This window comes from Amblyomma maculatum, chromosome 7 (genome assembly GCF_055883805.1).
Source record: "Amblyomma maculatum isolate TAMU_Amacu chromosome 7, ASM5588380v1, whole genome shotgun sequence".
In the NCBI taxonomy this organism is placed as follows: domain Eukaryota; kingdom Metazoa; phylum Arthropoda; class Arachnida; order Ixodida; family Ixodidae; genus Amblyomma; species Amblyomma maculatum.
In genome coordinates, this window is record NC_139350.1 from 132,657,375 (window position 1) to 132,788,143 (window position 130,769).

The 130,769-nt window shown below is 45.7% G+C and overlaps 2 pseudogenes; one reads left to right on the forward strand and one right to left on the reverse strand.

Annotated features, from left to right (window-relative positions):
• Positions 1–16,752: 16,752 nt before the first annotated feature.
• Positions 16,753–49,435, forward strand: LOC146184779 (uncharacterized; annotated as a pseudogene).
• A 1,903-nt stretch (positions 49,436–51,338) lies between these two features.
• Positions 51,339–102,348, reverse strand: LOC146184780 (ATP-dependent translocase ABCB1-like; annotated as a pseudogene).
• Between the last annotated feature and the right edge of the window lie 28,421 nt (positions 102,349–130,769).

The window sequence follows — 130,769 nt, forward strand, 5'->3', positions numbered from 1 at the left end:
GGGCACCACAAGGCGGACGTCACGCAAACGAGCAGAAACAGTAGCGCGGTGGTCGCACGCTGCGGGACATTCCAACGCAAGAATGGCTTAAAAAAAAATGTGGTGGTGGAGACAGTCGTGCTCCCACAGTAGGCCTTGCTGGAATCATAGCAAATGGAAGGAAACAAAGCTGTACCCAGGATCCCTCCCCTTCCACCTTACATGCATGAGCTACATTCGGTGACCCAGCGTATGACTAATCGCGAGATAAAAAAAAGGTAAGCTGCAACTCTCCTGCATCCTGCCCCATACCGCTGTCCGCAGCTCAGGTGCTTAAAACATTCATTTACTTCCTCTTTGATTATTTTTAATAAACCACCCCACAAACCCCACATAATAAACCCCACAAAGAACTCGAAACATTGTGTGAAAGTTTTTAAGGCGAAAGCCTTTAATGGCTCATACTGTCGTGGACAAAGTGTGTCTCGCTTTTGCGGTGCCTGTCGCGTGACGTTCCTTGGCGCGCGTTCAAGTGTGGGATTGCAGGTGGCAGGAACGCTAGACAAGATGAGACTTCTCAGGCTTTCGTCTTTCACTACTTTAGTCGCTAAAGTCCCTCGTAATTTTTTTTTGCAGTTCCTATCACGCTTCGGCAAATCAGGCCGGTTGTTACATTGAATAATGTGAGCAGCACAATAAGTAAGCGCAGTTTTCAATGCCGACCCGATGCTTGTCTGCGCGATTCATCGGGCTGTTACGTGGACCTCATCACACGAAATTGCCTCCTTCACCTCGTGTACATGGCCTGCTTCAAAAAGCTTCGTTCTTTTTCTGATATTTGCACCTCGAAAGAATTTTGCAAACCATAACAGATCCAAATCCCGCCTCTACAATCAGCGGCACACCGCTAGCAGACGGCACCCTTGCGGAGACGCCGAGAGAGCCTTCATACTTCATATTAGGGACGAGGAACCGGCCGCGCGGAGCACTGAACGCAGCCTCTACGTAACGTCCCTCAATAAACTTACTCCTACGTACTTCTACAGTGGCTGCGCCTAGCGGGTGCAGGGTGCCTATAGGAAAGACTCCATCGTTGCTGGTTACTTGAACAACAAATAAATTCATTAATTTCAACAAGCTTTACCTCCCAAATACAATGCTGGTAACAACTGCCTACCTATTATTGTCTTTGAATTCTGAGATAAAGTACATGCATGGATCAATTATTTTTGCCGATGTATATAGATTGACTCATGAGCTCGGCGTGGTAAAAAAAAACGAACTCAAACCGACTGGTAAAGACAGAACCCCTTCTAGTAAGCCGCCATGGGCTCTACCATGGTCATAAGACGAGCTCAAACAAACTAATAATAATTGGTTTACAGGAAGGGAAAGGCGCAGTATCTGTCACACTTGTTTCTCAAACTGACTGCCAAAGACAAAAACCTAGGGCAAGCAGCCATATTCTCTCCCGCAGGGGAGAGAATATGGAGAATATGGAAGAGAGCAAAAAAGTGTGTGGCAAAGGTAGAGCCGACCTCTCTCGCCGATCAAGAAGTGGCCGACCGACCTTCGGCACCCGACTGAGAGCCGGCGTCGGGGATTGGCACTGACCTAACGTCGGCCGATTTTCGGCAATCGACTACGCGGCCCGACCTCTTTGCCCGACGTGACCGACCACCTGCCGCACGTGGGCCTGCCACCTGCCAGCGTTACTGAATGGTCGGCCGCTCGTCTGCCCTAGCTATTTTGCTGACGAAGGACCGTACGTCGGCCGGTTGCTTCTCGACGCCGGTTAGTGGCCGGAAGATGGCTCAAAACCATAGCATAGTGTCCAGCATCACCCCTCGTGCAGGTATTCATGCCATGCATTTAAACTATCATGGCCCATGCATATATAATGGGGTAACGCATACAAATGCATCACAAAAGGAGTAGCTTTTCTGATGCCATGAATAAACAAAAGAAGCTGCAGTATTCGGTGAAAATTTTATTAGTCAACAGCGTTCAGAAAAAGCTCGCGATTTACTTTTTATTAAGCGTGGATATACGACTGACTAGAACACGCGTGTGCCACATGTGGAAGATGGGCTTGAGGCTTGGTCTTCTTTTGGCAGCCTGTCGATCACTAGATGTCTGCGACTGGTCGGATCTGCGGCGGGTTCCATCTTGATCAGCTGCACGAAGACAATTTTTTTATTAAATATTTAATTTTCTTCTAAACTTATACATTGCAGGCAAATATAGGGTTGAAAGGTAGAATAAATAATGTCTTTGCTCACTACCACCAACTGTACTAAGCTTTAAAAGAGTGACAAGATTTGACTCCTGTTGCATTTGCCTCGATCACATAAATATATTTTATTCGCCTGACTACTTTCATTTGACCCGACTGAAAACGCATTAGCGCAAAGCTGCAATAGATAATCAGAATCCGTGAATTGGCGAGAAAGGCGCGGGCACTTCGTTTTGCTAGCTGGAGTCATGATGTTGCAATTTGCAACTGTAACGAACTGAAACGTTATCCTCCCGACGCGCTTGTCATAAAGCGCGTATGAGGGATTCCAACGCGGCAGAATAAACAGTTCCCGCGGTATTTAGATGAAACCTACAATAAGTTTATTCCGCAGAGTACAGCTTAATTTTCTCAAACTAGATGCAACTTTTACAGCAAAAGTGACCGGATATTTAATGATAAGTCATCTGCTTTATCTTCGTTATTTAACAACCCAGCATTATTTAAAAATAATCTTATCAGCCAAGACAACTATCTAGACATCCCGACACACAGAAGCTTATACAGCGCGTTGCACAATTAGAGGCGCGATGTAGAATGCTTCTCCCAGCTAAACCGTGGAATCCTCGCAGTTAAAACTTTGCACAGAAAGGGCATTTTGTCGTTAGTATTTTTTAATACCAATTTTGTTTGGGGTACTTGCCTGATTCGATCAAAAGAAGTCAAATGTTCCCATCTTATGCGGCGGCGACATCACCAGACGAGCCGCTGCCCCAGCGATGGTACTGGTGGCGCCACCTCATGCTGCTACAACAACTCTGTAGCAGGAAAAGAGGGGGCGAACGTTTCTGGCAGAAAGTTTGAGTTGTTGTAAGCAGCATGAGGTGGCGCCACCAGTACCATCGCTGGGGCAGCGGCTCGTCTGGCGTCGTCGCCGCCGCATAAGATGGGAACATTTGACTTCTTTTGATCGAATCAGGCAAGTACCCCAAACAAATTTGGTATTAAAAATACTAGCAACAAAATCCCAAGCATCCTTGGCCGACCATTTACGTGTGGCCGACGTCCGGAAAATGGTCGGCAGCCTACTTAGTCGGCTAGTAAACCACGGCGAGCGGTCGGCCCGGAGGTAGCCACCAGCCATTTCGGCAAGTAGTTCGCAGCGGGCTTTGGCCCGACTTTTTGGGTGGACTAAATGCCGGGCACGGCGCCAGGTTAATGGCAAGAGTGCGGCAATGCGTCGGCCCGACTGTTGAGGCGGTACATTGAAAAAAAGTTATGAAGAGCACGACTGATACTTTTTTTTTTAATTTGCCTGTTACTTGGCTTTGGTTTTTCGCGATGTTATGTAATTTGCGCTTAGTATGGAACAAAATGATACATGCTATTTAGTGTAAATGTTTTGTTACATTAATTAATGCTATTGTTTGTTTAACTTGTCGCTCACATTTTTAGTGAACCTTATAGCTGTTAGTAAAATTATTTACCGAGTTCTGATAAACAGCAAGCCACAAGGTGTCCGCGATTTCATGTGTAGATCATGTCATTATACTGTTTGATAATGTTACGAAGCGCAGCAGTAGGTGATGTAACATCAGTTATATTTTGGCGCACAAGCTCCCGTACACCCCATTTAGCCCGTATCACTCACTGAAATTCGTCCGCTATATGTCAGGGCACTTGAGTAGACGCAACTTCGCATTGTAAGGGAGGTGTAAGGCCGCGGTGGGCCTTTCTTTAATGTTTCGGCGCGCACGCCGCAGAAAACGGCGATGGAATGTTCTCCAAGCTACGAGAAAGCGACGCGACCGATTACGTCATCTCGGCCACCGCGCTGCGCCTCCTCGCCCTCGTCGCCATGCGCGGAGTCAAGCGTGCATTCCCCCGCACGGTCCCGGCCCTCCTCCTCGCTTCGCGCGGGAGGGCCGCGCGTGCTGACCATGTTCGAGAAAATTCGAGGCCTCTCCAGAAGGCCAAGGGGGGAAGGCATAGCTTTGGCAGCGCTAAGCTGTTTTCCGTTCCTCCTCCGCGCCTAGAAGGTTCTGCACTGGCTATTTAAGAGCGCGCCGCGCAGCCATCGACGGTTCTGGTTCTGATTCGATTCTAGCTCGGAGAAGAAAGCGTAGCAGGCAGGCCCCGACTGAGAAGTCGTAAAAAGAGTGATACGCTCGTTTTGCCGTTAGTTATTCGCTCAGTCTCGTTTGTAAAGTGTGTCGCCTCTCTGTCTCGCGTGAATAAGTTTTCTGTATCTTGTGTTTGTGTCGTATAAAGTTTTTTCCTTTTGTTACTGCAAGTTCGTTGGCCTTCGTCTCAGTGTGTTTGCGTGTGAACTACACGTCGCCTGCCGAATCGAGGAGCACCTTGGAGAGGTGCGGAAGATTCGAAGATAAAAGAAGAACGAGAAGAACCTCTGACATTTTACTGGAGGAGAAGGCTATTGTGTAAAATAAAAGAAGCGGACAGAAGAGAAAAAGCACACGGGGGCAGAAATTATGCGTAGGGCACTGGCAAGCCTTGGCCGCGGCGAACGCTCCGGCAGGCAAGCAAAGATACTAATTCTAAAAACACTATTTCGCAGCTGGAGAAAGAAATGCGTACACCGAGGGAGACCCGGACGAAAAAAACCGACCTCGCGCTCGGACGTTTCGAAGGAAGGGTGGGGCAACTGTGTCACCCCCGCAGCTCGAAAGTTGGTGGCGAGCGTTCCTGACTGGGCGAGAGAAGAGATTGTGTACACGCCGACTTTGAAGAGAGCATGCAGTTTTGTGGTATTTGTATACTATTTTTGAAGGAGCGAGTCTTTTCGAACAAAGTTGTCTTACGATCAAATACATGAAGAAAAAAAAAAGAAGGAAAATGATTATTGTCCAGGTTATTAATCGCATACTTTTTTTCTCAAAACAGTCTGGTAAAGCTAAGAGCCGCGAGAAAACGGGCCAGCGTCCTTGTCATTCGGTTTTGTTTCTTTGCGTGTGGCCCATTCATCCTCTTTTGGGTGGGACGGGCGGCTCTTTTCATTTTTCTTTGTTTTTTTTTTCGGAAGTCGGAGGGGCGCATTTTCGCAGCGAGCAGTCCGATTCTACAATGGACCGGAAACTACCCCCCTCTCCTCCCCCGCTTCTTGTCAACAGTTCTTGGAAGACTCGGCAGCTTGTGCTCGTGGGTGCGTGCTTTCAAGTTCATTGCAGAAGTGTAGAGCGCGACCAAGAGACGATCTCGAGCGCGTGAGGACGCTGTACGTGCGAACGAAAAGTTGGAAATGTAAGCGCGTTTTCCAAAGTTACGCGTTATTAGTTAAAATTACAAGACAGTCAACCTTGTTACCTTCAATAACTAGGCGCTGGACAACCAGACCTCTTTTTCATTCGCATTTATATATTGTCAGGACAAGTGACTGTAGTAGTTTTCAACCGCTGTATCCTTTCAGTAACTCCGCCAAGCCATCCTGAAGTAACGCGTTCCTCCGGCGCGTTTGGACACAAAAAATCGAAGATGCTCCGCTTTTTCTGTTTTTTTTTTTCTTTTCTCTTTTTGCTCAAATAATGGGAGTGTGGTTTCATAGGAACGAAACAGTTGATTTTTATTTATTTTATTAGTACTTCGCTTTTGTTTTATAGATTGTTTTGAATTATGGCTTCTATATTTTCTGGCTTGTTACTGTCCACTCCTGGTCCGCGAGAGACATATTTTCTCAACGCATCCTGCATATCAGTATGAGTTTGAGACCCCTATATTATACAGAATGACTGAAAATTAAGAACATTTATTGAGAGCTACACGAGGTAAGCGCAATAAAAGAAGCTAATTGAAAAGAATTCTTTCCTGAAGTAGCTGCCGCAATTCCGGGTTTTTGTTGTGGCTTGCAGATTAATAATATGGAGAACTTTTAGTTTTAAGGCGTGAACATGTATCGGAAGTGATTAAAGCGAATTACGTGTCGTACGTAGTAAGCCGAGAGATCGCTTGTAGAATAGCCCTGCATATGGAAGGAATGCTGCATAGGTCCAGAAACTTAAGACTTCTGCTTGAAAAGTACCGGGATAAGAGAGTAGAAACGATCATGACGTCATAGGCGTGAACTTCAACCATTTACATAGCAGGGAACCAAAGAAATCTTATTGATAAACATGAAAATAGCAAAGCACACTGGGACAATAAATAATGTTTCAGTAAAACAGCAAACAGTACCGAACATATAAGGTAGCGGCAAGAAATATATAATGCAGTGGGTTTCTGGTCACACGTTGTATATCAACAATGCGCAGCTGCAACAGGACTCCCTCGGGAGCTCTGTTGCAGGCGAAAGGCATCGAGGCACCCTACCGCGGGGAGCAACAGGAATGCCGAAGCAGAGAGAAATAGCGGCGAAAAAAAAAAGAATTGCATGCACCGCACACAGGAAAATTCTCGCTGCTTTTGCAGCTTCTCCCCCCCCCCCCCCCTCCTCTCTTCTTGAGGTCACGTGGCCAAAAAACGGGAAAACATCCCGCGCGAGCTAAGATGCGCGGCGCCACTCAGTCAACGTCCAGCCTCCGTGTGGGCGCGATGCCTACTGCCTAATTTTATCGTCCGCTTTTATTTCGCGCAAATTTAATCGGTCTCAACCTCCTGCAGCAGTCAGCGTTTGAAAAGAACAGCCCACATATGCAGCTGATGATTGCAGCCGCTCTGTACAGATTCTTCTTGCCGAAGTTCACCAAAACATGCGTAAGTACATGATCTTTCGGTCTTGATCAGAGGAGCTTTTTGCTAGATTCGATATTATACTGAACATAATAATGTATTGTTTTGGAGCATATGTTCGTCTTGTTATATACTCCTTGCATCTTTCTTCATATATATATATAATTGGTGTGGGCGCTGATCGCGCAGGAAGACCTGCTGAGCCGTTTGTAAACAAGGCTGCGGCTGGCTGCGGTGGCAGAATTGGCTCATTTTGCTGCAGTCTGGGTCCTTGGGTATCTCCTGACCCAAAATGCTCGCCTTTTAATATGGAGGGACACTCACTATACCGATCAGGTAAGTCCAATTAGCACAAATTTTGTTCGATACGACAATATACTGCAACTGTTTCTGGAGCGCGTATATAGATGCGCATCTTGTTACTACGTACATGTTTTTTTTATATAATCGATGTGTGCGCATTTCGCTCTGATTGCACAAGAAGACGTGCTGAGCCGACTTGGAAACGATGCTGCGGCGGTGGAATTAGCTCTTTTCGCTGCAGTCCGAGGTCCGATCTCCTCTGCCTCAAAACGCCCGTCTTTCACTGCTTCATATCGAAGTGCATGCACTGACATGTATACCGATCAGGTAAGTCAAATTAGCGCTGATTTTCTTCTATACGATAATGTACTGCAACTAATTATGTATTGTTTTGAGACTTATGCGCATCTTGTTACTGTAACTGCATATTTTGTAATTGGTGTGCGCGCCTTGCGCTGATCGTGCAGGAAGACGGCATCAGCCGACCTGGAAATGGCTGCGACAGTGGAAGCTCGTTTCGCCGAAGCCTGAGGTCCTTAGTCTCCTCTACACTAAAACGCTGGCCTTTCACTTCTTTATGGCGGTGCACTTGCCGGACAGGTATTAGCGCTGATTTTGTTCGGAAAATTCGATTATCCGACTCACATCGATGCATGCAACCCAGTTAAATGCCAAATGTTATCACTGATATAAATATTGCAGCACCCCTCGCCATAGGAGCGATCAGAAGCTGCACAAGCATCATCGCTGCTCCCAAGCTGAAGCTCGTGTCAGGACTGAGTACAAGATTTATGCCAACTGTTTTTTTTTTGCTGCTGTAATGTTGTCTATACGTGAAAATTGATGATTGAGTGATGCGGTATGCCGGCATGGTAAGTGAGCCAGCGCGTTCATTTTGTGGATTTTGGAATTATATATGTGATGCATACAGATCTTAGCCGTTTCACATTGATTTTGCTCTGTGCGCTTGCTTTCTGGGCAAGCAGTTGTATTTTCATCGTGCGGATTATTTCCTGGTGCTCACATGCTCATGAGGTGTTCAGCTAACTTGTTTCAAGCTTTAAAAATTTACAACGGGTTCTATAAGCTTCTACGAGTTGGGCTGTATAAATAGTCATCTTGGCTGATAAGACAATTTTTTAGATAATGCTGTGTTGTTAAATAACGAAAATAAATCAGATGACTTATCGTTAAATATCCGATCGCTTTTGCTGTAAAAGTTCCATCTAGTTTGAGAAAATTAAGCTCTATTCTACGGAATAAACTTATTGTAGGTTTCATGTAAATATCGCGGAAACAGTTTGTTCTGCCGCGTTGGAATCCCTCATACACGCTCTATGACAAGCGCGGACACTTGGTATTGCTAGTTTTGGTTTTGCTAATGCTGCAAATAAATTGCAGCATTAGCATGCAAGAACGCGCTTCGGGGGGATAAGGTTCGAGTGCGCTACGGTTGCAAATTGCAACATCATGACTCCAGCAAAACGAAGTGATCGCGCCTTTTTCGCGGATTCACGGATCCTGATTACCTATTGCGGCTTTGCGCTAATGCGTTTTCAGTAGGGTCGCATGAAAGTCAGGCGCATAAAATATATTGATGTGATAGTGCAGTTGGTGGCAGTGAGCAGACATTATTTATTCTACCTTTCCACCCTATATTTGCCTGCAATGTAAAAGTCTAGGCGAAAATGAAATATTTAATTAACACACTTGTCTTCGTACAGCTGACCGAGATGGAACCTGCCGCAGATCCGACCAGTTGCAGACATCAAGTGATCGACAGGCTGCCAAAAGAAGAAGACCAAGCCTCAAGCCCATCTTCCATATGTGGCACACGCGTGTTCTATAGTCAGTCATATATCCACGCTTATTAAAAAGCAAATCGCGAGCTTTTTCTGAACGCTGTTGACAAATAAATTTTTCCCCAAATACTGCAGCTTTTGTTTCTTCATGGCATCATAAAAGCTACTGCTTTTCTTGATGCATTTGCATGTGCTACCCCGTTATATATGCATGGGCCACGATATATTAAATGCATGGCATGAATACCTGCACGAGGGGCGATGCCGGCCACTAACCGGCGTCGGGAAGCAACCGGCCGACGTACGGTCTTTCGTTAGCAAAATAACTAGGGCAGACGAGCGGCCGACCATTCAGTAATGCTGGCAGATGGCCGGCCCACGTGCGGCAGGTGGTCGGTCACGTCGGGCCAAAAGGTCGGGCCGTAGTCGATTGCCGAAAATCGGCCGACGTTAGGTCAGTGTCAATCCCCGACGCCGGCCCTCATTCGGGTGCCGAAGGTCGGCCGGCCACTTTTTGGACGGCGGGAAAGGTCGGCCCTACCTTTTGCCACACACTTTTTTTTGCTTGGGATAACATTTCTGTGCAAAATTTGAACTGCGAGGATTCCTCGGTTTAGCTAGGAGAAGCACTCTACATCGCGCCTCTAATTGTGCAACACGCTATAGAACCCGTTATAAATTTTTAAACCTTGGCACAAGTTAGCTGAACACTTCATGAGCATGTGAGCAGCAAGAAATAATCCACATGGCGAAAATACAACTGCTTGCCCAGAAAGGAAGCGCACAGAGCAAAATCAATCATATGGCAGTGTGAAGCGGCTCATTCTGTGTGCACCACATATATAATTTCAAAATCGACAAAATAAACGCGTTGGCGCACTTACCTTGGCAGCATGCCGCATCACTCAATCATCAATTTTTACGTATAGGCACCATTAACAGCAGCAAAAAAATAATAAAAATACACTTCGCATAAATCGTGCACTCAGTCCTGGCACCAGCTTCGGCTTGGCAGCAGCGATGATGCTTGTTCAGCTTCTGATCGCATATGGCGAAGGATGCTGCAATATTTATATCAGTGATAACATTTGGCATTTAACTGGGTTGCATGCGTCCAATCGATGTGAGTCGGATAATCGAATTTCCCGAACATTATCAGCGCTAATATACCTGTCCGGCAAGTGCACCGCCATAAAGAAGTGAAAGGCCAGCGTTTTAGTGTAGAGGAGACTAAGGACCTCAGGCTTCGGCGAAACGAGCTTCCACTGTCGCAGCCATTTCCAGGTCGGCTGATGCCGTCTTCCTGCACGATCAGCGCAAGGCGCGCACACCAATTACATAATATGCATTTACAGTAAAAAGATGCGCATAGGTCTCAAAAGAATACATAATTAGTTGCAGTACATTGTCGTATCGAAGAAAATCAGCGCTAATTTGACTTACCTGATCGGTATACATGTCAGTGCATGCACCTCGATACGAGGAAGTGGAAGACGAGCGCTTTGGGGCAGAGGAGACCGGACCTCAGACTGCAGCGAAAATAGCTAATTCCACCGCCGCAGCTCGTTTCCAAATCGGCTGACCACGTCTTCCTGCGCAGTCAGAGCAAAATGCGCACACATTGATTATAAAACAAAAATGTATGTAGTAACAAGATGCGCATATATATACGCGCTCCAGAAACCATTGTTATTTGCAGTATATTGTCGTATCGAGCAAAATCTGTACTTATTGGACTTACCTGGTCGGTATAGTGAGTATCCCTCCATATATTAAGAAGTGAAAGGCGAGCATTATGGGGCAGGAGATACCCAAGGACCCAGACTCCAAACGGCTCAGCACGTCTTCCTGCGCGATCAGCGCACACCAATAATATATAAAAAAAAAGATTCAAGAAGTAACAAGATGGACATATGCTCCAAAACAATACATTATGTGCAGCATAATATGGTATCGAACAAAAGCTTGTCTGATCAAGACCGAAAGATCATGTACACATGTTTTGGTGAACTTCGGCACGGAGAATCAAAAGAGGCTTCAATCAGCTGCATATGTGCTGTTCTTCTCAAACGCTGACTGCTGCAGGAGGTTGAGACCGATTGAATTTGCGCGAAATAAAAGCGGACGATAAAACTAGGCAGTAGGCATCGCGCCCACACGGAGGCTGGCTGTCGACTGAGTGGCGCCGCGCATCTTAGCTCCCGCGCGAGGTGTTTTCCCGCCATTTGGACACGTGACCTCAATGGGCAGGGGGAAGCTGCAAAGCAGGGAGAAACTTTCTCTGTGTGGTGCACGCGATTCTTTTTTTTTTCGCCGCTATTTATCTCCGCTTCGGCATTCCTGTCGCCCCCGCGGTAGGGTGCCTCGATGCCTTTCGCATCCCCGTGGGTCTTTCCGCTTTGCCGAAGGAAGAGGAGATGGACCAATGGACTCGGTGGGGCAGCGAGCCCCGCGCAACGAGAAGCAGTTTTCTTTCTCCTCTCTCTGTTCCCCCGTCGTTCAAGAAGCATCGAGATCGTTTCTTTTTTTTTTTTTTTTTCTACGGCTTCTGTGGAACCCTCGTCTTGATACTCAGCGGGTGTTGTTCTTTGCATGAAAAAAAAATGGCTTGGAGTGAATGCATGTAAGTTTCTTTTAACTGAATATCTTCCACACAAAGCAAATGTGGGGCAGTTGAACACCTGCAGCTTCATTAAGCACCGGTTGAGGCGGGAAAATTTTCTAAGACAGTTCCGATAAAGTTGCAGAACACTGTATATTACGACTGCTTTTGCAGAGATTATAAAGTCCATGCGGATTTATACTTCCCAAAACAGTACGTGGGTTATTTAGAGCACCTCGGACTGTCATATCGATCGCAAAGCATCATATTTCCGTTTTTGCGTTTGGCTTCCATCATAATGCGGCTCGCAGCTCGACCAAATCCCGTGACCTCGAGCTCAAGCTGGAAAATATCAATTAAACAATATAGCAACTGCTGCAAGTTTCTCTCAAAAATATTAGTCCATTTGTTCTAGGGATGCATGAAAAACAGTAGAGGGTCGCAGGGCAAAGTTCACCGGTTCCGGATGAAAGCTAATAAAAGCTCACTGCCTCTTTTCTTGACCCCGTACGAAAGGTAAACTCACTGAGGCTTATACCTGCGAAACGAATTTATGGGTGTTTAGGATTGATAGGTTTCGAGGGCACTGACAAAAATAATTGATGGCTAACATCTAATCCTTAAAGGCGTGAGATTGTGGAAAACCAGTTTCCTCCCCCTTCGCCGCGACCGACCACCACCGCCCCAACGAGCTTCATGGCAGCGTCGGCTGGGAGAGGAGGTAAATACCTCCACTTGGGGGAAGGAGACCATAGGAGACCAGCGATGGGTGCGCCACCAAGACGTCTACGGGGGTTCCCGCGAGATGAAGAGAGGGAGCTTCTGGATCCAGCCGGCAACGAGAACGGTCGTCTCCCGCCGCCTCTCCCGGCAAATGCCGGGGGATAGCGGGCACGGAGTACGCAGCGCACACGGGAGGACCCGTCGTGCACGACCGCCCATCTTCTGGTTCCCAACGGCGAAGCGACCGGTAAATACCGCACGCTCTCGCCGCCTCCCGCGGCAAACGCCGTGGTATGGCTTTGTCCGAAGAATGCGGCGCGCACGGGAGTTCCCGGCCGCCATATTCACGGCGCGTGCAAATGTCCGCCGCCGAAGTCTCACCCCCATTCCCCAGCCGGTGAGTCAAAAGTCCTTCTTACGTAGCCTTGCCCTTCCAAGGAAATCCTTGTTGATGTATAGCTAGCCGGCATGCTCTGTATTATTTGCAAGTGCAATAAATAGCATTGGAGTATTAACTATGTGTCGTCCCCGTCCTTTGTCCCCTTTGTTCCCCTCCGCGGGTCGATAGCGAGGACGTTGCACCTGCGGACTAGGAGCGGGGCAGAAGACCGTTCCCCCTCATAAACCCCACAATGGCGCCTCAACGTGGTTCTCTCGTGCAGAAGCACTTGAGCTAGTTACCCCTCCCTAGGGACAAAGGACGATAGTCAGTTCGCGGCGTGGAGTGCCTGCCCGGACTTTTAACATTAAACCTTACCCGACATCGCTATGCTAGCAAGGCTAATATGCTTTCTTGACGGCGAGGTGGGAGGAGTTGCAGCGAGAACAAATGGTCGTGTATGTGTGTGTGTGTGTTTATGTGTGTGCCGACTCCAGAGACCTTTGAGAGATACAGCCACGAGGTCCGTACATGGAGCACGAGACCGAGCCGTCCACGGAGAACAGCACGCCAGAAGCGAGTGAGTGCCTCAGCCGGGACTGTGGCCCTACTTTTCTTGTATATAGTTGTGAATATTTTCTCTTCTGTCTCTTTGGCTCTGGGAGCCAGGTGCCGCAATCGGCTGACTGGTATTGCAGCCGTGATTGCTGGAAAGCACCGGGGCGCTCCGACACCGCTGGACGCGGTGGGCGCCGTTCGCTCAGAAGTTGCCTTTGGATGGCAGCGAGCGAGTAGGGTCACCCTGGGTTCCTTGGCGGAGATGCACATCCTCGCGGCGCTGCGATTCTAGCTATTGTCCTTAGCGCTAGAGCGAATAGGCTTAAGGCTCTTTTTGGGAGCTGCCTGTCGCACGTCGGAGGACAGTCTAACCGTGGCATACAGCATGCGCAAATGCGTTTTGCTTGTTTTATATTGGCCTCGCTGTAGCCGAATATCTCGCTGAATTAGAGAAAGCTAACTTTGTTCAAATGAACTTGGTATTTTTGGGCTGACAAAGAGAATCGGAAATTTTGTGGAACCAGATTATTATGCCGGCAAACGAACTGCGGATGCCCGTGCTTCGTTCGGATTAACGGAACGCAGTGCGGTGCCGGATAAAATTGTTTGGCACTCGCATTGGCCCGCATTTTACCAAATGGTCATTTTGCTCAATTTAGTCAACCTTTTTGGAGATCTGGAGGGTTGTGCAGATATCAAGTGAAGCCGCCTGGACCTGCTGCCCTGCGGTCGTGAATCACCGAAGCTCGGAGTCTCACGGAACCAGTCCGGCTTGACGGGAGAGGAGGCCAACCTCTACCTGCCAACAAAGGCGCGCCAGCGGGAACAACACCCTCCCGTCACGCTGGCTTCTGGGACCTGCCGATGGACAGCGGGGCCCCTTCACCTTGCTGCTCGTCGGATGACACCAACGTTTGGATCGCCCTGCTAAGCCTGGTGTTTACCTCGCGGATGGCGTCCAAGGAGCAGCTCTCGACAACCATGGGTGAACATTTCAGGAGGGAGGGATGTGGAAAACCAGCTTCCTCCCCCTCCGCCGCGACCGACCACTACCACCCCAACGAGCTTCATGGCAGCGCCGGCTGGGAGAGGAGGTAAATACCTCCCCTTGGGTACAGTGCTCTAGAGAGCACTGTACCTTGGGGGAAGGACACCAGCGATGGGTGCGCCACCAAGACGTCTACGCGGGTTCCCGCGAGATGAAGAGAGGGAGCTTCTGGATCCAGCCGGCAACGAGAACGGTCGTCTCCCGCCGCCTCTCCCGGCAAATGCCGGGGGATAGCGGGCACGGAGTACGCAGCGCACACGGGAGGACCCGTCGTGCACGACCGCCCATCTTCTGGTTCCCAACGGCGAAGCGACCGGTAAATACCGCACGCTCTCGCCGCCTCCCGCGGCAAACGCCGTGGTATGGCTTTGTCCGAAGAATGCGGCGCGCACGGGAGTTCCCGGCCGCCATATTCACGGAGCGTGCAAATGTCCGCCGCCGAAGTCGCACCCCCATTCCCCAGCCGGTGAGTCAAAAGTCCTTCTTACGTAGCCTTGCCCTTCCAAGGAAAACCTTGTTGATGTATAGCTAGCTGGCATGCTCTGTATTATTTGCAAGTGCAATGAATAGCATTGGAGTATTAACTATGTGTCGTCTCCGTCCTTTGTTCCCCTCCGCGGGTCGCTAGCGAGGACGTTGCACCTGCGGAGTAGGAGCGGGGCGGAAGACCGTTCCTCATAAACCCCACAAGATCTCTTTGGTTTACTGTGAGTTTGCTTAGGGTTAGTATAGGTTAACTTTATGATAAGGTTGTTTTAATGCAGAGGGTACCATTTAACCGTAAAAAAATGAACAATTACATTCGTTGGTTCATAGCAGTTAACCGTGCAAATCCTAGGCACTTAATACTAGGTATGCTTCAAACAATCAGCGCCTCCCAGTTCACAAATTCAAGCATAAGCTCATGCCAACTCGCGATCAACTACAGAGTGTACCATCCCCGCCGCGGCTCAATTAGTGCGCGCTTAAAGCTTTATTTCAAAATATGCATAAATAACAGTTAATTTTAATTTCTGTTGCGCGATGTACCTCACAGTGAAAATAAAGATGAAAGATGAAAAAAAAATGATACAGTGTCAATATATATCATGCACGCGGTATAATTCAATGCTACATAAAATTAGCGGTTTCAATGGTACGAATTTTCCACTTTTCTCCTGCTTTTACGACTGCCTCATGGAACATAGAGGGGAAACCTGCTGTACTGCAGGAAACTTTACTTTGATATGCACAATGTTATTTAATGATATATTTAGCAGAAGTGAATACGCGGCCGGGGAAAAGGGGATTCGAGGAACTTTATATATATTCTGGCATTTCATGTCACATTTCTGCGTGTGAGGCTGACATTGAAGAATTTAACACAATGTAGACCGCCACTGGTGCAGGAGCCGATCGATCCTCGTCATGTTGCGCGGGATTCTCAAAACGCAATCCCTTTGAATTTTCTCAAAAGAACCAAAGGTTACTCTTTGCACAATTGTGTTCGCAGGAAGTTACGTTCGGCAGACGAATCGTCCGGGCGATCGGCTCTTAGCGTGCCTTTAATTTTTATTTGAAAACTGTCCGGACCACATTTGTATTCTGGATAGACGGCCGGCCTCGGCATATTGATATATCAGGAATAAAGCTTTCCTAATCCCCGTGTTTTAACTGAGGCGGACAAATATTTATCTCAAGCTGTTCCATTTATCCTCATGCCGGCAATATCCCCCAGTTTCGTCTATCGAAAGTGCAGCATATATGTATATTATGTGAAGCGTTACAGCTCATTTGGTCCAAAAGCCACCTCGCTAACCCGGTTTTCGCTTGAGTGCTGTCGAGTTTTTTCTGAAATATTCGGAACGTGGTAGTAAATATAGAGACGCGGTTCAGGTTCCCACCGGGATCTGTGAGAGATGCTGCACCTTTACTTTCCTATAAACAATTTACAATTAACTGCGGTTGCCCCCCGAAATAGAGAAGAATGAGAAGGCGTTGTATCCCGTCGAATGTTAAGGGGAAGCTTGAGCGTTTCCCTAATGTTTATTTCCTTTCAATTATTATTAACTACTCCATTGTATCACTGCGTAAGGTAGTGGAACAATTTACTCTGTGCGAGTGCATACATGGTGGCGCTGCGGCCGTCGAGATGTGTGGACGTGATCCCTCCGGCTCCGTCATCTTCACATGATTCCGCAGTGATTTCTGTCGATTTTCACCGAAGTTCTTGCACCAGCAGTTTCGTGAAGTGGCAGGGAATTCGTGGATACCCGATTTTGAGGTAGGTCTTCATTTTTCAAGAATCTACAAGTATGTTTCTACCACGTGAACGCCGCCGCCGAACTAAGCCTAGGAGTGCACGCCAGACGCTAGCGCTAGCCAGAAACGCGCTAGCTCGGCGAGACGCCAACCGCCCTTCGCGCTGGGCCCAACACGAAGAGAATGGTAACCGATGAAATGGATAGCTTTGCAGAGGATTTACCACAAGCGTCGACTACAGAAGACGACACGGGTTGGAAAGTGGTGACCAGCCGGAGAACGAAGAAGGAACGCGCCCAACCTACTGCGCAACTTTCACAGCAAGCACAACATGCAAGCGACGGGCAGGTGAGCTCTTCTCGCAAGCCTCCTAACATTAAGACCCGGGTGATAAGAGCCTCGCGCATGCCACCCCTGCCGCAAGACAACATCAAGATAGTGCTTCGCCCAAAGGGCGGCTTGAACTTGCAAAAGATCGGACCTACCTTAGTGAGCAAAGCCATAATGGCAGCAGTTAATCTTGATCCACAGCAGACCACAGAGGACATATGTCCCAATATTACGCAGAACATCATGGTGGCGAGCACGCCCTTTTGAGAAAATGCTGACAAGTATGCGCAAATAAGGGCTATCCGAATAGCCGAAAAAGAGTACGCAGTCAGCGCTTACGAAACTGCCCCAAGCGACACCTGCAAAGGGGTAATCAGACACATCGATAGTGCCGACGATCACAGGACGATTGAAAGAAACATTGTGAATGACCGCAACCCCTTGGCACTAGCGGCGAAAAGAATCAAGGACTCAGGATCAGTGATTATTGTGTTCGATGGTCTTCGCGTCCCAAACTTCGTTAGGTATGGACCCACACTGGTACCCTGCTACTTATATCGCAGACAAGTAGACATATGCTACGTATGCGGCAAACTCGGACATCGTGCGGACGTTTGCCCCGAGCCAAACTCAACCGAATGCAGGGGTTGCGGACTTCCTAACTCCACCTCATCTCATGTGTGCGATCCAAAATGCAAGCTGTGCAGGGGCTTGCACGTGACGGCGGACAAGGTGTGTAGGAAACGCTATCTCATTCCATACGTAGTACGCGCACGACGACAACGAGCGCGACTGGAGCAACAAGAGGAAGTACAGCTAGTTGAAGAAGACAAGCAGCATGCGGCACGAAGCCGATCTAGGTCCAAGACTCCGACACGCAGCCGCTCCCGCTCTCAATCGAAGAGCCGCACACATGCGAGGACAAACGGAAGTCGTTCTCAGGTGCGCTTCGGTGGAAAGGACAACGGAGGCGATGGCACGTGGGCGGACAAGGTCAGAGACGCTATCACGCCTCCAAAGAAAAGTGAGTCCCGCCATCCTGATAAAGAGCGAATAGCTATGTTAGAACAGGAACTAAGAGAGCTAAAAGCCGCTTATAATAAGCTAACGCTCGAATTAACTGCAATGGGTAAAGCGAACAGCCGTAAACAAACGCTCACACCTGAGCCATCAACCGCTATCGAAATTCCCCAACTCGTTGAGACGAAGAGACATGAAGAACAAATCGAAGAATGCCCGCCTTCTAAGAAGCGCGCTTTAACGCAACCGCGAACCACGAAGGACGCTATGGACGCCATGAGCGAGAATATGAGGCTAATGCACGAGAGCATCGTGCGAATGAACGAGAAAATGGACATATTTAGCTCACGAGTACAGAAAATGGAAATGTATCTAAACAATACGGTAGTACCGGCAATGGCAAGGATGAGTTCACAACACATCGGTGCGCAAGGCCCACCTCGCGATGGTCTCTCTGCAAGCGAAGGAGGTTACAACGGCCAACATGACAGTGCCGAATAAGACACGCAGTCTCCGCATCTGGCAATGGAACTGCAGGGGGATCGCCTCAAAAAAGGCGGTCCTCCTGCAGATGGTCAAATCAGAAACCGAGAAACCACACGTCATCATGCTACAAGAAACACTCACAACCGAACTGGCCCTTACGGGATATACGGCAGAAGCCCACAGAAAAGAGCAGGGCAGAGGCGTCGCTTTACTGATTGGAAAGAAGATCCCGTACATTCGGCACGAGATCCACCACATAGCCTGCTATCTAGAACACCTCATGATTGAGATCATACCGAATGACCACGTAGGGAACAAGCAAAGCATCTTCCTCACCAATCTGTACAGCAGCCCTAAGAATACGAGGCAAGGGTTTAGAGGCATTCTGGCCAAGATTGCGCACATCGCCAAAGACAGTCCGCTGATTATAAGTGGAGATTTTAACGCCCCACACCAGGCTTGGGGCTACGCGTATCCCTCTAGCAAGGGAAATCGTCTTCTCACGACAGCCTCCGATCTCGACTTCACGCTGATCACAGACCCGGAGACCCCAACCAGATGTGGCACTTCCACATGTCGAGACACCACACCGGACCTTACTGTTGTCCGGGGCCTAGAAAAATGTGTCTGGCACAACTCGGGAATAGACCTTGGGAGTGACCACTATATTCTCCGAATTGATGCAGAGATACCGGGAAAGAGGCAAAGGGAATACAAACTTATCGATTGGGACAAATTTCGTGCAATACGGGCGCAGCCATCCAACTCATCAGGAGCAACCACAAAACACACGATAACTAGCTGGACCGAGCAGCTCAAAGCAGACATCACAGCCTCGGAACGGACAATTACCACGGACGTTAAGGTAGAGAGGATGGACAGTCGGCTAGCGAATCTTCTCGAAGCCAAACATTCCATTCTAGCCAGGTGGAAGGGTCAGCGTCTTAACAGAAGACTACGAAGGAAACTAGCCGAACTCAACAAGACCATTGAACAATACTGCATGGTTCTCTCCCGACAACAATGGGATGAAGTCTGTAACTCCCTCAATGGGCAAATACAGAGGAAGTGGGTGGGGACTCATAAAACACCTCCTCGACGAACACGGAACAAAGTCCAAAACTATCCAACGGATCAGGCTAAGCAAATTAGTACATCGCGAGAAGCAAATCAGTACCGCCGAAGCCCTTCTGGATGACCTTGCCAAACGGTACTTACCGCTTAAATCGGGGCTACCCAGTACCTTACAAAGGAAAAGCTATGACGGTGCCCCAAACTCAGAGCTAGATACGGACTTCACAGAAAGCGAAGTACGCTTCGCAATTCACGAACTCAACAGTAACTCTGCAGCCGGCCCCGATGGTATCACAAATCAGGCTCTCCGAAACTTAGAGGACGACTCGGTCACGTTCCTAACGCAACAAATCAATGAAGTCTGGAAAACTGGCCAACTACCTGCAGAGTGGAAGCATGCCAATACGATCCTCATCCCAAAACCGAGCAAGCCGCTGGGCCTACCCGACCTAAGGCCGATCTCACTGACGTCCTGCCTAGGAAAGCTAGCCGAACACATCATCCTGAATAGACTATCGGAATACGTAGAAGAAAAGGAGTACTTCCCTTACAATATGATTGGCTTCAGGCCAGGCCTCTCAATGCAAGACGCTATGCTACGCATCAAGAAAAGTCTGTTGGATCGCCCCACACGAGACACCAAGGCGCTACTGGGACTTGACGTGGAGCAAGCTTTTGACAAAATCCAACATCAAGCCATTCTCAAAGCCATATCTGACCACAATCTCGGAACACGCTTCTACCACTACGTCAAGGCGTTTCTGCAGGATCGAACGGCCACTATCCGGATAGGCAAACACGTCTCGGAGAGCTTTAATCTGGGCGATAAGGGTACACCACAAGGCTCAGTACTTTCACCATTCTTATTTAACTTGGCGATGACAAAGCTTTCTCGCGCATTGGGTGAAATTGCTGATGTGGAGCACACCGTATACGCAGACGATGTTACCATCTGGAGCACCGGTGGCAGCGATGCGGAATTGGAAGCGCGCATGCAAGAAGCCATCACGGTTACCGAGGCCCATCTTGCCCCAATGGGACTTCGCTGCTCTTCTAGAAAATCCGAGCTACTCATCTACCACCCCTCAAGACCAGGGCGCCCGTCCAACGACTGGCACCGACACCACACACCATGCATAGAGATACACGACAGGGATGGAAATCGCATACCCACGGTCGATAAAATACGAATTCTAGGATTAATCACCCAAAGCAACGGGTCCAACTGGGCGATGCTTGACAGCATCACGATCAAGATTGCAAACGCGATCCGGATGTTTCGGCGCATCATGAATAGGCACAGGGGACTGAGCGAGGACAACGCTATTCAAATGGTCCATGCTTTTGTACTGTGTCATATCACATACGTGGCTGCAATGCTCAACTGGAAAAAGGAACATCAGAGAAGGCTTGAAGTACACATACGCCGAGCTTTCAAGGCAGCGTTGGGGCTCCCGATAATGCCTCCACTGAACTACTCTTACAGCTAAGAGTGCACAATACCTTTGCCGAAATCATCGAGGCACAGCACACGGCACAGATTGCACGCCTATCAAGCACCAAAGCGGGAAGAGAGATTCTCGTTAAGCTCGGCCTGAACACCATAGTAGAAAAGGACAACGTCCTGCAGTTACCTAAAGTCGTGCGAGAAGCAATCAGTGTCCCCCTTCCCAAGAAACGTTCACCCGATCCACAATCAAGGAAGAAGGCTCGCCCGCGCCAAAGCCCTCGCTGCGGACGCGGCGCAGTTCCCCAACCAGACAGCTTTCGTGGATGCAGCGTACATACCGGGAAAGCATGCCTACTCGGTAGCAGTAGTCGACGGACACGGGCGTACGCGCAACTCACTCACACTTTACACCAAGAAGCCAAAGGTAGCTGAACAAGCAGCGAGAGCACTAGCTCTAAAAGACTCGGACTTCACAACTGTATACAGCGACTCTAGAGCAGCCACTCGAGCTTTCGCCAAGGGCGGGACAGACAAGACGACGCTACGGATCTTAGGCGGAAGTAACATCACCGATCACTCCATCGTATGGTTCCCGGCACACATGGGCAGCTTAGGGGGCGGCCTGCGGAATCTCAATGAGATCGCACACGAGGCGGCGCGAGGACTCATCGACTGCGTCCCTCCGGTTTTCGCTGCTACTCCACATATCGAGTACAGAGATCAATTATTCACGTACAACGAGCTCACTAAGCACTTTTATCTAGGCAGATGAGCATTTCCCCTCCCGGATAAGAAATTAACCCGCAGCCAATCAGTCACGTTACGCTTGCTCCAAACGAAATCATACCCCAACCCCTGACGCATGAAGCACATCGACCCAGACTACGACGGACAACATGTGTGTGAACGGTGCAGTGATAGTGTAGACAAACCATATGCTGTGTGGTTGTGCATCGAGCGACGCCTACGCCAAGAACAAGGAACGTTGGGACAAAGTTTTAAAAAGTGCTTCCCTACATGATCAGCTTCGGGCTGTCCAGGAGGCCCGCGTGGCGGCGGAGAGCTTCGGGCTCTCTGTGCCGACGTGGGAGCTACTCTCTACACCTGGCGCCTAGCCGAGTGTCCTCCAGGACCCGTACTGTGGGAAATAAAGTTTTACCAAACCAAACCAAAGTGCATACATGCGTAAATGTGTGCGTGCGTACGTGCATGTGTCACACACGGCTTCGTGCCGATGTCGGGATAGACTATTAACTCAATAATCTCTGACATCTTGTTCATCCTAAAGTTATAGCTAATTAAAGTATGCGCGAAACTTCTGATAAAGACTAGTGCAGACAGGTGCCAACTTTCCCCCATCTGTGTTCCTTGATTGTTTATTGATCCAGCCTCCCAATGATACGACCCTGCATGGCTTAGCACGTGTTTTCCTGTATATTCCTCTTGCAAAGTCAATGTACTTTGATTATATTTTCACTATAGCTAGGTGGTGGCACCTATTTTGGTTCCGCCTTGTCTTCATTATGCCCTTTGTTGTGCGCTATTGGGTATCCGAGTTAGTGGATCACGTAGGTTACGTTGGGCGGCCTTAACTTTTATACTGGCTTGGAAGTAAGTAGAAGGCAGATGTTTGTAGTGCATGGCCAGGGGAAACACAGGCGCACGTGTTGGCATAGTTAGAGGAGATGTTTGTAGACGAAGCATGGATAGCCATAGCCGTATCTAATCTCTGCGAAGCGCTCTGCTATTCTGCGCCCTAGACATATGTGCCAAAGGTATGCGAAGTGGGATAGAGAGAGCGACTCTTTAATGGAAAAACAGAGAATTTTGCCGGCGTTTAGATTTCGCTGGCATGCTACTCTGTGTGTGGGGGAATTCGGGAGGGAAAGATTGAAAAAAGAATGATGAGGCAAATAATAGAATTGAAGGGGGAGATAAAACACGGCCATTAAATACGTGTTAAGGTGCTTCGTGGAGTAATGATATAAAAATGAATAATGAAATGCATGATCCGACAAATGCGCTTATAGAGTTCACAGCTTGCAAATGCCTGAGGGAAGCATGCGAGGTGAATTTAGAGTTTGTCAAGGAGTCCAATGTCTTTCAAATATCTAAATAAAAAGTTCATTGCGAGTCTCTGTTGCCTAGGGCAGACTAAGGGACCTAAAACACTGTTCATTGTTAAAGGCAATGGGGAGAGCTTCTCCATGCTGTGTGCATAGTTTGCACGCTCGTCAGCGTACGCAGTGCACTCAAGTAGGATATGTTCCACAGTTTCAATCGAGTCACAGTTGTCGCAATATGGGCTGTTCATTTCACCGAAACGGTAGCGCAATCCATTTGTGTATGCACAGTTTAGACGAAGTCGGTGGTAAAGAGTTTCTAGTTGGCGAGAATATTTCGGAGGAAGTCTTGATTTTAGATGTGGGTCAATAGAATATAGAAATTGGTAGTGATGCGTCGGCAAGCTCCAAAGTCGATACTTTGTTTCGGAAGCAAATCTTTTAGCCAGTTGGGATGCATCAGATTTCGTGAAGAAGGTCCTAATGTATCTGATGTCGGTGGCCTTTGCGAGCCATTTCATCTGCTTTTTCATTGGCTTTAATGCCACAGTGAGCTGGTATATATCCACTGAAATGTTATGCAGTGGCCTGCGGCAATAGCCAAATGATGAAGATACCCGATGTCAAGGGAAACAGGATGATGATTGTTTTTCTTCAGCAGGTTATTCAGGATTTGCAGAGATGCTTTGGAATCAGTGAAGATAACCCATCTTCCGGGAGTTTGGCGCAGGATATAGGAGAGAGCTTCTTTAATGCTATCTGTCGTAGATGATGTCTTCCGCTGCAGCCGGTAAGACAGGACATTGTTTGTTGAGGGTACATAAAGGCCACAGGATGAAGTCTCTTGAGCAGTTGAACCGTCGGTGAATATGTGGGTGTAAAGATGGCAGTTCTCTGCTTTGTGGCTCTTCACTTGGCAGGGACAATACTGCACTAACACCTATTGTAGTGTTGCCCATGCTGTCAGTTATTCTCAGAGCTGCGGCGGTGACTTTCATGATTTAAAAAAATGCAAAGGAGCCAAGTTGTGGCCAATTGAGTTTTCCAGTTGGTCTGAATGGGGAAAAATGTAAAAGCAGGAAACCAATTGACATTAATTTTTCAGCCTAGTCGGTCACTTCATTTGGCTACTCTAGTACTAGCCAGTGCTTTTTTAAGTTTCAAGGGCTCACTTCTAAAAGGTGTTCGAGATCCTGCTAGAGTCTTGCATTTTCCAATTGAGTTTCCAGTCAGAATTTAGATTTTCTCTTGAAGCCCTCATTCTATTTAGCATCTTTTCATATTCCAGTTTTTATTCTAATTAGAATTTTCAGTCCCAATTGAATTTTCATAATCAAATGCCTTCCAGTTTCCAATGACCTCCCAGCTGGAATAAGTACTTAGTCCCAACTGCATAGTTTTAACTCTTTGTAAACAAGCAATTTAATTCTATTATGGGTTGCTAAGTGGTTATCTTACTGGTTAGAATTGTTATTCCTAATGAGCATCCAACTTGAATGGACAATTGTTATGCATGGTGAAACTGGAATTCAAACTACAATTCAATGATGCCTTGTGTGTATGCTGGCTAAGATATTAAAAGAAGCTGGTGATCATAATACTCCTTAGCTGCATTTGGCTCCCTGGTAAAAATTGACATAAACATATTAAATTTCAATAGGCTTTGCAAATAAAAATTTTGCAACTAATTTCAAAGCCCAATCTGGAGTCAATGATTTCAATTCGAGCATATTAGATAGTCTTGAGACCTAAATTAAATGTTTCAGAGAGCAACTCAGGCCTTGGACCCATTTACAAAGGAGCCGCAGACATTAGCTGCAGAGTAGGATAAAAAAAATTACACATTATTTAGAAAAAAGGTGCAAGAATTAGAGACCCTGCAATATTGAAAGCTATGCTTCATGTAAAACATGGCACCCATAGACACAAAGTTGCATAAAGAAAGCAAGCATGGGAAGCTTCTGGCACAAGTTGAACAAGAGAGGAAAGGCCTGCAGAAAATGCATGTGAAACAAATATTTCAAGGTAGTTATTTTCTCTTACCCCACATGCTTTGCTTGCATGTCTATCATCTGCACCACCCGAAGGGTACAAGGACTTGAAAAAAAAAGATTAGTAGACTATTAGAATACTCTATAATGAGATATTTGAGTCCATCTGGTGGCATCATGGGTAACCTGGGCCCGCTTGCACAAACGATCTTAAGACTGTCTTAGCTAAGTCCAGACTTAACTGGAGTCTTAAGGATAGGCCGCTAGCATGGCTGCTTAAGACTGGAGCCAAGACTGGGCTTCAGTATTGACTTGAATAAGTCGCTTGTATGATTACGACTCTAGTGCTGTCTTGGTTAGGACACAAGGACGCCAGGTGTCTAAGTAGATAAATTAGGGAAATACAGGGATGCGCTGGCACTGTCCCTGCTGTAAGATGTACACATTCCGTCAATTTTTCGGAAAATCCGTGCCATTGCTTTTTGCGGCCTAAGATTGTGTTACCAGGAAAAATGCCCCAAGTGGTTGCTGAGGCCGTTCTGGGAAGCCACTCTGGTGAACATGAACCCGAAGCGTTCGACGTTCGGAACACGAGCCGTCTTAAATAAGCTTGGTCTTTCTAAAGACACCATTTAAGTCTGGACTTAGCTCGGACTTTATCGTGCAAGCCGGCCCTGGTGTCTTTGTTGTCAGCGGTATGAACAAGCAGGCGTCCATTCTGTCAGTGGTATAATCCCGCTGTCCATAGTGCTTTTCTCTGAGCAGTGACAGATAGCGGCAAATGGGAGAAATTTCATGAAGATGAATGACAGAGAAATTAGAGGTGCTACTTCTGGATGGTTCTGCGGCGTAGTTTTTTTCGACTGCTTTTTTAAATGTGAAAAAGTGTAGTTCCAGTCCACTTGCTCCATTGCGTTTCTTTTTTTGAGTTGATATGCTTGATATTCGTGTGAACTTGCAATATAACAGGGAGGGGAACACCTAGGCTTCACTTCTAAGGGGCAGGATGTGATAGTGTTAAGGGGTCCCTATGCTGCTGTTCACCAAACTATTCAAAATGTCAGTGTTCCATTTGATCATGGAAGGTTGCAGAATCTTGGTCACCTGGCACCACATGCAATAGGGTGGCCACATAAGGCACCAAACTGTACAGGATGTTCAGAGAATGTGTGTCTTCTTTTTGAAGATTACTTTGCAAAGAATGAAGCAAGATGTGTGACTCGGTTCATGACAAAGTGACTTGCTTATTTATTTGTTTATTTACTCTCGGGGTTCAAGCTTTACAGAGGGATGAGTTAAAATAATAAAGCACAATGCAGAGGGTGTATAGCAGGGTTACAAAATATGATCAGGAACATCAGTTTTAAACAAGCCGGCATTTTTGATAGAGGCGGAGAGGTGGTTCCATTTCTTGGATATCTTTGGGATGAATGTACCAAAATGTAAGTTGGTGTGGCTGCTGGGCACGTGAACCTTGAACTGCTGGTCTCTGCGGAGTGTAATGTATGATGCGACAAAACTAGCGAATCTCTGAGATGAGAATTAGAAATATGCATTCCATGGAAAAGCTATATACGCAAAAGTATAAGATGCACCAAAAGGCAATTTCAGGTTTAATTTCGTTACGTTTGCAGTTCGAGTATAGTTAGAAAGAATGAAACGGACAGCACGACTGTATGGATTCAGTCTGTACTGTCAGTGAGTTCAGGTGTGAGTGCCATACTGACGATGAATATTCGAGTTTTGAAGAGTAGAAGTTTCAAGTTCGTAGATGTTGTCGAAAAGTTTCGTCATAAATATGCAAGTGTTCAGTTTGCGTTATTCATTAGTCCATATGTGTTTGCCAGGCAAGGTTACTAGAGATACGCACATCAGGGCATTTGTAAAAGGAAATGTTTGTGGATAGTCAGTCACAGTGTGGTTCATTTGATGCATGATGGGAAACCCTCATAGGCTTGCATTTAGTGACATTAAGAATTATTAGGCAAGTATTACGCCATGAAGAAATCTTATTAAGGCTGGACTGCAAGGTGATGTGGTCTGCAGGACTTGTTATTCGAAAATAAATAATGTGATCATCGGCAAAAAGTTTTATGAAAAATAAGCTATTAGGGAAGTTGTTAACCACGTTGATGACTTAGGCAGAATTGTACAAGTGCAGCTGAAACTTTTACAACATGGGCCTTCAACCATCTGAAATAAAATCCGTGGTAGAAAGAAAAATCCGGCATATCGCTTTTTCACGAACTGACACGTTTGTTACAGATGATTGACGTATTGCTCACAGTAATAATGCTGACCGAAACTTAGTACACCGTAGAGTCAAATGTGGTTTCGTTTGCCCGACTATCGCCACTTTTAGCACTATCGAAAAGATAAGTGGGGTTGTGGAATCAGCCTTTTAGTAAGAAATGATATCGTCGTCAGAACTTTGGACGATTTCTGTGAGATGAACTCTGATTACGAGGTGCTAACAATGATCAGTAAAAAAGCATTTTCGTGGTGATTTACCAGCATCTTTCTGATAATTTTATTATTTTCTGTCTTTCCTTAAACTTTTTGAACCCCCATTAGCAAACAATCTGGATCTTATTTAGGTGAGATCTTAATATAAATATCTTCGTGCTTACACAATACAAGAAAGAGCTTGAGTTCTTAATTCAGTCAAATGGTTTCACAAACGTTATAACTGAACTGACACGCTCGATGTGTTTATTACAAACATAACTCTTGAGGCAATAACCGCTAACACAGTATACACTGGTGTCAGCGACTGTTTAGGCATATTTACGCTCACCGATAAAACTAACCAAATATAGAAGAAAAACTCAAGAAAATAACATTTTCTTCAGCTTATCCCTCTGACTAACCTTGAATGTTTCTGCTCTGCCATTAATGATAAAAACTGGAATACTGTTCACAAAACAAACAATAGTTCTCTCGCATATGCTAATTTTACGAAAGCTTCCAAATCCATTCATCACGCACATTTCCCGTTGCGTCATGTAAAAAGACCATGCAGGGCGCGGAAGCCTTGGCATACATATGAGCTATTGAGCATGATTAGACATAAGAAAGCTTTATATGCCGAATTTGTGACAACTAATGATATCAAAGATTTTTCGGTTTTTAACACATATAAAAATAATCTTAGCTCACAGTTGAGGGTAGCCAGAAATTCATATTTTCTTAGCATTTTCACAGTCTGCATGCAGATAATACCAAAAGGAAAGAATTTCCAGCATAGCACTTCAAATCCTCTGTCGCACCACAGCTCACCGCCTCCCAGACACCTACATCATATGGACTCCGCGACACAACCACTTGGAAGGAAACGAAGCCGCCAACGCCTCAGCCCGGGGATATGATAACCGGGCACCACTTCCAGATGGATTTCGGAGAACACAGGATGTACCCAAGTATTATACTGGCATCCTCCTGCATTACAGACTTCACAGAAGAAAATATTCCCCACCCCACACGAAACTAACCAGAGAAGAAGCGGTCACCTTCCGAAAAATCCACACAAAAATCCACATCCACGGCACCTTACTACACAGGATCTCGCCCACCAGCTACAAATATGAATGTGCATTTCATAACATACCGAACACCCTACAACATATGGTGCTGGGATGCAAAGGGACCACATGGTACCATAACCACCAAGGACTTAACCGAAGAGCAGTGGGAGACTCAGCTGTCAAGCCCCAGCCTGGATGATCAGCTTAGTCTAGTCGACCGGACTCAGGACATGGCTCAGGTCCACGGCTTCCTGGACTGAGGAGGCTACCCCACCTAGGGCGAATATTGCACACCTGCTAGGAATAATTGTTGGCTTCTCTCTGAGACTACGCTGAAATTGGATGTCGTCTGATGTAAACTGAAACCATTACTCTCTATGGGTTTTCCGGAAGCTATTCCTACAGATTTGCAACACGAGGAAGAGTACATGTTTGGTAGCAAACTAACGAACGCATTCAATATTTTTTTTAATTCAAGAGTCTAATCAGTTTATAGATGGCAGCGATTGCATTATGGCAATTTTGATTGGTATTTGTCAGAACCTAACAGCAGTCAATCAATCTTTCTTGCTCCCGCAAACAACTCCGAAGAATTACAATAAAAACAGTAAAGCTCAGGATGCAAATGACATGCAGGCAATCCCGGTAAAATTCGTTCTTGATCTAATATGTCCAGTTATCACTCACATTTATAACCTGATTCTCTCCACAAGCGCATTTCCTAAAGAAATGCAAGTCGCTCATGCAAAACCTGCGTTTAAACATGGAGATATAAGTAGACTCAGCAATTATTGTCCAATCTCCATACTGCCCATTTTCTCGAAAGGAATAAAAAAAATATTACACAATCAAATTTCAACATTTTTCACGCAACAAAATTTATTTTCTGGCTTTCAACATGGCTTCAGATGATACCGATCAACAAAGACAGCTCTTATCACACAAAAAGAAATCATACTAGAAGCTTTCAACATGAAGGACAATATTGTAGGGATCTATATTGATTTTTCAGAAGCATTTGATCTTATAAATCATTTAATTCTTCTGAGTTGCATGCATCCAGAGTACACGGCATTGCTCATACACTCCTTAAATCATATGTAGAAAATAGAAGATAGTATGTTGACATAAATGGCAATAAATCATCCTTATTGACGGTCTCTACTGGTGTTCCACAAGGCAGAATTCTGGGACCGCTGTTATTTACAATTTACATCAATGACAATATTCACTGCACCAACTGAGCAAAAATTGTCTCGTACACAGGTGACACGACCCTTTTTATACCAGGAAAAACACGAGATAGAAAGGCAATCAAATAAAGCACTTACTGCTTTACACCAATCGATAAAGGCAAATTGCTTAAAGGTAAACCTAAATAAAACACAAGTGGTTTTATATTGTAGCATGCGTTGACGACAAAGAAGCGCAGAAGTGTGAGAGGAAGAAGTGTGCTAACCTCGAGCCTGAACTCTGACGCTGTTCATAGAACAACCTTTGCCACGCCTTGGACCTCGGACGCAACTGTAAGGGTCGCTGTTTACGCGACATCTGGTGGAGCTGCCGGGTACGATTTTCATGAGCCGGACGCCCCCTACAAGCCCAGGACGCACCCCTAAGGTGGAGACCCCAGTACACCAGAGCAGCCGCCGACTGCAAGGTGTGCCTCCCGAGTGTGGTTCTCTCCCTGACCACAGACCAACAAGGAGCGTTTCTGTCAGTGCAATGAATCCCCCGGTATCGACAACTCCTGTCCTGCTCCACCACCAGCGGGATCCACCACATTTCCACGGCCTGCCCCATGAGGACGCTGAAGACTGGCTGGAGCAGTTTGACCGGGTGGCTGCCTTCAACGCCTGGAAAGCTGACTCGAAGCTTCGCCATGTCTACTTCGCACTAGACGATTCTGCGAGGACATGGTTCGAAAATCAAGAAGCCGGACTCCGAACGTGGGACACATTCAAGGCAGAATTCTTGCGTATGTTTACCAGCACGCTTCGCAAGGAAAAAGCGCAACTGCTTTTAAATAGCCGTATACAACATCCGAATGAAACTGTTATGGCCTACGCCGAAGAGATGAAGCGACTCTTTCGGCGTGCGGACCCAACCATGTCGGAAGAGAAAAAAGTGCGCCTTTTGATGCAAGGTGTTAAAGAGCAGTTATTTGCAGGCCTGGTACGAAGTCCACCAACAACTGTCGCCGAATTCATAAGTGAGGCGTCTACCATCGAAAAGGCACTTGACATGCGCGCCCGGCAATACCAGCGCACTACAGTGTCTATGAACGCCGCGAGTGCAGGTGAAGCCATACAGTTTTCGTCAGAATCGTTGTGTGATACGATCCGGGCGATAGTCCGGGAAGAGGTGGCCAAATGCCTGCGGATTCCTCCACAGCCACAGGTTGCCACAGTTTCCGATATCATCCGTGAGGAAGTACAACAGGCGCTGGGTGTTCCCGCACCCGTCACCGTGCCCGCACCCGTCGCCGCGCCTGAACCCGTCGTAGCTACACCGCTGCCCCAGACCCTGAGCTACGCCGCGATCACCAGCCGCTACCTGCCGCCTTCGACAGCATCCTATGAGCCTCGCGCACCGGTCACCCATGTGTCTTCCCGGCCGAGCGTACGCCGCCGAAGGATCGATATCTGGCGAACACCCGATCACCAACCGTTGTGCTACCATTGCGGCAAAGCTGGACACCTGTGTCGCCGCTGCCCCTACAGGGAACTCGGCCTCCGTGGGTTTTCTTTTGATGCCCGTCGTCCGTTGCCTGGCCAGCAGCCACGCGAAATCGCAGAATATATTTCGCGTTCCGACACAGGCCCAAGCCGCTTCCGATCGCCGTCGCCTCGCCGTTACAACTCTCCTGTATGCCAGGAGCAACTCCAAAGTCCCCGTAGGGGAAACTAGATGCAGCAGCCTCTGGAGGTGCGGCTGCTACAGTGCGAAAATTTCAAGATCCTCCACAGACCCACGACAGTTCTTCACTGCAAACTACAGTTCGTTACATACGGCCACCAGCAGAATCGACGCCGCTACGAAATTCCGCTGATCCTCAACGTAACCACGACGCCGACATTAGCCCCACCACTCCTTCAGAGCATCGAAGTCGAGACCAAACCCCACGAAGCTGTCGCCGCCCGACACAACAAACTGCAGACCTGCAGATCTCCGTTGATGGCGTAGACGTCACTGCTCTAGTCGACACTGGCGCCGATTATTCAATTCTAAGTGCACACTTTGCCAAAGCTCTCAGAAAGGTCACAACATCATGGGGTGGCCCGCAAATACGCACCGCTGGCGGACGTTTAATTATGCCCACGGGAATGTGCACGTCGAGGATCACTGTACAAGGGCAAACCTTTCTGGCGACGTTCATCGTATTGGCTCAGTGTTCCCGTGACGTCATCCTCGGTATGAACTTTTTAACCGAAAATGGCGCCATTATCGATCTGCAGAATAAGTCCGTAAGATTTTCAGTTGAGAATGCTATCGAATCCAACAGCATGCTCCCCGCTGCACTCCACATTATTGATGACCATGTTAGTGTGCCCCCACGTTCAAGCATCATGGTCTCCGTGGGTTCCCTCCCAATGCAAGATACAGAAGGTGTCGTCAAGACAAAACAGAAACTGCTTATTGAAAGAGGCATCGCCGTTGCCAGGGCAGTTGTTTTTGTTGAAAATGGCAAAGTTGATGTTCTTCTCACGAACTTCAGCAATGAACATCAACATCTGAACAGAGGGACAACTGTCGTATATCTCGACGCCATAACTGACACTAGTTATGAATGCAATTTCACCAGCGCTTCAGCAACAGAACCCTCCGACAACACTGAACCTTTGTACGATATAAACCCGGCCTTACCTCGAAAGTATCAAGAGAAACTACGGCACCTGCTCCGTCGCTACTCTAATGCATTTGCCAGATCATCACGCGTCGGTCGAACCCACCTTGCAAAGCACCGCGTCATTACAGACGAAGCTGTTCGACCACTCCGCCAGTCGCCTTATCGAGTTTCCCCTAAAGAACGTACTGCCATCCGAGACCAAGTGAAGGAAATGCTCGATAACGATGTCATTCGCCCTTCCCGCAGCCCCTGGGCTGCACCTGTGGTACTTGTGAAGAAAAAAGATGGCAGACTTCGTTTCTGCGTAGACTATCGCCGACTGAACAACGTTACGAAACAAAATGTTTACCCTTTGCCCAGAATAGATGACGCCTTAGATCGTCTGTGCAACACAAGATACTTCTCCTCCATGGATCTCAAGTCTGGATACTGGCAGATAGAGGTCGATGAGAAGGACTGCGAAAAGACTGCTTTCATTACACCTGACGGGCTATACAAATTCCAGGTCATGCCCTTCGGCCTTTGCTCCGCGCCCGCAACCTTTCAGAGACTCATGGACAGCATTCTTGGAGATCTGAAGTGGACGACATGTCTTGTATACTTGGACGACGTAATTGTATTTGCCCCGAATTTCGAGGAGCACCTCCGTCGCCTAGACGCAGTACTAGACTCCATCCAATTGTCGGGCCTCACTCTGAAAGCCGAAAAATGCCATTTTGCTTATGAAGAGCTGAAGTTTTTGGGCCATGTCGTGAACCAGGCAGGAGTTCTGCCGGATCCGGAAAAAACAGTTGCCATTGCCAATTTTCCGACGCCGCGGGACCAGAAAGAAGTGCGACGCTTTCTTGGGCTATGTGCATATTATCGACGTTTCGTGAAAAACTTTTCTAAAATAGCCGCCCCCCTTACACTTCTTACTAAGGCTGATATGCCGTTCACATGGGGCGACCAGCAAATGGACGCATTTCAGGAGCTTCAACGTCGCCTGCAGTCACCTCCAGTTCTAGCACATTTCGATGAAACCGCAGACACCGAACTCCACACGGATGCAAGCAATGTCGGTTTGGGCGCTGTCCTAGTACAGATACGGAACAGTGAACAATGTGTGATCGCCTACGCTAGTCGGGCTTTGTCTAGGGCTGAGACAAACTACTCTGCCACTGAAAAGGAATGCCTGGCCATCGTGTGGTCTATTTCGAAGTTTCGACCATACCTGTGCGGCAGACCCTTCAAAGTGGTGACCGACCATCACGCGCTTTGTTGGCTGACAAGCCTTAAAGACCCTTCTGCGCGTCTCGCCAGGTGGAGCCTACGACTTCAAGAATACGACATCACTGTAACCTACAAGTCAGGTCGTAAGCATTTAGACGCTGACTGCCTGTCTTGTGCTCCTGTACAACCTGCTTCGGACGCCTCAGGTGACGACGACGCATTTCTGAGTGCAATTAGTTCAGACAATTTTGCCGATGACCAACGGAATGATCCCGAACTTCGCCAGGTAATCGACTTTCTTCAAGGTGCCGGCAGCATGGTCTCTAGCCCTTTCCGTCGTACTTTGTCTTCTCTGTGTCTCCGTGATGGCGTTCTCGTGAAGAAGAATTTTACAGCCAACAGTCGCCAATACCTCCTCGTTGTACCAGCAAGCTTAAGGGATGAGATTTTTCAAGCCTGCCACGACGAACCCACATCCGGCCACCTGGGAGTCACTCGGACGATATCCAGAATTAAAGAACGGTATTACTGGCCTCGTTTGTCAAGCGATGTAACGCATTATGTTCGAACTTGCCGTGACTGCCAACGTCAAAAGGTTCCGCCTCTGAGGCCAGCCGGTCTTTTAAAGCCCATTACGCCACCGTCCAGACCATTCCAGCTAATAGGGATGGACTTGCTCGGACCGTTCCCTACTTCCACCTGTGGGAACAGGTGTATTATAGTAGCTACTGACTACCTGACCCGCTACGCAGAAACCGCTGCTCTTCCTTGTGCTACCGCTTTTGAAGTTGCGAAATTTTTCATTCTTAAAATTGTCCTGAGACATGGCGCACCAGAAGTACTCATTACTGACAGAGGAGCTGCATTTTCTGCAGAGCTCATCCAGCATATCCTTGTTCTTTGTCGCACCAATCATCGTCGCACGACTGCATACCACCCGCAAACAAATGGCCCGACAGAACGTTTGAACAAGACCATTGCTGATATGTTGTCAATGTATGTGGACGTCCATCACAAGACATGGGACGAAGTATTGCCGTATGTAACATTTGCATACAATACCGCCGTTCAGGAAACTACCAACATGACTTCATTCAGCCTAGTTTACGGCCGACAAGTGACGACCACGCTCGACGCCATGCTGCCCCACATAGACGAAAGTCCAAATGATGATGTCACCTCTTTTCTACAGCGTGCCGAAGAGGCCCGTCAACTTGCATGGGTGCGAATACAGCAGCAGCAAGGCCGAGATGCATTACGCTACAACCTGCGGCGGCGGACTGCAGACTATCTGCCAGGTGACCTTGTCTGGGTTTGGTACCCCATTCGACGACGCGGACTCAGCGAAAAACTCTTGCACCGTTATTTCGGCCCCTACCGCGTTCTTCGACACGTTAGTGAACTGGACTATGAAGTCGTTCCGCACGAGGAACCAGAGCCCCGGCGTCCCAAGCGTTCTGAAGTGGTCCACGTGGTCCGCTTGAAGCCTTTTCATGCCAGATAGCAGCCCCTTTTACTCTGTCCCTCTTTCAATCTAGCATCGGGACGATGCTTTTTGCACGGGGGGGGGGGGGGGGGGGCTAATGTAGCATGCGTTGGCGACAAAGAAGCGCAGAAGTGTGAGAGGAAGAAGAAGTGTGCTAACCTCGAGCCTGAACTTTGACGCTGTTCGTAGAACAACCTTTGCCACGCCTTGGACCTCGGACGCAACTGTAAGGGTCGCTGTTTACGCGACAATATTTACCCAAAGGAAAATGACAGCTTATGGTTGGTTGGTTTGTTGGGTTTTAACGTCCCAAAGCGACTCAGGCTATGAGAGATGCTGTAGGGGGGGGACTCCGGAAATTTCGACCACCTGGGGTTCTTTAACGCGCACTGACATCGCACAGCACACGGGCGCCTTGCTTTTCACCTCCATCGAAAAGCAGCCGATGAGGCCAGGATTCGATCCCACGACCTTGGGAACAGTAGTCGAGCGCCGTAACCACTGCGCCTCCCCAGCGGGCTCGTCAGCTTATGACACTGAATCTGTGGTTAGGGACACAATGCATAGAGACAGTGGATTCAGTGAAAATTCTCGGTGTATACTTTTCTGTGCATTTAACATGGAGCAAGCATGTAGAGTAGCTGGAGTCGAAGGTATCTAGAGCGATTGGCGTTATTGCGAGACAGAGAAATTTTTGCCGACTAAGTTTAAAATTATTCTTTATGATCCCCCAGTGCCACCTCTTATTCAGTATTGTAATACTGTCTGCAATATGACAAATACGATGGAATTGATAAAACTACACTTACTTCAGAAAAAGGTCCGATATATTGCAAATGTGCTCTTTCAGCATCTCTCAGCACCTCTGTTCATGAAATATAATATCCTCCCGGTCTTTTGCCTATATAATTATAAGTTATTGCTTAGCTATAAATATTTTGTGAAAGAGGAACACAATTTTATAATTTCTTTAGCTCAGCTACAAGAAAACATGCGACCCCCACTTATGAGACAAATAAAAATGGCTAGTTCCTACCCCTTGTACATCTTATAACACGCAGTCCTTAAGCTATACTCTTCCTGCATTACTAAATACAATTCATTAAATTTCTATCCAACATATGAATCAAAAGAATCTGTTAGTTTGTTCTGCCTAGTGAATGTCACAAGTGTCTGTATATCATCGCAAATATAATACAATGAAAAAAAAAACGTTTCTCATACATTACATATGCAAAGTGTTTCCTATAGTCAAATGCCTATTGCTCGCTTGTACTTTTTGTTTTGTTAAGGAGAATTGTACACAGTGCTCAAAATCTCCTCACGCCACAGCTATTGTATCTTCAATGAATGTGTGTGATGCACTGTGGTCTGCATATGTATCTTTAATGGTAAACTTTGATCATACTGCATCTGTTGTATCATTTACGTAGTCATCTGCAGCACTATACTGCCAATTTGTAATGGGCAGGGTCCCCTGTCAAGCTGTAGTTACAGCTTTCAGTCCCTGCTCCTCCCTTTCAAATGGAAAGGAAATAAACAATGAAATGAAATGAAAGCATGACTGGGCGGTCCATGGGATGAGTCATAACTGACTTGGCCCACACTCGAAATTTCAATGGTCCACCCCCAATATAAGGACAGAAAATCTTAAATGTGGCTGGACAGTCAAGATTTCGATGCATTCACACAGTACTGTGTTGGTTAGCAGAGTCAAACAGTGTCTCATATTTTTCAGACCCCTCTATCCTGGCACAGATTTATAAAGCACTCATTTCACTTTACAGCTATTCGCCAAGGCTTGGAAGCGATCGCTAATCAGGCCACGAGCTCCCAGAAAAACAGCAGTACGTGCGTACAGTGCAGCTAGCAGGAAAGAGAGACGAGAACAGGATTTTTGAAGGGAAATGAAACAGAACTAGAGGCGTGAAAGAGAATGATACTCTCATCTAAACAATGGCTCATTATTTTTGCCTCTCTCATTACTTCATTGTTTTGAAATATCGTGTAATTACTGTTGGAAAATCCTCGCGTGACCTTTTAAACTATATACGTTTCACAGTCCATCCACAAAAAAAAATTAAACTTGTGGATCTCGCAATGTTTGTATGTAATCTTATGTGTAGTGCAGTGACTAACACACCCCTGTCCACCAGAGATCGTCACTAACGAAGAGTTCTCATTATTGACATAGTTAGCGAATACCGTGGTTCTACTTGCGTCGTTGAAATAAAAACAGCCTTTACAACTATCGCAGGTCACAATAACTCAAACCTGGTTTTGATAAGGGCCTTTTAAATGCTCATAAAGTCACTGTGCTACTGCAGGAGCAGCACAAGCTCTACTCTTTGTGAAGTTAAGAGGAGAAAACTTCATATGCCTCACGCAAGCCCGTTTCTTTGTTCCAGAAAGTCTCCATACAAACAGGCCACAAGGACCGCGTGGCGCGGTTAGTTACTTAGGAATCCTGTAGTGGCCCTTTCTATGAGGTTTTTATAGAATGAGTTGAGATGGATGTCTGCAGTGTTTGTTTAATTTATTCCACGGTTGTTGACATTGCTCCCGGCCGCTGCATCATTTCGAGTGTTTATTTCAGTTTCTTCTGTTTTCTACTGCTTCAGGTTCGTTCCTCTATCCGGTCCGCCAGTACTCCTCAAAAGAAAAAGTTGAGACACCGCTTCCTTCCGTTCATCACATTCCTGCAGTTTACAGACGCAGCGTGGCCCTCTTCCCCTACCTCGCTTTCCCTTTTACACGGCCCATGTCTGAGGAGTTTGAAGGCATTATTTGTAATTAGTGTTCCTTCTAGAACCTCGCCCGTTCTTTTATGCCCTTTATGCCTTCGACACGATATCTCGCAGTCTGTTCGCCTGGCCTGTTGTGACATTGACTGCCGAGTCTTCTTCCCTGAAAATTTTTTTAAGCTCTCAGTCAGTTACCTTCATGCGCCATCTCTTTTTTGTCCTCCTTCGACACATTGCTTTCTGCCATGTTCACAGGAAAGATGCATAAAGCGTGCAGAAGCAGCATGCAGCGGTTGTCGCAGAGGCAGTGCTTTGAGACGGCAATGCGGAATGCTGCGGTTGGCAATATCAGGCCAGGAGGGAAAGTGCACGCGGCGTCTGTGAAATATTAACAAGAATGATTCAACAATGGTGTGCCGTGAACACAAGGCCAGTGCGGTGAAGGTGGCGCTTTTTTGCCTCTGTCCACAGGCGGAGCTATGCATTCTCCTCTTCGGAAGCTAAACATCTGAGAGCCTGTCTCGTTGGGTTTGGTAACAATACTGAAAAATCCAGCTGCACAAGAGGCAACCTTTATCCTGTGTACCCAGAGGGCATTTGCTCGTCACTGGCCAACTTACAAAGGAAAGAAAAAAAGGCTCCAGCAATGCACTTTCACACGTGCTGATACCGTGGCTCAACATAGGCTTTAAGCCCCCTCCCCGGGATACTCCTTTCGCACCCACTCCTCCCCTCCTTCCCCCCCATCTATCATTCTCTCATCGCTATTCAAAGCCTTGTGTCAGCCCGAGGAAGGAGCCAAGCCGGCTCCCCCCCTTCTCTCAGTAATAAAGAAAGAAAATTGTCTTCGACTGCCTCCTCCCTTCAAAAAAAAAAAATATCCTGGCTAATGTGCCTGCTTGGTGCTCTGCTAAAGTCGCCGCGAGGGTTCAGCCAGCAGATCTTAGAAAAAGATAAACATGTGGAGATGTTAGTACAGTCAACCCTCAATATAACGAACCTCACTGTAACGAAACTCGCGATGTAACGCATTTTTTAATTTCCCAATCTCTGCCCTATTGAAAATGATGTTTTTTTTTGTTTTTTGTTCGCGATTTAACGAAGTAATTTTATGCTGCACTTACAATTTAACATAATCCTCGCACATCGTATGCATGTATCAGCAGCCACCTTAATTGACAACGGCATGAGAACTTTAGCCAAGACACACCGCATTTTGCATTTCCCTGACATCGACGTCAGTTTGAAAAGAGGGTTCAATAGGCAAGAAGTAGACTTTTTTTACTACAGTTGTCCGTCCTTCCACCCATCAGTCGTCAAAGAAAGCATGCAGTCAGCCACAGTCAAGACGTGAGCTTTGAGCATGGTTCGCTTCATAAGGCGTTTACTGCTACACATGTACCAATAATTGTATGGCATTCTGCAGTGCCAACTTCAATCGCTGCGTGATAAAGGGAAGGCAAGGCCCATCCTTGGAAGTCACTGAGCAACCGCATCAGCCGAGCCAGCCACCACCTGCACTCCTGTCTAAGCCGCTGGCACTCTGCCAAGTTCACCACCCATCTATTTCATGACTGGAGCTAACGCACACAGAACACACACAGTGAAGTCTTTGCTGCGCCTAATCTTGGCGCCTTGCTAAGAAATACACTGCACGGCGACGGCGCGCAAGGAAGGGACGAGCTAACAACGAGCTTTTTGCTGCGAAAGCAACACTACGTTAGGTCTGAGCGATTTCACGGAGCCCCGGAGAGCCCCAACTGCACATGCGCAAGGAGCGAGTGACGTCATAAGGAGCACAGCTGGAGAGCTGCGTTGGAACTGCTGCCAACTCCTCCGCTGCGCGGGCGACTCAGAGGTGACGCTGTCACCGCACCAGCTGCACATGTGCCAGGAGAGTGTGACGCCCCACGGTGCACAGCTGGCGCGCTGAGGCCACCGCCGACACCTCTGCAGTGTCTCTTAAGAGGAGAATGGCGAAAGCCTACCCTTCCTCTCCTATCATTTGCTTCACATCATTTGCCTCTTATCGGCATTCGTTGCAGTGCTACATATAATTATGATTGGTTTACAGGAAAGGAAAGGTGCATTATCTGTCACACTTTCACCGGCAAAAGTGTTTAAATGGTACACCACTGCTTCTGTCGCGTGGTGTTCCATGGACACGTTCAAGCCTCCTCCAGAATGCTGATGGGGCCTCAGACTGCAGCGCTCCATTTGGCCCCAGCGGCTACCACGCTCGGAGGGCCACCCCTCTTTATGGAAAGCGCGCCGCGTTCACCACACCTCTCCTTCTAGCCACCCTACCGGTGGAGAGCTACGGAGTAATTTCGACCACCTGGGGATCTTTAATTTGCACAGACATCGCACAGCACACGGACGCTTCTCCGTTTTGCCCCCATCAAAAAGCAGCCGCCGGCAATCAGGTTTGAGCCCGGGTACTCTGCCTAGAACGCCGGTGAACTGTGATGCGTTCAACGAAACGCTGGTTGAGTTCGATGCAATGCTCGGTCGCCTGCAGCCAAAACTTTCGCTCCACATTCGGTTCAGCAGCGTTGAAACCTTAAATTTTTTTAAATATTTTTTGGCGACAAAAGTGGGAGGCAAGTTAATTACATGTGTAAATACGGTACGTGTATGTAAGGCCTGAGAAAATGCCGCGCAAAGGTTACCGTGCCAGCATTGGTGGTACACTCGCTCTTTGCTCGCATAAAAAAAAAATGATGTGTTCACATCCGTTCACTATCACCCATTATCCTCCTAATGTACAAAACATCCGGTACCCTTGTCAGTGCTATTATTGCTAGAATTTCATATTTCCTGAATTTGTAATTTACAAGTTCCCATCTGCTAGCAGTGTTCCATTAACCTTTTACTTTATTTGAGCAGCTAGAACAAGGCAACCTTGATGTAACAAAATTCACGATTTAACGAAAATTTCGGCTGCAATTAGGACTTTGTCATATAGAGGTTCGATTGTATATCTGAAAATAGCACCTTGGTGGGCCATCAAGATCAGCGCTGCTGAGGGTGCGAAAACTGAGCGACCTGCTATTAAAATTTATAGAAAAAGGAAGCAAATCCTCAACAACAAATGGGGGGGAGAGGTTCTTTACGCAAGCAGAAACTAGATATCACGCGAGCTTTCGATATGCTTTTGTGATTTTTGATTATCCAAACCCACATAAAAATATTACCACATTAGCCTTACAAAAATGTGTTGCCTCTACAATCATTTTAATTTCATCAGTTTTGACAGCACTGAGCTAAGCCCATCTAGCCATATTGACAACCACAAACTTTGCACGATAGTGTTTTCCTTGATGCATACGTGGACTGATGCCTTAGTTATCACAATGGGTTGATTTAAGAGGAAGCAGGGGAGTGGAGGGAGGCACTAAAATAATACGAATATGCTTTATGATAAGAGTCATATCGAAATGTCACTGTATATGCAATTATAGACATGCGGTTTTTGATATGGAAGAATGACACAATGATTGTGAGCAACATTTAGCATACACCAGGCTAATGTCTGCCTGCAGAAAAAAAAAGAGCAATTGTTGCAGATCAAGTTAGAACAGTGAAGTTATTTAGTTGGCACTGCGTGGGATTTCTTAAAATACATCTTGGCAGGTGGACACGGCAGCAGCCTCAGCGGCAACATGCTAAGGAACCCTTTCTGTTTTGTGCTGCAGGTTGTTGCGGTTCTGCTGCAAGCTGAATTATCGTCATGCAGTTGTTTCAGCGCTACACCAAGTCACAGTGAAAGCCTGGGGGCGTATCCGATATCATCGACACGTGTCGGTAGCATTTGCCTCGTGGAAGATCCAACAGCGCCAGCTATCATCGCCACGTCAATGCCAACAGCGGTTACGTCGATCTACATGACCTGCTTCCCCGCTATAAAAGGACAGACCACATCGAGCCTCATCAGTGGGCACGGCAGCAGCCTCAGCAGCAACATGCTAAGGAACCCTTTCTGTTTTGTGCTGCAGGTTAATCGATACTTATCTACTAAACGCTATCGAAGCGATAACCGCTTCTTAGTGCTGCTGCCCTGCCCGCTACCTTTGATGAATGTCTTCAGTTATGTCATTTCTATATCGAGAGACCTGTTGGCGTGTGGGGATGTTGAGGCGAATCCGGGCCCTACTGAAAAAGAAATGCTTTTAGAATTACTGGACGGCCAGGGAAAGTTGACCGCAGCTATGGAAGCCTTATGTAGTTCTCAAACTGATATTGAGCGGAACATTTCAGCTCTGACCGAAAGTATAGAAGGTTTGGAAAAACAGCTGACAGATTTGAACGCTTTGAACAACCGTGTGAGTCTAATAGAGGACACTGTCGAGAAAGTTGATAAACAGTTATCGGCACTTCTCTCCAAAGTCGATGACTTGGAAAATAGGAGTCGCAGAAACAATTTAGTTATATACAGATTAGTTGAGGAAGACGAAGAAACAGCAGCTGAACTTGAAATTAAACTGATTACTGAGGTGTTTTAAGACAAATTAGGGGTAACTGTCTCTGGCATTGATAGGTGTCATCGACTAGGTCGAAAAAATAGAGATAAGGGACGTCCTGTGATAGTGAAGTTTATAGATTACCGAGAAAAAGCATCAGCATTAAAGTCCGCCTACAAGCTAAAGGGATCCTCAATTTCAATTTCTGAAGACTTTTCTACCAGAATGCGGGAAATCCGAAAGCACCTGTGGAAGAGTGCAGCCCAGGAAAAGAAAAATGGAGCCAAGGTGAAATTGGTGTACAATAAATTGTCCGTTGACAACATAATGTATGGCTGGGATGAAGCGAAACATGCCCGTTTTAAGCTAAACAGCAAAAACAACTGACAGCAAAAGCCCGTTCCCAAATCGCTAAAACTATTGAATGTAAACTGCAGAAGCATATTAAATAAAGTTAGTGAGTTAGAAGGAATTTTACTTTGCGAAGATCCAGATATCGCTGTTTTAACTGAGACATGGTTAAACGAAACCATTTACGATAGCGAATTCGCACCGGCTGACTACAGTGTACTTAGAAAAGACCGTGGTAGCAAAGGAGGAGGAGTCGTCATAATCTTCAAAAATGATTTAAATATAGTGAGCATGCCTGGAGTGCCTAATATCGAATGCATTTTCTGTAAGGCTTACCACAACAATGTCCGGTACATTGTTGGATCTTTGTATAGGCCTCCTGGATCACCTGTCAGTGTTTTAAATAATCTAGCACAGGGGTTCTCAAACTGGGTTCCGCGGAACACAGGGGTTCCGCGGGCTGTCTTCTTGTGTTCCGCGAGAATCCTCAGAGCTCAGGGCAAGTACTGCTCTCAAAGAAAAATTTAATGGTGAAGGCTTGGTGAAATTTTGGATGGAGACTGCTCCGTTGTTTCCATGCCTCTTTGAAAGGGCAGTGGACATTTTGCTTCCCTTTGCAACTACATATGCATGTGAACAGGCATTTTCAGCCCTCGCCTATCTGAAGAACAAGCACAGGAGCCGTCTTGACCCGGCAGCTGATATGAGACTGACTCTGAGGGGGAGGGGGGGGGGCGGTTCCCTGGAACTATTTGAAGGCTTTTGGGGTTTCTCCAAGCAAAAAAGTTTGAGAACCCCTGATCTAGCAGATATGAGAATTTTTTTTAAGCCAAATGATCAAATTATTTTAGCAGGCGATTTCAACTTACCGGACATTGACTGGCCAAATTTCGCAATTAAAACCTATAGCGATGAATCAAGTGAGGCCATGCTTGATATAGTGTTCTCATATGACGACACAAACTGTAGAGCAGCCGACCCGAATACAAGGGAGTTCAAAATCCACACTAGACCTTTTTTTTTTTTCTTTCTGGCACAATTTTAGATACAGCTAAATGTGTAGTCATACCCGGTATCTCTGATCACCAAGCCGTTCTACTTACTCTTTCCGGCTTAACTGTTGATAAAAATTGCTCAGAAATGCATTTTAGAAACTTCTCTCGAGCTGATGATGTTTCCATTGTCGATGTTCTTTCCTTCAACTTTGATACATTTTGTAATAGCACTGACAGTGTTCAAAAACTTTGGGACCGGTTTAAAGCTATGATACATGAATGCATTGAATGCCACGTGCCGGTTATTGTTAAAAAGATAACAAAAAACCCATGGATTTCTCGGGCGACACTGCAGTTAAAAAGAAAACTGAAACGGATGAAAAAGAAAAAAGCAACTAGTAATTCTCTGGAATTAGAACAAAAGATCAGTTTGCTTAGCTCTCAGCTCAAACAGAACACTATCGCTGACAAACAGCGTTACTTTGAAGAATCGTTACCCAAATTTATCTCGGAGTCTCTCGGGAAATTCTGGCGTTTGGTCTCCCCAACGTCAAAGGTTAATAATGAGTTTGAAATGAAAGGTGTTTTGGTCAGTGATGCAAAAACAGTATCTAATGAATTCAATGAACATTTTAAGTCCGTGTTTAATGATGACAATAACATTTTTCCGAAATTTGAAGCTTCCCTCCCGCCTCTGGATGACGTTGTAGTTAGTGAGCATGGCATTTTAAACACGTTACTTAACTTTGACATAAAGAAATCACCTGGACCAGAGAACATACCTAACGCCTTTTTGAAAAGATATGCACAATGGACATCTAAGTACTTATTTGTTATATTTACAAGGTCCTTACATGAGGGTCAAGTGCTGAGAGACTGGGGAACTGCTAGAGTGAAACCGCTTCATAAAAGTGGAGACAAGCGATTAATCAAGAACTACCGCCCTATTTCACTCACATCAACTGCTTGTAAACTACTTGAACACATAATTCACAATCACATATCAAACTTTCGCGAAGCTAATAATTTTTTTACTAAATATCAGCATGGATTCAGGAGGGGTTACTCAACTTGTACACAGTTAGCAGAAACTATACATGATTTCGCCTCGTCAATTAACAATGGAACGCAGATTGATGCCGTATTTATGGATTTCTCGAAAGCTTTTGATAAGGTTACTCACGAAAAGTTAATTTATAAACTGGATACAATACTTCATAACATACAATTAGTAAAATGGATTTCAGCCTACCTTTCAAATAGAGAACAATTCGTTGTCTTTAACCATCATTCTTCTGACAGGCTTACAGTCCACTCTGGCGTCCCTCAGGGCTCTGTTCTTGGTCCTCTGTTATTTTTAATATATATTAATGATATTGTCATTAACATTCCTGTAAAAATTAGACTTTACGCTGATGATTGTGTTATTTATACAGAAGTGAGAACTGTATCTGATTAACAACTACTTAATGGTGCGTTACAGTTTTCAAATGGTGTGAAGCATGGCAAATGTCCATTAACTTTGAAAAAACTGTACTAATGAGAATCACTCACAAAAAGAAAGTCTTACCCTTCGATTATTGTATTAACGGCATGACACTAACTGAAGTGGCAGAATATAAATATCTAGGGCTCTGGGTCAGTAACAATCTTAGTTGTTGATCTCATAACGTGTAACGCTTTCCGTAAACTCTTTTTCTTGAGACGGGCATTGCGGTTGTCTACTCCATCTGTACGCCTGCTTGCTTACAAATCTATTGTTCTGCCTACCTTAGATTATGCTTCAATCATTTGGGACCCATTCACGCAAACTAACATGAATAAATTAGAGAAAGTTCAAAAGAGGGCGGCACGATACATATATAACAACTACCGGCGTACATCAGTAACACACCTCTTAATTCAAGCTGGCCTTCCGACAATAACTGAGCGAAATCGTTGTGCACGACTTAAATTTCTGTATCAATTAATTAAAAGACATTACAGATCAGAACTCGCCGATTTGCTTGTTTTTTCGTCCGGATAGGCAACCCGACAACGACACCAGCTAACTTTAACTCCTTTTCGCGTTCGAAATAACTGCTTTAAATACTCATTCCTTCCACGAACTATTTCCGATTGGAATAACCTCACTAACAATGAAGTGCTGCAGCCATCACTGACGTTGTTCTCGCAACATATCACCTAGTTTCTTTTTATTGCTTTTGTTATTTCACTGCTGTGTTGTATATGTTTGGTTTTATTATTAATTGTTCAGAAGAGCTTCAACTTTCACTGTAATTATTGTTCATTTTTGCCTGTTTTGTTAAACTACATAGTTTGTATTCCCACCCTTCTAAAATCCCAACACTGGGATTGCAGTATCAATAAATAAATAAATAAATAAATAATCTTTTTGCCTTGCATACTCCTCCTCACAAGTGTTTATCACTCCCTTTGCTTATTCCTGCCACATCCTGCACAATCTGATACAGTCGAACCCGGATATATTGAACTCGAAGGGGATCGCGAAATAGTTCGATAAATCGATAATTCGATATACAGAAATCGGCTTGGGACGGCACTTACGATGCGAAAAAACGATACTGTATTTGTCGTGTAATAACTCACTCACTAATGAACCCACCCTCCACTTTTGCACTCGAGAATTTTGAAAAGAAAAAAGCGTTAAGGCCAGCTCGCTCACATGCAAGCGTTTAAGCGATCTCAGCGACGAGAGGCAGCGACAGAGCAAAAAATTTCCAACTTGTTGGAACTATGTACCTCTGCCGTAGGAGCCACCGCAGCTCAAAACAAGGTTTCTGTGTCGCCGCGGCAGAAATCACCAGCGTTATCGCTTGCATGTCGCACTCCGTTTCGGTCGTCTCATCCACAGCTCATTTCTTGGCAGCGTGCCAAGATGCTGCGCAGCGATAACATCGCAGCGCGTTTATCTTTTGATAGCTCCTGCTGCGGCGGGGAGCGAACTTGGCAGACTGCCCGTGATGGCTTGATTGCCCAAGCCTGGTTCGATTTATCACGCCGCGCTTGGGGCGGGCGTAGTCTACTGCCACAAAATCATTGGAAAGCGTGACAAAGTAGCTGCAAATGCTGTTTGAAGCGAAAAATGCTAAAAGCCCGTGTCATGATCGCAGCTGACCGCGTGCTTTCGTTGATTCATGCATGCAAGAATAAACGACTCCAGCAAAAAAAAAAAAAGAAAAAAAAAAAAGCCGCTTCCTAACGCCATATTTTACGCTACGTAGCGCGTACAGCACAATGATAAAAACAAACGACTCTCACAAAAAAAAAAAAAAAAAGATCGATCTGCTGCTTCTTAACTTCCGCAGGCGCCATAGCCACGTCAGCCGCCACGTACAGAGGGTTCGCAACACAGGCTGGAGAAAGCGTCCGACGTTCTGTCTGAAAACGGGCTGAGCTGGCTTGGCGCATGCGTAGCGCGTGCTACTGCAAACAAAGGCCCGGAAAGAGGAAGGAGAGAGATAGCTCGGCAAAAGAATGGGCACACCCTTGCGCTTCGCTCTATCGCGTTTTCCCCCTCTCGTTCCCACCGGTTCTCTGGTTCATTCACGCACATGGCTTGCAAACATCATGTGCTGGCGCGCGGGAAACAATAACCGCAGATGCGCGCACCTTTGGGCAATGGGCGCGGCGCTGTCCTAGCCGAACTGTCACCTCTCATTCATTCCGCGCGTGGCTTGAAAACGTCATGCGGCAAACGGCCGAGGGTGATGCGATCGTCATTGGGGAAAGCACACTTTCTAGTGCGTGGTGTGGAGTTCGATATATCGAACGACCGATGAAATTGAGTTCAATATATGACGCGGCTTTCCTATACTTTTACATGGGATTTTCAAGGGGATATTCCGTGAGTTCGATATAACCAAAATTCGATGTAACCGGGTTCGACTGTATTTTGGGTACTCAAGTTAGCCTAAATTTTTGCTAACCCAAGAAGAGCGTGTACACATTCCATACAGCGATTAACAAGGCCCTGCCATTTGCTCCTAAACCTGCTGTACAAGCACACAACCATGCACTCTGCACAAGCACAGATGTTTAGTCTGCCCCTGAGGCTTCACTCCCATCTATCATACATACCACCATCGCAGTCTCATGCAGAAAAACGCACATCACCAAGAGCCTCAGAACATACGCATATGTATGAAGGCCACCCACTGTTCCATGAGTGGTTCATTTTGAGCCAGCACTGAGGCGGATGCACCAACGGGAGCTGGCTGACAATATCGTGCAGCACGGGCAGCATCCTCTAGCTCTTCATGGGTGGGCACCCCAGAAGATGGGTTGAGAGCATACACTACGTTCTCCTCGAGGGTGAGGTCCATCGAAGAGAGTCGCAGCCACCACACAATGGCACAGGTGTTCCTCTTTCACTGCATGCACATCCACACCATCTAGGTACTGCACAGGAACAACAGAAATAGCATGTCAAACTTTAAAAGTATTTTCGTTCAGCAGCTGTCTTTTGTCAAGTCAATTCTAGCATCCATATTATTTACGCATACATGCCAAAGATGGCGCGTAATTAGAAACCCTGTTGTTTGTCTTTTCATCGTCAGCAGAAGTCTGCCCGACATCTCAAACATTAACCGAGGCTCCGTGTACTAGACTTGTGAGAAGCAGTGTCAGAGAAGCTCTCCTAGACATGAAAACAAAAAGAGCCAGTATGGGGAGATGTCATGCATACTATCTAAGCAGCCAGTATGGCTTCTGTGCTCTCAGCTGGCATAGGCCATGTGCTCAACCCAGGCCACTACCCTCATTTGTTCCTTAACAAAACAGTGGCATAACAAGGCTACCAAAATGAAAGTGATAATATGGTACTCTACTGAAGCCAGTTCTATTGAACACATCAAGCTTCTAATTCCAATGCCTACAGGCATTTAAGAAGCATCTTTAGGCAAACTCCTAGGCCACGATGGTGCTGCATGGTAGAGCCCTGCACGGACCGCATTTCGTGGCCTGGGCCTCACCTGAGTCCAAGTACCCAGGCCCCCTAACTTATCATTCTTCTGAGCCCGACCCGGCCCGGGCCTACAGTAAAGCGTGAGGTGAATTGGTCAATGTCTCTGGTTGTACGTGAAGACAAACTGACATTTTTAATGCTGCATATACAGTAGAACCCTGTTGTTACGTTCCTCACTGCTGCAATTTCCCGGCTGTTACGTCGCTTTCATCCGGTCCCAGCATTGCTCCCGTAGGATCCAATGTATTGGGATCCTCGTTGTTACGTTGTAGCTGTGAAAGCGTTCCCGCATGATGCGTCGCAACTGGTCACCGCGAACCCGCCTGAGGCAACACGCGCCAACCACCATTTTGACTTGTGAAGAGTCTTGGCTAGGCTTGGCTATGCAACTAACTTCAAGAAGCCGCACGCGAGTTGGAGAGGCCGCCACTAGATGGCCATCTGCCTCGTGAACGTCGGCTAGGTGGCGTGCACCGCCACCGCCCGATTCAAAGGGTTCAGCTTCATCCATCCATCCATCCGTCGAACCAGTCTACGACAAAGCCGGTCATGAACCAGTCGAACTAACCCTTGTATTTGTATCCGACGATCGCGATCTGACGTTCTTCGATGGCGTCGCGCAAGCGGAAGGCGCTTTCCCTCCAGGAAAAGCTGGACGCACTCAACGCTGTCGACAGGCAGCCAGCACGGAAAAGAATTGATATTGCCAAAGACCTTGGTCTGCCACCATCGACGCTTAACAGCATCGTCTCAAAGTGTGCCGAGATTGGAGGCAATGCAGCGCTTTTCGGCCTGAAAGCTAAGCAGGCTCGTGGGGCCAAGTATGGAAACCTCGACGAGGCTCTTCTGACCTAGTTCAAGCAAGCTCGCGCTGCCGGCGTCAACTTTGATGGCAGCATTTTGCGCGAGAAGGCAGTGGACATCGCCGACAAACTGGGCATCACGGACTTTGCACGTCGAATGGCTGGATCGACCGTTTCCGGAAGAGGCACGGCATCGCGTACAAGACAGTAAGCGGTGAATCAGCAAGTGTGAACTTAGCAACAGTCGACGATTGGAAGGCCATGCTATCTGCTATACTAATTGAGGGCTATGCGCCTCGTGACATCTACAACGCCGATGAAATGGGCCTTTTTTTTTCGGGTGCAGCCGTCGAAGTCCCTAAGCCTGAAAGGAGAAGCGTGTCACGGAGGCAGAAACAGCAAAGAGCGATTGACGGTGCTCCTTTGCTGCAACATGGATGGTTCCGATAAGTTAAAGCCATGGGTAATCGGCAAATATCGAAACCCGCGGTGCTTGAAGAACACTCACCTGCTGCCGTGTCACTACAGAAGTAACAGTCGTGCGTGGATGACAAGTTCGTTGTTCAAAGAATTTCTTCGCTACTTCGACAACAAGGTGGGATCCCAGTGCAGGAGTGTTCATCTTTTTTTAGACAATTGTGCTGCCCACCCAAGAGACCCGCAGTTTTTTCGAAACGTCAAGCTTGTGTTCTTACCACCGAACACTACAAGCCATCTGCAGCCGCTGGATGCCGGTGTCATAAAGAACCTGAAGCATTCCTACCGGAAGTGTGTTGTGAAGCGCTGTCTTGCGCGTATTGATCGTGAACAGCAGCCAACGACCATTTCGGTGCTTGACGCTATGCACTATGTCGCTTCAGCGTGGGCTGCAGTGGCCGCATCAACTGCACAGCACTGCTTCGCGCAGTGTGGCTTTCGCACGGACGGCGAAGGGGAATTTCCTGCCACAGACGCTGGGGAGTCGGAAGCAGCCTCTTGCGATCAAGAGCTCACTGAGGCGATAGATGTGCTGGGTGCCACAGGACTCACATACGACGACTATGTCGCAGTGGATGCTGCCGTCGTAACATTGAAGTGCCAGAGTATCGGTGATATTGTTGCGAGCTCGGTTGCGAGTGAAGCCACAGATTGTGATGACGAGCTCAAGCCACACGATTCCGAGGATTTGTCAGATCCGAGCTTTGGAGAAGCGGTCGCGGCTCTGGACCTCCTCCGTAGGTATGTCGCACCTCAAAGCGACGCAGACAGCAATGCGGCTTTCCAGGCTATTGAGAAGCGCCTGGTGTTTTCTAGCGAGCGAAAGAAACGGCAGTCCACTATTCTTGACTTTTTATAAAGTCCTAACGTCACTTTGCGAAAATAAATTGTTTGAAGTGAAAGCTGCACAGTTCTCGTTCCTTTTCAGAGCCTACCTCACTGTTGCAGTTTTCCCGGCTGTTACGTTTTTTTTTTCTCGGACCGGTGAAAAACGTATGAACGGGGTTCTACTGTATTTGAAAGACCTTCACATCTTGTCTCGTTTGTCTCCTCGTACGTCCTCCTAGCTTTATCAGGCTCTGATTTAGGGGTTTCTGCCCCCCCGGAACCTTTGTTAACAGGGTGCACGCTTGACAACATTCAGTTAATATATTGAACTGGAATTTTGGTTCTATTAGCATCAAATATGTCACATTTATTCCCCAGTTCAAGCTCCAGATAAGACAAGAAAATTTTTGATACCTTTGGGTTGAAATTATTGAGTCTATTGCACCCAATTTGTACCAAGTGCAAATGCGATAAATTATTAGGTAATTTACGGTCTCCAACAATTTGCTCCCATACTTGAACGTGCATATGTAAGACGTTAAAAGACTAGCATGAACATCTGGGAGGAAATTGGGACTCTTAATGCACACATTATGACAATCGCATGTTTCAACGCACAACAGCCATTTCAGTACATCACAGACGTCAGGTAGAAAGGTGAGTGACTGCAAAGCAAGAAGCGTGTAATGGTGGTGACAACTGCCTGAAACAATTAAATAAATGCAGTTCTCACTTCAGCAAGAGTCCCTCAAAAAAGAGACTTCAGAGGCAGCATCCAGCGCATCCGTTGCATATTGTCCAGAAGCAGAACTTTGGGAGTCTCCACAACTGCACGGGCAATTGCTATGCGCTGGCGTTGTCCTTTGCTTGGCTGGCAGTCTTGCTCATCAACCTCAGTCTCGTAACCCTGATAATGAAGGGGAAACACAACAATTACATCAGACCCCTTGTAATCGTGTAAAAAGTAAGCACTATGTGCACCCCCTCAGAGGTGAGTTGCCGACTGTGTACCACATAATTTCATACAATTTGTCTAAAACGAGAAATAAATGTTTAGAACCAATATATGATGCAACACAATGCTGTGGTATTGTTAAAATGAGAGCACAGGATGAATGCAAAATTTCACCTTTCCATTCTGAATAAAAACCCTTAAGACTGGAGATAATAACTGCAATTTTAAAACAGTGAGTGCCAAACATTTCAGCAATCTCCCTTTTCTTTTCTTTTGCCAAAAACGATTCACTCGCCCAACAGAAGAGGCGAAAATAGTGTTTAACATCAACTTTCTAGTATGGGGTTGATATAAAGAAATGGGCAACACAACAGTTTGCACTTCAGTTCAATCTTGCAGTGATGAAAGGCTGGGATCACCCAGTTTCCACTCCCACAGAAATGTTCAGATGTGCTGAAATCAAATCCCATGACCCCCTTTTCCTGGCCGAAATATGGCATTATCCAGGGTGCCGCAAAGCTTGCCTTTGACGTCACACACCAATTTGCATGGTCTCGCATGATGTGCCTTTGTTTGGTGTGATAAAATATGTGCTCAGTGGTCTGATTTAGTGGACGTGCACCAATGTTTCCTCACCACCGTATGTGAAATACCCATCTCCTCTACCCCATTTGGGACGCAGTGCACTGCACCACCTGCAGCTCTGTCATGCTTCCTCAGAGAAATCAGGATGCATGGCAAAACCCTTCAGCGATGTTAACCTCCACAAGGAGACCAACCAGCCGAATCTGTGGTGTCAATGTGTGTGCTTTTAGCAGCCTTATGAGATGCCTTTGTCAGGAGCACAATTTGCTTCTTTTTTCCTGCCCATGCTGCAGACAAGTATCTTCACTGCTCTTCATTACAGTCCAGTATTGGCACCTATCTGTGGATGTTTTGTCATTCTTCTGAACATTTACATGTCAGTATGTTGTATAGTACGTCATGGAAGTTAAAAATACTATTGAAACAAATTCTTCTTTTTCACTTTCCTGGCTATGCACAGAAAAACGAGAGAAAGGGGTATCAGCAGAGCAAGCATTGCAACAAATTGCCACCTATTGTATAGCAAAAATAAAAATTTACAGGACATGACTGTTATTATCCCTGCACATTGCTGCAAACTATTGCAATCATATTTGTTGCTGCTCACAGCTGCAAGCATGCGGCCAAATCAATTTGCTTGTAATGCGCGCAGAATTATCTAGGCCAGTGTTTCTTACATGAGGTCCATGAAGTGATTCTCTGGGTTAGCGAAACCCATGCCCCCCTTTAAAAATGAAAGGTCGTGCTATAATTGTCACCTGACTAGACACAGTTTTCTAGGGTTAAAAGCATGGAGGTGCAAAGCTCACTTTAGTTTGTTAAAGAAACATGAAAGCAGTGCGGAAATGGAAAGACATGTGAGAGAGAAGGTGAGTGAGAGTGCAGACACTGGCATTGTTGAAACTCGAGACTGGCTGCATTGCTGGACGGGGTTGCAACACAAAGCACCTTGGGTATGCGATGAGCGAGAGATCTAGTTATGGCAAGAGTCGACACTGGTGCCACTGGAGTGGCGCGCATACAGCTTCCAGTGCTATGCATACCAGTGTCAACATGTCACCTCCTCACCATGTCCTCTGCAGGCCATAGCATGATGGCTTATTAAGTGCACATTTTTTATTTAGAGGCCAATTTAGCCTTGACTTATCCCCAATTCTGCAACCTGCTCCAGAAACTGCGGAAGAAGTCCGCACATATCACCCCCTCCCCCAACACTGTGGTCTCAAGGGGCCTGCTACCACTTCCACTGTCGACAAGGAGTCCCCGAGACATCCAAGGCTGAGAACCACTGACCAAGGCGATGCCGTGAACATGTTCTGTTTGTGCATGCTCAAAGTGACTGGACATGGCTTCATCATTTTCTTTGTCGCGCAAGATAAGCAGACATTTATCTCGAAAGATTGCCCCCACTCGCATCTTCTTCCACATTGTTCCAGGTTGTAGTCACATCTGCTGGATTTACCCAGATTTTTTTTGCAGACTTTAAATTGAGCGCTGATAAGTATAACATGCATCTAATGTTCTAACCACCATCAAGCATGCTTGTTGCCATCACCCCCACCGAGTTGCTTAGCTCCTTTGTGGGTGCAGGTCAGCCCAATAAAAAGCTCGTGAGTCTCTTCGTTTGTTGGATTTGGTACTGTCACTATCATGTGACAATTTTAAGGGGCCTTGCATGTGAAGGATAAAATTTACCTTGGGAAGGCTGATGATGAAGTCATGCACGACAAGTTTGGCTGCCTGGATTACTTCCACCATCGTGGTGTCCTCAAAGCCAAACTGGACGTTCTCAGCGACAGAGTAGTTGAACAGAGTTGGCTGCTCACTCATAAAGGTTCACTTTCGAATGCAGCCAGCATACACTCAGCAAGCACAAATTCATACCGTCTAGAGCAATCTGTGTTCAAAGGAGAATAATAGAAAAAGAAAACTCTTGCAGCACCTGCTTTTTGGTTTCTGTAATTTTTCCCACTGGTTTTTTTTTTCACCTGACAAATGCAAGAGCACACAGTTTGACCTCGGAACATGTGCCACCGGCATTTTGCAAACAGGAGCCACGCATTAAACAAAGCCATTCTCAGCATGCACTGATTAGCCAACACTGACGAAACAAAAAGAAATGCTTGAGAATGAGCAAGCTCCTTTTGCATAAATTTAACACCACACAGTATATGCTAATGAAAAGTGAAGGCCTAGCCATTAATGAAGGTCTGCTAAAACAGACTTTCAAACATTTACCCTAAAGGAGTTCATCGTGCATTAGCTATGTTTTTGCCAATCTTGAAACTGGTGATGCAAACCCTAGCACTGACATTTCTACTTCTGTTGCAAATGCCTCCTGCTTAGCATTGATCAAGCGTCACCGTAATACAGTTGAACCCGGATATATCGAATTTTGGTTATATCGAACTCACGGGATATCCCCTTAAAAATCCCATGCAAAAGTATAGGAAAGCGCGTCATATATCGAACTCAGTTTCATTGGTCGTTCGATATATCGAACTCCACACCACGCACTGGAAAGTGTGCCTTCACCAAAGACGATCACATCACCCTTGGCCGTTTGCCGCGTGACGTTTTCAAGCCACGCGCGGAAGTAATGAGAGGGGACATTTGGGCTAGGGCAGCGCCGCGCCCATTCCCTAAAGGGGTGCGCATTTGCGGTTGTCGCTTCTCGCGCGCCAGCACGTGACCTTTGCAAGCCATGTGCGTGAATGAACTAGAGAGAACCGGTGGGAACGAAAGGGGAAAAACGCGACAGAGTGAAGCGCCCATTCTTTTGCTGAGCTCTCCTTCCTCTTTCCCAGCCTTCGTTCGCAGTAACACGTGCTACGCATGCGCCAAGCCAGCTCAGCTCGTTTTCAGACAGAACATCGGACGCTTTCTCCAGCATGTGTCGCGAACCCTCTGCGCGCGGCGGCTGACGTGGCTATGGCGCCTGCGGAAGTCAAGAAGCGGCAGAACTATTTTTTGTTTGCGAAAGTCATTTATTTTTATCGTTGTGCTGTAAGCGCGGTGTAGCGTAAGATATGGCGTTATGAAGCGGAATTTTTTTTTTCTTTTTTTTGCGGGAGTCGTTTATCTTTGCATGTATGAATCAATGGAAGCACACGGTCAGTTGCGATCATGACACCGGCTTTTAGCATTTTTCGCTTCAAACAGCATTTGCAGCTACTGTATCACGCTTTCCAATGATTTTGTGGCAGTGGACTACGCCCGCCCCAAGCGCGGCGTGACAAATCGAACCAGGCTTGTGCAATCAAGCCATCACGGGCAGTCTGCCAAGTTCGCTCCTCGCCGCCCCAGGAGTTATCAAAAGATAAACATGCCAAGACGTTATCGCTGCGCAGCATCTTGGCACGCTGCCAAGAAATGAGCTGTGGATGAGATGACCGAAACGGAGTGCGACATGCAAGCGAAAATGCTGGCGATTTCTGCCGCGGCGACACAGAAACCTTGTTTTGAGCTGCTGCGGTGGCTAGAACGGCAGAGGGAGAGGGACGTAGTTCCAACAAGTTGAACATTTTTTGCTCTGTCGCTGAGATCGTTTAATCGCTTGCATGTGAGCGAGCTGGCGTTAACGCTTTTTTTTCTTTTTTTCCAAAAATCTCGGTTGCTAAAGTGGAGGGTGGGTTCATTATGCGAGTGAATTGATTACGCGAGAAATACGGTACCGTTTTTTCGCATCGTAAGTGCCGTCCCAAGCCGATTTCTGTATACCGAATTATCGATATATCGAACTAGTTCGCGATCCCCTTCGAGTTCGATATATCCGGGTTCGACTGTACCCCTTCCAAAGAAAAAAAAATGCGTAATCAACATGCCTGACTTATGAAATGTTTCACCGAATCACAACTGAAAGATAATGTCAGCGATATTGAGTGTTGCAACAAGACTTTGCGTCACACAATTTTTGTATTACACAAAGCCAGCTTTTGAACCACACAAAAATAGTAACACTTCCAAAACTAATTTCGAAACTGATTGCGGCATGTGGTGCATAGGTGACACATTGAAAACAAGGTTTTGTATTCCCAATGTTTAACAGGCAGATGTTGCAGAGGATACCTTTTTGACACCCCAAAGTGATGACTACTGTATGGCAACATAAAGCTGAATATACTGCTTGTAGTCTGAGGCATATGCCGCATATATCTACAGCGCGGTTGAGGACGCAACATTCGAAACATTGATCTCCTGTCTTTATTGCTTTGTTGCCCTCTAATTGCTATAGTGAGCTACCTACAGCCTGTCCTTGCATACCTCTAGTTTTTATAGTCATGTCTTACCTACAGCTTTCACATGAACTTGTGGCTAAGATGGTCACTACAGAAGACCCCATTATACACATATGAACAGCACACTTATAAATTAAAACCTCTCAAACTCTAAACATTAGCATCGTAGGTATAAACTGAAAAGTGTTAACAAAAGTACAAATAGCAGTAAAAGGTGAAAATGTATCCTGGACCTGGTGCTAATTGAGTGCTTTTATTTCAGCCAGCCCAATGGTATTGGTCAAGGGGACTTAACTGTCCATCAAGGGTCATCACAGAAGCGCACAACCAGAGTGAGCAGAGTGGCCTTCCCCGAGTCATCTGTGCTCCACCACTTGGCCCTCACTTGCTTCCAAGATGACATCACGCAGAACCTGGCAGTCACATGAGAAAGAATGAGTGAATAATAAAATAACTACAACCACCTGTTTTGCCAAATGCTTTTCAGGATTCAGTAAAAAGTATGGGAAATCTTAAACAATTGCAGCTCTGTTTCAACATTTTCAGCAAAACGTCCTTTTTTTAAGAGCCACGGCCTTCAACTGGAAGGTGGTACAACTGATACTATTTCTGAATTGGTCATTGAACAACACTCACTGCAGTCCTATATAGTATCTATGTTGTAAGGTTTGGCAAATCATACTAGGCCGGTCTGTAATTTCTTTTGGACTTGAGTGATTTTATTCACAGTTCTTGGCATGCTGTTTAGTTCTATAAGATTTCTTCAGATTCCTTTAGCACTGGATACCTCCAATCTACAGAGGGAATGGTTGCTTTGAAGTGTTTCATTATCCTGAAAGAAGTAGAGTAACACAGGTATGATGACACTACTCTAGGAGACCTCAACTATCAGCAGAACTGTCCACTAGAGGGCTGCCACTGTCGAGTGAATATGGGCATCTAAGGAGTGATCTGAGCCTCTTAAGTAAGATGAAGTGGTGGAAGAGCAGAGCAAGCTTTGAGGAATGTGACTAAAATGCTCCCTGTAAGGTGAAGCAGAACCTTCCCAACCCACCAGTGATTGCCCCAAGTCAGCCTTGCAAATGAATATGTACTACAGATTGTAAAGTCGGGCACATATCCTTCCTTCTTGATGTATGTACGGTAGGAAGCACTTGCTCAGTGTTAAAAAAGAAGTGCAAAGCAATTGATGCAGGTTCTTTCAATTGTCAGGATTTGCCCCCTTTTTTTTCAACTCCAAGCATCTTCCACCAACTACAATGTTTTCTAGAATGTTTACACTACCAAAATGTACCAGAATGTTAACAGCATGCCAGAGGCATTTTTTTATCATTTATTGCATGCTGAATGGTGGTTCCAAAAGGTCTATATATAGTGAAAAATCGTGGAATCTGTCTCTTGCATTTTCTTAAGAAGATTTTCATACTATTGATCTAGGCAGAGAAATTGTCTCTTATATAAATATCTCTTATAAATCTTTTACCTTGGCTGCAAGCTAAATGTATCCCTGAGGATTATGGCAAGGTTCTGCCCATATATACAGAGTTCGTGAAAGTTCCTCAAGCCATAAAGCCTTTTTTTGAGCCTTGCTGCAAAAAAATCGGGACATTCCTGATGACCAAAATCTTCACTTCCCCCTTGACGGTCTTCATAGCTTCATAGATGCTGAAAGTGGTCGACTATACTCCTCCAAAATCAGATCCTGTGACCCGAAACCTATCACCAACCCTGTACGTGTGAAATTACTGACAACAGGTAAAAATTTATGGGCTTCAGCTGCAAGTAGGACTTCATTCAAGGTTTGACAGTATATGGCAAAGTTGGCAAACATCTTTGGCAAACGTCATTACAGTTTGCTTAAACTTCCAAGCTGTATGCAGCCCTCTACGAACTGATTCCGACTTCCATTATGGCTCTCAACCAAGTGACACCAAACCAAGCAGCTCACATCCGTGATGCCCGTGAAACCTGCCGAGTGCCGCTGATACTAGGCCCACGTGACAACACAGAGAGTTATCGATGTTCAGTGTTCTCTCGCCATCTGTCATGTAGCGTCTAAACACAGCAACGCATGAAGATAGCTTACGAACGCTGCGCCACACTGGGACTCTGACTGCTCTGGTTAGACGACAGAGTGAGCAAATGTGCTTGCAAAAAAAAAAATCTTAGAATAGGAAGGGGGGGGGGGTGCGGTTGCTCATATTAATGAAAATATGGTGTATTCTGCTGGTATGGTAGAAGGATGTATTGGCCACTTTTCGGTCTGGATGCAGGGTACAACTTGCACCACGTTGGCAGAGTGGAGATGTCGGAAATCAAACATAAAGTGCCAAGTAAAAGGATTTCACCTGTATATGTCTGCAACAGTTTCTGTACGGTGAAAGGCTAAGCATGGCCCTAATTGATTGATTGGAAGCACTTGAATGGGTTTGGGGAATGAGTCATCGGCTGCAGGAGTGTATCTCTGTGAACGCCATTATGAGACTGTGCTTAACACGATCGCCCTCTTAATAGCAATGCATGCATGAAGAGGAGTTCTAGCTTCGATATTTCAGGGCGGCTTTCATTTTTGAACATCGTCTAGAATCAGCCAGCAGCGTTCAACAAGGAACTTATGCAGTGGGGCAGCCCTTGCCAGGACTCAAATCTTAACGCATGCTTATTGTCTTGTTTGGACTATTATGGCAATAGACCAACACAGCAGCCTTAACATAAGTGGTTTAATTTCGTTCACAGGCCTCAATATGCGCACCTCGCACCAAATATGAAGGTTGTGCATAACAAAGGTGTGTTCTCACTTTGTGCACATCAGCTTTTTCTTAGCTGATTAATGGATATATCGAGAGAGCATGCTTATTTCATGTGAGAGGCAGATTTATTTATGTGCTTTTACCTTTTACAAGCTGCATATTTTGCAGTGTGGCCTTTGAAGGCCTCGGCTGACCGCTTGTTTGTTTCGTCACTTCCGTTCTTTTCTGTGTCTGAGTAGTTGTTTGACTATTAGCCTGTTTAGTTCTCGACTGCCACTTCTATATATATCCTTATAAACGTGAACACATGGTCTAGCATTGTTTGGTTTGCTATGCATTATTTTTTGTCATTCCTGAGGATGCAAGTTGCTTTGTGCATGCTCAAACTTCAAGTAGTTTGTGGAACGAGCGAAAAGAACGGGGACCACAAAACAAATCGACTAGTTGTTGCTGTTTTTGGTGATTCCACTATGTCACACGTGTACGAAATAGCCCACATTGCCACCACGCTATAATCCTGGTGGCATCTGCCACTGACTTCCTTTCATTTATTTGTGTGCACATCGGTACAAGTGTTTCTAGACGCTCAAAGTTTGTATTTCTCGTGGGTTATTGTATGTGCCCCTCTATGTGCAATCCAGAAATTCATCTGTCGAAAACCACTTGCTCTATATGCCTTCATGAATGCACCTTCCTTCTTGCCAAAAAGAAAAATACAACTTGCCCTCCTTTTTCAGCTTGTTGTTACAGAACTAAATAAGTAACTGTGTTCTTAAATATTTAAATTTATATGTTACAAACAGCACATAGATGTTTTGCTGGGGTGCGTTTGTTATGTGGACATCTTAAATAAAAAAAATGCTTCCACTGACACCAGGTTACACCATACTTTCGATTAACAATATAGAACCCCCACAACCGAGCCTCCTCCCCCTTGGTTTAACTGAGCCGTGAGAACAAATGCAATGGTTACTGGGGCCAAAGGGGGGTGCTGCTGGCCCTAGTGATGCCACAGTACAAAGCTCAAGTTCCTTTGTGTCCAAGCAGCAGCTTTCAACTCAGTAGAGCGAGATCTATCAGAAAGACCACACACTCAAATCCTGATGTTGCCAGCGTGGCTATGATTGGAGGATTTGTTATGAAGGCTGCCAGCAACAAGATTCCGTGCGGTGACTGCGCTGCACTGCTGCAGACATCAAGAGCCAACACTCCCCTCCTCAGACTCATAGCCCAAGGTCACAATGGCCTTCTCTAACCCAAGTCAGGAACATCTCAAGCTCCTCATACGTCTTCAGAGATTTGTCGACCACGTTTGTCGACCACGTGCTCCTACACATCCCTCATGAAGCCACTGGGATTATGTGTACATAGGAGTGTTGAAGGGCTGTAGGAACTGCCCATTCCGCACTGTGCACATGACACAGACATCGACCACCGCAACAGACTCCTGGAGCTAGAAGCCAAGAAATTTATGGAGACCTTTTTCAGCCACTATGCTCTCAAAGCAACTGAAAGGCATATTTTTTTATGTTATTTTATTAAAATATGCTAAAGGCCCGAGCGGGCATTACTTGGGGGGGGGTGTGGAAGGTGGGACAATAGTAAAAACAATGCATCGAACATTGCGACAAGTATATATTCATTAGCCTGGAACACATTGTTGAAAAGCTAGCGCTTCAAACACTAAAAAATATAAAGACAATGGCACCAAACATTCCTGTTTTTTTGGAGAGCAGCGGTTCAACAGGAATACAAAATAAATCCAAGGATGAAGGTTACAGCTCGAAATGACTGTTTAGACTGGTTACAAACGTTTCGGAATCATTGGAAGATGCAATAATGCCAGAAAGTAGATTCCATTGACGGAGGACGAGGAGGAGAGGCAAATGAAAGAAAAAATTAGTTCAAGCCAAGATAGGTTCCACCTTCAGTTGGTGGTCAATGCGTGAGAATATGTGATGGGGCGATGCAAAAGAATGACTATAATATAATTTGTAGAAAGTCAGTACGGAAAACATTCTTCTCTTTCAAGAAGAGGTAAGCTGAGGGCTGTTTTTATTTCAGCTACACCTGTTGATCACAAATAGTTTTTAGTCATGAAATGGGTGGCTTTATTGTACAAAGATTTCAATTTTGTTTCTAGGTACGCTTGATGGGAGTTTCAAATCAAAGAGGCGCAATCTAATTTGGAGTGTACTAATGTAGTGTATGCTAATAGCTTTGTGTCTAAATTAGCTTAACTTAGGTTGCATCTGAGGAAGCCAAGTGTTTTAGAAGCCTTGTTGATAACCGTATCTATGTGACAATTCAATAAAATGTCTGATGCTAAATGCACCCCTAAATACATTATGATGGGTACCGATTCAATATGCACGCTGTTCGAAGTGTACTGACATGGTTCGGTGCTAAATGTCCTAAATCTGACAAGCTAGGTGTTTGAGGTGTTAATTTCCATTTGCCATTCTGTGCACCAATTGCTAATCCTATTAAGGTCTGATTGTAAATTAGTACAGCCCGAAAGATCAGTAATCTGTCTGTATATCACGCAATCATATGCAAATAATCTGACCCTGCAATGTAGGTTATTACTGATGTCATTAATATAAGCTACGAACAAGATAGGTCTGAGCACAGGCCCTTGTGGCACTCCAAATTCAAGGGCGAGTGAGACGAAGAATGGCTATTAACAAAAACTGGTTCATAGCGATTAGCCAAAAAACTCCTTATCCAAGAAATAACCTTATAATTTATGTTTAAATTCTCAATCTTCTTTATTAGATGCATGTGTGGGACTTTGTCGATTGCTTTAGCGAAATCTATAAATACGGCACCTATTTTAGAGCCAGCATGAACAGCGTGATGAAGGTCAGTAACCAATTCAAACAGTTGTGTTTCACAAGATCCACTAAGTAGGAAGCCGTGCTGATTGGAAAAAAAGAAGTTATGCTTCACCAGATGACCCATTATATGGCAGAGGAGATTACTTGCTCTAGCAATTTACAGCTTATGTTGGTCTGTAATTTCACGACTGAGAGGCATCGCCAGATTTGAAAACGGGTATGACACGCGCAATTGTCCGGTCGTTTGCGACACAATCTGTATCAATGGATTGCTGAAAAATAGCAGCTAAGATGGAGCATGCTGCAGGCTTTTCTACTTTGAGTGATTTAGGACATATCCCATCGAGGCTAGGTGCAGAGCGAGCAGGGAGACGATTTATGGCAGAGGACACACCTTCTGACATGACAGTATGTCGGGCATGGTTTCGTGCAGCTTTGGGAATAACAGGTCAGTAGGTAAAGGGTTCGTATCAATGAGCACTGAGCAGAAAAACTGGCTAAATTCCTCTGCTACTTCAAGGGAAGTAAGGAGCTTTCTTTCTTTAGTTAATGACACTGACAAGTTTTAATCATACTTAAGATTAACAATGTGACGAAATTTTTGAGGATTGTTCTTTAACTGATGTGTAATGTCAGTTATAAAAGTTGTCCTTTGCGGTTTCAATTTCAGTTTTGCACAGCTGCGCATGTGTGCGGTATTGATCCCAATCGCACTCAGATGCTGACTTTTTTAGCTTTCACACACAACCTTTTCTTTTTGTTTATACATTTTTTGATGCTCCTTATGAACCATGTGCTCTCTGCAGGTGTGATGACGGTGCCTTTGGGTACATACTTATTTATAAATAAACACGGCACAAAGAAACCGAACACTAGAGAAGACAACACACAAAATGGGATGGGCGCCCGTCCCGTCTTGGGTGTTGTCTTCTTCTCGAGTGTCCGGTTTCTTTGCGCTGTGCTAATTTGTAAAAACTATGAACCAACTAGCCCAGACTAAGATTCTCATTGTATGTACTTATCTTCTAGCAAAGTTAATTTGTTATCAATAAGAAACCAGTTTTCATTCACGTCCCACGAACAGAAAGAACAAAAACGTCTACAGAGAACAATGATATAGTTCATTAAGCAGCATATCAGTACCTGCTCTGGGATAATCAAATATAATTTCATTCACTTTTTCTGGTTTGTTTCTGGCTACGTGGAATCGCTCTGCAAAACTTTGTGGCCACTGAGGCCATCCGACACGTTTACAGACGTTTGGTCCAGTTGCGTTGTCAGCACAAGATCCAAGACTGAATCGCCACACGTAGGAGTGGAAACCATTTGGTGCAAACTGAAAAGTGCTAACACATCCAGAAAATTCTGGCATTCACGCTTTCTTGTGCTTTGGGGGGGGGGCCTAAATGCCTGCCAATCAATAATTGGCTAATTGAAATTTGTTTTGCAGGTAAGTTAGAGATTCATTCAGCTTTTCAGCGAATTCCTCGCAACCCACAAGATTTCTGGACACGATCCTGTATCAACAACATGCACTTGCAAGCTTTTCCTTACAGTGATTAATACCCCACTGCCGTGCGAGGTAATGCGATCTTTTCTAAATAATGAAAACTGGCTGCACAAAAGTAGTTCAGTACCAGCAATATCGGGCAATAACCAGGTTTCTGTGCCCAACGCAAGGTCTGCTGAGCATGCTTCGACATATGAACGCAAATTATCTTGTTTTGGAAACAGGCTGCGGAAGTTTGACACTAAGATTGACAATGCTGAGCTTATGGGTTTATTCTGTAGCCAGTGGTCCTGAGGGGTGCCACAGTGATGCTGTTTAGCTGAGGAAGAGCCCTGCCCAGTGGGAATGAGCCCTCCACAACTGCAAAGAAAACAACCAATGACAGTCAGGGCAAATGAAAGACAAGTCGGCACCCCTCACTGAGCAGGCGGGAAGCAATAGCAGAATTAAGCCAATGAATGCCCTGCTAGGGTCCAACCTCAATGCTCCCACAGGAACAGAACTGTACCTGAAGGCAAGCATAAAGGGGTTAGGAATGCAGAGCACTTTCAAGTACATTTTGGCTGCAAAAGTATAAGTTCGGTTTCGTTTGGTTTTTGGGGTTTAACGTCCCAAAGCGACTGAGGCTATGAAAGACGCCGTAGTGGAGGACTCTGAAAATTTCGACCACCTGGGACTCTTTTAACATGTACTGACGTCGCGTAGCACACGGGCGCCTAGCTTTTCACCTCCATCGAAAAGTGGCCACCGAGGCTGGGATCAAAAGTATAAGTTCAAATATCGCCCAAAGAGCCTCTATAGCAGAGCACAGTTGAACCTGGATGTATCAAAACAGGATTTTATTAGAATTTTGATTATATTGAACTCACAGATTATCCCCTTGAAAATCCTATGTAACAGTAGTCGAAGGTGCCTTGTATATCGAACTCTAATTTCACTGGTCATTCGATGTAATGAACTGTGCACAGAGCAAAGAAAGGTGTGCCTTCCCCAAAGACTGCATCGCCATCGGTCGTTTGCCGCATGACGTTTGCAAGCCATGTGCAGAAGGAAGGAACGAGAGAGATCCAGTTTTATGATGCTTAGTGAGGAGCAGGCGCAGCCAATGTAGTCATGGAGTTGGGAAAAGGCGAAACAATGAGAAAGAGCAAGGCGCAAGGGCAAGCCCATTCTTTCCTTCCTCCGTGGGATTGAGGGAGCATGGAGGAAGTAAAAATTCTGCCAAGGCTCCTCTCTGTCTTTCCTTCCACTTTTCCTTTCTTCGTTCCCAGCAGCACTCACTGTGCATGCACAGAAAAGCTGTGGCAGACAACACTGGACGCTTTCACCAGTGTTTGTTCTGACCACTGTATGTGCGGCAGGTAATATGCATCATAAACCCCACGTCAGGAGGAGACAATGTCGGATGCTTTCTCCAGTGTGTTGTTTCCCCCCTCCTAATCACGGTGTGATAAAGCTAACATACCGAAAACCAGTTTTGCACAACTTGACTTATGTGGTGAGATGGTGAGGAAAGGAAGGAGGGAGGGGGGGGGGCTGCCAGCACCTTTGAAGGAATGCATGCCTATTAGTAGCTTTCTTGACTTGTCCAGTAAAAATTGATTTATTTTTAGTGGGCAAGCCTAGGAAGCCACTGAGGGTGCTGGCACTCTGCCAAGTTTGCACCCCCCCTCTTCCCGCAGGTGTCAAAACACTTCATGATGTTATTCCCACCAGCATCTTGGTAGGCTGGCATGGGTATGAGCTGTAGGCTGCGATGACCACAGCGCGAAACGGAAGGACTCGCAAACAAATTGACGACTTTTTTCAAATTCTCAGCAGCAAAAACAATGGGCGGGTCTATTATGCAAGGAAATAAAAAGTCATTTGTCATGAGGAGGTATCAAACCGATTTTCGTATATCGGATTATCGATATCCAAGGTATCAATATCCTAACTATTGTCTGCTCCGCTTAGAGTTTGATATAGCCGGGTTCGACGGTATAAAGAATGAAATAAGATGAACATCTGACTATACTACAATTATGGCGTGACTGAATATATGTTTCTAAGTTTTTAATGCTTTTTTTCTACATGTCAACAAATATTGTCCTCTTCAAAATGAAAGACTATAATGGCATAAAGCAAAGCAAGAGTTATCAAAGGGGATTCTGCAGAACCCTTGGATTTCTTGGAGAGCTTTCTGCATCCTCCAAGCAGCTAAACCCATGCACACCTAAACCATCCAAGTTTTCTTCAAACCACTTAATTGTAACCACATCATTAATAATCATGCCATATGCATATTTTAAGTGCTCACATCCAACTGCTTTTCTATACACTCAGCCCTGATGAATTGAACCCAGGCATTTTTTGAGAAGGCATGTGCATGTGAGCCCCTTTTTGCATGCATGTCAGGCAGGAAAGGATGGAAACTGAGGAATGCATGGTCCTTCAGCACCTTTTTAAAGCCACTGGAATAAAGCTAAAGATAGAAATGACTGAGAATCCCTGATGTAAACAGTATATATGTAAACATTCTGTTTCCGTATCGAGACATCAGGAACTGCATGTATGTTTCTTCAAATACTTGAACAATTCAGGAATGTTACTGTTAGGAAGGTACCTCTCCAAAAGGCACCATATTTCCTTGCATGGGGAAAGTACCAGCTATTTGATTTGTTAAACATAAGCTAATATACTACACTAGCCTTCAAAATTGTGTTCTCACTCCTGTAATAATACGAACTGGGATCGACAGTATTCTAAGATGAAATAAACAAATAAAAAATGCAGCCCAAATTTTTGTATATGTGGTTAAAACTGGATGCCTTCGTTATGCTTCAAATATAGCACATAAGATCTGCACGGGATGAAATGCCAAACGTGCAAGCGATAAAAGCCATGTACTTAACAACCAGGTGCATTCCTAAGACTCAATCAACACATCCATATGTCGCATCTGGGCTTACCAGAAGGCAAGTGCACAGGTATCATAGAGGACTACAAATGTGAGGCCAAATCCAAATGCCATGAAACATAACTGCATTGAGCAGTAGTGTTGCCTGCTTCTAGGGCGGTCATGGTCCTGACGATAAAGAAAAAATTCAGTCCGTAACCGCGTACAAGAGCAACGCATGACTGTAATTATGAGCTAGCAATAATAGCATGCACAAGGGTGCAGCTACTCAAAAGTGAAATCAACTCTTGCCAGGGTGCAAATGTCAGTGCATTGCCTTGAGGAGCATTTATACAAATTTCACCATTCCTGCATGCATGCTTTATCATGTGCACCTAACCTCAAGAAAAGTACTCAAATGCTCATGCATACATATGAAATGGGCTGTAATCATGAGTCAGAGAAAAGCTGTGAGTATATAAACAAATAAAGAAGACAATAAAAGAGTACCGGCTTCTGAGAGGCCTGGATATATCACACTGCTCTGAGAAAGCCAAGGAAAGGACACAGAGCAGTGGAGGCACAAGAGAGAAGACAGACTGAGTGTTGCAGCTCATCGTACCAAGCACAAAAGCCAGCTACTGGCTGCATCTCGCCCATAAACTCTACAGCTACAGCCCTATCCTGGGCATGTTTTTCTTGCTCCTTGGCAGCTGAGTGGGACACCATCTGAAGACTACACAACGTGCACACAAGATTTGCCATGTTCGCAGCTAAAACCTTCTTTCACCTGGTGCTTCTCAAAGCAGACTTCCTGAAAGCATTTCTAATGTGTGCGGCTCAGTGAAGGCTGCTAAGTTGAAATCCTGGTGATGCTCGTGCTCACTGACGTAATTGCTTTTGAGTCTGGTGATTCTTTTCTAGGCCTGCATTTCTTTGACGCTATTCCTCAAACATAAGAAGTTCAGTAGTTTGATTAGCCCCATGAACCTTTGATCACTCTGAAAAGCAAAGTGATGAAGCTATCACGAATCAATAATTTGCATTCACAGTTCTGCTGCATATCCTTACGTTATACCAGGGATTACAATAGGTGGCACGTTAGATCTCCCTGCACAAGGTGAACTAAATGCAAGCTCATGCAGCACCATTTCAGCAGTCCAGGACCACTGGCATCAAGCAAAAACAAAAACCCCCTGTGGCACCGATCACATGCAGCCTTTCTCTGGTATGTCTCTCCCACCATTGTGGCATAAATAAGTTTGGCACAGTTGATATAAGCCTGCCTTGCCATTTGCTGCTGCTGCCGCACAAAAGAAGTGGACTGATTTCCACTCCCACAAAACAATGCTGCTGCAGTTGTAGACTTTGAGGGTGAAGATGAGCATAGACACTACAGCAGTAACAAAGCTAGACACAGTGAGTACTACAACAATGTTAGCAAATTTGCGCAATTGACCAATGTATCGAACGCCAAATTAGGCATAACAGGTCTCTCAAACATATGAGGAGCACTACCCCATTCTTTCCAGATGTAATGTTTAAAGGATTGAATGTTCCTAAGCTACTGAGGCTATGAGGGATGCCATGGTAGAGGGCTCCAGAAATTTCGACCCCCTAGGGTTCTTTTAACATGCACCGAGATTGCACAGTATAGAGGTGACTTACTTTTCGCCACCCTATAGACGTGGCCACCATGGCCGAAATTTGATCCAATGTCCTCAGGTTCAGCAGTCGAAAAAGCCCTAACCACTGCACCTTCACAGAGGGGCTCTTGCCACATAATAAAGTAACGGTGATTTGCAAAAAAATCGAGGCTGAATTTGGTACTGTTGATTGCAGCATGTAGCATGAGCGCTACCTGCAGACATCATATTCTTTCCTTCTGCAACCTGTAAAATTACCCTCTATTTAGGAGATTGTAAAACTATAAATGCTCCACTCCAATCAAGACCAAATTAAGAAAAAATACTGTTTTCCTTTGCTTTCCTTTTTTTACTGATTACTGGCTTTATATGCATGTATGTCGTAAAAAGCCCATCAATCGCTAACCCTTGTCTTCTACCTAGTGCGTCGCGAGGGGGGTGCGGTCTGCACCGGGTACAATGCTAAGGGGGGCGCAGCTGGGCAGTGAGAGGAAGGAAATGGTGGGGGATGAAATGAATTATAAAGACGTGAATGGGTACGGTGCCACTGACTGGCAAGTGTGGTCTTCTCGTAGAACGAAATTATTCTGTTGTGAAGAGTGCTTGAAAACACATGCCTTAGTTTATGTCAGAGACTCCACGCCGTTTTAACGTTGGACCGGGACTGTGTACGTGCATGTACCCTGGAAACACCAGCATTTACCCGATACCCATCGAAACCCCTGCGCCGGAGCTAGGCTTCTTTTTGTGTATGTGCAGTTCACTCTCCTTTCCCTAGCGTGGAACGCTGGCAGTATCTCTAAGGCAATCTTTTGTCTTGTTCGTATACAGTCGAACCTGGATATATCGAACTCGAAGGGGATCGCAAAATAGTTTGATATATCAATAATTCGATATACAGAAATTGGCTTGTGACGGCACTTACAATGCGAAAAAACGATACCGTATTTGTCGCGTAATCAACCCACTTGCATAATGAACCCACCCTTCACTTTTGCACCCAAGAATTTGGAAAAAGAAGAAAAAAAAGCGTTAAGGCCAGCTCGCTCACATGCAAGCGATTGAGCGATCTCAGCCACGAGCGAGCGGCAGCGACAGAGCGAAAAATTTCCAACTTGTTGGAACTGCGTCCCTCTCGCCGCTCGAGCCACCGCGGCAGCTCGGAACAAGGTTTCTGTGTCGCCGTGGCAGAAAGCAGAAGTTGCGAGCGTTTACGCTGCATGTCGATGGCGCGCGCCACTCCGTCTTGGTCGTCTCATCCACAGCTCATTTCTTGGCAGCGTGCCAAGATGCTGTGCAGCAATAACGTCACGGCGCGGGGCGGCGCGTTTATCTTTTGATAGCTCCTGCGGTGGTGGGGAGCGAACTTGGCAGAGTGCCCGTGATGGCTTGACTGCACAAGCCTGGTTCCATTTATCACGCCGCCAGCGGGCGTCATGATCGCAGCTGACCATGTGCTTTCGTTGATTCATACGTGCAAGGATAAACGACTCCCCCCCCCCCCCCCCCAAAAGAAAAACCTGCTGCTTTTTAACGTCCGCAGCCGGCCATATCTTATGATATGCCCCGCGTACAGCACAGCGATAAGAATAAATGACACTCGCAAAAAAAAAACACAAAGAGAGAGGGACAGATCTGCCGTTTCTTAACGTCCGCAGGTGCCATAGCCATGTCAGACGCCGCGCAGAGTGTTCGCAACAGACACTGGAGAAAGCGTCTGATGTCTGTCTGAAAACCGGCTGAGCTGTCTTGACGCATGCTTAAACTCGTGCTGAAGGAAAGGGATAACTAGGCAAAAGAATGGGCACACCCACGCACATGTCTTGCAAACGTCGTGTACTGGCGCGCGGGAAAGGATAACTGCAAATGCGCGCGCGCCTTTGGGGAATGGGCACGGCGCTGCCCAGACCAGCCGTCGCCGAACTGTCCCCTCATTCCTTCCGCGCGAGGCTTGAAAACATCACGCGGCAAACAGCCAAGAGTGATGTGATTGTCTTTGGGGAAGGCCCACTTTCCAGTGCGTGGTGCGAAGTTCGATATGTTGAACGACCGGTGAAATTGAGTTCGATATATGACGCGGCTTTCCTATACTTTTACATGGGATTTTCAAGGGGATATTCCGTGAGTTCGATATAACCAAAATTCGATATATCCGGGTTTGACAAAACCGGGTTCGACTGTATCTCCTGTGCCTTTCTCGCTCCTCGGACCAGTCACACATCCCCCTCACACTTTCAAAACGCCGAAGGCACACAATGGCTGTTGCGCTGCCTAGAAAAAAAAAATAATGAGGAGGAGGGCATCTTTAGCTAGGCCAGGTGCTTTTAAAGAAGAATTGAGAGTATATATCTAAGGTGCTCATGCGGTTCTTACCTTTTTTCTCTGAAAAAAGCAAAAACATTGTTAAAATGAGAAAGAAACTTAAAAAACTGACCTTGGAGATGCCTTCAGTCTCCCAGCTACAAAAGGCCGCTTCGCGCTTAATATTTTCTGTTGGTACGGCATCAATGCACATTGGTACCTTGCAGTCTGGATGCGGAAGTCAACTTCAATCTTTTGAAGGAAAGGAGAGGAGAAAAGTTAAATGTAGAGAATGCTCAGTAAAAGGCTTTCACCTATGCATGTGGCACGTGCAAAGCTCTGCTTGTGATCTAACTACAACAAGTGGCATTGAAAGTTTTGAGGACCGGGTTCAGCTACAGAATCAGCTGAAAGTGTTTCTCGTGTGAACTCCCGCTATGCGACCTCGCTGACAACCAGCACCCTCTCGGTACTAACCAATGCAGTCAAATATCCCATAACTGTTAGCTGCAGCATGAAGACTTCCGGTTGCAACATTCCAGAGGCACCTTCATTTTTGGAACGTACTTAGAACAGCCGCAGCGCTGATCAAAGGATTGTTGCAGTGGCACCTGGCAGTAATATCCGTGTTTGCAAGAGTTAACCTTACCATCGCTTAGAGGTCCCGAGCGACGCCATGAGCAAGAGTACATAGGTTCTTTTTCAAGCTGCGACTGAGCACAAACGTGAGGGTGTATTACAAGCTTTGTAGAAAATGATAGAGAGCCTCTGTGGACGAGTACATGCGGTGCTAGCACGAATATGTGATATCCAGCCACGAGGTGTGGGAAAACAACGCCGGCCACCCGCTTTCACTCCGTGGTGTGTCTGGTCGGGCTTTTGGAGAGAGCGCCGCATCTTTGCCAGTTAGTCGATACCTCGAGCCGCACTGCTTTTTCTTCCTCCAAGTTCCTTCCCCATCCTCTTCTCTGTCTCATCTTCTATTTGCGAGTGCTATTGGCTGCGACGTGCACAAAAGGGGGGGGGGGGGGGGTCCACGCTGCACCTCTGCACTGGGTGCAGGTTACCCTAGCGAAGCCATTGCTTCTACCTTTGGAAATGGCATGCCACATTGTGCCCACATAATTTAAAACAGTCAAAACATCACAAGACACCACAATGTATATACCACGGTATTCATAAAAAATTAACCAGAGCACATGCATGCTGCGAAGCATGAGTTGTCATTTTGGAAAAACTTCCTCACTCTGCTGTGATGTCATCTCGAGGGGTCCCCTGACTGGCAGGCAGATGTATGCCAACGAGGGGCTTCTAGTGCATTCTCAAGGTGCAAAGTCTTCACATCCTTTCAGTACCTGTACTCACTTTCTCTAATGCACAAGGCACATTGACAACCGACCAGGACTTTTTGATTTTACAAGTTGGGAAACTCTGCTTCAAAAAGTGACTAGTTTTAGTATGCATTTTTCGGGTGCTAAGGCTCTGGCATAATCTAGTTGCAAATTACGAGCGCTGCGACGGAGAACAACAACGAGAGAGTAATGACAAGGACAGGCGCTACTATCAACTGAACGTTTATTCGAAGAACACAGATTAAATACTCGCAGAAGACAACCAAAGGCACATGCGCTTCACAGATTTTTCCTAGGTATCCAGATAAACAATCTCACATTCTTGGATGCTTACAGATGGTGAGCTCATGCACGTGTCACTGTTTTTATGGATGTGATATGACTCTGACAGTTCTCTAGTCATTTGATCTTTGTGTCTAAACTTAATTTTGGTTTTGTTAAAAAGCGGTAGGCATTTCTTCCTACTAGGCACATTTGACGCACTAGGTTTATTCAAATCACAGTCCCTGTAATGAAGGGCCAAATTGGATGAGGGGGCACTATTCAAAGAAGTGTTATGCTGGCGCAGGCGCGTATTAATACATTTGCCGGTTTGCCCTATATAATTTTTCCCACATTTAAAAGGTACTTCATACACAACCCCTTCTTCACAAGCGACAAAACGCGAATCATGGTCCACTTGGCACACACCTTTTCTTGTTCTACTTTTTTGTTTCTGATCTCTAGCCCTTCTGTCAACAACCGCACAAATTTTGCCCAGCTTATTAAGAACCGAAAATAACACTTTCAAAATTTGTGCGGTTGTTGACAGAAGGGCTAGAGATCAGAAACAAAAAAGTAGAACAAGAAAAGGTGTGTGCCAAGTGGACCATGATTCGCGTTTTGTCGCTTGTGAAGAAGGGGTTGTGTATGAAGTACCTTTTAAATGTGGGAAAAATTATATAGGGCAAACCGGCAAATGTATTAATACGTGCCTGCGCCAGCATAACACTTCTTTGAATAGTGCCCCCTCATCCAATTTGGCCCTTCATTACAGGGACTGTGATTTGAATAAACCTAGTGCGTCAAATGTGCCTAGTAGGAAGAAATGCCTACCGCTTTTTAACAAAACCAAAATTAAGTTTAGACACAAAGATCAAATGACTAGAGAACTGTCAGAGTCATATCACATCCATAAAAACAGTGACACGTGCGTGAGCTCACCATCTGTAAGCATCCAAGAATGTGAGATAGTTTATCTGGATACCTAGGAAAAATCTGTGAAGCGCATGTGCCTTTGGTTGTCTTCTGCGAGTATTTAATCTGTGTTCTTCGAATAAACGTTCAGTTGATAGTAGCGCCTGTCCTTGTCATTACTCTCTCGTTGTTGTTCTCCGTCGCAGCGCTCGTAATTTGCAATCATGTACCAACTAGCTCAACTTTCCGTATTACTGGCATAATCTAGAAGCGGTCAGTAAAAGCTATTTGCCAGCGAAAAATCGTTTCATTTCTTTTCTCTTTTCCCTATTAATTATCTTTATGGCTCTTAAGTTAATTTTTGCAACTGGCTCCCTTCAACTAATCTTATCTGCCAGGTGGTTGTGCATTTATCAACAATCTGAAAGTTTGCAACTTAAACACAGTTTACTTTAATGGCCCCATACATCGCCGCTAGCCGTAAACACCCGAATTCTGATTAATAAAAAGCGGTATTTTTTTTATACATAGGCCCTATGGGAAGTTTCACAACTCGTACTTCTAAACAGCTCCGAATAAGACATCTCAGTTGTGAACATGCCTCGTGCATTAGGGAAAGTGAGGATAGCGAGTGACAAGCATTGATGAGTTGATGAGTGAGGAAAAAAAAATTACATTTTCCTGCACCACCTCCTCTTCTCCACATGCACCTGTGATTCTTCTATGCAGTGCCAAGATAAATTGTGCCCACAAATGAAAATTAAAGATAAAAAATTCTGAAGGAAACTCACAACTCCAAGAATGGGCGAGGCAAAGGCAAGCAGTGGTGTGACTGTCATGATCACGAGAGTGAACTCCCAGCTCTCGAGGAACCCAGTGGCAAAGCTGCTCATAAAGGTGGCAGGTAGTGAATGAAGAGGAACACTTGGTGTTCCATACAATTGCGTAGGAGCTCCACATTTCTGATAAGATAAAATAAATGAATGAATCTTTTGTTGAAAATGGAAAAATAACATAAGAAAGTGGGCGGGAGTTCCTATTCCAGGAAGACACTGGACTCTGCCATCTAGGCCCTCAGGTGATAAACAGCCTCAAGATTGCAAAGATGGCTATTAAAATGTTTCGACATGTGCATCACAACGCATGAACAAGCAGAGTAACACTGCACAGATGAGAAAAGCCATCTGGGCCTTCCAAGAATAACGTGCACACCAAAGAAAAAAATTGTCCAGAATTACCTGACTCAGATGCCTACATCTGTGTAAACAATCTAACGACCTTATCAGTCATCTGCCTTAGCTTACGGACAATCTATCTTAGCCACATCGATGTCCTTCGACCCTCTTTATAGTGTAGGCTAGTCTACCAGCCCACATATAAGGCTCTGCTTTAACCAAGCAGTACTAACATCCCTGCGTGGCTTAAGGGTAGCGTGAAAGCCATGGTCCTGGCAGGCTGGGTCTGATATCACCTTCCCACATGAAAGCAGAGGCCGAGTTGGCAGCTCCAGCCAAACGTAATGTCAGGCAGCCTTAAGTCAAGTAAATGTGCGCCATGTCAGCTGCCAGCTACCACTGACCCTAGCAACACTGACGCTGAAGGCTCAAGCTGACTGGCGTAGTCAAGCTTCCGCTTCAAAAAAAAAAATCTACAGGATGAATGTCTTGAATTTATCCCTGGAAGGTGATATATATATATATATATATATATATATATATAATATACCATTGATTCACAGGAAGGAAATGGCACAGTATCGGTCACACTTGTTTCTGTGGACACCTGAACTCCGTGCTGTAAGGGAAGGGAGGAAAGTGGAAAGAGCAAGAGGAAAAGCAGTGGAGGGCTCCGGAGTAATTTCAACCACCAGGGGATCTTTAACGCACACTGACATTCCACAGCACAAGGACGCCTCTTCATTTAGCCTCCTCAAGAACAAAAATGACCTTGTGAAGTAAACTGTCAATAGGGTTAAAAGTTTGTGCCTAATAAATAGTGTCCAGGTCCATAAAAATTTGATACTTTTGCCTGCTGATGTTTACATGCCCATAGTACCAATCAAACGAAGATTATTAATAGCACTGTAAACCAAGAAACTTTAACCTGTGGACACAAAAAGCAGTCAGGAGAATGTAAGCTTCTCTTTCATAGTTGTGATGCCTACAACAAAACTTCACAAAAAGCGAACTGTTTCCTTACAGCTGCCTGTGTTGACTTGTTTTCCACGTGAAAGCACAGCAATGAAGTAATATTTTTGGAGGCAAATTAATTGCCTTTTCTTCTACCTCTTTTGCTACAGAATACAGTTTCCACACAAATAGTTAGATAAAAACAGTGCACTATTACATGCAAAACGTTAATTCTGACACCCATGACGTTAGGCGCTCATAGAAAAGTTGCAGTTCAGTGTTCACATTTGTTCTTCCTTCAACAGCAGGAATTGCCATAGGGACCGGACAGCTGAATGGGTGGCGCCGCCTCTCGGCACAGCGCTCATTGCTGGCATGCGCCGACCCCAGCCGGTACATTGGAGCGCGCTGTTTGCCGTTGGTTTGTGTGGACATTGGAAATCCTAATGTTTAGAAGATGTTGTGCGTGAATATATTCTCAGGAGAGCAGAACGTTTGGCTAGTTGTGGGAATATGTCCGGTAAAACGAAGTCTGGCCAAACAAGGCTGGCGAAACGTGGTGCGTTGTTGACTGCACTGGCAGCTACACAAACTCGTTGGACTCTTTTAAGCCGATTCATTTCTACGGGTTTCCACACTAGCATGAGTAGTGGGTGACCTAAGCACTGTTCTTGAAAGACCGAGGCACGCATCTACGTATTTGGTTACTGTGTGGTCGTGGAAAGTGCCGGATTTTTTAAATCCTTCCCCAGGAGTGACGACATGAGAGTCTCAGAGACGAAGTAGCACTCCTTCATCTCTAGTCACTTTATTAACTATTGGAAATCGAAGGAACTCGACAGTGTAAGTTGCAACACTAGCATTTCCCCGCCTGTGTACAAGAAGACCCCAGCACGGAAAAGGAAACGACAGTCCCCATCGTCTTTCGGGCCGCGTTGCGATCTTGAGTGATGGGCACAGACAATGTTTCTGCAGCTATTTTCGCTGACATAGTTATAGAGAATTCTCATTCTCTTAACAGAAAGAGCAGATAGCAGACATGGACAATTCCTATTACCATGATCTTGTCCTTTTTCCTCTCTTTGTTCGTCAACCTCTTATAATTTGTTAACATTTGTTTGTGGCACGTCCGTCTTGCCTAATAAAATCCCTTATTTCAGAGCTCATTCAATACCGCATGGTCACAAAATCTGCTATCGGCTTCATATAAAAGGCGAACGAGAAAAAAAAATACATAATAATTGTTGGAAATGAGCATGAGTGTAGCTTTCTTTTTTTCATTTTGAAGGCACGCAGATTGCCGTTTAGAGTGTTAATAGGTTCTGCACATATTTCTTCTCAAGTAGCAAATATTTCTTTTTATTTTGCATTTACGTTGTACTTGACAGGATTTATGTATTTTCTCAGCAGCGTCCATTTCCTTGCCCGCCTAAGTACAGTGTTTCTCATTAGCATTTTAGTGAACACGAGATTTCCTGATTATGGTGCAGTAAGACGAGGCTGTTTTAACTCTCAGAAATTTCTTATATGGCCAATGCTAAAAGCAAATATAGCGGCAGTCTGGCAAGCTGCAGTGACGAGGTATGTTAAATGAATGGCTTTCAGTTATCTAGAATCCTTGACATGCAAATAGAAAACTACCTATATGGTCGTATCCCCTCACATTCATCAGGTATCACTGTCAAGTATGGGTCCCGAAAGTTCATGGTATGCTGAGAAAGTAGAACACTTTAGCGAACGAGTCATCAGAGGGAATACTTAAACAATAGAAAGCCTTCTTAGTTGTCGGTGGCTTATTTTGCAACACATCACACACTCTGATTTTTTTTTTCGATTGTATTTAACAGTTTGGCAGTATTGGAATACTGCCTTCAAATGCTCAAGGCAGCTGCGGTCAATCGCATTGAATTTCCTGTGCTGGGAGAACGCCTAAATAAGCAAAAACCAAATATTCCCAAGACCCCTCTTTCCTAGCAGGTGTGCGAAAAAATAAAGCCGCTCATAGCAGGGAAGTTATTTTTTTTCTTTTCACGACCTCCGCAGCGTGTCGATAGAAACATATTTATAACATTTTCTAAGTCAATTATCTGCAGCAGCTCCGACATGTTCAACCAGAGCATTGCCGTATATGTAAAAATGATGCTGAGGTGGTATTACTCATTTCATATTAGGATTAAGTTTGATAGTCTAAGGCCGAGTTCAGTGACCTATTGTAGTGTAATTTTGCAGGAAGTCCTGGAAGTATGTTTGTTTGCTTTTCCTACCATGAAGATAATCCTACTTTTGCCTTGCTTGTTTATTTTTCTCCCTTTCCAGCTCTCGTTAGAAGGTTGAAGGCGGAATGTCATCTGCTATTATTCTATTCTGAATCGTTTAGGCCTATTACCAAAAAAGACAGGTGCAGCATCTTTTTCATTTTACATGAATGCTGACCATCACAACTACCACTACTACGGCCCCTTGGCTACACGGCTCGGCGGTATTTGATCTTCAGACGGGTTTCGATAAGAACACAAATAAGATGAACGTGCAGTGCAGGCGCAGATTCCGTCTCCGAAGTCGTCTTCACAAGCACCTAACAAAGACGTTTCTAGCGCATGATGAAATCGCTCGCGCGGAATTTTCGAATTTTAACAGAAGTAACATGTGCTGAGCGCTTTCACACAACACAAAAAAAGAAAAGCATGCACGGCCATTTCCTTTTTCAAGATATTTTGGTATAAAAATACTCCTTGCGATTACTCAAAGTAGCCCAAAGTAGCTCAAAGCCACACTGCAAAACGACGCAGTAGCGAAATCCTCGATTACGCCTCTCAGAACGGAAACGACTGCGCTGCTCAGCTGCCTCGGCACTCCGCTGCTTTGGCACTCCGCCGAGGCGACGGTGGCGCCATACAACGGGCGCCCGGTCCTTATAACCATTAAGCAAGGTTCTAAAATATCCTTATAGTATTTTCTAGCAGAAATCAGATGCTATGAAATAAAACAAGCATGAAATATTACTTTCCATAATACAGATTCCTTCTGCCTACAAGTAGAAACACCTGAACACCACCAGTGTGCATTACACAGAAAAGTGTTAAGTACGGCGGCAGCGAGTTAAGCAGAAGGAAAGCAACCACCTTGCACCATGCAGGCATGAGCCCGGAGCCATCAAGCTGAAAGCTATTGAGGACTGCGACAGCAAGACACGGCTTGAGGCAGTAATAAAGACGAGCCGAAGAAGAATGCGGTGTTGTTTGGTCAGTCATCGACTGCGGTCAACGAAGTGGCCGTCTGGAACAAGATGGCTCAAGAGGCACTCCACTGACCGGTACGGCCAAGGTGGCCGCGCAGGCATTCTCCTTTCTTGCACGTGCAGACGACATGCGTCGGTTCCTTTGATGCGGGTGTGCACACAGAACATACGCCACCGGCAGACACCGGGGCACTTCTTGTGCCACCATTTGGCACCGCCTCAAATACTTTCTCCACCCCACAAATTCCGAAACATTTGGAAGGGTGTCATCAGAAGTGAGAGAGTGTGAAAGTGTGCGATACTGAAGTGATCAAAAAACTCCTTAGACTATGGGCCCGCTCTTCACCTAGACAGACTATAAAATAAAGACTATAAAACTGTGAGGGTGCCGGTGCATTGAAGTTCTCGGTTCTGGTTGCAATTCTTGGTTCTTGATGGACCCTTCAAAAATTTAAATAAACAAAGTGTTCGTCGTCCTTCAACTCCGTACTTCATTCAGTGGCACTTCTTTCCTGGGTGGAGCGGGCGCCAATGTGGCCGAGGATTCGTCGAGCGGCACCCGAGTCCCACCTCTAACAACAGGAAACTTAAGGCACTGAGAGGAGTTATCAGAAAGGCAAGCATAAGAAGGAAGCCAAAAAAGGAAAGCAAAGGTATGTTTTTGTTTACCGTCACAGTTGAACCTCGTTATAACAAAGTAGTACGGGGTGAAAAAATTTGTTCATTATATCCAATATCTGCTTTAAAAGTGCCCGCCCAAATTCCTGCAAGAGTCTACTAATAAAAGGAAACAGTATGCGCACTAATATGCATAACATAAAGGAGTGAAAACGCTCAATTTTTCCATTAAAAGCTAGGTATGAACACGAAATCTCGCCTTTCATTCCATGTTGGAGAGCAAAAATGAAGGAGCCAATGGACTCAGGGAGTGCAGCATGCACGGGTCAGTCGGAGTGGAAGAGGGACAACAGAGGTTCATAATGTGATGAGGCAATGTGGATGACATGCCAGTTACATGTCTGTCAGCCGTTGCATGGCTGGACTCGAGTGGTGGTGGTGGGGGAGCCGGCCATCATTGAGTTTATGCTGGCCATGGCGCAGGGGTGTGATCTCGAAGGCTATAATTTGTTGGCGCTAGTTTTTGTTGTATCCTCAAAATGACACGACACGCAAACGTGCGGGCAATTCAAAAATTGTGTTTCTTGATCCTTTTTCCAGCTCCTTAACGCATTTTTTTGCTGTTTGAATGCAAGAAAGCTGCTTAGTTATAACCAATCTAGTGTCAAATTTTGAATTTTTTGTTTTATTATACAGATAGAACTCCCATAGAAATAGAGCATAGACCAACCAAATTTTGATTTTTAGTTTGTTTTATCCAATAATTCACTATATCTATGTTCATTATAGCGAGGTTTACTGTATCAAGTATTAGTTAAACGTGCAAATAACTGACTAGAAAGTAGAAGAAAAAACAACATGCTACCAGTGGGATACAAACCCACAACCTCCATGCTGTTCGTTCCTATCTGTGCCGTGACGAAGCTCATCATTTTCCCTGTGTGCGCGTGCAGAAAGGCAAGTGTAAAAAGAAAAGAACTTTGTTTACATGTGCCAGCGAATTACAATGCCTCCATTCACTTCTTCGAAGCCTCTGACAGATAACTGCCACCCCTTTCTCTCCAGCATGCAGCATTTCTGCTTGGGTATTTTCAGTCACTAATATCGTTCAGCTCCAAATATTGCGATCAATCAGCCGTTACATCTTCCTTGACATAAGGTGCCCCTTGAACAACTCCACCACCACTGAAGCAAAAACTTGAAATGCATACACATGGCACAGTGAACTTGAAAAGTTGCATGTGTGCAAAGGAAACACAGCGCAGCATTTTTTCTGTTATGCTTTTCACCCTTTCCATCAAGTTCAGGAAATAAATAATTGCAAAGCCGTTCTTTTTGCACCTGTATTTTGCTCCCACCACCTAACAGTGGCTACAACGAGTGTCTGATGCTGGAATAACATTCATGCATAGTGTTGGTGCAGTTTTATAAAAATGTTCCGTTCAGGGCAGCATGCACATAGCAGGTCTTACAGTACACAGCACTCTGTTCCAATGAAACTCCATTTTAAAGCAGTTTCTAGGCAACCGAGTCAATTGATGTTGATCCCACTGAACTTACCCATTTATTCTTGATTCAGCAGTACAGTGCCTGTCGAACCATGAACTTTCTCGCAAGAGCGAGTAGAACAACTCTTGCCGCAGTCTGTACAGCTGACCATCCCAGGCAACAGCATACCTGTCATCAATGAGTATGTATACTTTCGTAATAATAAATGCCACAAAAAAGAAAAATTTAACCCAACAAGAAGCCTTCTCCAACACTGCATAGCTGAAAATAAAAGTACACGTACCAGAAAAGAACAGATACCGTATATCAGGTGGAGGTATGCCATTTTCTCCCATCTTTACTCTTCCCCAACTAGCCCAACTCTAGATTGTTTACAAGATAGAAAGAAGCCTTTAGAAATGGGCAGAGCTTAAATCAACTGCACCAAGAACATTAAATGCTTATCTTAAAAGCACTGACAGCTTTGCTGAGAAAATGAACCTGCACTCTCAGTTATACCTGTGACACCATAATGAAAAGAGGGATAAAATAATGAGAGCCCCTTGCATGTAATATGCCAATAGGCATATAGTTCCAAATAGTAGATAATTTAGGACTACATCTAGCTTACTGCTTTTAGACATAAGTCCAAAACGCCAGAGCGCAACAGAAGAGACACTAAACCAAAATCTGAGGGCGTGGATTAGAATCCTTGAACAAAGTATTAGGTGAGCAGTCAACCGTCTAAGGGCATATGTAGGTAACAAGAGCAAAAAAAAAATACTAATAAAAAAAAAGATGTGCACATTTGCTTTTCTGCAGCACTGGCTACCAATGTTGGCCCCCCATCCCATTATAATTTATCTTATTTGGAGGCTACAGTGACACAGAAAATGGGGAGTTTATATAGATTCACATTCTCACATACTAATCTTTCATGACCAATACCTTGGTAATACTGGGCGATTAAAAAAGGCATATATGCAAAAATCGAGTATGAAAAATTATTCACTTGTAGCATAAAACTAAGTTTTGGTATAATAATAAATGAAACTTGCGTATGTGTTAAGCAATGATGACATAGGTGAGGAAAAACTTGCTCATCATTTTGTTGCGCTCAAAGATGGTTGCAGTGTCAAACATGGTCATTGCCCCACTGTGCTGTACTGCTTCCACAGAGGTCTCGGCAGGTGGCAGAGTGGTAAAGTTGGTGCTGCCACCATCGTAGAAAGCAACAGCTTGCTGCTGGTGTATGAAGGCATTCGTCATGTGACCAGCCTGGCCAGCCAGCAGGACGGCAGAGATGGTGCCAAGGAAAAGCAGGATGATGTCTTGTGCAGTGGCATCACAAAACTGCAACACAAATGCGACAATTTATAGGTGAACACAGGTGAAAGTTGCAAACTGGTTCAATCTAGTTTATGCAACAGTTTACAGTAGATTGCAGCCTAAATTAGTTGATGCATGCTAGCTAGAATAAACTGGGAATGTCTTCACAAACCAGTTAGAACAAACATGTTATCTTTCCCATGGTGACAAAATATGGAAAGGGCACACACATATATCTAGGACGCTACGTGCGTGAGGCTATTTATATAAAGCCATGTAACTATATTGTAAACAATTGCAGTGGTCACATGCGCGCAGGCATTTGTGGACAGTGCTCAGACACTGACGCGCGAGCGACGTGAACTCGTTGCGCTGTTGTATTTTGTAAATATGTAGTACATAGCTCCCCCTGTCCTTTCTTCCTATCGCTCCCCTCGGTACTTCCCCTGACTATCCTCTCTCTTTCCCCTTTTCTTTCACGCCGGCCGCCGCTCAGGTCCTTCAGTTTTTTAGACAGCAGTTCCCGCAGCCGGCTACACACTTTTCCTTCTTTTTGATAATTTAATAATAAAACCACTACCACCACCACACAGATATTCAAACAGGAGGGCATACACTCTTTGAATACAGCTTAGGCAATACTCATAATAGTGTTAACTAACTTTTGAAACAGTGAAAAGTGAAACAATGGCTAATTTTAGGTGAAATCCAAAAGATAGAACTTGACGATAATAAGAGATTTAATCTTGCAGTAGCTGGTGGAAATAATTTTCGTTTCCAAATTCAGCAATAATGATTACCGCTTCCAGCTTAAAAGTTAGGTTTGGTTTATCAGGTTTAATTTAACATCCCAAAGCGACTAGGCTCTGTAGTGGACAGCTGCAGAAATTTCGACCACCTGGAGATCTTCAACGTGCACTGACGTTGTACAGCACACGAACACCTTGATTTTCGCCACAATCGAAAAGCGCCCGCCGCGGTCGGGATTAGATCCCGCATCCCTTGGGTACAGCAGTTGAGAGCTCTAACCATTGCGCCACTGCAGCGGGTCTGCACCCATACACCCTACCCGTTCGGAATAATAAATGTGTTGAACAACAACGGGGGCAAACTTGAAAAAAGGGAACGACTTCTTAGATCAGTAATAACATTTCTTGTAAACAAGAACTCTGGCCCAGAACCATCGCGGTAATCGATCGGTACAGTGCACGATAAAAAAAAAAGAAAAAAACAACAACAACAGACTGCTGCGATAGTCAAAGCAAGCAGACGCAGGCAAGGATTGGGGCCCCCCAACGAGTTCTAACCTGTGCGACAGTCAAAGCAAGCAGATGCAGGCAAGGATTTGGGGCCCCACAACGAGTTCTAACCTTGTTTCAGCCAACAACAGGAGATAGAGATTATGCAGACAGGCGCGATCGACAAAACGACATGAACATGATCAAAGCGACAATCTCCTTATCACAGCTCGGTCGCCTCGGTGCTAACCAGTTTAATGTTTCAATTTCTAAATGACAATTTTTTGAACCCTGTACTCTCTAGAAGAAAAAAGTTGACCGAAGAGAACTAGTGCCGCTTTATTTTATTCAATCATGCCATATATAATTGAAATCGCGCAGCGAGAACGCTGATGCGAATGTTTGTTATGCAGTCAAAAATTACACGAAATACAAACTAAACAGCCAATGCGACTCACCAGTTTGGGTGATGCTACATTCACACCAAATCGGTCTAGGGGCGGGGCCTCCGCTTTTCACGTGATCAGTGACGTCATGCCGTCGGCAAAAAATACATACCATAAAAAAGCGCGCTCCGCACGTTCCTTTCTGCCGTCGATCCGCGCGCGCGCTTCTCGATCTTCTCTATCTATTCCACTGTTTCCTCGCGACCCTGAGTGACGCTCCTGAACGTCAGGAACTCATTTTGCGACGCTACCTCAGCGACATACATGAGGAGGGAGGCTACTGACATTGATACCTGAAATGCGAAGAAGATTGTAAAAAGTCGGAGAGATCTCGGCTGACAACGTAAAGTATAGCTGCGCGGACTTCACGAGAGTTCGATGCGTCACCTAAAGGTAAGTTCCTTTCACAGTGACGGCGCTCCAGCCAGTAATATATGTATGTGTATACGCATGCAAGCATCACTCGATTTTTCTTGTACCATTTAGCTGCAGCACGACAGCATTAAAGGGACACTAAAGACAGCCAAAGATGGTATGAAAATCTAATAAACTACATTTGGTGACACTGTCGCCGCATATCCGGCAGCAAAAAATCGAATAATTGCTGAGATATTGCGATAAGAAGTTGAGGTTTTTTTCTTGTTCCCGCCGGTCAAATTCAAACTGTGGCCTCCAACTACGTAGTTGGAGTTGAGTGACGCACACTATGACGTAAGCGGAGACTCCGTGATAGCTAGCGAGCCGGCGCGGCCCGCGGCGTGGCATCCCCAAGGGCCAACTTGGCAACAGCGTACTCGCAATGACGGCCTCAGCCGAAATAAATAAAACGGTGAAGAGAGTAATTTACCGAGCGATGGGCCCATAAAGGAAGAAAAAAAAACATAGAGCGCTTGTAATGGACAATACTTTACATGTTTCTCAAGCTTTCGCGCTCCTTCTTGCACTGTGTATAAACAAACCGAGCCCTCGGTCATCGCAACGCTTCCTGACATGTTTACATACAAATAAGATTTAGTTACCAGCAAAATAGTGCCCTCGCTGCTGCGCTTGTTAGTTTTGAAGCTTCGTCGCACTTTTTTCCTTCAAGGTTCGTGCTACAGCTCCGTGTTCAGCGAAAATTACGTCCACGGTAGCAGAACATGACCGAAGTGCCGGCGCCACTACATTTGCCAGCGCTGTGAAATTCCACGTGTTAAAATGGATCCAGTGCACAATATAGTGCGCATAGGCATCCAGAACATTAGTTGCAAGACGTGAGAGCAGGCAGCATGCGCCGATGATCAAGAAGTTGTAATATTTAGACCGGCAGCAGAAACACTTTATTGTAAATGGGGTCATGACATAACAACTAGAAATATTTCCGAGGTTCTGGTGCCGCGGCGTAGCCGAGTGGCTAACGTAGAACGTTACGGAGCAAGCAGTAGCGAGTTCGAGTCTTGCCGCTTCTGGCAAATTTTTCTTTTTTTTTTTTTTACAAATCGATTTTTTTTAACCTTTTGTAATGTATTTTTGGTGCTTCGTTATTTTTAGTTTTTACTTTTTACCCGAGGCCCTTTTTTTCGCCGGGCGACGAGCGCAATATATCGACGCTCTCCTTGGTATGAGCGGCAAGTATGCCCCTTTTGTTTACGATGCCTGCAAATTGCACGTTGAAGGTCTTGTTGACGCAGTATATGTTGGTCAGATGTGCCATGATTTAGTGAACAATTGAATGATAATGCGTTTTTCCTTCGGTACTTAGCATATGTATGCTTTTCGTGGCGTACGTAGCTGCAGTCAAGCGGTCAGGTCGCAGTCGAAGCGGCAACGGCGGCGATATGTTGGCGCAGAAGTGTGAACGAAGGAGTGTGTCGGCGGTAGCGGATTTCGCTCGCTCGTGCCTCCGAATGCTCAAATGGGAACCATCAAGGCGCATCTGCTGCTCCAAGCTCGTAATTCAGGCGCTGCAGGTTCAAACAAACTATCCGAGTGCGCACGAAATGCCTGAGCCGAAACATAACCAAAACTGAAGTGGGCGCCTGTGGCGCCTCCAAGTATATTTTTGTATTTGCCTTGCAACGTTTACGTTGTCTTTTCGCCGTCGTTTACGTATGATAAAAGCGTGTTATCATGTTTGAGAAAAAACGTACTACCGCCTTCAAACATACAACGTAATTCGCATTTGTCAGCCTCCGGGATCCCTAGCGCGTCACGTGATTTGTAGTTGCGAGCCTCGGCCGTTTGGCTGTGGTGGCGATACCTGTATTTCTGTTATTCTTCTTTACTACCTTATAACAGCTCTGTTTTCAGTAAGAGTGGTCTTTTTGTGATCAGGAACTGGCATTCTATCGATGCAAACCCACTTCCTTTCTCTCTTTAGTGTCCCTTTAAGGCGAACTGTGCAATGCTGTAATGTGAGCTTTATACTGTACATAAGAGCAATAATTTCGCTTTTCGATTGTAGCAAGGATTGCGCAAAATTTATTAGCGTGCGCGCGAAAGAGAGAGAGAGAGTGTGTATGTGTGTGTGTGTGTCATTTATACAAACTTGATAAATGCGTACCTCTTTACATGTTCTCCATGATTCATCATATGACGGAAAAATTCTTATGGACGTGCCTTTCCGGGTAGAGAAAGAAGTTGTAAAAATCTGCATCCTCGGCGAAGAATGCTGGAAGAATGACAACTCGGTATATGCAAGATTTGACATTGATGGTGGTTATACCTAGCTGATTTTTTTTTTTATTCAACTAGCGTTAGGAATTTAGCCTTTCTGTAACCGCCTGTAACTACATATACAAATCTGCATGCACATGCATACAGATTCAAGAATGATAACAGGGGCCCTATATATATATATCTGTGTGTGTGTGTGTGTGTGTGTGTGTGTGTGTGTGTGTGTGTGTGTGTGTGTGTGTGTGTGTGTGTGTGTGTGTGTGTGTGTGTGTGTGTGTGTGTGTGTGTGTGTGTGTGTGTGTGTGTGTGTGTGCGTGCGTGCGTGCGTGCGTGCGTGCGTGCGTGCGTGCGTGCGTGCGTGCGCGCATGTATGCATATGCACTCGGTATTTCGGAAGCACTCAGTATTTCTTTGTTGAAGCGCGCGGGGAGAAAATATTAGAAATGGTGTTGACGGCAGCTTAATGATGTTAATTGAATTTACTATTACAATATATATGTTGTAAAAGCGGTATTATGCATATTCATCTGCGGCAAAAATTTGCAGGACATGTGAAAATGTTTTTTTTTTTTGTTGTTGTTTTTTTCTGTAAAGTGCCGCATATATGTCACAGCATATATGCGGGTCTAACTTTTATCTGTTTGACACCAGCTACATTGGTCTTCGATTCCATGACGCGTCCTGAAAAGTTTCGTCCCCGTTAGTACAACGAACAGAGCTTGATGCGAGGGCATCGACCGCGTCAACATTCCATGACCATAAACAGTTAAGAAATACTCAACAGAAACCTCTGGGGCTGCAGTATCTGAGCCAGCAGTTCCTCCAGGGCCTTCAGAAATGCATAGAAAAATTGCGGAAGGTTGGGAAAAGTGCACTTCAATTTTTTATCATTGTCATAACGAGGAAGTTCTCTCCGAAACGAATTATTTTTTTTACTATGCTTTCAGAAGGCTAGCCAGTTCTGTGCCAGAGAGTTCTGGCTTGCATGTGCAAAGTTCACCAGTAAAGGAATGTTCATCTCTGAAAGCCTCTCCCTAAACGAAGGCACCTGCACGGCAAATGACCCAATTACAATCATTGACTTAGAAAGGCACAGTTTTGCCCTATCTCTCATTTCACCAAATAATTCAGCAGTTTCTTTTTTTTTACTGAAGGGTATAGGATGATGCCTCAGTAACCTGTGATTCATTGATAATGGTTCCTTGCAAAGTAACTCAGGGGATGAATTTAGACAGGCAAGGTAGAGCAATAGGGCTAAAATTTTATATGGAGAAAATGAAAGTAACACTTAACAGGCTAGGATTGCAAATAGGAGTTTACAATAGGTAGCAAGGACCTGGAAGTGGTTAGGAAATGTGTCTTATAAGTACAGGTATAGCAACCGCCTGTCTCTTCGAAGGCAGTCAAATAATTAGAAAAATAAAATTGATTTGGAGTACATTTGGCAGGTACTAGCTCTCAGATCATGAATGGCAGCTGCCCAGTAGTATACCTCAAGAAGTAAATAGTATATGTGACAGCTGTATCTTTTCGGTACTGCCTATTGGGCAGCAATGAGAAGGCTAAAAAAAAAAGGTTTCAATATAACTTTTAGACAATGCAGACAGTTTTGATATAGAAAACGATAGGTTTAACACTAAGAGGCAGTAAGTGAGCAGATACAGTGGTCAGGAATAAACGGGAGTATTAACATTCTAGTTGAAACCAAGAAGAAATGGACATTACAGGGCATTTCATATTCAGGCAAGCTAGCCGATGGTTGCTATAAGGTAACTGCATTGCATTTCAAGAGAAGGCAAACGTCACAGAGGGAGGCAGAAAGGTGGGCGGATCAGATCAGGAAGTTTGTGAGGACTAGGCGGGTGCAGCTGGCACAAGGAACGGTTAATTAGCTGATGTATACGGCAGAGGTCTTTGCCCTGCACACCTGATGGCAATGGTGTGCATTGAAAAGCACTCATAATACTTCCCCCCAAAAAAAGAGTGTTTACCATGTTATGTCATTATTGCTATGCATACACCTGAGTCACGCGCACTGTATGCCATGTGCGAATGATCCTTTCTTTAGCTGGTTTTTACAGACAGTGCAGACTATATATCTGGAAATTAGAGTATGTTTCTGGTGCATTTTTTATTGCATGCATAGTTCATCTGTCTTTAATTCCTGCATATCGCTTCATTTTTTTGTTCTTCCTTGTAATGAAATTTTGTTCATTTCAATGTAAATAATGTACATAATAAATAAACTTGAATTTTCAATGACTTCGAAGTCTTCCCTGCATATCATGCCTTCTTCAAGAAAATGAATGCATCGATTGCTTTTACTTGCATAGAAAAGTTGATGCATGGTGTGAAAGCTACAGGTACTGTATGTTCTGCTAAATTTATGAAGGGCATGGGGTTATGCTTTCAGTTTAGAGATTTTGTTTTTAATTATATCAAGCAGAAATCTTCACCATTTGGGGTATAGTTTATGGGAAAATCCTCAGTTGGTTACAGCTAGAGTCAGTTAGGTCCAGAATAGCCCCACGAGCTTAACTAGCTGGTCAAGATTTTTGTCCTGTTAAAAAAAAATTTGAATTGTTTAAATTAGAACGGTATGATCGAATGAGAGCAGGCATAATAAAAATGCAGCTTTGATGAATGCTGCTGTGAGAGATGGTAAACATTACTGTTATAATTAGCTTATTTTCTTTATTTCTTTTTCTTAACGGTGTAATTAATATTGTTAATAAGTGGAAGCAAACCATTTTTCTTGCCCCAGGATATGGTATTGAAGACTGCATGAAACACCTGAGCTGCAGCTAGAAGAAAATATGAGCACAGCATAAGAACGAACAAGGGGTATTAGGTATAGGACCATATACATATGTATAAAATGAAATAAAGTAAGATCCCGAGAGTAAAATGTATATATATATATATATGTGCCAGCTGGTGAATTCCATGCATGACGACCTCATCATGAAGGTTTTGTGCATGATCGAGGTAAGTGCCGACGAAACGCCATGCCAGCTAATGTGCCATTTTATTAGCTGCATAGAATTAAGTTGCGCAGTATGCAGCTATAGATCGGTAAGCCTATAATTTTGATGATCGGCGTAGCTCCGCAAATGCGCGGTTCGAATGATCACAATTAAAGGTATCGTTCAAGAACAATATCTCTAAGCTCACATCGAGTGCACATAGTAAGTTTGTATAATCATCACGCACATTTTGTTGCCGCAGCTATATTATAGTGTGAAACTGAACGAGATTCGAGCGCTCTTTCGGCGAAGATTTGCAAAAAAAAAAAGTGAATAAATAGCTGGAAAGACTAAAGCCCCTCATTGAGGGGCTTTAGGAAAGACTGCTTATGCTAGCATAAGGAATTTTAAGTTGCCGCTGCTGGCTAGCTACAACGAGTGCAGGGTACACAAGCGGCCGTTATGGCTTCAAAGTTGAAGCAGGCGACTTACCTCGGCGACGCTTTCCGCGCAGCCACAGCGCCGGAGCAAAGCTTTTTTTTATGTGTTTTTTGCCGATGCCATGACGTCAATGGTCACGTGAAAAGCGGAGGCTCCGCCCCTAGACTGATTTGGTGTGAATGTAGCATCACCCCACCAGTTTCCAGTCAGAAAACGTCTTCAGACGCGGGCATCTACATTGTACGGAACGCGCCAAAATAAAAACCACGAGGACCGCCACCTGTTTCTTGGCTCATTTGTGCATGTTCTGTGCAGTCCGAGTGGCGTCCTTCGTTGCTATGCGACGTTACGCTGGCACAAAGAAAACTTAAAAAAAAAAAATTGCTGAAAGATAGGCAATATGCTGTAAATTATTATATTATGCAAAATATGTAAACCTGCAGTTGTTATCAACGTTACCAGTAACGCGACTGTTACATGGTAGAAGAACAAATGGTAGCGTAACTCCCATAGAAGCCTGCGTGTCGACTCTGAGCGAGGCTTTAGTTTCCCAGTGCCCCCTGCGAACTGTGAGGCACAACAAACACGTGACGTTGCTTGTGACGTCACAGTAACGTACTTTTGGCGGGGAATTTGATTGTCTTTTTACTTATGAACGAAAAACAAGGCCGACAACGACAGAGGCAGAACGATGCTCGGATAAGGAAGAAAAATGGACACCGTAACTGTTCAGCCAACTTTACTTGACATGGATTTTTACTGTCAAGTTTTACGTTAACTGAAATGTTACGGCATCTTTAACGACCTTATCATAGCATCGTTCTGCCTCCGTCGTCGTTAGCCTAGTCTTTCGTCGCGCGTCATGTAAACGCGTTCTGGGGCTTATTTCTTCGGGCACGTTTGTGAACAAGGGCCTTCAAGTGAATTAGGCAAGCACATGGATAGAACCACATGGCTTGAGGCATTTCACTAAGGGCATAAATGAGTGAAGCTGTGCTGCATAGAAAGCCAGGCTTTATTAATTCACGATTACTTACATCGGCGCATCACGACAATGCAAATCTTTAAGTGTAGGAAAGCGACCACCGCTCATTCGTCACGGTCTTCATGAAATCCTCGTGATAACAAAATTTCCTGAGCGTAGGTCTCCAAACGAGACGCGGTGAGATTATAAAAGGGTGAAAGATCTTGCTAACAAACAAAGTACATATGAGCGTCAAAGAACAACAAAAACTAACGAACGGAATAACTAACGCTAGCGCTAGAACGCCAACCTGTAAGAGTTTAGGTAAGCAATTCAAATTGGGATTGCTAGTATTTAGAAGTTAATGCGTCTGAGAAGTGAAAATATCTAGATATAGCTTCGCTCCAATAAATCTCGCCCTGTTCATGATTCCCATATTTTACTCGCGCTTCATTTGCCACTAAAAGGAGTCAATGTGAGGTTACAAATTTACAACTTAAGCATTTAACATGCTAAGCATCCCATTGACAATAGGAACATCACTGTAATAACAGCTAAAGCACGTTCAGCGAACGTTGGTGCGGTAATACGACGCAGTAAGCAAAACACGCAGCAAAGGGAGCGGAACTGAAGGCTTAGATCAATGCGGCACGCGTCTTGGGGGCAATAAAATCTCACCTTCACCGTTCAATTAAAACATGCAGCGATACGCCGCTCATTCAGACGTGTATCCGTAAAACAAGCCACCACTTTTGCGACGTGCCTGGGAGGCCGAGCCGAGCCGCCGAGCTGTGACGCAGCATTGTGCCATCGTCCGGAAATGCGCACATGCAGCGGCAACCAGTTTCTCATCGAGCACAGACAGTCTTCGCCTTGCTGTAAAGCTCTACCACAACCAGCAGAATGAAATACTGACTGTTTGTTACAGATAACCCACTCTGTGCGCAGCACGCAACGATGAACGTTGAACCGGGGCCGACGACGCACCCATTCCGCGGATGAAAAACGCTTTGGTCTGAGCCATATCTGAGCTTTGGGCAACTACGCAGCGGATAATAAGTGGCCGAGAGAGGCCGTTAGAAACAAGTTAAAATATTATTAAAAATGTGACACGTTTTTTCTTACGCAAGAAACAAAAACTGCATTCATTCTTGAGCGCGAATATTATGTTTAATTTCTAGTTCTTTGGAGTTCTGGCAGATCTTATTTTCTGTAAATTAGTAATTTGCCTCACAGTTCGCAGGAGCCCTCATCATCTAGTTGATGCCGCTGGCAGTAGGCAGCTGCACGCGTTTTCTTCCAAGTTGCGCGACCAGTTGTACATTGACCTTGACTGTTATCTGAAAACCATCTTCTTAAAGGCAGTGGACTGCCATGACTGCCACACACACACGTCATAGCCAGACGTGATGTCATAAACCAGAAGTGACGTTTACACTAGTATGACGTCATTGGTTTAATGGCGGTTTGCTGGCTGAAGGCATGGAGGAAGAAATGAAAGTTATTGTGCTCTGTCGCTCTGTCTGTGCTCCGTTGTGCTGTGTAGCTTGGTTTGGTTGGCCTGGTGCTAATGAGACCGTCGATGCGATCGTGTTGCATCGTTTCTGTCTAGGCGAGTTCGCGTCTTTAGAGCACATTTTATGGTTTTTAGCATTGTTTATGTGTAGTCACTGCAGCGCTTTATTTCAATCCCACATGGCGGGTTTGTGATAGCGCTCTTCGTATTTATGGTGCCGCGGTGGGGCGCATGTCATGTGTGTTTGTTGCAAATGACGTGAACTGTAGTAATAAGCATTGTCAAATTTTTACTTCTGTAGTGAACGATCCTTAGGATTTGTTTGTTACGCTCCCTAGTCATGATCAAGGCTCTCGTTCGCGGGCCCACGCCTCTGCGGCCGCGCTGGGCCTTTGTTGCGGCAGTTCCTAGCTCGATCGGGGCCGTCGCTGAGAGCAGGCCTACTGGAGTTGATACCCAAGTGCAGCTGCTCAGTTACGGTAGTACATTCTGTGTTCGACCCGCGCAGAAGGAGTGCAGCGTACGTACGGTTTGCCGCTAGGTTTGCTTCCATTGCAGTGTGAACTATTCGCAACTGCAAGGGTAGCCTTCGGGCCCCATCGCCGTTGGAACGCTATCATTTTTCTGCTTCCACCGTGCGTGACTCCCCTGCTGCGACGGTGTGCTGAGGATTGTGCGTGCGGAACTATCTTCAAAATGGAGATATCACGACGACAAGACAATCGTAGACAAGCTAAGCCCGAACACCTTGACGGCAGTTTGTTTCAGCCGTGTCACAATCACAATTATATCTGGTAGTGCCCATGTCGTTTGGCTGTATTTACGACGCTTGTTTATTACTCGGTAGGTTCCGAGTTTCAGCGACGTGCCATTCCCACATGTAAAATTAAGTTCCTCTGTTTTGCTGAATTGAGGTTGCTTTTCCATAGTTCATTTATGACAGAGTGCTTCAATACTCCCATTGCCAAGTTCTGCCTGGATCATCATGTAATACACGATCCAGCTGCCTTTGCAGGAAAGGGTATAATCTGAGCTGTCTAGCAATGAATTGCTGCCCAGAAGAAGGCTTCAGTTAGGCAACATAGTGGATGCGTATGTAGCAAACGTTTTTGTTGTTAAAATAATCGAAAGTAAATATACAAAGACAAAGATATGGCCCATTCATCCAACCTTGACATGCTCGCTGCTGACGGTGTCTTATTGATACTACACTATTCATTCGCTCACAAAAAAATAAATTTGCATTTTACATATTGGTTACTGAATTTATTTGTGTTACACTCCCAGTCAGTGTGTTAACTGGTGCTTCCTAAAGCTTTAAGCAGTTATCTCTTGCAGCAGGGGCACCTTGAGTCTCGAGAATAATAGTACTCGGCACCACCACTGACCCTTAGCCCAGGTCAAGCTGAGTGGGAGTTGTTCCATAACCAGTTGCTTCAGTTATGGTTTTAACCCAGGTGTAGGCTCCCTACCAAGTAGCCAGTGACTGCACCAATCTTCAACATCCTAGAGGTCAACTCATAGGCCTCTGGTTCTAAAAATACAAACTGTGGGGACTCCGACTCCTTGTGACAAATCCATATTGACCTTCCTCACAAAAAGTCTCCACTGAAGGTGCTAGAGGTGACTACGGACTCCACGTCGGTGATAACCAGGGACAAACCTAAAGTAGGCGTTGCCTTCTGGACTGCCACAGGCCTAAAAAGCAGCCTCCAGTCCAGCTGTTGCATAAAAGAATGTCTAAAATATAGCCACTCATTCCCTCTTCCCCACTTACTATCGTGCCTACTGCGACTATTGTCCACTGGAACCACAAAAGCTGTTGAACATCATGGTTGATGTATAGGAAAATGTATATAGAGCACCAGCTCAATATACTTTGCCTACAAGAATCCTATAAATTTTATGACATTGTATTCCACAAGGATTAGCAAGCAAGCTAACCAAATAGGTGATGTAGTCATTGTAATCCAGAAATCCATTTCATGTTGAAATTTGTGTCTAAACAGAAGGAAGAAACTGCTCAAACGGACAGGACGTGTAGAAAGGCGAGACAGACAGACATGAGCTACTCATGTGTCTGTCTCGTCCGTTTGAGCTGTTTCTTCCTTCCCTTCAACATGAACCAACCATCCCGACGAAGCCCTCTTCTTAAATTTGTATCTAAATAGCAATCTGCAGGGGTGAAGGTAGTATAAGCCTTTTTTTTTAGGCTGTGCAGCAAAGAACTTTAAAAAGTAATGGACCAGCACCTATAGCCATCTTTGTTAGTTGCAAGCTTTAATGCACACTACATATTGTGGGGTTGTCCAAAAACTGACTTGCGAGATGTACTAATAGAAAACCTGTTGTCCTCCGGATCTTGCTTATTTAACAAGCAAGAGGAAGCATACTACAACATATACCACTACAGTCGTGCCCCGTTAATATGACCCCCGTTAATATGGACGACCCGAATTATGGACAGTTTTTCTGGGGACGAAACCTTTTCAATGTATTTATGCCTCGTTAATATGGAAACTCGCTGTCCGGACAATGGACAGGGGAAGAATGCACGCTCCCCACTTGGGCACATGTATTTTTGTCTCGTTAATATGGACAGTGCTTGAAAAAAAGCAGAGGAGTCCCCGAACGCAAGTTAAAGAAGGGCGCGCCGCCCGCGAACCTACTCGACAGCCGATACGGCGGGATGCCTGAACGAGTCCTGTGGGTTGTAAAGAGCCAAAGCGGGCGTGTCGCCGTTCAAAGGGAAGGGGGAGGGGCGGGGGGAGAAGAACGTACACAGCAAACCGATGGTCAGCGTAAGAAAGACCCCGAAAGGGGGGAACCAGGAGATTTCTGGGTGCAGCGGAAGTGCCGCCGCAGTCGGGAAAGCAGCACCATGTGGTTGCAATAAATTCTGCTGAACGTGAACAGAGAGGTCGGTAAAAGCGTAAGAAAGAAATGACAGGAAGAAAGACAAATGCCTACAGTGGCGGTAAGAACTGAAGTTTTCTTTCCCAAAGCGCAATGTGTTCCATGAAGCCGTTAACGCTTTTCGATGAGTAGAGCGACAAAAGAAAGGCGACGTATGAACACGCAACCGGGACCGGGCGTCCCGTCCTGGACGCGCTTCCCTCTCATGCTCCTGGTTTTCGTCCCTGTTGCGCTGCCGAACTGTCAAACTTTGCACACTACGCGGTCCGTATGTCGGCTTCGCTTTGAGTCAATGATGCGGCCTTGACAAGGTCTGAGCTCTTCGTAGTCGGCTAGCCGTCGTTCTAAACTGTACTTCAGCTTGCAGTGTTTGTTTTATGGGAACACGTAAAAACAGCGCCAAGAAGATGGGATATTCGATAGCCCTCTGCATAGCAGCTTGCCAACTTGACTCCCTTGCTTCGTTACAGAAACAGTACAAGGCAAAAAAAGAAAGAATCAGAAGAACGGAAAGGCAGAAAGGTTAACTAGGCAAAAAAGTGCACAGCATCAGGAGCCTGTACCCTCAACTTGAGTCTGGCTTTTGGCATGGCGGGAGTTAAACGCAAAAGAACAGAGCTGTACGTAGGCGCGAAGAAATCTGTGAATACAAGCGGTAAAAGCCATCTCAGTCAATCCAAGCTGCGAGGGACTAGTATCGACAGCTCAGCTATTTCCTCGCCTCAGGAGAATCTCAAGCAGCTACTTAGCGCCTACTTTGCTCAGTGAAGATGCCATTTTGGAAGTGGCGGTAGTAGAGTAGAGAATCAGACGCTGATTCATCGGCCAGTGAGGAGTTCGTGCTCGAAAGTTCGACCAACACAAAGCCCAACATCACGGGTGTCATGGTAAGCGAGTCGCTTCAGACTGCACTACAAATTTTTGAAGACAACAATGACAAGGATAATGCACTCAAAATTACCGGTGTTCTGTGAAATTTTGAGTCCAGTGCACATCGTTATGTACAAAAGCAGTCGTTAATTACATTTCTCTTTTCTCAATAAAATCCTTATTGTTTTTATTCATGACTCGTTATTATGGATGACTCGCTTTATGGACAGTTTTGGTCGGAAACCAAAGTGTCCATATTAACGAGGCACGACTGTATATGTACGCAGCAATAGACCTTGTCATTGGCTGTCCACAGCTCTTTGCTACCACTGATTGGACTAAATTAATTTTTATGGAAGTGGTCACTTTCCCATTTCTCTAAAACAAGAAATGTGAATCCAAGCATAAATAATCTTAGTAAGTTTCAAGAGCATACTGTTAACTAGAAATTGTGAAGCTCTTGGCAATGTCCTCTTCATAAACCACTCAAGTGCACATCATGACAATCCTTGGTCGCACTGCATGATAAATTGTGCACAGAAATACATTACAGAGACATCAGGTAAAGCACAAAACAAAGACCATAGCTGTACACTCAGGTTTTTGGTCTTAAATGGCCTACACAAAAAGTGCAACTGCTTGGAAATGCAGACTGTTGTGACATAATCTTTATATTCCTTGAGGCATGAAAATATGAGCAATCAATTGCTGTATGATATCACTTGAAGTCCTTGCTGGCAAAATATAGGTGTTGTGAGTTTTATACAGATACCTCTCCAAGTTTTCTGATCCTGTGTGCAGCATATGGGCCCTTGTTCTTGAAATCAAAAACAATGAGCAGACAGACACGCATGTACTGTCAAATGCTGTGCCATCCTATTACTGCAAGACGCATCATAGGAAAAAAATGCGCATGTCTGTCATTTGCACAGAAGTTTGGCAACTGCCTTTATTCTCTGTGGCATGCCATAAGAATTCATAGACAAATTTTCTTTTCAATAACCTCATGTCATGCTTGCAAATCCAAGTCTGAAATTAGCTGGGTGCTACATTATCATAACATGCCTAGAAATGAGACAGCCAACAGACTGCCTGTGTCAGCCACTATCTCTAGTACTATGAACACTGAGAAAAAGTACCACACAGGCCTCAACATATTTGCCCAGGCCACTCATGTCACCTTAGCAATTTTACAGATCTCATTATACACTGCAAATTAATATTTTAGGGCTATTGATGCTTAATCACTTTCTAAAATCTTCACACCCAGCACATTTTACTGACTTGAGTTAACCACTTTTCTTGTGCTTGGCGCTCTTTGGTTTCAGATCCCCTGCACCGTGAAAATCCACCGTCACAAGGAGTTGCCTGCTTCTAGTGGCTAATGGCAGCAGTTATGCCAAAGCCGCAAACACTGTCTCAGCTACCAGTTTCACCATGCTATTGTTGCAATCTAAACTACATGTGGTTTATTTGTTATTTAAGGGTTATTTGTACTCTATGCAGTGCATATTACAATATGAAACAACAAGACATTAATGTCAGGTGCAGTTTCGGTGAACGAATCAATCTGCACTGACGTGTACAAAATGGGTGCTGTTGTACTGAGAGACCAATTTATGCAAAGCATTCAGTTGTATCCCTGGACCAGGAGGATTATTAAATGCTGCTACAGCAGGCTCAAGTATGCACACCAAATCAATATGATTCAATTTACTGTATCTTATCCTTTTAACATTTGCATGGATGCTGAGAATATCATACTGGTTGTTCACACCACCACTTGTGGTACCATTTTGTGAATGAGCTGTTACAATAGTTTCACTAATAAAATTGTTGTTTTTGCGATGGCCCTTAGAGCACTATATATAGATACTGCTTCCTTTCGGTCACTTTTTCTGCACACCGCACATTGTCGTGCTCAGAATGACTTTCAAGGTGTGGCTGCAGCTTGATGCAGGAATGACGCAAACATTATGGTGATGGTTAATATATCTGCAAGTTGTAAGAAATTTATCTTATGGCCTTGCTCAGTGAAGCATTTTCTCAAGAAAGGCAGCTCAATAGTCGAAGTAAATGCAGAGTGGTCAAACCAAAATGGTATTTTCATACCCTAAAATAAATCTATACAGCACTATACAGTGTAGCAGTGGAGTATATGTCTTCTGAAAATTTTACTGCCCCAGTAGACAGGAGGAGAAAATGGTCTAGGCATATGTGTAGTGCACAAATATTCTGGAAGAAAGCGGCATGGTGCAGGGGTGCAAAGGGTAGGGAGCTCTTCTCAGGGGTACCTGGCAGAGGGATGTTGGGAGCTTGTTGGCATATTGGAAGTGTAGTTGAAGTGGGCAATTTTAGAGACCGGGCCTGAAAAATATGAATTGCTAGTCCAGTTAGTCTTAATTAGGATGCCAGTGTCCTGCTGTGAAGCACATCTCCCCCATCCCTACACATCCCGCATTTCTAGCAGGAGGTGCTTCTACACCCTACTAATGCTTCTTAAATGCATGTCACCCCCCCCCCCCCCCCCCCCCCCCCCCCCTTATTTAGACACCTACTCCTAATTCAAGTTCCTAGGAAAAAGGGACGTATAAGGCAGATATTGGTGAAAGGTGGAGTGATGCTTGGGACGCAGGCAGTTGCATTTTCACTAAACACTGCTAGCAGGCAATACAGATTTGTGGCAGTGATTCCGCGGGTCGCACTTCGCTATGTGGCCATTGGACAGCATTTAGCACGCAGTATGTTGACAGCATGCCGTCCTAATCGATATACTCTCCATCGGCGCATGGATGGCGTGAAATAGAGCGCTTCAGTTCAGTGCATGCTCTGTCTGTTTCACACATGACGTCCCGCATGCTCAGACGACGTGAATTTTGTTCCTACTCACGAAGCAGCTCGATAACCGCTGTATTTAGCGCGAACACTCAAAATCACACACACACACGAAAGAAGGACAGAAAGAAAGAAACGAAACTATGCCGTTGTAGATGGAGCACGATCGAGCTTTATGGTTTCGTTTTTGGCATGTTTTTTTTTTCTTGACCTGTGCAGCTTAAACAACGCAGGTTGTATACATTACAGATTAATTAAAAAAGTGCGCTAACTTGACAAAACAGACAAATGGGATGGAAAAATACGAGACACCAGACACAAAGCGCAGACACTGCGCTTTGTGTCTCGTATCGTGTATTTTTTTCATCCCGTTTGTCTGTTTTGTCAACTTAATTAGCGCGCTCCTTTAATATTCGAACAAAACTAGCCCCATTTAAAGCATTGCTACACAGATACGCGTTATGGTTTGCAGCTGCTACAGATATAACGCAAATCGTAGCGCAGGCCCGCCTGCGATCGACGGTGCTCGAGCTCGGAGCTAAACACGACTAGTGCGTTTAGGACGTTCTGAACATGCAACACAGTGATGGTGCCAAGTCTTGCATACTCGCTGAGATTCATACATATATATAGTGGTACATTGCGCTTGTAGAAAAAAAAAAAAAGACCACAGATATTAGAAGTGTAGTAAAAATAGTAATAAAAATTAGAGGGCCTCTTAGATGTCTTTTAAGAGGAGAATGGCGAAAGCCTACCCTTTCTATCCTAGAATTTGCCTCCAATCTTTAGCCTCTTGTCGGCATTCGTTGCAGTGCAACTTTTAATTTAATTGGTTTACAGGAAAGGGAAGGCGCAGTATCTATCACACTTTCTCCGGCAAGTGTGAGTTAGGACGGTACACCATCGCTCCTGTCGCGTGGCGTTCCTTAGCGCGCGTTCAAGTGTGGCGTTGTAGATGGCAGGGACGCATTCCGCCTCGGACAATCAGAACGCTGCAAAAGCGGGACACACTTTGTCCACCACAGCATGAGCCATATTAAAGGCTTTTGCCCTAATAGTAGTCGGTATCTGGCCCGTACGTGATTGTCTTAGCAGTCTGCAGAGCTCGTCACTGAGGCGGGCATGTGTACAACATGGCCGCATATAGTGCACAAAATATAAGTTCGGGTGTGCTGGCAGAAATAAATCCCCCCTCCCCCCCCCCCCTCTCCTTCCTGCTGAACAGACGGGAAGAGGAAAGCATGCAGGACTTTCATGCTGTGGGAACACACACAGGCTCACATGAGTGAATTCGCTGACGGTCACGCGCACTGCCTTGCGGCCGATGAAACCAGCGCTGTTAGTAGATCGTTAGTGTCTTCCAACGCGGTTCGATCGGCGGAAACGGCACAGTGTATGCGAGAAAATAAGTGACCTCACGTATTACATACGTCCCTTGTCGATACATGTATAGTCCGTTACTAGTGCTGGGCCCGTCTTTCTGAGCTACGCAGCAATTGTACATAAGTTTCTCCACCATCTATTTTTTGCACTTCACCGGGGGGGCTAGAGTGCGGACATTCCCAAATTATATGTAATCGAGGATCCTATAGCTCATCTCATCACAGCGGCTCTGGCCTCAGGGAACATCGTGGTTCGCCATAACAGCTATAGGGCACGTATATGTAGGCTTACAATCGTGTTCACGCGATTGCCTGTCTGCAGTCGAGCGCCCTAACCATTGAATGCATGCGATATATATCGGGCGCTGGACTACTGTGTATCAAGGATGCGGGATCGAATTCCGGCCGCGGCGGTCGCTTTTCAATGGAGACGAAATGAAAGCGCCTTAATATGTGCCCTGTTGTGCTGCTCAATTGTCAGTGCACGTTAAAGAACCCCAGGTGGTCGAAATTTCCGGAGACCTTTTTTACGGCGCGCTATCTTTCTAATCAATTCGCGTGGTGTATATATCCGAGAAGCAGTGCATTTATTCTGACGGTGCTACCTCAAAAATACGTCTTCGTAATAAACAAACATTCGTTGTAACTGCGCAGCCTGTGTAAGTGGCCTCGACTAGATATATATAAACTCCCTCGCCAAGGGTACCGCTACATAACGCGCGCATAGCTAATGAGCAAATTTTTCTCATTACGTTTTTGGTACTATAGTTATCTACGTTGTAGTTGGCAGTATAAACAAACACGTTTAGGTGAAATATTTTGTTGCTTATAGAACATCGTTATCACACAAATTGCAAACGCTCACCTAAGCATATGCAGCGAAAACGTCCTCGGCTGGAACCATTAGATCGCAGTTCACAGCCACAGGCCAACAGATTCCTACCAAAAAGAAAAATTGGCTTCCGACCATAAGGCCCCGCCGGGGTGGTGCAGTGGTAAGACGCTCGATACTGTGCCGGAGTTCCCGGGTTCGATCCCGACCACGGCGGCTGCGTTTCGATGGAGGCGAAACGAAGTGGCGTCCGTGTGCTGTGCGATGTCAGCGCACGCTATAGATCCCCAGGTGGTCGAAATTACTCCGTAGGCCTGCAATACGGCTCCTATTTCCCTCTTTCCACTTTCACTCCCACCTTCCCTTACGGCGCGGTTCAGGTGTCCACAGAGCAAGTGTGACATACTGAGCCTTTCCCTTCCTGTGAACCAATTATTATTATTATTATTATTATTATTATTATTATTATTATTATTATTATTATTGTTATTGTTATTCCGCGACCATACAACGCCAGATCCCGGCAGCCATAGCACAGAACTAGCTGGTGCTCCCTATAGCTACCGAAACCAGAAGGCTTCCTTCCTTATTGAGACAATTCAACCAGCAGCAAACAAATTCCTGATGGAAACCAACAGATAAATTTTCATAACGAAATGTTCGCATTGGCGTCCAAAAATTCCGTGACGCTTGTGTTCGGTGGCTGTCAGCGCACATGGCTCACACCGATTCTGTCTACGACAATTAAGCTCGTTTAGAGGGATGTGAACTTCATTGCGGCTTAGGTGCAGTTCCATAACCAATGTAACGCGATCAAGCGACCGAACGAGCAAAAACGGAACTATATATGCCTTAAAAGCATGTTTCGCTTGTGGTGACTTAATTTCTTGAGCTTTAATTTGCAGCATAGATTGTTAAATTCTAACCGATGATAACTAGTGTTGGATTAAACTGCACAATTATAAGCGCTTGCGTGTCCACAACTTTGCCTGATCCGCGCGCGTTAAAATGCCCGAACGTGTGATGGGAACTTGTAGTTTATCAAAGCAAAGTGGTAGGGCCCCCAGCGTTCCCCTCGTTCATAAAATAAAATCGCGCGATGCTGTGCGCGTAATTACGTTCAAGAAGGAAGGACATGTGGACTGAGATTAAAGTGTGTTGTACGTGAACTCAAGGGCTCAAAGCCTTTGTGTAGGCCGTGGTAACACCGTGGCGGGGGTCTTCTTTCTGCCCGCGCACCCGAACTTATTGTGTGCACTATAATATTCAGCCATGCAGTACACACGCCCGCCTGTAGTGAGGAGCTCTGCAGACTGCTAAGACAATCACGTACGGGCCAGATACCGACTACTTAAATTTATTATTACTTTTACTACACCTCTAATATCTGTCCTGTATCTCTACCACTCGATCTCCTCTTTTATTTCAGCTCTCCGCCAACACCACTCCAACACTATGCGACTACGCCAATACCACCAATGCCACGGCGCATATGCGCAGCCCCCGACCCAGAAGTGCCAGCACTGGCAACCGGTCGCCGAGCGTGGCCCATGGGGATGCGGGCATTTTAGCCACTGTAGTGGAGGTGTGGATCGGCAGCCGGCGGCGCTCGCAGAAACGCACGCTGCGTAGGTCTGCTTCCGAGGCGGGTTTGTTGGCAATGAAAACGTGTCTTCTGCAGTATTTCTGCAATATTGCAGAAAAAGATCCAAGGATTTCGCCAATGCAGCAGAAGAAGAGCGGATTTTAGGAAAACAAAGCACGCAACCACCAGCCTTCCAGATTTACTTTGCACGTTTCTTGCGCTGTACCGCGCTCGCGCGCCTAATGCTTGGGCCTGCCTAATGACAGCTTTTTCTTATCGACTTTTAAACAGTTTGCGCGTGTCTTATGCGAGTGAGACCGGCGAATTTAGTGTCAAGCCCACGCAGATACCTGCAGTACTTTAGATTGAATCGAGAAAGCCTGGTTCATTATACGTACTTGACTCGAGGATTAAGCAGGTTAAATGTAGCACTTGCAGCGCACTGCATTGCGAGTTGCTTTAGACTGAGTGCATATCAACTCTGGCCCAGACAACTACGCACAAGTATTCCCCAAAAATGAGATCACGCCGACACTATACAGGAAACCTCGCCGCACAGGAAAGCTGATTGTTCACGTGTACAGCGCTGAGTGGATTGAATTTGCCGAGGTGCTTTTTGCGGCCACTGTCATAGAATGCGATAGTGTATTACTGCATGCGCCACTAACTGTAAATGATTTCCTGAAACCGAGGAAAGTATAAAGGATTTCTGATGTGTGTGATGTTAGTATATAACGGTAAATTCAGTTCAGTTCAGTCGTGTTCGACTCTTCGATACCCTATGGACCATGTCACGCCACGCTTTCCGGTCTCTCATATCTTCCTAACATCATATAACTTCATCTGCAGTGCCTCGACGACGCCATCTAACCATCGCGTTCGCTGCCTACCCCTTCCCCGGCGACCCTCAACCTTTCCCAACATCAAATCTTTCTCCAGCGACTCCTCTCTTCTCATCAGATGGCCATAGTAGCTGAGCTATAACTTTAGAATTTGACCTTCCAATGAGCAGTCAGGGTTTATGGTCGACAATATCGACTGATTTGATCTTCTGGCAGTCCAAGGAACTCTCGAAAGTCTTCGCCAGCACCACAATTCAAACGCGTCAATTCTTCGGCGGTCAGCCTTTTTCACAGTCCAACTCTCGCATCCATACATCACAACTGGAAAGACCATAGCACGAGTTTTACGGATCTTCGTTGGCAGACTAATGTATCTGCTCTTCACTAGGCGGTCAAGGCTAACCATTGCTCTCTTCCCAGAAGCAGGCGTCTCCTAATTTCATGGCTGCAGTCTCCTTCCGAGGTAATCTTGGAGCCCAAGAACAGAAAATCTGTCACAGCTTCCACTTCTTGTCCATTGATGCTCCAGGACTTGATAGGGCAAGACGCCATGATCTTTGTCTTTTTAATGTTCAGTTTAAGCCCAAACTTCTCACTCTCTTCTTGGACGAGCATCAGAAGTCTCTTGAGTTCCACTTCACTTTCTGCCATTAAAGTGGTATCATCCGCATATCTAAGGTTGTTGATACGTTTTCCAGCAATCTTCATTCCAGCTGAAGACTCGTCCAGACTGGCCTTCCTCATTATGTACTCTGCATATAGGTTAAATAGGCAGGGCGACAGTATGCAACCTTGCCTCACTCCTTTCTCGATCGGAAACCAATCAGTAAGACCATGCCCAGTTCTGACTGTGGCCTCTTGCCCTTCATACAAGTTCCTGAGGAGACAGATGAGGTGAATTGGAACTCCCATCTCTTGGAGAGCTTGCCACAATCTGCTGTGATCTACGCAGTCAAACGCTTTCGCATAATCAATAAAGCAGAAGTAGATGGGTGTTTGGAACTCTTGCTTTTTCCATGATCCAGCGAAGGTTGGCAATTTGGTCTCTAGTTCCTCTGAATTTGCGAAACCCAGCTTGCACATCCGGAAGCTCCCGATCCACATACTGCTGCAGCCTACCTTGGAGGATTTTAAACATCACCTTGGTAGCATGCGAAATAAGCGCGATCGTGCGGTAGTTGGAACAATCTTTGGCACTGCCTTTCTTTGGAATGGGGATGTAAACTGACCTCCTCCAATCCTGTGGCCACTGCAGGGTTGTCCAAATCTTCTGACATAATGTATTCAGAATGTTAACAGCGTCATGGTTGATGTTTTGAAGCAACTCAGCTGGAATGCCATCAATTCCGCTAGCTTTATTCTTAGCAAGGCTGGCTAAGGCCCATTCAACTTCACTCTTCAGGATGCCCGGCTCGAGATCAGTAATCACTACAGTCTTTAGTTGGGGTTTGCACATTCGGGTCCTTCTTGTACAGTTCTTCTGTGCATTCCTGCCACCTCTTCTTTATCTCTGAGGCTTCAGTGAGGTCCTTGCCTCGTTTGTCCTTTATCACGCCCAGCTTAGCACAGAAGCTTCCTTTGATATCTTTGATTGTCTTATACAGAGCTCTTGTGTTCCTTAATTGGCTGTTGTCCTCAACAGCTTGGCACTGTATGTTCAGGAAGGCATTCTTATCTCCTTGCTATTTTCTGAAAATCTGCATTGAGAACCTTGTATCTTTCTCTTTCCCCCATAACTTTTGCCATCCTCCTTTCCTCAGCTATTTGCAAAGCCTCTTCAGATAACCAGTTTGCTTTCTTGCATTTCTTTTGCTTTGGAACTACCTCAGTAGCAACTTCTTGTATTATATCACGAACATCAGTCCACATGTCTTCGGGCTCTTTGTCTTCTAGATCGAATTCTTGAAATCGATTCCTCACTTCCACAGCATATTCTAATGGAATTTGATCCAGATCATACCTGAAAGGCCTTCTAGTTTTCTTTGTTTTCCTCAATTGAAGCTTAATTTTGGCAACAAGAAGCTGATGATCGGTGCCACAATCGGCCCCAGGCCTTGTTTTTACTGCTTGTAGAGCGCTTCTCCATCTCTGCCGGCAAAGAATATAATCGATCTGATTCCTGTACAGACCATCGGGTGAAGTCCATGTGTACAGGCGCCTCTTGTGCTGTTGAAAATGAGTATTCGCTATGGTCAGGTTGTTTTCTTGACAAAACTCTACTAGCCTCTGCCCAGCTTCGTTTGGCTCACCAAGACCGAACTTGCCTGTAATTCCAGATATTTCTTCACTCCCGACCTTAGCATTCCAGTCTCCTATGAGAAAAACGACATCTGATGATGGGGTGCGGTCTAAAAGGCATTGTAGGTCCGCATAAAATCTCTCAACGTCAGCTTCTTCAGCAGTAGTGGTCGGTGCATAGACTTGGATAACTGTTATGTTGAAAGGGTGGCCTTGGATCCGAAGTGAAATCATTTGGTCGTTTTTGGGGTTGTACCCTAGCACTGCTTTGCCCATTCTTCTGTTTACTATGAGAGCGACCCCATTCCTTCTCTTGGATTCGTGCCCACAATAAAAGACATAATGGCCGCCTGAGTTAAATTCTCCCATTCCGGTCCACTTGAGCTCGCTGATACCCAAGGCACGGCCGCTCAATGGAGGCGCACTTGGTGCGGCTCGTCGCGTCGCGCCTCAATGGCTGGGGAAGCGCGTATTGGGAGAAGTTACAGTTTCCGCCGTCATTCTCCGCGGGGGTGCCACCACTCCAGGACAAGACGCAGCCGGCACGGACGAGCAGACGACGCGGAAGGAGCGCGCTGGCTGGGTTGGCGCGTGTTATCGTTTTGACTACACAGCATAACAGCGTCCTAAGCGTATGCAGCACCATGCCAGGAAACTGCTGTGTGCCGCTGTGCACCACGAAAGCAAGAAAAATTCGGTTACCATGAGTTCCCGTGCGATTCACAACGTCGAGCAGCATGGCTGAAAAAAATATCTCGGGAGGGCTAGGTTGGAAAAGGAAGCCGGTGGGAGCCGAGTGACAAGTCACTGGTGTACTCACTACACTTCACAGATGACGATTACAGGAAGAACATAAAACTGAAGATCCTGCTTCCTTCAGCTGTCCCCTCCGTGTTCCCGAACTGCCCACATTACAAGTTAAGTTACTCACGCGGGCTCATGTTGAGCCAAACAACCTTGAAAAAATTAATGTGCGCAGGACAATAGCTTTATTTTCCCCACTTGTTATAGCCACACTTCATTTCCTACTGGACAACCCCCCGTGTCATCCTGAAGCATGTGTGTTTCAAGATAGCTGCGCCACGATCACTTTTATGACGATGATATCAAAATGGTATGCCTTGCCCAACATCACATAAGTGAAGCCATGGAGACACCAAGAGGAGCCGCTCTATTTGTTAGGTGACGAGCGACTATCTTGGTTAGAGTTGGACTTTGCCATATCGAAGACATTCAGGTCCAAAGAGGCACGCCAAAGCAAAGGCTAACCAAGCAAACGTACGAAGCAACAATCATGACAATCAGATCCACAGTGGCGCAAATCCCTTCTTGATCACATCAAGTATCTTACAACAATGTCTTCTGTGTGCCTTACTGCATTGCATTTAACCGAATCTTATTTTCAGCTTCCGATACGCCCTAAAGCAGGCTCTGAAAGCGGGTCTATAGTATCGCTTTTTAGCAGCCTAAGGCAATTCAAAGGCGGGAACGACAAAGTTGACGCAGGGCTGCAGTTTTCACCTCGGAGAAAATACTGAAGGTACCACTAGCGAAAAAAAAATATCGACTGATGTTATACACATTTTGGCATGCTTTGTGCTGGTTGGCATCTTGCAAGCATCGGTGTGCAAATGCACCTATCAACAATAGGCAGCTATAAAACTTGGAATTCGTGATTATGAAAGTCGTACCTTGCCAACTGCCATATCACGTCTGCTGCGAGAGAGTTTCCGAGTCAGCTTGGATTCGTTCATGTGTGGTGTGAACCAGCAGCTGAGATAGAGTTAGCACCGATTGCATTCTTGGCTGGTTACCTTGCACGTCCATTTGAAGAGAAAGTATGAATAGTTTTACAGAATCTCATGAAAAATTTTTATTTATTCTGTTTTCAGAGCCACTTGAATATTATTTCCAGTGAAAACGGAGGAACTCGCTGAACAATAATGTTGAACGCTACGCCCTCAATTGTAAGTTTCCAGAAAAGTGCGCGCTGAATAAATGGCCCCAAACCTTGTCCCGATTTCAAGATTGTAATATCCAATATGTTATTACAGTGGTTATGGGTGCCCACTCAGCGAAGCACACGACTGCCTCGATTCTCGTTGTAAATGGAAGACCACGAATGACTTGGAAAAGCCCAGTGATGATGACATGCGCTATCACCTTATCAATAGCAAACTTGCACGTAGCATCACATAATGTGTGAAACGCCGCTCATAAATCCTAAATTGAGCAAGCGCCGACCACGCGGACGCCGAAACGAAAGCACGGCCGCTGCGCGCAGCTCTCCGCCCGGACTCGTCCCGGAGCGGTGGCGCCGCAGCGGTGGCGATGAGAACTAGGCGCAATACGGCTCTTCTGGGCGACGCGACGGGCCGCACCCAAGTGCGCCTCCATTGAGCGGCCGTGCCCAAGATATCAATGTTCAATCTGTCCATTTCTCGCTTGACGACTCCAGTTTACCTTGCGTCATAGATCTTACATCCCATGTTGCTATGTGATATATCTCCTTGCAGCATCGGACTTTCCGGTCGCTTCCCGACACATCCACAACTGAGCGTCCTTTTGGCTTTAGCCCAGCCGCTTCATTCGTCCTGGAGCTACTAGGAATCGCCCTTTGTTCATCCCCAGTAACATGTGGGACGCCTTCCAACCTGGGGGGCTCATCTTCCGGCGCCATATAATTAATGGTATTGTGACTGGCCATAGGGTTTTCTTGGCAGGGAATACTGGAGTGGTTGCCATTACCTTCTCTAGTGAATCACATTTTGTCAGAACTCTCTGCCGTGACCTGTCTATCTTGGGTGGCCCTACACAGCAGAGCTCACGACTTCATCGAGTTTCGCAAGCCCCTCCGCCACGACAAGGCAGTGATCCATGAAGGGGATAACGGTAAATTAGTATTGTAATTATTTTGTTTTGCAATGCCAATAGATTTCACCGTGTGAGAGAACTTTTACACACTTGACAGAATTTACAATAATCAGCGATTAAATTTCAGTAACGTTAAAGTGCAAGCTACGAATTACTCGCTGCGAAGACATCGTTATAAACTGCGCATGGGCACTGTCATTTTCTGGGAAGCAATTTTACAGGCTGAAAATTTCTTTATCGCTAATTATTTAGCAGTGACTAAATCTTATGCGAAGTAAAATATTAGGGTTGCTTCCAAAACAGATGCCGGATATAATACTATTCCGAAAGAAATGGAGGTCATCTTTTATCATGCGACTATAAAGGTGTATTTATTCCCGAACTAAACACTGATATTTAAGCCCGCATGAAGCTGTTTTACTCCTCTTGTCAGAATCGTCGAGTCTGCTCGGAAGACAGAAATTGGACGAAAGGGGATTATAATGATTATAATAGGCTACCAGTAAAGTACATTAATCTAGGTGTATTATGTAATATTTAGGGTAACAATTAGGTGCAGGGAATATGTTCCTCAAACATTCGAGCATTTCTCTAAAGCAAAATGTGCTCACTAAAACTTTTACGGATGCACAGAAGCCTTCAACAACAACACACACAAAAAAAGAAATGCATATTGGCCCGGGTTTAACGCATGAAAGCGGCATCGGCTATGGCGGATGATTGCAGAGGCTGGTTTTGGTGTCTTTTTTTTTTCATTATTAACACCCCATTTACTACGTGGGATTGTTTATTGTGCAGTCGAATCCCACAGCAGAGGAGCGCCTTTCGAAACGGTTGTAATTGAATCCCCCGTTCTCGAAACCAGCAGTCGAGCGCCCTTACCATTCAGACACCGCGACAGAGGTTTAAAAGCAAAAACAAAAAAAGTACTCGCACAACTCTATCGTGCATACAGAAGGCATAGTAGGGATAGAGTGGTCTGTCCAAACTGCATTCTGCTATTGAAGCAGTCTGCGGTGGCATATGTTTTAGTAGCTGCGGTATTCCAAACAGAAACGGGAATATGCGATTTCTGAGCGTTTGCATTAACTTTTATTGACGGCAGCGACCTGTTTTGCTTTCACACAGCGGTAACGTCAGTACCACTTCGTTTGAGACATTGCATGTCAAAGGATCTCAAGCGCCGTACACCGCGATGGATGATGTCCTTATCCAAGCATGGCATGCTCGATACGGACAAGTATATTTTTGTATGAAGCGTGGGGTTATAGACTGTTCATATTTATTTTGCAAGAGGCATATAGGTAAGCAAAAGCTCACAGGAACCGCGAAACAAACAAAAACACTCCTGTACACGCCGCACGCGCGCGTAAATCACCGCGGGCTGGCACGCAACGCGAAAAGGCATCCACGCTGAGTAGGTTTCGTCGCTGAGCCGCAAGGTGGCGCCTTTAGTTTTTTTATTTCAGTTTAGTCGTAGTATTGAATTCGCACTCCAGTTATTTGCATAACTACGGAAACGATTTTTTTTTTTGTCGTGACCGAAGTTTTGCGCGCATGCCCCGGAGCCGATGGGCAAACGAAGCCGCTTTTTATACCCTATTATCCTCACTGAATACTACCGCGGTGCCATATTGTAAAAGCGTCTCTGAAGATTTTGTATAAACAATTGCGCTTGCATGAAGGACTATATCAGACGCACATTCTAGGCTGCTCAGAGGACCATATGTGCAGAAACAGAGCGCTGTCGCCGGCGTTTTCGTTCACCATATATAATTTCATCTTAACTTCTTGTCAAGTTACAACACGTAAGTAGAACTGGAACCTTTCGGATGCATGCACAATTAAAGCACGCAAGATGGAAACCCGAGCCCTGCAAATCACATCGGGCTTCAGGCAAACTGCTGATATGCATTCTTTGGTGCTTAGGAAGCCGAGTAGCCACTCGAATATGCCATCCCTTTTCTTGAATTGCATTTTGCAGCCTCAAAACATGTCTTAACAGACAGCTGCTGCTTGAGAGGAAGGCCACTAACCCTTCTTTCAAACGCTGTCCTTTAAAGGTGTTCATTTTCATTTTTCATTTCATAGACCTTACCAACTTTGTCACCAATTGTAAATCTTTCATACGAAAACCTCCTCGAGACTTGGAAGTCTTTTTAAAAATTCTTTACACCCGCCAGGCTTGGTCCTTTTCTTCTTGATGGGGTATTCTGAATTACCTTTCGCAAGTATTTGCAGGCTATGCATCCGTGCTGCATCAGAAAGAATGGTGCAGTTCGTCGCAAAGTAACACCCATTAGAGGAGGGAAAGGTATTTCCATGCATGGGCTTCAATCCGCAGCCAGGACACGAACTAAGTTTCGCAATGTCCCGAAGAAGATTAATTATCTCTTCTGTTTATTTGACAGCTGCTATCTCCTTCACTTTCTTTGCTCGAATGTACACTGCAGCATTCATGGCAGCTTCATCTGTATAACTGCGATGGAGCAGAACTCGCCGGCTTACGTATATAACTTCCGGAGATCCGTCCTCGCCTGAGTGGCATGTGCGAATGTTACTTGCTCATCATCAGAAAGAGCGACATTTGTCCACGCGGTGGTGGTGACCGCAGCTTTCTGCATTCCTGGACCAGACTCGCGTCACACGTACGATCCACCGTCACTGTATTCTTTAATCGGCTCACTGGTGCTTTGGGATCAATGCGCTTCTTTTTCTCTGCAGGTCCCCCTGCTGACTGTTTTTGCTCGCACAATAAGTTGCGCTCAATTCATTTTTGAGGCAGGGGTTTCGGCAAGTATCTTGGAACGCCAGGAAACACTGTCTGGACGGCATCCTTCGTGAGGTAACATCCCGAGGAATCTCAATTAACCTTTCCCTGAATCACAGTGTTCTCAATAAAACAGCTAGGGTTCGAAGTGTCGATCACAAACGACACTACTTTCGTCGAGCACTCTGTCGCCGCGCTTGATGGTGCGTTTCCACTCTTGCCTCTTCTCTGCGTCTTTCGGTGTCCTAAGACAGATCATTTCACCTTGAACGAGCGCTACCCGCTCTTGCACCCGCGAGCACGAGTTGAGTTGCAAGTCCTTTATTGAATAGGACTGCTCATGGCCATGGATGGAGGTAACGGGGAGTAGGCAGAATCTTTAGTGTTTCCACATATCATCACTCAAATCAAATTGCTCTGATCAGGCCACTAAGGGAGCCATACTTGGCAAATATTATTTGTGTGTTAGCGTCAGTTCCTAGAAGGCGGTAGGGTTCGAAACACGTGCTGTCACGCTTGTCCCGTTGTGTGGACATGGCGCGATCGCACATCCATAAAAAAGGAGCACCAACACATGCTTGCTAACTTCCGCGGATTCCGGCTCGCGAGCGCAAAGAAGTGCACGTGGTGCACAAGCGATGCCACGGCACTAGCGATTCAGCAGAGCGCAGGCGCGCAGTACGGCACAACCTACACCGCGCTCCGAAGGCGCCCCTGCGCTTTCATCCGAGAAGCGGCCAACCGGTTGCATAGAGAAGGGAAATGGGCGCCTCCTGCCATGGCCGGTCTCGAGGGAGAGCGCGCTTCTTTTCCTCACCAATGGGGTCTGTTTCCACCGCCCGCCGCATCTCGATGGGGTCGCCACCACCCCACTGCTGCGCCTCTGCTACCGCCGCCGTTTACGCGCAAAGGAAATGCGCGCTCGCTCTTCGCTCCGCCCGCCTCAGTTGCAACCGGCAGGTCCTGACATTTCACCCCTTTTAGTTTATACAAAGATGCCGTAATCAGCGTCTAAGATTTATCGTGTGCGAGGAATAAAATATTGTCAACACCGCTCACGCGCGCGCGCGCCTTCGTCAATGCGGCCGAGCGCGGTCGAATGAAGCTGGTACACTTACTTCAACATTTTTTGCCCCTAACTTTTGTACAGAAATACATTATCAGGCTATGCAGTGTCCTTTCGAAAGCTACAGGTGCAGCGTGACGTGACATGAGTGCATGGCAAACTGTTGGCTGGAGATTCTGTCAACCGCTTCCGTTTTCGTTTAGAGCAAAAGAGGCACCGGCGAAAATTCATGGCGCGTCTCAGATTCAGAGTAAGGAACAAAATTTACGCGTATAGTTAAAATTGCAGTTGTCTAGTGGAGTGAGCTGTTTTAGCTTCGTTCAAAACAAATCAATAGGTTGAAAGACAGAATATTTATATGTTGTCTCGCGACTGACGCACGTACGTGCATAACAGACGTAGTCGGTTTAATACATAGATAAACAACAACTGCTAATCAAGGAAATGGGCATGAACAGTTATTCCTAATTCAAAAGAGCGGCAAACAATAAAAAAAAATGTTCTTCATTGTACTACATATTCATCAACTCATCAAAACATGACCTGCGGCTAGAAAATTCAGTCTCAATCTTCCTGGACGGTTTGTTCATATAGGGAGCTGGCTTGTAATTCCTGTCTGTCACTTTCTTGGCATAATTGACAAGAAGGATTCTGATAAATTTTTCAGATATCAAAACAGCGGACCTTATAGGCTGTTGTTAATTCCTTCAGGGCAACTCAGCAATGGCTAATTCTCAGTTGCGCTTCTTGAATCAGGATTTGAAGTACTTCGAGAGCATTTGTGTGTGGTAGAGGCACGAGTTTTTTTTTAAGGAAACCTTGTCCAAAAGGGCAATAAACTGGTTTCGGATAATGCAGTCCACTAGAATTCTTGTCCTCGTAGAAGAGTGCACATGCATGGCTGCTTCTTTCGCTAGTTTCAAGAAAGTTAGCGCAGCGTCACACCCGAGGTCACTGATTACCTTATCAATGTATTCATCGACGTAAGCTAAACCGGAATATATGTGACAGTAATGGGATGACAGGAGATGCCACCACAATTCCTTCATTTCCTCGGTTACTGATTGTGGCCGGCCAGAAATTATTTCTTCGGCATCGACGAAAACTGCCTTGATTTTGCTCCAAGATGAAACGTCCGTCTTTACAATGTGGTCAAGTGCCGCTGTTACGGCCCTCGCATTTAGCATGTCGTTCTCTCCGCACATTAGCCTTACTTTTCCTAAGAGAGCCTCAATGAGGCCACTATTGAGTTTCCTGGTGAGGACGGAGCCGACACCTTTCCCCAGGAGGTATTCTACCACTTGTACAGTAGACTCGTGATGAACAGCATTTCTTGAAATGTTCCTTCAGTGAAAGTTTCCTTCTTCAACGCTTTAGACGCTTCTTGGATGCTTTCGATATAGCAAGTGAACTCGTTTGTCAGCCACTGCAATCGAGTATCAATAGCTGCGTCATTTATTAGCCTTTTTTTGCCGCTGATCACAAGTGGTGTCATGAATATCAAACCCTTACTTTATCATTTTCATAATAAGCATAATATCATGTAAAATTTCATTAAAACAGCATTTATTTGCAAAATAAAATAATGTTTAAATACAACACATTTGCTAATATATTGTTAAGGTTTATTTACAAAGTGGTTCTGCTCCTTAGCCTGATGTGCTAACCATGATATAGTGAGCTTCCTCTTCTTCCACTTCTATTCCGGAGAGCCTCTTTTTGCACTTCCTTGCTCTCTTCTGTTCACATGCCTGACATTTCCCCCTTCGCAGACGAAGCCCCTGGGCTGTCAGTCAGAGTCCCGAGCGAGAGTGGCAGCGCTTCATTCTTGCGACATGAACTACCTGTGTGTTCCGAGAAGGGCGACCTTGGGAACATTGGCGAGACACGACGTAGTTCAACCCATTAATTCGTTTGAGCACAATAAATGGGCCTGTGTAGTGCGACAACAGCTTCTGGGACAAACCACGCTTGCGGAGAGGTGTCCAGAGCCACACTAAGTCGCCGGGAAGGTAGGAGACATCCTGATGCCGACGATCGTAGCCCTGCTTAGAGCGGTCCTGCGAGGCCAGAGTGCGTAATCGGGCGATCCGACGAGCCTCTTCAGCGCGGCAGAGGGTGCTCGAAACAGACGGCTCGGTGTCGAGAGAGAACGGCAAAATGGTGTCAAGAGAACGTCGAGGCGGACGGGCGTAGAGGAGGAAAAATGGACTGTGTATATGAAGTTGTCTCATGCTTCGAGGTGTTATAGGCGTAAGTAATGAAAGGAAGCACGTCATCCCAGTTCTTGTGCCGCGAGTCAACATACATCGCAATCATGTTCGTCAGTGTCCGGTTTGTAAGTTCGACGAGGCCATTTGTCTGGGGATGGTATGGCGTAGAGAGACGCAACTGGCAAGTACAATAGCGCAGAAGCTGCTCCACAACATCTGCCGTAAACTGGCGGCCTCGGTCACTGATAATTACACGAGGAGGCCCATGACGGAGGACGACCGCGTGAAGAAGAAAGAACGAGACGTCAGCGGCGGTGGCGGATGGGATGGCGGCAGTTTCACAGTAACGCGTGAGATGATCAAAGCACATGATGACCCAGCGATTGCCTTTGGACGAGCGGGGAAACGGGCCTATGAGGTCAACACCCACTTGCTCATATGGTGTGGTCGGTGGTGTCACCGGATGTAAGTGGCCCGGCGGAGAAGTCGTGGGGAGCTTGAACCGCTGGCACTGCACGCAGGAGTTCACGTAACGCTGAGTCGTTCGACGCATATTTGGCCAGTAGAAACGTTCCTTAATGCGCGTAAGAGTCCTGGCAAACCCCAAGTGCCCAGCTGTAACATCATCGTGCATAGAGTGTAGAACAAAGGAGTAGAGGCTAGCCGGAACGACTAGCAGAAAGCGTGCACCGCCAGACAAGTAATTTTTTCAATACAGCAAACCATCGCGAATGCAGAAAGGGTTCGCAGATGCCGGATCACGAGCTTTTTCAAAAAGTGATACCAAGTCTTGATCTTTTCGTTGTTCTCACTGGAAAGTGACAAGATCCAGAAATTGTACGCAAACGGCGGCAAGATAATCGTCAAAGTTGTCATCGCAGAGGGTAGTTGCGAGAGGCTGCCGCGAGAGGCAGTCAGCGTCAGCGGGTTGGCAGCCACTTTATTACGACACTGTAAAGTTGAACTCCTGAAGGCGTAATGCCCAGCGGGCCAACCGACCGCAGGGGTCGCGTAGATTCACCAGCCAGCAAAGCGAATGATGGTCGGTAATGACTGTAAAGGAACATCCATAAAGGTACGAGCGAAACCGCTGTACGCCAAAAACGACGGCAAGACACTCTTGCTCCGTCACGGTATAGTTGCGTTCAGACTTGCTATGGGTGCGACTTGTGTAAGCGACAACGTGTTGGTTTCCGTCATGCCGTTGTATGAGTGGTGCAAGGTGCTGCAAAGATCACCACGGATTCCTCTCTACCTCGTTCGAGCCGACGACTCGCTGGGCTCCCCCCTTTGACACCCACAATGATCCAAGACGGCGATGCACGGCAGCCAGGTCCAGCGGCACCCGCATGGCAGCATTACCGTGAGCCGCGGACCTTTTCTGGCAAGGCTGGCGATGACGAGGACGACTGGCTTACTAGTTACCAGCGGGTGAGCAAGTACAATCGCTGGGATGCCACTGTAATGGTGGCAAATGTTTTTTTCTTGGACTCCACAGCCCTGACATGGGTTGAGAACCATGAAGCATCCTTAACGAGCTGGAATCGTTTTGAAGAGGAGATTCGAAATTGTTTCGGGGATACCAAGCAAAACGGAAATGAGCTGAGCAGACTTTATTCCAGCGAGCCCAAGGGCCTGGTGAAACAAGCACAATGTACATAGAAGAGGTCCTAAAACTCTGCAAAGCGGTGAATCCGAGCATGTCTGATGAAGACTGAGTTGGCCACCTCTTAAAGGGCATCGCGGTGGACGTATATAACTTTTTAATTACAAAAGAAAACTTAGAGATTCTCCCACGGCCGTGATCAAGCACTGTCGTACGTTCGAAACTTTAAAGCTGAGTCGCATAACCCCGAAATTCGGCCGTCTGCCTAACGTGACCACTGTTGCAAGCGTGGATTCTCACGAGCATTCACATGAGCCTCCGCATTTGGCCGACATAATTCGCCAAATTGTCCGTGATGAGCTCTCCCGCCATCAAGATGTGAACCGCAGTGCAATCCCTTGTGATAGCTGCGCCCTGCAGGCAGCTCCAATCCAGCGCTCTTCTTGGCGTTCTACCGCTCCTCCTCCCGTTCGTGACCACCGAAACGACTCATATGGTCCTGCTCCCCCAGCTCGTACCCACTACAGGGCGCCACCTCCTCCGCAACAACCCCAGCGGCTGGACTTCGCTGATCGCTTCGATCCTGTTACCGAGGACTATTATTTGGACCGTGCTCGTGAAACACCCGTCTGTTACCGCTGTGGTATGCTTGGCCACATATCTAGATTCTGCCGCCACCGGAACCCGGCACCACGCTACCAGCGCCAATGGTGGAATCGCCGTTCTACTGTGAGTCCAGAAGTCCGTGACCAGACCTATCCCCCTCCTTCGGGCTCCTACCGCTACGTACCACCACGCAACGACTCACCGGTTTCTGATCGCAGCCTGACTCCTCCTGCCCGCCGCTCCCGACAATCGCCTTCTCCCCGCCGTTCTTCTCCGCCACCGGGAAACTAGCGTGTGCGGCCGATGGAGGTGCGGTCGCCAGGTCATCGATATTGCTAATTCCTCTACCGGTCGTTATGCTGAAGAACCGCTTGGAAGTGTTAGTGGATGGTGTTTGTGTTATGGCCTTAGTGGATACGGGTGCTACAGTTTCCGTGATGAGCTTAGATTTTAAGAACCGTCTCGGCCGCAAAATTATGTTTGGCTGGGGTAGAACTGTCATATTTCGAGGTGTAGGGGGAGCATCGTTGCTTCCGCTTGGTATTTGTTATGCAAATGTAGCGATGGCTGGACACGAGTTTAGAACTGAATTTACGATGCTCCCTCGCTCTACGCACGACGTTACTCTAGGAGTTGACTTTTTACAGCAGTGTGGCGCAACTCTCGACTTCAACAGTACGAGATATCAATAAGCCCCAGCCTTCGATCGGCCTTCATAGAAGAATCGCCGCGGGCGGTCCAAGTGTTTTCTGTCTTTCGAGGATACCGTCGTTCCGGCGATGCCCACCATCTTCGTCCCATCTTCGGGTGCGGTTCCCAATGCCTTCGACGCTCTGGTGGAACCCGCTTCCCTTTCCGGTGCCAAAAAGAGTGTGTTGGTGCCCCGCAGCGTTGTTCGAGTGAACGAGGGCCGTGCCAAGCTTTGGACTGCCAACCATACCAATGAACCTGCCGTATTGCCGCGTGGTTTGAAACTCGCCGACTTTGAAGAACGCCTTTCTATGCACATCGCCGCGTTCAGTGACGGCGTTGCTCGTTCAACTAGACGTCCCGATCATGCTGATTCCCAGTTTCAGTCTCTGATAAATGAATCGATACCCAGCACCTCCACCACACTGTTAAGGTTTATTTACAAAGTGGTTCTGCCCCTTAGCCTGATGTGCTAACCAATGTGTGCTAACCAAGATATAGTGAGCTTCCTCTTCTTCCACTTCTATTCCGGAGAGCCTCTTTTTGCACTTCCTTGTTCTCTTCTGTTCGCATGCCTGACAATATAAATGATAATAACATTGAAAACTCAACCTTACAGTCTTTACCTTGACTGTTACACTAATACTTTATATCATGCAAGCATTATGCAACTTACGTTACATTTTTACGAAATTAGTTTCATCTTCGGTGCTATATATGGATGGTTTCGAATCTAACGCTGAAAGACGGTTTTGCTGTTGCAGACGAGTTGCTGTAATGTTATCCTTGAAGCTTCGATGTGATCACTGCTAATTCAGTTTTTTTTGTTCCTATTCTTGTACAGGCTTGGGAAAAATTCGGATTAAAATGGACAAAAGTAGCTATCATGCCGCAATGTATGCCATGCTTGTCGAACGTTTGCTGAACGACAGTGTTTTTTATATCCTTTAACGTGTGTAGTACGTTGACGCTGCTGCAGCATCTACCTTCTGTGTTATTTAATTTCGGGGCTGCACTCACCCCGAAACTCGCGAGCGACAGTGCGAAACCAGGCAAAAGCCACGCGCCGCCACTGAAGCAGATGCGGAGCGAACAGTGAGTAGGCCGCGCCCCTTGCGGCGGTGGAGAGCGTATCTCAAGGAGAAAAGTTCCCCATTATAGTGAACTACAATACTTTAGTTCCCATTGTTCCCGCGGTGATTGAGAAGGCCGTAAGAAAGAGCGCACGCTCGCCCTCGAGACCGGCCGTGCTCTTGCACGCAGGACGCCACTGACCGCCGCTAGTGGCGCTCTAGTTACATTTACTATAGGGTGCCTCGATGTCAGCGCCGCCGTTCAGGGTGGTGCTAGGGTGCCTCGATGCGCGCCCGCTCTCCGCTTAGGGTGAGGACAACCGCGTCGTCTGCTAGCGCGACCGCCATTCTCTTGCATCCGCTGTTCGCGAGGCGCGCGTTTGCTGCGTGGCGATTTATTGAGGTGGCCCGGCTAACAGTGGGAGCTTGAATTGGACTTTACCTTTGATTATCATTCATTTTTCAGTTTAGATGAAAAGTAAGATTAAAGGTTCGGTGATGCATTCGTATTTCGAGGCAGTTAGCGAAAGTATAGTGAATGTTTTTGTTTCGCAATAGGTGATCAGGGCGGGCACCTGCTCGCCGTCGTTGTCATATCGGCGCCGTGAATTTGCTATCATTGCGCTTCCGTATGGTTGTAGCGGAAAGATGAAGTGTGTGAATTGAACAGCTGCATATTCAAGTACGAACGCATGGCATGTTTACGTACACGTACACTATTATGCAACGGTGGCAAACTGTGTTATGCGTATACTATGCAATCAAAGCATAAAAACTTAGGCGCACGCAAGAACAGTGATTTAATACCTTGATTTAAAAATACAATATCTACAAAATGATACGAACGACGATTCACGGCAAGTATAATACAGTTTATTATTTTTGCGCTTAAATTTCTTCACGCTTACGTGCATGTGCACGAGAAGTTCGCACTGATTACAGCGTCTTTATGGAAGACTAACACCAGCACAAGTTTTGCTTCCGTGACCACCAGCACGAATGGCTGGATGCTGACGCAGATGGATGCGTAGCCGCAGTCTTGTGTAAGTGGCTATCAGCATTTTGCCTATTGCGCCCTTGTGATCTGCGCATGTGTTGAGGCATGGCCGGTCTACCTTCGCAAAGTATTCTGTGAGCGATTTCAGCGGCGACTTCATCGTGTGTATATTGTTGGTGCACCACGCGACAACTCCTGTGAAGTACTCCTCATAATTCTTGAGAGTGCGGATCACTTCCCTGCTTGGATAAATCAAGTTCCGTCCGTCACTCACATACTCCTTGAGAGTTGTCAACGAAGCATATTCGTTACTTGTTGTTCTGATGAGAGCATCTTTGCACTGGGAGCAAGATACTGACTATAAGACGCTTTTCAGGATGAAGCCTCCAAGGTAGTAAAGAATTGAACATTCCGCTGACGTCAGTTCTTCAATGAACAAAATCTCAGAGTCATCTATTTCTTCAGGCAGATTTTCTTGGCACTGCTTTTTTGCTTGAGAAAGAAGATCGACGAGGTACTCTCGATCATCAAGCTCATAGCTCGTCGTTCACGGGGTATGTAGAAACTGGCTCACACTCACAAGCCTTAGAGCACATTTTAAATCATATGCCGTCGGCACTGGCTTCCTTAGACGTACTACCGAAAAAAAGATTTTCGAGGCAGTCTTGAAGTAGCCTGCTCGTTAGAAAAAACTCGTAGCGTTCATTGCCCAGGAACACTTCTTGAAGGCGAAGGACAACTGTTGTGGAAATGAGCAGCCCAGCTTGGGATGGTTTCCATTGAGATGTTGCGCCCATATTCATCCCTTGTATTGTTTCTGCTGCAAGGCGCAGGGTTTTAAGAGCAGCATAATATTTCTCCATGTTTCGGTGGCTTAAAGCTAAAGTGGGATGGCGTGATGACATCAGCGCATACCACTTTGACACGAGATCCAAGAACCATGCTGTCGTTTCGGCAGACGGGTCAAGCAGCCCTTCTTTCACCAAAAATCGGATAGCCGGTGCAGCTTCTCTGAAGAATTGAAGAGCTACTCCAACCTTCATTTTTGTGAAGTGGCCGCAGCTGACATGAACCTCTGACAGGGCATGGGCTACTTTAAGTTCCCTCTCTGCATCGTAGTCTACCACTGCCTGTACGTACTCCAGTTTCACGTTTGGTGACGGGAGGTTGTTGTCGAGCACGGTGGCATCGCTCAGTGTGAAAACTTTGGAGCTTAAAAGTTGCCCTCGTAGGTTTTTCAACACATGTGCTGCATCAGCAGTGAAAAAAAAGTTCATTACCGTTCAAACATGGATGCGGTATTGAGCGCACTGTGGTAGAATTTCTGTGACTCGAAAACCCTAATTCGCGCCACATCGCTCTATTTGCTGATCCCATGTCGCATGTGACTGCACGGACTCGAAGGGAGATCTGGCTACAGCGCCGGACGATGTCGAGCACATAGTCTTTAAGCAAGGCACCTTCTACGTGTTTCCCGGTGAATTCATACCCGATAACTTGCTTCCAACGCTGATTAATTCCTCCCAACATGAATACCAAAGCATGATTGGCGGGCTCCTCTGGTGTCGAAGTAGGCGTTGTACCTCCAAGGAGAATGTCTTCACCTCGATCGAGTTCAAACGCTGTAGCAATTTCCATCTCGTCTAGAAACAGCACGCAGTCCTTCTCCACGTTTTCCATAGTTTCAGCCTTGCACTTCATGATGTCAAAAACTTCTTGAAGGATTCCTGGAGGGAATAACCTCAGTCCCTGGATCCTCCTTGCCAAAGTCCTGCTACACGGAAGGGGGTAACCCAACTTCCTCAATGTCTCATATCCGGTCGTTCCGCACGCAAACTTAATTTGCAACCCTTGCTTAACTGTCTCTGCAGACCACGTGTGACCCTGCTTGCTATTTTTTGAAAGTGCGGAAATTTGGTCTGCGTTCAAGAACCGTGTATTTTTTGCAAAATTATCAGCCTTGCTTTCATGGTTCTGAACTTGCTTTTTGAGCTTTTGGATTGTCTTCTTAGCAAATGCGTGATGTTCTTGAAGCGTGGCGTATTTTCTTTTCAAGTCTTCCAACTGCTTTTTCAACTCGGCAAACTCCCTTTGTGTCTCACTAGCTGTGGGTGTTTCATTAGTCGAGCTTGGACTTCTGACGTTCAAAGATTCTAAATCTGAGCGGTTGACTTGGAGGTTGTCCGATGACATATTTTGTGATTCTATGTGAGTTGACTCGGGGAGCAAATCTGCCTCTGATGCGGTATGAAGTCCTTCAGCGGGGTTGTTCACCTCTTCATTGGTGGATGTGGGCACATGCTGCATTCTGTCTCTAGGTGGCTTTCGCTTCCTCGGAGCAACTGGATCAAAAAGATGTACAAACCAATGATCAAATTGACCACAAAGTAAAAAGAAAATGCGGAAATCACAGATAATGGAAAACTAAGACAGAAAGCAAAGCGAAAATAAGACATGACCAGTGCTTTGAATTTTTTTTTTAATTTCCGCAAAAAAATCTAAGCCTAGGGGCAAAAAGATGCACATAAATACTTGACTTTTTCCCCGCTCCCTGTATTACTTACAATGTCGGTTTGATTATATACATCTGCATTAATTAAAGGAGGAGACCAATTCTGCCTTTCAAGTGGAAATGGGTTAAGTCTTTGTTTGAGATGAAGGTTGTTGCGTGAGCCGATCGACAGTAGATTTTAACAAGTGGAAGCTAGGCTCCTGATAGGAGCGTGAGAAGCAGATTTGATACATACATACTTGTACACATAGCCTGTTAAAGGCGAAATAAATGGCTCATGCCGGGCCAGAGGCTCAAATGCCACTGAAATGTTTCCGAGTGATCACCACTTTTTTTTATAAAGAATGTATGCGCTTATACAGAATCAGGAAGTGAATCAAACGGGAAGTACCTACCCCTGAATGGGAAAATCGTTGGTACAGCATTTGGCTTCAGCTTCTTCCATCCATCTGCCCGGTTTTGTTCAAAACAAGATTGTTCAAAGTGAGCCTGCATGAGAAATTGTTATATAAAAGCCTTATTACCTGAAATTATGATTAAAATACTATAAATCAAGAAAATCAAACAAACACACACTGGCCCGCATATGGGTCCACATCCGCACACCATGCAGAAAAAAAATATACTTCACATTATTTTTTTTCATTTCCATGCGCTACTTCCGTGACATATGAGAAGCTAAAATAAATATCTTGAATAGCATAATTTTCACAGAGAACAGAAGTATAAATGATTTCAATTTGATACAACGCGAAGAAACACAAGCCTAAGTGTCGCATGAAATTTTCACTCCGTGTTTCACTCAATTTCTTCGCTGCTATATGCGCCTGTCAAAATGCAACGAGGGCTTTTTGTGAAGTAAGCGTGATTCACTCCTTTTCAGGCTTCGTGGCTGAGAAAGATTGGAATACCTTTACACAGCTGAGTCTTATTTTGTGATGGCAAGTGAAATTAATGGAGGTGCATATGCGCCGGAGGTTTAATATCGCTTCCCAGCTCTAAGCGACTACACGTGCGTGTGCAGTGATCAAATATCAGAGGGCTCCGAAAGCATGATATGACACCTCCAGGAACACAAAATCGTAGGTCTAATTATCAGCAACAGACACATAGACAAGCTGACATAAGCCTGAATGAATTTAGCGCAGAGATCGGGTACTTACGCTGCATATGCAGGAGTAGTTCGTCGGCTGCCATTTGTCCCGCTTCACTTTCACGGTCCACAGAAGACGTCGTTTTTGGTCTCTAGGAAACGAAAACATCCTCCAACCATTTTTAGCGCTGTTAGTGCACTGGGGAACGCAGCACCCAGGCATTCTGCAGAGACTGTGTAAAGAACGCCGCTTTCCGTGTCTAGCGTGGGACAGCGTGGAAGTCAGTGTGACGGCGGGAGCGGAATGCAAGAAAATGGCGGCGGCGCCTCCCGATAACCGGTTTTGGCGGCGACGACCCCTTCAAAGAGTGGCGCCACCCTGAACGGAGAGCGGGCGCGCATCGAGGCACCCTAGGTGGTGCCATCCTTTGACCGGCCCCATGCCGCCTGCGGCGCCATGTTGAATCACGACGGGCGCTCGGTGCGGTCGCAGTTGCATGGTGCAAGCAGCTAAGCTTGCGTTGTTCGAGGCTGCGGATAACTCGCTGGTGGTTTTACTTATTTGAGATTGTTAGACCGCGTGTCTTACGAGCTTGTCAGGTCAACAGAATGAGCATTACGAGAATTTGAGTGTGCCGATATGCACTGGGTGAACCCGTAAAGGACTAGGTTGTTTTCATTTCCCCTGGGGCTGAAAGGGAAGATAGAAGTGGGACCGACTGAAAATAACTAAGTCATATACTGGCGATGTAAGTTTCAAGACAGTTTTGACCTATATTTTGTTTTGAACATCGTTTTTCTATTCGCGTAGTGTCATAGCTAGAGTCGAATGAAGATGATTTTTGGTAGCGATGTCTCGCGGATCTCAAGTCAAGGCTCCTAGCTTATTTCTTTAGATAAGTACATATTGCACCGTTGTAATCGCAAACGATGCAGCGAAATTTTGTTTACGGGTATATATTTGCAACACGACAAATGCGCTGTTCATTCATTGCCGTACTTTCTATTATGTTGCGGAGCAAAATGCCTAAGCATGATGTGACATATGTAAACATGCCGTCAACACGCATTATATTACTAAAATTTTTCCTGGGTTTTCTGGATCGACATCTGTAGTAGACTGCGCATTGTTTATAAATATGCGAGGCTCGGTAATGTTCAGCAAAATTTTTGTGAAAACGTTCTCTTCGTTACTTTGGATAATATTTTTCAAAGTATTTCTTTATATGACTTTAAATTAACCTTACTAATCACGCTTGGTGTTTTGTCATTCCTTAGTAGCACTTTGATGAGGACGAGTTTGGAGAGAAATTGATAGGATGGACGCCGCCTGTTAAATTTCAGAGCTTTGACCATGCTCTTTTACTGTAGATGTAACTGGAGAGTATGATTTCCTCAATTTCCAGTGATTCAAAACGATAGCACTTGCTTTTAATTATTTATTCAGCTCAACAGAAGCCGAGTAAACTCTCTGTGAGACGGCCTGCCTGATGTACACCTCCTGGAAAGGAAGACAGCAGCTCCTCCTCAACTGTTGGTGCAGAGGCCGGCTAAGCAAATTTGAGGATTGCGACGACAATTATGGCAGCTATACTGCGCTGATGTCAGCTTGGTGAAGAGTGCTTTGTTTGAACTGTTATACCACACTGTACACATCAAATTTACCAGTCTTTCTTGCTCGCTAGTTCGTGGTTGATGTCTTTCCTTTTTTTTTCATTTTCATTATTGCTGCGAATGCTTTCACACTGCGCACATCAAAATGTTTGCTCTAAGGTTTTTACATAATTTGTCATTTGCATCTTTTTTCACGCTTTGCTTTCATATCTTTTCTACAAGAGTTACAATCGACTATACGTACACAATATATATGTCCTTCCGGCTCAGTAATTTATATTACAGTTTGCATTTTTTTCCATGTTCGACTGCACTCAACATTAGAAAAATGATTTGCATTCTACGTGAAAAAAAAAACAGCGGAAAGGACGCGTTCATAAGAGTACAGGGGCGGCGCTGGAAACACAAAATAAAATTTCATGGAAAAAAACATTCAGTGGTGTTTCCAGCGTCAACCGGTGTACTTGTTTTCATTATGAACATGTCGTTTCGGCTGTTTTTTTTTTCACGTACCAGTCATCAACTGGATCAACAAGCTACGCCTTTTCAAATTCGCATCGTATTCGGTTTTGTTGTCTTTACTGTCTGCGAGGGGTGAGGTTGATAAGTTACGTTACATACTTGTCTGCATCAGCAATAAACATCAACCTTTAGGCATCTAGCATTTATTTTTACAGCAGCCTGACTGTTCAGTACTCAGTCAGAAAATGTAGTTCAGGCATAACCAAAGTAATGCAGCTTTTTCAATCAAACCCTTTATGGTCGCATTATTTTTGCAATGAATGATTGTTTAAAGTCGATTACTCTTAATTTCGGATTTAAAATTTTCAGAAAACAGCATCTATAGTTTATGATGACCTCAAATTAATCATTTGTGTAGGTTCACATGCATAGTCTGATAATCAGTAGAGATCGCCTTGAATAAAATAAAGCAGAGGGATCGCAGTCGAGCAACCGCGGCATATGTCCATGATGCAAGCGAACTCGACATGCGAGAAAGTTCACGAACTTCCAGCGAATGGGCGCCCATGAGGAAAACGAGACGAGTGAAAACCTTACTTAGTCATGTATGCTATCAACAACTAGAGAAGTCGGTTTTCGAGGGAGCTGAGAAAAAAAAAGAAACCGATGTCGCAACGTTCGTATACTGAAGTTCACGCATCATTAATATATACCAGCGTCTGCCTGTAAACAGATGTAATTGCTCCTTGTAAGCAATATACGGCCGAACAACTCGCATTTTCACTTCGAATGATTAGCAAGAGAGCGACATCAGTTTCTGCGAGCTCAAAAAAGAGAAACAGCCCGCGCAAAGAAAGCAAATCCAACCGCAGGGCGCGAGCGGCTGACACACGGCTGTCAACAAAACCACGGATAAAAAAAAGGCCATGTGGAAAACAATAACATGATTTCTTCAACCCGCACAGGGCAGCAGAACATGTTGGCGAAGGGCTCTGTTAAATATTACCAGGTTTTCCAATCCCACAGCCGCACAACCTCGGCCATTTGAGGCCGTAAAATTAAGTCGTATAATTACGTATTCGACAATTCGATGTGTAAAATGGCTACTGAGAGTGAAATTCCACGCAGTGCGATAATGATGGAAAAGACAATTCAACTCAAAGCCCTCTGAAGCGCCGAAATCAAGAACGGCGCCGTTACGCCTGCTAGCGCCGCGGATCCCGTGTGCTTCAATATGGCGGCGTCGGCGAGGTTGTCTCCACCCTGGATTTACTAGGATCGCGTGCGCGTCCGCTAAGGGAAGTCAAGGCTTGGCGCGCCGTGCAGTCTGCACATTCTTGCGATTTTTCCCTCGAACTTTTAGTTCTGCCTTCCATCACAGCAACTAAGACATCTCAGCTCTTCAAAAGCACCATGCGATGTTCGAAATGGCCAGGAAAAAGACCAACTCGCACTATTTTGCTCCGAGATGCCGAAGCGCGGCTATCCGGATGCTCCAGTAACCTTTGTTTGCTGCTCCGAGGGACAATAAACATCGCACAAAGTGGAAACGAAGCTTGTGAAGGCAGGAAAAGCCTCTCACAGAAACATTGGCAATGTGTGAGCATCATTTCAAGCCGCATCTCATCCTGCTGCGTGACTACGTATATATATGATCAACGGCAGAAGTGAGGATATATACCACGTGAAAAGCCATCACTGGCACCTGATGCGGTGCCTATATACTCTTTCCGAGTTGTTCGGCATATATTACTGTCAAACCAGTGAAGCCAAGGCTGGATGTGGGCAATATTGACGTTGCAGAGTGTTGTGCTGAGTGCAGATTCTTGCTATTAAGCCTATGGCACCAAACGACAGCCGACATATTTTATACCGCGTGTCCAAGCTAACTTCAGCCAAGGGTTAAAAATAAACCATTTGAGATAGGCTAGAGAAACCACTTACTGACAGCCATCTGGCGCACCAGGTCAAACAAAAGGAAGACTTCGGGGAAGAAAGCTTCGACTGCTTGCGTGATCTCGAATACTACCACTGGCTCAATAAAGCAGACAGCTGAGATTAAATTAAATTAAATTCCGCGTAGTCATGGTATGTTCTTGACTCTCTAGCTGGCACATTTATTTAATCATTTATTCATCCTTCATATCATACCCTACTGATGCCCTAGACAGTAAATATCGATAAAAAAAGGTACAGGCAATTTTTCATTTTGCAATTCTAATTTACTAAGTATCGCTTCAAATAAATGTGATTTCCAAAGTTGGGAGTACCTTCTGAAACCCCCCTTTCATTTATTCCCGATAAATAAAACCTCGTGTGCATCGTTTTTCCCACCTCTATAGAAAGCCCGCGAAAAAAAAAAAAAATATCACGTGACTGATGCATTCATGCGCTACGATATTGTAGTGCTCTCAACCGCGCATGGTTTGAGTGACCGAAATTAGCTGCGGCTGTGACTCAGCGCTATACAGGCTGATAATTTTTTGTATTTCGCAGGCTTTCTTTAGAGCTTGGAAAAACGATGAGGCTTTCTTTATCGGAAATAAATGGAATGGAGGTTTTAGAAGGCGCTCTCAAATTCTGCAAACCCAGTTATTGTCTAAAGGCAATAGTTAGTAAATTAGAAAAAATAATTATTAATTACTTAACTTCAAAGCAAAAAAATTGCCTGGGGTGAGCCAGTTGGCTGGCAGCTGTATACAATTGGGGTCTCTTTATATCCTACTTCAAATCCTACCTCAAACGCCTTGTATAGGAAATGCATTCTGAATAACTGTGAGAATGGCTTTAATCTTTCTTTTTTGAAAAGAAAAAGATAAGTCACATGTATTAAACTAGTCTAATTTTACTAATTTTAAGGACAACAGAGGCCTTTTGTACCCTTCGAGTGGTACGAGTTTGTGGCTGGCCTGGAGAATGTGTTTACAACCTGCTTCAGCCTAAATTCAAGCAGACAGCTTGTACTCAGTATATGCTACTGGCCAAGCAAACCTGCTAACTTGGGTGCTCTGACCACTGTCAAATTGGTGCAGCTGAAATCGCTGCTCAACTTCCCGCATGCACTTTTTAACAAAATGAATTAACCAATGCAATGTCAAGCTTCAAAGCTCCTGAAGATGAGCAGATCGATGCTCTTAGGACATGCAATGTCAAGCTTCAAAGCTCCTGAAGATGAGCAGATCGATGCTCTTAGGACTGTTTGTGTATCAATAATTTCCAACTCCTTGTTAATGGCTTTTGTCCCATGCACTCAAATAAAATAAAACAGCAGTAGAGAAGCCTTGTGAAGTACCTAAACAAAACTGCTCTGCCCTCCTCATGTATGTATTTTTTTGCATATGTTATGCATATGAGATGGTGAAAGGATTTTAGCACCTGGCTTACAGCGATGATTTATAACGGATATTGTTGCTGTGAACAGAGAATAATGGTGACGCCACAGAATATCGCCGGATGATTCGTTTCAAAGCGTAGGATTTCTTTTTTCATGACCACTTTGTCAAAAAAAAAAAAAAATGTAACAGCCTGACGCTGCTCCTTACTTTACCAGTTGGCAAATTTCCTAACGCTAAGCAGATATCACGCTAAAATGAGTATTCCTGGTTACCAGTGGATACCGAACAGCGCAGTGTAATATAATCATCATTATTGGCTAAAGGAAAGTTACTGCGACGTGGCTGGAGAGATGCGAGAACTCGTGCGTGCTCACTATGCCTGTCCACTCTGCTACCAGTCTGCTGCTGACAGTTCAGTTGGCTCTGTAATAAAGCGGGTTCTGCAGGGCTCAGAAAAGTACCTGTCCCATACAAATTAATGTGTTCTAATGATTTACAGTGCGCAATAACTCGCCCCGCATGAAATGTAGCAGACGCCAGCGAAACAAGAGCGCTTTCACACTAGTGCAACGGCGAAAACCCTAATAATGTCAAATGAAACGCCTTCTATCATGGGTGCAGGTCCACATACGTCGGCAGAGGGAAAAAAAGCACCACATTTACTTAATAGGCGCACAAAAGCATCGTTACTATGTCGCACTATTGCAAGAAAGCATTGAAAAGTCGACTAGTAGATGCTGCAGTGGCGTCATCTGGCGGCGTTAATGAAAAACGGCGTGCCCGAGCCGTGGCCTCCGCTATAGTGCTCTAGAAGATTGGGCAGTGTGTCGACCGCGCCGCGAAATGCATGGGAGCGAGGGGCCGCTTTTGCGATGACGGAGGCGCCGCAGCGCAGAGGGCGCCACCAGCAACTGGTGTGTCAGCCGTCCGAGCGCCCGCGTATGCGCGCTGTGCGGCGGGGCGGATACCGCGCGCACTGTACGTTCTTGTTTGCTTGTGCGTCGTCTCGAGGTGTTCGCGACAAGATTTTACAAATATGCCGGTTAACGGTGCTCAGTGCTGTTAGCAATCACCTAATTTATTTTCCATTTTGGCCGTCTGCAACACCTCGGGGAAGTAACATGACAGGAGTTGGCTCCGAAGAAAAAAGCTTGGAGAGGGCCGGCGTACGACTCGCACAGCACGCTTCTCTCGCCGTACAGCTTGCTTTAGCCTTCCTAAAGCACCTAATTCATGTCCAGAAATGTAGTAGCTTTGAAACGAGGACGGTGTGGAGGCAGGATGTATGAAGAAGTGAAACATACAACACGTGCGTTCGAGCGCTACCCCATTTTCAAAACAGTCCAAAATGGTATAATCCGTTGTTTCCCACGCCAACTATGCCGACTACAGTACGTCACTGAAGCCACAAGAGAAGTCGGCATTCAGTTGGAATGAATTAAATGTGGACTACCCCGCATGGAGGTAGAGATATAGTAAAGTAAGGACATGAAAAACGAACGACACCACGCCAACTGGCTACTGAATAACGGAACACAGTGGGTCAGGAAAGGTGGAAGAAGTGGGAGGTAAAGGTTGCACAGGAAAATAAGAAGAAACGTGTCGGATACCAGGGAGGGAGAAAGGGGTTGGTGGAAGGCACGCAGCGCCGTGAAAAGAGCGACCGCGAATGTGAACAAAGGTTCAGAATTTTCGTGCGGCACGGCAAACGCACGACAAAGAAAGCAGGCATATAAAGACGAAGAAAAATGGAGATATATTAAAACAATAAAAAAAGAGGAAACAACCGAGCATAAGACCCAAATGAAGGCCCTGGAAGAGGAAAGCAGCGCACAAACAGGCTGCAATCGAACGCGTATAAAGATAGAAGCGTCGAAATTTAAGAGACAATTTGTGAAACTGTACACTAATCTAAGAACACACTATTTTCTTTTCTCTCCATAAGCTGAAACATTGTTGCAACGGGTAGCTTTATAAATACCAAGAGATGTGCGCTATACTTAAGACATTTAATCTCAATGCGTTATAGTTTAACAATGACCTAATTGTTCCAGAAAATGTTTCCATTCTAGGGAGCGCAAGCCACCGGTAATATGCAAGTCATTGCCTCCAGAAGATCGCTCTAGTCCTATTTTATGTTCATAAAAAAAAAAATTGAATAGCTTTGAAAAAGAAATAACGATGGAAAATAGAGGACGCAGAGGCTATAGGGTATGCTTAATTCGCTTCCGCTAGATCATCCTTCTGCGAAAGAGAGGTTGTGAGGCCGGCACGGTTTCTCACCACGAACAAAAATAGCGTCATAGGTTCGAAGCTAGGTCGCAATTTACTCAAAAATTTGGCTCGGATGCACGGTCCTTTCCGACTGCTTTGCACTTCAGATTTTGCAAACTTCCTGTAAAATTCAAAGG